The 137,771-nt window shown below is 54.9% G+C and overlaps 3 protein-coding genes, 1 long non-coding RNA gene and 5 other non-coding genes across 39 annotated transcripts; 6 read left to right on the forward strand and 3 right to left on the reverse strand.

Annotated features, from left to right (window-relative positions):
* Positions 1–3,157: 3,157 nt before the first annotated feature.
* Positions 3,158–54,997, reverse strand: LOC144284170 (SCO-spondin-like). Its single transcript, XM_077848497.1, has 103 exons — positions 54,165–54,997; positions 53,768–53,926; positions 53,301–53,383; positions 53,008–53,187; positions 52,513–52,757; positions 52,324–52,423; positions 51,203–51,361; positions 51,035–51,114; positions 50,458–50,595; positions 50,058–50,229; positions 49,621–49,861; positions 49,173–49,317; positions 48,236–48,350; positions 47,975–48,150; positions 47,668–47,895; positions 47,300–47,465; positions 46,841–47,075; positions 45,867–46,056; positions 45,647–45,741; positions 45,213–45,469; positions 44,758–44,892; positions 43,894–44,090; positions 43,643–43,770; positions 43,448–43,557; positions 42,991–43,140; positions 42,730–42,823; positions 42,462–42,631; positions 42,019–42,252; positions 41,587–41,808; positions 40,946–41,143; positions 40,063–40,154; positions 39,745–39,976; positions 39,451–39,603; positions 39,195–39,335; positions 38,923–39,105; positions 38,665–38,815; positions 37,943–38,096; positions 37,725–37,779; positions 36,775–36,879; positions 36,258–36,461; positions 36,050–36,159; positions 35,339–35,486; positions 35,113–35,251; positions 34,559–34,607; positions 33,753–33,810; positions 32,363–32,539; positions 31,959–32,102; positions 31,227–31,397; positions 30,979–31,143; positions 30,096–30,275; positions 29,856–29,978; positions 29,587–29,716; positions 29,359–29,484; positions 29,105–29,196; positions 28,002–28,175; positions 27,529–27,681; positions 26,486–26,738; positions 25,272–25,318; positions 24,928–25,098; positions 24,259–24,390; positions 23,900–24,045; positions 22,532–22,626; positions 21,884–21,936; positions 21,524–21,730; positions 21,220–21,390; positions 21,036–21,115; positions 19,884–20,053; positions 19,335–19,381; positions 19,028–19,219; positions 18,767–18,937; positions 18,290–18,490; positions 17,853–17,949; positions 17,547–17,746; positions 17,036–17,202; positions 15,847–16,007; positions 15,441–15,664; positions 15,244–15,285; positions 14,918–15,073; positions 14,189–14,398; positions 13,870–14,037; positions 13,035–13,166; positions 12,687–12,933; positions 12,273–12,425; positions 12,142–12,188; positions 11,609–11,953; positions 11,073–11,240; positions 10,366–10,496; positions 9,980–10,104; positions 9,713–9,759; positions 9,148–9,426; positions 8,660–8,818; positions 8,374–8,490; positions 7,786–7,924; positions 7,444–7,646; positions 7,172–7,299; positions 6,937–7,079; positions 6,778–6,824; positions 5,770–5,987; positions 5,334–5,429; positions 5,116–5,176; positions 4,691–4,821; positions 3,888–4,038; positions 3,158–3,319 (listed from the first exon to the last, which is right to left on the reverse strand). The coding sequence occupies exons 1-103, from the start codon at positions 54,212–54,214 to the stop codon at positions 3,297–3,299; spliced, it is 15,312 nt and encodes a 5,103-aa protein (XP_077704623.1). The 5' UTR covers positions 54,215–54,997; the 3' UTR covers positions 3,158–3,296.
* A 1,130-nt stretch (positions 54,998–56,127) lies between these two features.
* ZNF467 (zinc finger protein 467) lies at positions 56,128–75,830 on the forward strand. 13 transcript variants are annotated; one of them, XM_077849768.1, is made up of 7 exons: positions 57,352–57,818; positions 59,382–59,493; positions 59,805–59,880; positions 60,385–60,498; positions 61,309–61,422; positions 63,813–65,260; positions 75,458–75,830. In XM_077849768.1, the coding sequence occupies exons 3-7, from the start codon at positions 59,847–59,849 to the stop codon at positions 75,665–75,667; spliced, it is 1,920 nt and encodes a 639-aa protein (XP_077705894.1). In that variant the 5' UTR covers positions 57,352–57,818; positions 59,382–59,493; positions 59,805–59,846; the 3' UTR covers positions 75,668–75,830. The 13 variants fall into 13 exon arrangements, with proteins under 13 accessions (XP_077705903.1, XP_077705905.1, XP_077705894.1 ...); XM_077849767.1 differs by having other exon boundaries at positions 57,352–57,731; XM_077849770.1 differs by lacking the exon at positions 57,352–57,818 and adding an exon at positions 58,033–58,179.
* Positions 75,831–88,868: 13,038 nt separating this feature from the next.
* Positions 88,869–115,074, reverse strand: KRABD3 (KRAB domain containing 3). 19 transcript variants are annotated; one of them, XM_077849734.1, is made up of 18 exons: positions 114,816–115,074; positions 107,130–107,238; positions 106,603–106,752; positions 105,778–105,927; positions 104,979–105,137; positions 103,547–103,690; positions 103,216–103,410; positions 101,960–102,115; positions 101,135–101,353; positions 100,560–100,733; positions 100,011–100,202; positions 97,250–97,402; positions 96,514–96,702; positions 95,609–95,785; positions 95,390–95,521; positions 94,258–94,362; positions 93,398–93,559; positions 88,869–91,844 (listed from the first exon to the last, which is right to left on the reverse strand). In XM_077849734.1, the coding sequence occupies exons 1-18, from the start codon at positions 114,825–114,827 to the stop codon at positions 90,937–90,939; spliced, it is 3,486 nt and encodes a 1,161-aa protein (XP_077705860.1). In that variant the 5' UTR covers positions 114,828–115,074; the 3' UTR covers positions 88,869–90,936. The 19 variants fall into 19 exon arrangements, with proteins under 19 accessions (XP_077705860.1, XP_077705859.1, XP_077705863.1 ...); XM_077849733.1 differs by having other exon boundaries at positions 107,130–107,256; XM_077849737.1 differs by having other exon boundaries at positions 106,603–106,722; positions 114,816–115,073.
* Positions 114,962–117,436, forward strand: LOC144284790 (uncharacterized). Its single transcript, XR_013353202.1, has 2 exons — positions 114,962–115,407; positions 115,595–117,436. It is a non-coding gene; the product is annotated as an uncharacterized LOC144284790 (long non-coding RNA).
* A 3,193-nt stretch (positions 117,437–120,629) lies between these two features.
* Positions 120,630–120,701, reverse strand: TRNAC-GCA (transfer RNA cysteine (anticodon GCA)). The gene has a single exon. It is a non-coding gene; the product is annotated as a tRNA-Cys (tRNA).
* Positions 120,702–124,147: 3,446 nt separating this feature from the next.
* On the forward strand, positions 124,148–124,219 carry TRNAC-GCA (transfer RNA cysteine (anticodon GCA)). Its single transcript has one exon. It is a non-coding gene; the product is annotated as a tRNA-Cys (tRNA).
* Positions 124,220–128,076: 3,857 nt separating this feature from the next.
* TRNAC-GCA (transfer RNA cysteine (anticodon GCA)) lies at positions 128,077–128,148 on the forward strand. The gene has a single exon. It is a non-coding gene; the product is annotated as a tRNA-Cys (tRNA).
* Positions 128,149–131,665: 3,517 nt separating this feature from the next.
* Positions 131,666–131,737, forward strand: TRNAC-GCA (transfer RNA cysteine (anticodon GCA)). Its single transcript has one exon. It is a non-coding gene; the product is annotated as a tRNA-Cys (tRNA).
* A 4,795-nt stretch (positions 131,738–136,532) lies between these two features.
* On the forward strand, positions 136,533–136,604 carry TRNAC-GCA (transfer RNA cysteine (anticodon GCA)). Its single transcript has one exon. It is a non-coding gene; the product is annotated as a tRNA-Cys (tRNA).
* The last annotated feature ends 1,167 nt before the right edge of the window (positions 136,605–137,771 follow it).

A 137,771-nucleotide genomic window follows, 5' to 3' on the forward strand; every position in this document is an offset into this window, starting at 1 on the left:
GTGTCCTGGTTACAGACATAAAATTATAAGAACTAATTAGAACAATATATTGTTTGGTTTGTAATATATGAGTGTAATATGCATAATAATAATAGTATAAATAATAAATAGTAAAGTGCAAAAATCTTAACTGTGTAAATTGATGTGTTTTTTTTTAAAGATTTTATTTATTTATTCATGAGAGACACAGAAAGGAGAGAGAGAGAGAGAGAGAGAGAGAGAGGCAGAGGGAGAAGCAGGCTCCGTGCAGGGAGCCTGACGTGGGACTCGATCCCAGGTCTCCAAGATCACACCCTGGGCCGAAGGCGGTGCTAAACCGCTGAGCCACCCAGGCTACCCTAGATGTGTTTTTACGTGTTCCAGGTAGCCACCACTCAGATCAGATACAGAAAATTTCCAGCACTCCAGAAAGCTCCTGTGGCCCTCCCTTTATGTATACATACAGGGAAAATGACAGGAAGTAAGGAAGTGATTATTATAAAGGCGTTGGTAAAATTAACTATTAAAATATCTGATGTACTTTTACATATGTGTGTTTTAAGTCACAATTTAAAGTTCTAAATAAAAAATAAAATTTTTTATTTTAAATTTTTACTAAATTTTTACATTGCCACACTGATTGTTAAGTATTTTGATTATCACCCCTGAGTAGGTCCCAAGTAACCATTCTCTGCTATTCAGCTCTGTTCTCCTATCCAGGGTTGAAGAGAGCTAAACTCAGCAGGGGTTGATAAGAATACCTTTTCTAGAAATGTGAGAGTTCAATCCATGTGAGTAGAACTGTAATATTTGACCTCAGCTCAGGCTGCCATAACAACATAGAGAGAAATTTACTTTCCTGGAGTTCTGGAGACTGGAAGTCCCAGATCCGGTGCCAGCGTGATTGGTTCTGGTGTGACTTCTCTTCCTGGCTTGCAGGTGTCACAACCTCGCTGCACGCTGATAATGACCTCTTCTCTGTGTACTCATGGTGGGGGGGCGGGATGAGCTCTCTGGTTTCTCTTCTAAGGACACTAATCCTATCTGCTTTATGACCTAATTTGACCTTAATTACCTCTGGATAGGCCCTATTTCTTATTTCCAAATATAGTCAGTTTGTGGCTTTGTGTGCTTCCAGCAGCCTCCCTCTGGCCAGGTGCAGTCACTGGGAGGGGAGCCTGTGTTGTTGAGAAAGAACAATGAGACAAATGCACAGAAATGAGACGGAAGACTCCAGGTGGCCTTCTAATCTCCAGCTCCCAGCTCAACCATAACTGTACCTCTCTGTATGTACCCTGGAAAGCTGTATTTCTACCCATGAGTTATTTCTTCCCTGTCTCATTATAGCAAACTCTTTTCTCAGGGTTTAAAAATTGGAGGTGACGGTGCCTGGGTGGGTCAGTCGGTAAAGCATCTGCCTTCAGCTCAGGTCATGATCCCAGGGTCCTGGGATCAAATTCTGCATCAGGCTCTCTGCTCAGCAGGGAGTCTTCTTCTCTCTCTACCCCTCCTCCCTGCTTGTGATCTCTCTCTTGTGCTCTCTCTCAAATAACATCTTTTAAAAAAAAATAAAAATTGGAATTGAGGTGGTTGAGACAGCTAGCATTGTTAATTGAAAAAGTTTCTCCATGAAAAGGTACAGAAAGATGGGGCATCTGGGTGGCTCAGCGGTTGAGTGTCTGTCTGCGTTTGGTCACGATCCCGGGGTCCTGGGATCGAGTCCCACATTGGGCTCCCTGTGGGCAGCCTCCGTCTCCCTCTGCCTATGTCTCTGCCTCTCTCTCTCTGTCTCTCATGAATAAATTTTTAAAAATAAGTACAGAAAGATGGGGCAGTATCTGGAGAGAAGTGGGGATCAAGAGATCAAGAGAGAGAGAGTGGGATCAAGACAGGAGGCTAAATATGAGACACAAGATCATGTTTCTGTTTCTGCTTCTGATGGGAAAGGAACTGATGGTTTAAGCATAGGTGGGATGATGCAAGGAACCAGGACCACAGTACCAAGGGCCCTTTCCAGGGGTAAGGGACACTTCTAGATGACACCATGAGGGAAGAAGGAGAAGATGGAGTGGATGGAGGTTTGTTTTGTAGATTTGTTACAGATTTTCCCATCTGATGACATCTCTGTGATACAAGGTCATCTCGTGGAAGTGAAGAGCAGGGTGGGAGGGCAGCAGAGAGAAGGCATGCATAGTCATTGCAGAGAAAAGAAATAGAGTTCATGGGGAAACAGAGTAGGTAGGATGGCCAGATTGAATTAAAGGCCTGTTTGAGGTTTGTGATCACAAACATAAGGTAAAAACACCCCATCTGCAAAAATTCTGTCTAGAAACTCATTACTCTGAGTTGGAGTATTGCCAGGTGGGTATGAATGGAGTTAGAAAAGCAAAGGATTTCATGGTACTTGCATTGGAGTGATTTAGAATGACAGGCGGTTCTCATTTCCAGCTAGGCGCACATGGAATTACCCACAAGGCTCCCAAAGAATCTGATTTAATGGGTTCAGGATGGGGCCTGGGCATTGGTAGGGTTTCAAAAGCTCCTCGGATGATTCTAACGTGCAGTCGGTGCTGAGAATCACCGTGCAGACCATGAATCCTGAGGGGCAACAGGAGGCAGCTAATGAAAAGTGAGAACCTGGTAGGCTCAGTGAATTTGAAATAAATGATAGCGGTGGGGAACTAGAGCAAGTAAGCCGGAAGGATGGGAAGGCATGATCGGTAAGTAAATATTTGAAAGTGTTTGCAGACGGCTGAATTGTGGAATGAAGGGGAAGGTCATTGCACTTGAGGCAGTGAAGACTGAATGGATTATCCACATGGACTCTGAGTGTCCACGACAAGGACACTCTGAACTGAACTGAAGTCTTCTCTGGATGATGGGGACTGGCAGTTGGAAGCAGGAGAGGGTGGTGGGGCTGGGTGGCACCAGCTACACAGGAACTCTTTGCGGGAAAAAGGGGCAGAACTGGCTAGCAGAAGCCATGCACCAGAGAGCTTCAGACTTTATATGCAACCTGCTGATGTGGAAACAGGCATATACATGGGAAGTGACTCGCCCAAGTTCACCAGCATGACAGATTCACAGAAGCCTCCTGGAGACAGTCCTTGTGCAGGGCTCAGACCCATTCTGCCCCCCTTCCCCCTCTGGTCCCCAGAAGCAGACTCTGCACACAGGCTTGCTGCGAATGTCACTTTATTTGGGATATGCTGGTACCAGGGCATGGAGTGGATTGGTCAGCCGGGGAGGAAAGGGACAGTGCCTCTAAGCCTGGTGATTGCATCAGTGGGGCAAGGCAGCCTCATGCAGCTGAGCCATCAGTGCTTTGAGAAATCACCTCCTGGAGGATAAATGAGGGGGAGAGGCACTAGCAAAGAGGCAGTGGTCAGGCTGGGGAGGGATGCAGCTGGAGGGAGGGTGGTGGAGCAAACTGGCAGGAGAGGAAGAAGCCCAGAGAAAGACCAGCTCTTGCCCTGTACCCTACCCAGGCTAGGTATCAGCACCCCTGCACCTGTTTCTTTCCCCTGCCACAGTGTGGCCTCAGGGACCTAAGGATAAGCAGGCACCTGGCAGGCGCTTCACACCTGTGCTCTCCCTCAGCCCTCCCAAGAGCCTGTGGGCATTGTCGGCCCGGTGGTAAGGCTAAGGTCACGGGTGCTCAGCAAGGAAGGAAAGATGGGCTGGTTTGATGGATCAGCAGCTCTGATGGACTCCAAACCCCCAAGCTTGTGTCTATTGGAGGAGAACTCAACAACAGAGCAGAGAAGCAGAAGGAGCAGGTCGGAAGGGGTCAGGGAGGAAGAATCCCATGGGGGCCTGTGAGTTGGGAAATGGGTGCCTTTGGGAAGGCCTGCCCCTGTCCCCACTCCACCCTGGAATTCCCCCCACCAGCGCCCCCCCAGACCCACCAAGGCAGGCGCTGCACTGGCAGCTGCGGATGGCCGGCAGCACCACCGGTTCCATGCGGCCGCCGGGACAGCGTAGATTCAGGATGCGCACGGGGCTCTCGGGGTCCAGGCTGTAGCTGCAGCAGCCGCACTGGCTCTGCAGGTACGGCTCCTGCGGGAGGGTTCCGCTGAGCTGGACAGCTGGATGGGGCCAAGCAGTGGGCCCCAACCACCTGTCTCCCCCCACCCCACCCCAGGGCCTTCCCCAGTGGAGGGAGAGCCAGACCCTGACACTCCCTGTCCAGCTGGGCCAACCCGTGGGGGCGGGGGAGGAGCAGGGTTGTGCCCTCTGGGTCCCAGGAGAACAAGTGAGGGCAGCAGTCTGGCCATCCTCTGGGACATGCTCATGATGCCTTGCCAGGAATGTCTGGGACAATGCTATGTCCCACCGAGCTTTTCTTCACTACCTGATAGGCAGTGATTTTAGAGCCTAATTTAGCTCCTTCATGCCCTTCCTGTTGATGTCCTGGTAGGCCCACAGCAGAAGCAGTCCGTCCCTGCCCCCCTGTCTGTCCGTCCCCGTTGCCCCCCCCCCCCCCGCCCCCCGTAGGGGTGGAGGCCTGCAGTAACAGTAAGCTCTTGAGCCCAAGCCCTGCTGAGGGGCACGGAGCCAAGCAGTAGGTGGAAGTCACCACACGTGAAAACTTCATCCCTGGCTTATCTTCCCTTGAGATCAACCTCGTCCCTCATCTCCCCTGGGCTTTGCTCAGGTCTAGGCTCGCAGTGGTAGGCCCTTGGGGGTGCACAGCAGCCCCCTCGCTCACCTCAGGCATGACATTGGTGCTGGATGGGCAGTACCCACCACAGTAGCTCACTTCCACCTGGTCTAGGTAGCAGGGGCCTTTGGTGAGGTTGCGCAGCTCTGTGAGATGCCGGCAGGAAGCTGACTGCTCCTCTGTGGGGAGGAGCAGGTGAGTGCAGGAGGTGGGGGCAGGGCAGAGAAAGAAGGCCCCCCTGAGGGGACTCCAGGTGGAGGGGACAGCGTGTGGACCTGAGGGGTACCTGTGGCGGCTGGGGCAAGGGTGGTCAGGTGCCGTGGTGCAGCACTGGGGGTCTCCACTTTGCTAATCCCCATGGTAGGCAGCACCGGGGAAGGCAGGCCTCCTAGGGTGGGCATAGGGGCCAGTTTAGGAGAAGGGCCCAGAGCAGGCAAAAGCATGGCAGGAAGTACCCCAGGTCCTCTGCATACCCAGAGTCACTTGGCGGCAAGTGGGACAGCAGCTCCCTGGCTCCTGCATGGTCACCTCGTCCTGCAGAGGGAGTGGCCCCCCAGTCCACTCAGGAGGACAGCCCAATGCCCAACACTGCCTGCTTGAGGCCCTAAGACCAGCTTCTGGGAAGGGACTCAGGAAGGAACCTAGGGAGTTCCTGGTTCTCTGAGAGGGCAGCAAGGCTGCTGGTGGGTACCTGGGCACAGGTGAGGGGGGGGCAGCGCTGGGTGCAGACACTCCTCCCATGGAGGCAGCGGCAGCTTTCACAGGCCTCCTGCCATTCGGATCCAGGCTGGGGAGATAGGAGACAGCCTCTTCTCCATCTCGATCTCCATCACTCTGCTTGTTCAACTTTTCTACACTACTACCATCCCTGAAACCAGCCTGGGGATCTAGTCAGGACAGTGGCCAGAGGCTGAAGTCAACAACAGGACTTCAGGAGGGAGGTGGGCCGGTAGAGCCCAGAGACTGTCCCAGTGTGATAGCTGATGACCAAGCTGCCCACTGGGGCAGGCCCTGGCATAGGGGGAGGAGCCCGTGGACCAGAGGGAGGCCTGATGGGAGGGAGGCCTGATGGAGGGAGGCCTGGGTTGGGGACGGCTGGGTGGCACAGAGGGGCTGTGGTGTCTCACCGGGTGGGGATGCCCGTGGCGCCAGCACTCGCAGTGGTCTGTGGGCACGCAGAGGCCTGCCTGGCTGCGCAAGAGCCCGTGCTGGCACACACAGCCTGGGGCCTGCCCCGCACTGCAGTTGCCCAGAGTCTCCGTGGCGTTGGGCTCCTGGCACGTCCGCTCGCAGGACCCCAGTTCCCCAGGGGCTACCTGCTGCCACATTTCTCCAGAGGGACACTCTGCCAGGGAAGACGCCCCACCACCACCACTCGGGTCAGCCCTGGGTGCAGCCTTGGCTCTCCCCACTCCCACGCTAGGCACCTCTAGAGTCCCTCCTCCCTCCCAGAGCTGCCCATTCGGCTCCAGCAGCCTCTGGACTTCTAGGCCTCCAATCACACCCCTCTGCTCTTATCTACCTTCCCAAATGCTAGTGGGGCCTAACTCGAGTCTTGCCTTCTCCAAGAAGCCTCCCCTGACCAGGCCTGTCCACTTTGACCTCTCCATTTGTGGCAATGATTTCCCACCCTGTGGGTGTAGTCTGCTTGTCAGTGGGCCAGAACCATCTCTTATCTCTGTTCTGGTGGGTGAGTCTGCCCTCAACAGCCAGGCTGGGGTGCTCGGGGCTCACCATACCTGTGTGTCTCTGAATCTGCACAGAGCCCAGAGCACCAGGGCTGGGCACGTGTGAGGCCTCAGCAAAGGCCTGTTGACTTTGATCAGATGGGGGCAAAACAGTGCAGGGCAGACACAACCCTCCTGGGGACTGCCAGATGAGGGTCCTATTTTAGCTCTCCCTCTCAGACTTGGCTTTCTCCTCTGTGGGGAAAGAACCCTCCACCTCCTGCTTTGCTCACAGCCCTGCTCAGTACGCACGCAGGAATGCCCCCAACACCAGTGTGGACAGAGCTGGGAAGGGGCTTCTTGAAAGAGATAGCATTGCCAAGGGCAGGCAGGACCCTCACTCACACCAGGGCCAACCCCACCCTGGCTTTGGAAGGACCGGCAGGGGCCCAGACAGCCACAGCTCACCATGACAGTCGGCTAGAGAGCAGCGGAAGGCTCCCTGTTGGCAGATACTGGGAAGAGAGAAGCGTGTGTTCGGAGGCATCCCAGGCCCTGCTCCCCACCCCTGTCCTCAGCAACCCTGCCCTCCACACCCTCCCTACCCCGAGCCCCCCCCGCCCTCACCAGCGGGTACAGTTCCAGGTGAGCACAGTCCCTGGGGGAAGCTCCCTGGACTGCTCTTCAGGGGTCAAGGTGAGGCCCCACAGCAGAGAGCTCTGGGTGCAGGGGCACGCAGCAGGGGGCACACACGTGCCATTGTGCAGCAGCTGGGGTGGTATAGGCTCCAGTTATATTCAGATCACCACTTCTCTGCACCCCCCCACACACACGGGAGTCAGGACATGGCACCTTAACATACCTGCTCTCCGGGGCAGCCACAGCCAAGCTGGCAGGGCTCCTGCACACAGTTGGCACCGGGCTGCAGATGCGAGCAGAGGTATGGGCACGAAGTGGCGCAGGCCCTGAGCACCTGGCCGGGTAGGCACTCTGGGGGGCACACAGTGAGGTGGAATACCAGTGAAGGGGCTGCTCAGGCCCCACCACCTGCCCTGGCGAACTCCAGCTGGGACAGGGGCCTGAGCTCAGTGGCCCCAGAGGGAAGGACAGGCACACGGCACCCCAGGTACTCACCAGGGCAGGGCTGCAGGTTACATCCCTGCCGCTGCTCTGTGTCCTGGGCCTGGCAGGGTACCCCCACAGGAGCCTCCTTGCAGCTCCGGTGCCGCATCATAGTGCCCCCACCACACAGAGCAGAGCAGTTGCTCCAGGCAGACCAAGGCCCAAGGATGGGGCACTCATGGGGTGGGCACATCAGGGACCCGTTGATACAGGTGCTGTGGACAGGGGTAAAGGGCATGAGTCAGGGTGAAGAGAGCCCTTGCATCCCTGTAATGCCCATTGCCCTGACCTGCCCCGAGCCCACCCAACCAGAGCTCCACATCCCTCCCCTTAGCCACCAGTGGGCAGCCATACCAGTTTTTGCAGTCCAGATGTACCACCTCGGCTGGGGCCACCACCCATGAGGCGTTGGGGCTGGGGAGGCCACAGCGGCATGAGGCGATGGGCACGCAGTGCCCATCCTGTATCAGTTGGCCAGGGGGGCAGCGGCAGCCTGAGGGTGGGGGAGGGGACAAGCAAGATTCAGGGCAGGCACCCACAGTGGATCCTTCTGGCAGCCAGACCGAGTCCAGAGCCTCAAGCTGACACTGGAGTACCCTTCCCGCCCTCAGTCCCCCAGTCCCCACTTGATCTGGTCCCCATACTGTTCCCACTGCTGGGGCACAGGAAGGGGTCATGCTAGCCCCCTCTGTGTGGACACCACCTCAGGAACCCTTGAAGCTGCTGAGAGCACCCTCACGGACACAGTCCACCTTGGCTAAGGCTCACTCTATGCAGGAGCCCTACTCGGTTGCTGAAAGTGACTCAAGGATCCGCTTTGCTGCCCTGTAACCCACGATCCAGTACAGCAGCACACCCCCTGCCCGCAGGTCACATGCTCTCTGGGAGCAAGAGGCAGCAGAATAGGATGCACCAGTCAGAGGCCCTAGGGTTCCCAGGGACCTGGGTGGCATGGTCCCTGCAGACACTGCACGCGGTCCCAGAGGTCAGCACAGCTTCGAGGGCACTGGTTGGCACAGTCAGGGGTGGGCACGGTGTCTCGGGCTTTGCAGCTCTCCCCTGAGGACCAGAAAGTAGGAGTCTGTATTGGGGGCCAACTCTGTTGTGCCCCCACGACAGCACCCTGTGCTCCTCTGCGCGCCTCCAGGAGCAGAGGCAATATCCCCCTCAGGTGCCAGCTTGTATGCTGCTGTCCCCACGCCTCCTCCAGATGGCATGATGGGGTTACCTGGGCAGGGCCCCACGTTGCAGCTCTCAGTCTGAGCCCATGGCTCTCGGCAGACCCCTCTGGGGGGCCCCCCTGCCTCCCTCCAGCGTAGCCGGAAACCCCCACTGCAGGGCACCTGGCAGGGGCTCCAGGGCCCCCAAGGACTCCACTGGCATAAGTCTGGGGAAATAAGATGGAGTCAGTACCCAGGCCCCCATCCCCTCTGCCTCTGGCTTCTACCTTCTACTCCAGCCCTACAGACACTATGACATGCCCTGAGCCCCTCAAGCACCCTTCCTCCTCTTTTCAGCGGCTGCATGGATGCTCCCTGCTGCTGCCCCACCCAGCGGGAAATCCAGCAGGCCCTGGAGGCAAGCAGGAGGCTTAGCAGGCCTGTTAACTGCCTGGCTACTGAGATAAACAGCATGGCCCAGCCCCCCTGGGGAGGTCCCCCACCACTCTCATTTCAGGCTCCTTCCTGCCCTGTTGATCTCTGCCCTCCTCATTACCATGGCAGGCCGTAGGGTCTGGGCAGAGGCGTTGCTGGCTGAGTGGTACAGTGCAGAGGTCTGGGTCCCCAGCCCACGGCCTCCACGTCTCAGGGTCCAAACAGAGGCGATGACGGTGCTGCTCCGAAGCCAGCAAGGGGGCCAAGGTGGGGGAGAGGCCAGCTGGGTGCTGAGACCAGTGCTCCTCCAGAGCAGTCCTGGAGGCAGGAGCCAGCACACCACGGGGCAGGCAGGGCCCACAGGGTGACCACTCAGACCATTCACTCAGAGGCAGAAGACCTAGGAAGGGCAGTGAGTGGGCATCCTTCCCAGTGACCCTCCCCCAGACCACAGACGCCAGTGGATGGGAGGGAGGAGCTCTAGTTATGACCAGGAAGGGTTGGAAACAGGAAAGGCTGTAGGAGGTATGGGGGAGCCACAGTGGGGTGACCAGCTGGCCTGGTGTGTCTGGGACTGTCAGGTGCCAGCACTAAGAGTTCCAGATCCAAGAACCTCCTCCCCCCCCCCCCCCCCAATCCTAGGCAAATGAGGATGAGGACAGATGGTCTCTCAAGCCCAGAGTTACCTTGACAGCCCTGGCTGGTGCACTGCAGCTCTCCGCGCTGGCATTCACTGTGGGAGGGGGTGGTTATGGTAGGACTGGGGGGCCAAGACTCGGCCCAGATCAGTGGTTGGAGGGCTCACGTAGGGGTGACCTGAGCTCTGGGCTCATTTGGAGCAGGACGAGGTTGGGGTTGGGCCCGGGGCCTGGGGGATTTCCCTGTGGGGCCTCCCCACTCCCCATTCCCTGGCCCCAGTCCTCTGATGCTACCTCCCCACCCTCATCACTCACCACTCTTTGCAGCCCAGCTGCAGGCGGTCCCCGGGAGCCAGGGTGACCCTGGCTCCTTCTCCTGTGATGTGTAGGCAGCTACACTGCTCTGGGGGAATGCAGCCCCCAGCCTGTTCCAGCAGCCCCTGAGCAGAAGGGGACACGGCCACTGTGTGGCAGCCACCTCTGTACCCTAGTGCCAGTACCGTGTCTGCTCGCAGCAGGTACATGTGATGATTTACTAAGCAAATGGATGGGCACATGGGCAAGAGGCCAAACGCCAGGGACTCTTAAAAGGTGTCGTGGGGAGGGGTGTCACAGAGGCATCACAGAGGGGAGGAAGTGCAGGAGTGGGACAGAGACCCCCTTCTCTTGGGGCACATCCCCCCCCCAGTCCCACCCCTCACCTCAGGGCAGTAGCAGCCGGGCTGGCAGGGTGGCAGGTTTTGGCAGAGCCCATGGCTCAGGTATGTGGCACAGAGCCCGGTACAGGGGGAGCCACACGCCTGGAACTCAAAGGGAGGTGGGCAGCTGTCCTCTGTGGGGGACCAGAGGCTGGTTGGTGACAGCCTAGAGACACCCTCCACCCCGCTGAGCCCAAAGCACACAGTACAGGATCCCACCAAGGCCCCTTAGGGGCTCCTTGTAAACCTGTCCCCATGCGGCCGGTAAGGACTGACTAGTGTTGCTGTGGGTGCCTCTAGGAAGGGTTGTGAGGGTTGGGCCTTGGAGAGCCACATAGCTTGCATAGAGGGAGGATGGGGCCTCGGGGAACTAGGGGCCTGGCAGGCGCTCCTGGGCTTGGCAGATGGAAGACGAGAAGGTGGCTACCACAGGGGGTGGGCAAGACTTCTGTGCCTGGGCGTCACCACACGTGGACACAGCCAGCAGCTACAAAGTGGGGAAATCACAGCAGAGCTGGGAGGGGAAGGAGCAGCTGAAGGTGACAGCAGTTGAGGGTGAGGCAGGAGAGTAACTGGGCTGCAGAGGGCAAGGGTCAGTGCAGGCAAGGGCACCTGCTCCAAGGGCCTAGGGGCATGCATATTTGCTCGGAGAGGAGCTGGGAGGCCCTGCCAGGGCTCAGTTGTCTAGCTTCTTGCTCCCGGCGCCTCACCAGAGCAGTTGCTGACTGGGCAAGGCCGGAAGTGGCCGTCCAGTCGTGTGCAGGGAGGCCTCTCCCCGGCCCCTCCGGGCGCTGGACCCTGGTGCCGGTAGCGCTGCTGGACGGGCACCTGGCACGAGCATGGTGTCCAGCTGCTCCAGCTGCTCCACACGCACTCCTCTGGGGACCAAGGTGGGGGGATGCCAGCCTGGCTCCTCCAGCCTCTGTTCCCTCCCACCCCTCCCCTCTTCTCCCAAACCCAGCCAACACCCTGCACAGGGCAAGAGCAAAAGGGAGCTCAGACAAGTCCTGATCCCCTGTGCTCCCTATCACCCAGCAGCAAGGTCCCATCACCCAGCAGTGAGGGGCACAGCCCAAAGGGCTCAAGGGAGGAGATGGTGACAAGAGAAAAGAAACTAGACAAAATATCAGGGGGATAGATATACATTTGGGGGGTAGAATCTGGGGTTTGGGAAATCACATTACTCCCTGAGTTTTCCCGAGGCAGGGAACAGGTGATGGGGCTTGGCTACACCATGCACACTCACCCAGGCAGGGTCCTGGGTAGCAGGCCTGCGTGTCCAGGTGGAGGAAGGTGCCATTGCAGGTAGAGTCGACTTCAGCCAGTGGGCAGGGGCAGGACCCAGAGCGGGAGGCCAGGCCTGGGCCGCAGCTGCGGGAACAGGGCCCCCAGGGGCCCCAGGAGCAGGACTCCAGCAGCCCCAGGCAAGGCTGCTGTCCACAGCGCTGGGTCTGGGTGCCAGGGCCCAGGCAGGGGGCTCTGCTGTGGCCAAGGCCCGAGGCCATGCAGCCCCGGGTGCGAAGCTGGTTTCCACCTCCACAGGAGACAGAGCATTCAGACCAGGGGGACCACAGCGTCCAGGCCCCAGGGACTGTAGGAGGGCACAGATGAGGTTAGAGAAACTGGAGGGAGCAAAGGCCCCGAGGGCTGTGCGAGGTCCGTACAGAGGGTGGCAGCTATAAATAGGGCTGGGAGGGAAATAAGAAACACAACGCAAGCAAATGGCCAGCATGAAGCTAGGAGGGTGAGGGGAGGTGGGACTGGTACGAAACCCCAGACCTGCACACTCGATGTCTTCACAGATGATGCCCTCCGGGGTGCAGGAGCTGTGAGGAGGAGCCTGGACTCAGGGATGCTGCCATAGGGCAGGACAGTATGGACCACCCCTCCCTGCCTCTGCCCCAGCTTACCACTGCTGGCACTCGCCCTGCAACCAGCTGTCCCCCAGCGTGTGGAGGCGGCCACCATGCAAGCACAGGGGTGGGCATGGGGGCTGAGGGCAGGGCTGGCTCTGGGACTGCTCCTCCCGACACTCCGGGGCCCATGAGCCCGAGGTGGAGGACCTGGGTGGGGCCCGGGGCAGAGAAGGTGAGAGACACCCAGGGTCCCTCTTCACTCACCTCCTGGTGAGACACCTGATGGGCAAACCTGGGGTGGCTAAAGAAAGCAAGGATGACCAGGGACAAAAGTTGGGGCCAGGACACAGAGGGTATGCCACGGGGTGGGGGCAGGATCCAGGACCTCCATATCAGAGAGGGAGACTGAGTCCGGGCAGCAGCAGACCAGGGTTGGGGAGGGGATGCCAGCCTGGCCCAGCCCCATACCGGAAGCGGCTCTGCTGCCCCTCGGGCCCACATGAGCGGCTGCAGGGACTCCAGGCTGACCAGCGGCTCCAGGCACAGTGGGCAGGTGGTGGGCAGGGTTGAGCCATGCAGGAGAACCGCCCAGCCTGGCATGTGCAGGTGTTGCAGGCCTCCTGGTGCCGGCTGCCCGGGGCCCAGCTATGGCCCTGGGCATCTGTACACTCGCAGTGCTCAATTGGCACACAGCCACTGTCCTGCTCCAGGAAGCCTGCGGGGGAGGCGGCCCTCCAGAGCTGTGCTGGCACCCCGCTCCCACCTGCCTTCCCACTGAGCCGCTGTGACATGCCACGGGGCCAGGGCAGCTCCTACCCTCAGAGCAGCGGCAACCCGGCTGGCAGGCCTGGCCATCTTGACACACGATCCCCTCCTGGAGGTCTGAGCAGTGGCGGGGGCAGCGGTCAGCACAGCTGACCATGTTCATGCCTGCTGGGCAGCCCTCCTCTGGGCAGATGGGGAAGACCAGAGTCAAGAGGGCTCTGGGCACCGGGGCTCAGAAACACTCCACCTGCCTGCCCGGGAACCACTCTTACCTCTGTGAAGCTATACTCCCATCTTTCACCCCACGTTGGTGCCCACAGATACAAGAGGCCTTGGGGAGACCCCCGGGATTGGGACGTTTTGAGTGCCAGGGAGTTCCTCTCACCTACCCAGGGGATCCCAGCACCTACCCTGGCACCCAATACATGCTGTTGACCTGGACTGAATTTGTGAAGCCAACATGCTCACCTACCTGGCTCCTCTGTATTCACCTGGAGGCCATACAAGAGTAACCAGGGTCCCTGGGGCCCCCAGAGCTCAGAAGGACCAATAACTGGAGCAGAAGGTGGGAGGAGCATGTCTGACTCTGTCCACACCCCAGGTGCAGCTGCACTCAGGACTGGAACCCTCAAATCCTCCAAAAGCCTTGACCTGCTGGGTGGTTCCAAGCAACACTGCGCCTGGTCCATGGAGGGCACCCCCTACCTGAGCGAGTACCCCCCACCCAGTGCCAGACCCCGCCATCTACCCCTGTGGGCCTCAGTTTCCTCAGCTGGCTGGTGAGGGTCTCTGCCACAAGGCATCATGGAAATTAAATTAGGAGGGGCATGGGAAGACCCATGCCAAGGGCAAAGGCCACTGGGATGTGGTATCCCCACTGCCATACCACAGGGCAAGGGGTTGCAGAGCCGAGACTGGTGCCTCTCCCCAACACAGGGGGCACCCCCGTTCTTGGGCGGGGGGCTTGAGCAGCTGCGGCTCCTCAGGGACCGGCCCCCCCCACAGCTCCGGTCACACCAGGACCAGGAACTCCAGCGTGACCAGCCTCCAGGCACTGCGTGGAAGAGAGAAGGACCTCATGAGGGATCTAGCTCAGGCAGGCGGCCCTTCCATAGACCAGGAGCCCTGGGCAGGGTCCTGGAAGTGCCACAGGGGCACGTGATGCCAGGGAAGGGCATGCTCTGGTCCTCACCAGTCCTTCTCACCTGGGCAGGCCCGCAGGTTGCAGAAGCGACGCTCCTGGTAAGCAGTCAGGATGTCCGGGCACCAGTGCCCACCGGGCCCCGGGGGACGGTATGCCCGTAGTCGGCGCTGCTGGCCTACCCCGCAGCTTCGAGAGCAAGGTTCCCACGGAGCCCAGGCAGTCCAGGAACAGTTCCCAGCCACACAGCCAGGGCTGGGGCACGGGGATGGCTCTGCGGGCCAGGGCAGGAGGAACGAAGCTGAGCTGGAGCCAGCCCTGACTCCTCGACCTCAGCCTGGGTGCGGCCCTCCTCATCTGCTGGGCCAGCCGTGACCTCATCCAGACTTTTGGTTTGTGTTGAGGGTCTAATACTGGCTGTTGTGGGACTTTGGTAACTAGGCCTCAGTGTCCCCACTCTCACAAGGGGCAGTGGTCCCAGACTCACAGGGATGCTGAGGGATCTGGGTGGGAAATTGGGTGAATGTTGAGGACACACATAAGGGAGGATGTGCTGGTGTTTGTTGGGCTCCCCAGCAGCTGCCAGGGCTGCACAGAGCACCCCGGGGCCCAGAGTCATGCAAGGATTCATGATTAGATATCGTGCTCAGAACTCAGTATCTGCTTAAAGGGTTTTGGAGGTTGGACATGGGTTGGGGGTCAGAGTGAGCTGTTGGAAGGAGGATGATGGGGTTAGAGGGGATGGCCGTGGTTCAGACATGGATCAGGTCAGAGGTCAAGACTGGAGGCACACCTGTGCAAGAGGGCAGGTTGCAAGGGCGCTCCTGTGAAGCGTCACCCCCAGTGCAGTTTGCCAGGCAGAGGCGAGTGCGGCTGCGCCAAGCAGGGTGCGTGGGGTCTGTGCAGGTGTGAGAGCAGGGGGACCATGGAGACCACGGGCCCCAGCCGCCTGCAGGGAGAAGGGGGAGAGGCATCTCCTGCTGAGTCAACCCTGGGCTCCTGAACTCCCAGGAAGCAGGGCTGGGAAGGGAGGAGGTCCTGAGCGTGTTCTTCCCAAAGAGAGGCCACATGGGAGGGGTAGAGGCAGTCAGGGGTTGGGACCCAAGGAGTCTGGGCTACCTGGAATGCTTGTTACTGGCTCCACTGTGAACTCTCCAGCCCCTGTGCCAAAGAAAAGCCCTGTTCAGGATGCTTCTGAGTGTGCAGTACACCAGGACCAAACCACTGCTATCTGATTCAGCCCTTCCTTCAGCTGGGTCTCCTGTGGACCCTGAGGCCCCAAACACAGCCAGACTTGCACTTCCCGATTCCCTCACCTGGGCAGTCGGGGCTGAGGCAGTATTTGAGGTCCTGGCGGGGCCCACTGCAACCCAGGCTGCCTGGAGCCAGGGAGGGCTGCATACACTGGCGGCTGCGGGTTCTGGTGCCCAGCCCACCACAAGAGCGGGAGCATGGGCCCCACAGCCCCCAGGGACTGAAGCCATCAGCAGCCTCAGAGCAGTCCCCCACGGAGCAAGACAGCTTCCCATGCACACAGGAGCTGCGGAAAGGGCACGGGGTTGAGTGGCTGCGCAGGACAGACTCTGAGAGGAAGGGGTGTGGGCAAGGGTCTCCACCCCCTGGACAGTGAAGAGATGGAGCTGGTAGTCAGGCCGGGCAGGGGCGGAGCAGCCAACACCCACCCCCTATTCCAAACCTCCCCCACTCTCACCATCCCCTCACCAGTTACTGCAGTCTGTACGAAGGCTCTGGCCTGAGCCCAACTCATCCCCAGGCCCAAGGGCCCCACCATCCTCTCCCAGAATAGGTGGACGAGCCCCAGGGTCAGCACCCGCAGCCCCCAGCTCCCGCAGCAGTGAGGCTGGCAGCACACAGGGGCACTCCTGGTGGGTGGGAGCAGAGGAGGAGGTGCAATCACACAGACCAGGTGCCAGATCTCTGCACCTGTGCATTGCCTCCAAGGGGTTGGGGAGGAAGGCTCCTGGTGGCTCCTTGGTGGCAGCAGGGAAGGGCTTGGGCCCCAGAAGAGCATTCCCTGGAGCAAGTGGGACTGTTTCCCTGAGTCAGGGGAATGAACATAAGGGACTAGTGGCCTACGAGCTTGACCCGAATGGCCAGTGGATTTCCCGCACGGGACCCAGGCAGGGTCAGCAGAGGCCCTCACAGGGTGGCACTTGGAGGGAACACGGAGCAGCCAGGAAACAGACACCTGGCTCCTAGCTTCACCAGTAACTAACTGTCCGTGTGTGTGACTCAGTGTTCCCTTTTCTTCTCTGCAGCTCACCCAGTGTCATCAGCTCAAAGTCAAGCAGATGGGACCAGGTGGCTGCTCGGGCCCTTCTGGGCATGGCATTCTGGAACTCTGGCTGGGGGCAGCCACCGGGCACTGGCTTCAAGAGTAGGATTAAAGACAGGGAAAGAAATCCCCACGCATCTGTAGAGCTCAGCAGAGCACTGTTGGCACCTGTCTGCGGTCTGGACCCCACAGCGGGAGACAAGGAGTCTGGGGCCAGCCAGAGTAAAGGGAGGGATATGCTTCCCCACAGGGATGTGGCAGGGAGAGGAGGGCAGTGAGGACCCACGGTTCCCTGCTGTGGCCTGAATGGCGTGGGGAGCCCGACTGCCAGCTGCTGGGCATCGAGGAGCCAGAGGGGGCACCTGGCCGCCCGTCAGTCATGGACAGCTCCACCTGGAGTTGGGAGCCAGGGAGAGCTGCTGCTGAAGAGCAAGGTCCCCATTCCAGGGAACCAGCGACATCCTGAGGCAGTGTCTCCCCAGAGTCTGCTCTGGGAGCTGAATGCCAGCCTGGGGTCACACAGGGTCTGTGGGGGTGAGCAGCTGCAGGGGAGAGGGAGGAAAGGCAGGGGAGGGGAGGCGGGGGCCTTGGGCTCCTGGCTGAGTGGGTTCTGACCTGGACACAGGACAGGCGGTGCTGGAAGGTGCCCACGGGGCAGTGGCAGCCCTCCTCGCAGCCAGCGGAGAAACAGCCCACCTGCCACGTGACGTGGGTGCAGGAGAAGGGGCACCCCTCACTGGGCTGGCACTCCCGATACAGACGTCCAGCTGGGCAGCCTGCCTCTGGGGTAATCTTTGCATCAGTGCCCAGCGCTGCCCCGCGCAGCCCTAGATGGCCCTTCTCCACCCACCCCACTGCCCACGCTCCTGGGGCTCCGCAGCTGGGTCAGCAGTCCCCTCCCTGGGTTATGCCCCTCGGGGTCCATGTCACACCCTCCCACACACTCCCCTCCCTGAATCTGGCTACTCCCTCCTCTACTTGTCCATCACCGGCCCGAAAGGGCAGCATACAGGGCTGGGTGGATGGGATGAGGAAGGCAAAGACACAGGTGTGTCCGTGTCAAAGGCCAACAGGGGAATCCAACCTAAGTTGGACCGTCCAGGGTGACCCTTGGGCTGGGACTCACCTCTGCAGACCTGGGTGTGGCAGGTGCGGCTCTGGCGGGCCAGCCCAGGGCAGGGGGGCCGGGCACATCTCCGGGAACGAAGCTGCTCCCCACCTCCACACGAAACACTGCAGTCTTCCCAGGGGCCCCAAGAACCCCACACACCAGGGCCAGGGCAGCCAGGCACCTCCTGGCAGCGCAGGATGCCTTCCACACAGGTGCTGGGGACAAGGGACGGGGCTTGAGAAGCAGGACCCTGGCCAGCTCCCCCAAGAGCCCTCTTGCCCAGCTCTGCAGCCCAGTCCCTCCCTGCTTCTCTCAGCTCACCAGTTGTCACAGAGCCCAGTTACCACCTCTCCGGGCTCCAGGCTCTCCCAGGAGCTGAGCCCAGGCCCCGCTGACCGGCTCTGGTTCTCAGGAATCCCTGAAGGCATGAGGAGGGTGGGGGACCCCAGATAGCTCAGTGTGTTCGCCAACCCTGAATCCCTCCTCCTGCCCCACTGCCTTTTCCTCCCTCCCTATCAGCCTTCACCCTGTGATGCCCCAGATTCCGGGCCTGGGAGATGGAAGCCCCAACCCGGAGCAGGCCAGGAATGCTGTGGGACGCATGGGAGACTAACTCCAGGAGCGTTGGAGAGGACAGGTGGTCCGTTCCCATCCTATAGCTCCAGGCTGGGCCTCTGGGGGGCAGAGGGGTAGAGGCCAGGCAGGAGGGCACTGCTGTGCTTGGGGGTCACTGGGAGAGGGCAAAGGGAAGCACTGACCCATGGTTCCAGGCTGGTACTGGCAGCGGCAGTGGGCAGGAGGCACACAAATGCCATCCTGGGACAGCTGGCCAGGGGGGCACCCACAGCTGGGCTGGCAACCCGTCAAGCCCGGCTGGCACACACTCGCAGGAGACAGGTCCTGGCAGGAGCGGGGACAGGGCCACCCACAGGGGAGAAGACCCTGGCCACCCCCGCAGTCTGTGGCAGGAGGGAAGCAGAGAGGGTGATGAGCAGGGGCCCATCCTGAAGGATCCCAGCACACAGGTGACAAGCCCTCCTGCCACATCCCCCACCCCTACCCCTGCCACCCACCTGCTCTGACCTTCCACCCTGCCCCAGGATTACGGGGTGAATGATCTAAGGACTGTTCCTCAAAGAAAGTGACATGCCAGTGTATGCTGGGGTCAAAGGTCAGAGGCAGTGTCTCCCTAGCCTTATAAGGGGACCCTCCCAGATCTCTGCAGAAACCCTCACCTGTGCATTGTGTGGCATTGTCCTGGCAAGGGCGACTCTGCCTGTAGCTCCCAGGGCAGGGCCTGCCTCCCTCCGGGGTTGGGGGCCAGACACACGCCCGGCTCCGATGGGACTGCCCCAGGCACGGGTCACAGGGAGACCACAGTCCCCAGGGGCTCCAGGCTCCATCCACTGTGCCAGGAAGACAGAACCATCTGCCCTAGGAGGCCTGGGAGGTGCCTGGCCTATTGAGATTTGAGCAGACTAGTGGGGGCATCTCACCTGGGCAGTCGGGGGAGCTGGGGCAGGCCTCTTTCTGATGCTGGGCCCCTGCCTCCCCTGCTTTCCCGGGGCATGGGGTGCCCCCGTGCTGAGGAGTAGGGCAGGTGCAGACCCTGGAGCGAGTCCTCGTCTGGCTCCTGCAGGGCTGGGAGCACGCTGTCCACTCCGACCATGGACACCAGCCACCAGGCACTGAAGGGGACAGTGGTGGAAGGGCACTGGGGCACAGGCATCTCCTCCCTGGTCCCAGCCCTCTCAGTGATGCTGGCCACTTTTCCTCACTTCCTCTGAGCTGGGACATACGTACCTGGGCAAGGCAGGTCTGTGCAGTTCAGCCTCCCCTCTGAGCAGGTGCTAGGCAGGGCATGCAGGACAGGAAGGAGGGCAGCGTCTCAGCCCTGCCCGTGCCCTCCACATGTACCCCTCCTAACCTGCTTATTCCCTTCCCCCTATACCCCCTCCTCCCCTTCAGGGGATCAGATGCTACCTCTCCATTCTCCTGGGCCTCCAGACCCTGCTCCCTGTCCTATTCAGGGGCCTCTAGGTGTCCTGTGGCTCCCTGCTGGTCGCTGGCTGATGTGTCCTACTGGGGGATGACCATAGGTAGTCTGCTGCTGGCTGGGGCCAGACGGTGAGCAGAAACACCATGCTTATCACCCCTCCATCCACTCCAAGCACACACCCAGCCCCAGCCTGCCATGTCTCCCAGAGAGCCTCAGTTTCCCCACCTATTAGACAGGGGTGAGAGTCCCTGCCTGCATCTTCTCAGGGATCATGGGAATCTAACCTGCATTGGCTGAGACTCAGGAGAGCTCAGGTGCCCCCTGCCCTCACCCTGGCACCTCTTTCTGCTCACCAATAGTTGCAGCCATCGGGCCTGGGCAGCCGAGCCCCTGGCTGGTGCCGCTCCCCGCTCAGCAGGTCCAAGCAGCCACAGTGGCTGCGCTGCACGCAGAAGGCCCCATCGGCACTCAGCACCTGGCCTGGAGGGCAGTAGCAGCCTGGCTGGCAGTGCCACTCGCAGTGCTGGGGGTGGGGAGGCAGCAAGGGAGGGCTCGGGTGAGCAGAAAACAGGGCAGAGGGGGCAGGGAGGGGTGCACTGGGGAGTCAGCGCAGAGCCCCATGGGAACGATGAAGTGAAGGAGGAGGTAGCTCACAGTCATTCTGTCCAAATACAGTATCTGCTCGTCCCCTCCCGAGGGGAGGAGTGGGGAGAGGAGACAAGAGCCTGAGAAGGTCTGCCCTGGGCGAGGGTAAGGGGGTAAGGAGGGTGTCCTCCAAATGTGAACCCTGTGGAAGGTTCAATGGGGGACCTGGTCAGTGCCTGGGAACCAAGGCATCCCTGACCTCCCTGGAACGTAGGAAGCATGGCAACAGAAAGCTGGCTTGGGCAGGGGGTCACCTGGGAAGGTGCTGGGGTCCCTTGGGGGAGCCAGGAGCCAGGTATTGGCCCTTCTTCCTCCTTGCTCACCCTGACCCCTCTTAGACCCCCGCAGCAGACCTCAGGGCACCATCCCTTGAGCATCCCCGATCCAGGTCAGCTTCCTCCCCGCACTGTAGGCTCCGTGCTCAGGGGCCCCTTGTATCTTGCCTCTGTCCCTCTCCAGCATCCTGGGCAGGTGTTCTGTGAAGTCACACCCACCAGGGCATGGATGCATACATGCGTGCACACACATGTACCTTCAGAGTCATGATCCACACACCGTAATGCTCGTAGTGTTTCAGATGACATCATGGGCTCATTCCCCCATTCGCACGTGTTTATGCTATTTTTGTAATACAGTCTTTGCATTCAGAAAGGCTTGATGTGATGAACGCAAGATTGCTGGGTGAAGTTCACTCCAGAACAAAGGGAAGCCAGCCCAGGGCCGCACTACCCCACCCCTCCCTACAAGTGCTATGCTGCCTCAGGCCCAAAGGGGTCGTGACCCAAAGCCATACCCTGCCCTCCGGCAAAGTGACCCTCAGGGCCACTGGAGGGCATTCATTCTGAGGGAGCCAGACTCACCACGAGGTCGTCACAGGAGCGAGGACAGGCAGGGCCACAGGGGCTGTACTCTGCCCCCTGAATGGCAGTGCAGTTGGTCACTGGTGAAGGGGACGGGATGGGCTGAGAGCTGTGTGCATGGCCCTCTCTGGCCTGTCTCTCTGTCGTGCTCCTTGACCCCCGTCCCCTCGCTCCTGGCAGGTACCTGGGCACGGCAGAGCCTGGCAGGCCTCTCCCTGGGCCTGAGGCCCCTCGCAAAAGTCCCCCAGGCCCTGGGGAGGGGGCTGGTCACAGGCTCGCATCCGGCTCCGCAGGCCTCCCCCACAGCTCCGGCTACAGCTGGACCAGGGCCCCCAAGGACCCCAGCCCCCAGCTCCTGGCGTGACAGCAAAGGAAAGGAAGCAGTTGTAGGGGGCAGCGGGTCTTGCGGGGGCTGGGGGCCAGCTGGGGCAAGGCAGCGGGCATCCATGGACTGTGGAATGCACTGTCTTGGGCACCGGAGGACTCACGGTCACACCCTGGCAGGAGGCAGGGCTCCTCCTCAGCGTCGGGGCCTGGGCACAGAGGTGTAGGCAGGTTTGGTGGAGATAGCGGCGCCTTGAGGGTCAGTTCCGTGGTGGGGGGCCTGGTGCAGAAGCGGTGCCGGTGGCGTCTGGCAGGGCCACAGGAGGCAGAGCACTCGCTCCATGGGGTCCAGGGTGACCACAGGGGCTGACCTGGGGTACACAGGAGGGAAAGGCAGAGCGAGGATGGAGTGAGCACAGGCCAGAGGTTCTGGCCTGGGCAGAGCACCCTCCTCCCTTCCCCCCTGCTCTGCCCAGGTGCTTTCCTCCCCTGGTAGGGAGCCGGGTATGGGGCCCCCTTCTCACCTTCCTCACAGGGCCAGGAGGTGCAGTTGGTGATAAGCCCAGAAACACAGGAGCTGGAAGAAAGCAGCAGAGGTCAGGGTGCTGTCACAGGCTGAAGCCTGAACACTCAGGATTCAGGATGTGACCTTATTTGGAGGCAAGGTCTTTACAGAGGTGATCAAGTCACAGTGAGGGTGTCAGGGTGGCCCTGGTCCAATATGACTGGTGTCCTTATACAAAGGGAAACATGGACCCGGCACAGAGAGGAACAACATGGAGACACAAGAAGGTGGCCACGTGGAGGCACATCGCAGGGATGCAGCCACAGCCCAGAACCCCAAGGATCACCAGCAGCCACACAAGAGAAAGGCCTGGAGCAGACTCTGCCTGGCAGCCCTGAGGAGGAACCACCCCGCTGACACTTCGAGCCTTGATTTCTAGTCTCCTGATGTGTGAGAACACCAGCCTCAGGTCTGTTGTGTTGTTGCGACACACTACAGACCAAGACAGGTGGGGAGAGAAAAGATGGGCACGGAGGGCGTGGGCAAGGGCCTCGGGGAGCTGGACAGCTGTGCCCAAGGGGGCAGGGGGGTCTCCACAGCCCCCTGGTGCTGCGTGGGGAGATGGCAGGGTGCTCTCAGGTCACGGCCATGGGTGGGGGGTCCTTACCAGTTCTCACACAGACGAAGCACCACACTGCCTGGGGGATAAAGGCGCCCACCGTGGGCACAGGGGCAGTCCTGGGAGGGCACACATATGTTGTTCTGGAACCAAAAACCTTCCATCATCTTCTGGCTTCCAGGTGGGTCTGGCCCAGCCTGTTCCCCACCGTCAGAACCCAGCACCCTTTCTCAGGCTCCCACCCTCGAACCCCACCCATGCTCCTTCCGCAAACAGCCCATCTGCTCCCATGGCCGCTCATGGGGAAATCCATGCCAGCGGTTACAGGAGGGGCAGGGATCCCTATTTCTGGAGCAAAAGACCATCTCCAATTGCAGGACAGGAAACTGAACTGTCAAATGCCCACAAAATCAGCCAACAAAATACAAAACGAGCAATTCATATAGCAATGATGTTTTAAAAAAAATGCCACATTTTCATCAAGGAAATTTAAACTGGTGAATTATACACACAAGGAGTTTGGACAAAAGTTGCTAGTGTCCCAAATTTTAAAAAATTGCCATCCATCAGCACATGATTCAAAGATCAAATGTACTGAGGTGTGAGCCGGGCCCTGGGAGACACGTCAGCATTTTACAGACTCCGATGGCTAAGTACATTATTACCCCAATTTGACAAAGGAAGAAACTGAGGCACAAGACTATGCAGCCCCAGGTCACAGAGCTCCTAGGAGAAGAGTCTAATTTGAACCCAGACCCCCCTGGAGTCTGGCCCCTTGCCCACGCCCTGGGCTTCAACAGCTCCTCTGTAAACCCTCCCCACCGCCCCCTGAGCTTTGGTCCAGATTTCATGGCGCCCGCCTCATTTCCCAACCTGGTTCCCACTGCCTTCCCACTGCCTTCCCACAGCTGCTCTCCACACTCTGAAGTCTCTGACAGTCTCATCAGGATCACCTCCTCCAGGAAGCCCACTGCCACCAACCCAGCCCCCGCCAGTCTGCATCCCGAGCTCCACAATATGCAAAGCTCACTTCCTGTGTAAGAATGGTTCTATCCTCATTCGAGGTGCTCTGGGTCTGATTTCCCCAGACTAGAGGCTTCTCGAGGGCAGAGTCTGCTTTTTCCCTATGGCATAGCCCCTCTAAAACTAAGTGAGCAAGGCACTCAATAAATAATGATAACGTAAGAGAAGAGAGCAGCTCAAGTAGGCATGAATCATAACGATCTTCTAGACCTATCACTATTTCACAAATGGCAAGAAAGCCTCATGGAGGCATGAATGTGACTCACTCAGGGTCACCTGCCGGCTGCTGGCAGAGCTGAGCTGTGACCCCTGAGTTCAGTGCTTTTCCTTTCAACCCTGAAGCCCTGTATCCTTGATTCTGCCCCTGCCTGGGTCCTAAGGAAGTCAGCTCACCAGCAGGAGTGTCCCGGATGGGCAGTAGCAGCCGGGGTGGCAGGTCTGGTTAATCCCTGGAGGTGCACTGAGCTCTGCACAGGAGGCAGGACCCTGGGCACAGTCCAGCCACCGCTTGTCCCCGGGACACATGCCAGGCACGGGTCCTGGGAACACAGAAATTGGTAGCCCAGCCCCAGCACATTTGACTCTTCCCGGGGCTCCCAACCCAGGAGAGGCACTGGCTCTAGGTGGGGCCAGGGAGGTCACAGGGCTGCATGGGAACTCAGAGGGGTACCTGGGGTGACAGGGAGGGGTTAATAGGGTGGGATGATTCCTGAGGGCCGAGGCGCAGTGGAGGAGGTGGGTGCCGCCCTCACCTGCACAGGGCTGCAGCCCACAGCTGGAGAAGTCTAGAAGGCCAGGCAGGCCACCGCCTCGGGTGCGGTTCCGGTAGCCACTGCCGCAGGGCACAGAGCACGGAGACCAGGGGCCCCACTCCCCACCAAGACCTGGGGTGGCAGCCAGGTCACTGTGGGTCTTGCCTCCCACATTCACCCCTGTCCTCCCTTCCACCCAGACCCCCTAGGGCGTCCCCCCTTCTCACACCTGCAGCATCACGGCCCCCCATCCACCCAGACACCCTAGGGTGCCCCTCCCTTCCCACATCTGCAGCATCATGGCCCTGCTCCACCCAGACACTTTAAGGTGCCCCCTTCTTACATCTGCAGCATCATGCCCCCCCAACCAAACACCTTAGTGTGCCCCTCCCTTCTCACACCTTCAGCATCAACAGCCGCCCCCCCCCCCCCCCCCGCCGACACCCTAGGGCACCCCTCCCTTCTCACACCTGCAGCATTACAGCCCACCTCGGGAGGCCTCACTCCTCTGCCTGGAGCAGGGCTGGCCTCCACAGAGGACCCCTTAGGGAAGGGTTTTGGGGCTCTCTGGGGACACTTCCTAGCATCTTTTGGGGGTATGGGGAAGTGACTGGGGATGTTCCTGCCTCCTCTCTGGAGGGTTCTGAGGGCCTCAGTCCCAGCTCTTACCCCGACACGGCCGCAGGCTGCAGAATTCGGCCTCCATGTTGGGGCCCTGGCATGCAGCACCCCCAAAGGAAGCTGGAGGCGCAGTGCCTGCCCGGAAGCGCCGCCGAATGCCCACGTCGCAACTGCGGCTGCAGAGACTCCATGGGGTCCAGGGGCTCCAGCCACAGGCCACTGCCAGGGTGGGTATGGGGAGGGGCAGAGTAGGTGTGAAGCCAGGTCAGGTCATCCCCAGTCCCCAACTTCCCTGGGGCACCATCCACAGCCCAGGGGTTGATCTGAAGGGACCAGCAGCCTCTGTGGTCCCCGAGGACCCACCACTGCAGATTCCTGGGCATCAAGGGTACCTGGGCAGGGCTCCGAGGTGCACACCATCTCACCAGACACACAGGTGCTGCAGAGAGAGGACCCGTTGTGGCCACAATCAGGCCCTGCCTTGTGCAGCTCAACGCACCTGTCCCCAGGGGGAAGCGGCAGGCACCACCATGTCCAGTTGCCCCGTGTTTCCCTTGAACTTCATGAGGCGGCTGAGGATTCTCGTCCAGGCCCTCTCACCCAGTCCCACCCAGTAAACTACCCAAGGCCCCAGGCACAGCGCTGTCATTTGTCTCTCACTTTGATCAGAGAGTCACCTTTACCTAACTTGCATTCTGTTTGCATTTGTTACAGTTTGGAAAGGACTCTGAACAGCTCGCAGAGCCAGGAAGAAGCGATTTAGAAAGAGTAGACCCTAGCATGAATCTTTGGGAAGAAGAAGTATGAACTTTTCTTTCCTTTTACTTTTCTCTAATCAATGTTTTATTTTTTTATTTATTTTATTTATATATTTTTAAAGATCTTATTCATGAAAGACACAGAAAGAGGCAGAGACATAGGCAGAGGGAGAAGCAGGCTCCTTGGGGAGCCCAATGTAGGACTCAATCCCAGTACCCCGGGATCACAAACTGAGCCTAAGTCTCAACCACTGAGCCACCCACGTGCCCCTCTAATCAACGTTTTAAAGCCCACTGCTCAAACACAGGGAATTTCCAGAAAAAGAATGTAAGAAAGAAAAAGCCAAAGAGGAAGCGGTGGGGGAGAGGAAGCCGAAGGGGATCATGGGTGGGGGGGCAGGGGATGGGGAAGAAAAAGGAAGAGGAGTAGGAAAGATGGAGAAAATGAATTTAAACGTAAGAAAAGGAAAACAGAAAATGCGGAAAGAATGGGGGAGTGCGTCCCCTGCTGGCAGGGCACGGGGTCAGCGTGGAGCCGGGAGATCTTTGAGCAGAAATCAAGTGGATCCCAGGTAGGAAGTACACCCAGGAAAGGGAAGTGGAGGTGACTGGAAGGGGAGGCTAGAGGACCCTCTCCAGCCCCTACTCCCTTCCCAAATCAACTCCCTTGTCTGAGCCTGAGACTCCCCACAGATGCCCAGCCAGGTGTCTCACCCGCCTTGGTATCCCTGGGGCCCAGGCCTGGCACCAGCTTGACCCCCGGTGTGTGTGTCCAGGCCTATCCACCCCTGGAGCCACCAAGCAACCCCCCCATGCCCCCCACCCCTCACTGGGGGTCGGAGGCCTACCAGTTGTTGCAGGAGTCCAGCAGAGCCACTGCTCCCAGTGGGTAGAGCCTCCCATGCAGCTGGCAGGGACACCGGCTACGGGGCAAGCAGCTGGCATTGTGCAGGAAGAGGCCAGGGGGGCAGGTGCAGCCAGGGGCACAGAAGCTGGTGCACTCTACCCCCGGGGCCTGAGCCAGGCACAGCTGAAGGCAGGGGCCCCCGTCCTGCTGGCATTGCTCTGCTGAGCGGAACACCATGTCCCCCGGGCATTGAGCTGGACAAGAAGACAGAGCAGGTCTCAGCATGGGCAGAAAAGGGTCAGGAGATGGAGGGGTGAGGGGAAGTTGCAGGCAGGTGACCGGGGTGGGGGGAGCAGGAGTGAGAAGCCAGAGGAAGCCCCTCTCGCTCTCCACGACCCACCCACCCCCAGCCCCCCGTAGGCTTGCTCTCGTGTCTGGGAGGTTGCTGGTAGATTCATAGCTTTGGCTGACTTTAATACAAATATCCTTTTTTTAAAAAATGATTTATTTCTATTGCGGGGGGGATGGGGAGGTGGGAGGCACACCGGGAGAGGAATCAAAGCTCAATCCCAAGACCATGAGATCTGGGCCTGAAGTCAAGAGTCGGACGCTCAACAGACTGCACCACTCAGGTGCCCCAACACAAATATCCTTGAAAGCAGAGCAGTCACTGGGCCAGGAGCAGGGCTCAAAGGAAAAAGGAGAGGGACACGGGGCCAGGGGTTTCTAGAGAAGGGCTGGCTCTGCTTCTCGAAATTCCTGCAGTGAGTGGTTCTGCCCGAAGGCTAGTCTGACTTCCTTAGCCACATGCCTGGGAAGGAGACTGGCCAGGGAGGAGCAAAGAGCCTGAGCCTTGGGCCGCAGCCCGTGCCTGGTCCTCAGGGCACAGGAGCCAGAGGAGCTCCGCAGTTTCTTAGCTCAGGATAGGGCCCGTCCTGGAGCCAGAGGTCAGTGATGTGAGAAGGTGGGGTGAAGAGAGGTCAAGGCCAGGGGCTGGCTGGGTGTGGCTGGGTAGAGAAGGGCAGGGGCTGGGGGAGGTTGCACCTGTGCAGGGCTGTGTGTTGCAATCCCTGGTCTGGCTGTGAGGTCCCTGGCACTCGGGGTCCCCAGAGCAGCTGCGCCCACGTATCTGGATGCCTCCATCACAGGGGGCTGAGCAAGTGGACCAGGGAGCCCACAAACCCCAGGTGCTTGGCACTGTCGGGAAGAGCCAAGTCTATCACCATGCAAGCGAGCAAAGATGTGGGCAGGGGATAGGGCACGGGAGGGCCGGGGCTGTGTGCAGAATCTCAATTGTAGCTTCAGCTAGGATTGTCCCAAGCACCCCTGCAGACTAGGCCCACCCTGTTAATCCCAGGGTGGGGCTGGAGGAGAAACTCTGGGACAACAGGTCTGCTCTAGTCCCTCTGCCCCCTCCCGTCCCAGGTGTTCAGAATCTGCCCAAGGGGTCATTCTTCCCCTCGCTCTTCATCCCACCCCAGTGATCAACCCACCCCAGGGACAGAGGGGGGGCATACCTGGGCACATAGGGGGGCTACAGGGCTCCTCCTGGGTGGCCTCTCCTGGGCAGGATGTGTCCCCGGGGCTGGGGCAGAGCCGGAAACGACTGCGCCAACCGGGGCCTCCTCCAAGGATAAGGCAGCTCCGGGAACAGGAGGACCAGGGCGCCCAGGGGGTCCAGCCCAGCACCTCTGGAGGGGAAGAGGGCACAGGGGTCCTGCACAGGAGTCCTTGCAGGGCTGAGAGACTTGGGAGACTGGGCCGGGTCTAAGATGGACTTGTAAAGATGGGGAGTGCCTCTCTGGGTTCAGACATGGCCTCTGCCCCTTTGGGACCCCCACCACTCAGCCCGGATCTCACTCTCAAAGCACAGCCTCCTGTTCAGCCAAGCTCCAGCTCAGGCCACACCTCTATCTATGGGCCCGGCTGGCACCTCATGTCCACTACCCACCCTCACATTTTCCCCCAGATCAACTCTTCCAGAGTCTTCTAAACACCTGTCCTTCATTCAGCTTCAATGCTGGGAACCCAAGCCCCCACAGACACTGTCAATTAGACACCTGTCAGGGCCCACTGCCCCCTTCTTCCCTTCCCTGCTGTAAAAGCCTGGCCCAGACCCCATGGAGCCACGCCTGCGCCCCTGACTCCTATTCTTGCCTCTGCCCCACCTGCCTGCTTTGCAGTCTCTGCTGCACCTGCTCTGCCAGAGGGGACCCCAGGTAGTGGGAGAGGGAAACGCTCTGGGCTCCTTCGTGTGGCGTCTGTGTCCTCCTGATTGGCTACCCCAGCCTCACACACTCGGCCAACAGGACCAGCTTCACCCCTGCTCTCAGACACCCTGTTCCCGCAAGACCAGCCTGCTCTTGGCACGCGGGCAGGTTACATGGGGAGAGGATGCTGCCCAGGCCCCATCCTCTGTCTTGTCCCCGACCAAGCCTCATGTGTCAAGGCTACTTCCAGGGCCTCTTGGACTGGAAGGCCGCCCTGACCACCATGCAGCGGGGTCGGTCACGCTGTATTCCTAGGGCAGGACTTAGTAGGAGGGAGGCAGGCATGGGGTGCTTGAGGGGTGGGTAGCAGGCCCTCGCATCCTGGGTCCGATCCTGGCTCCTGACCATACCTGTCCCGCACTCCACATGGCAGGCCTGCAGCTCCTGACTGTTGCCTTCACACGGGGCACCCCCGGAAGCAGCCGGTGGGTTGGAAGGGGATCTGCGGGGAGACGCAGCCTGAGCACCCACTGTCCTCATCCTGCCCTCACTCCTGTCTTCTTTGTTCGAGGGTCCTCCAGCCACCACCGTCCCTCCATGACCCCTTCCCTTCATTCTCTCATACTCCTCCCCCTGCCCCCACCAATGGCTCCACCCCGCACACCTGAACCTGGCCCTCACTCCAGAGCCACAGGAGCGGTCACAGGGACCCCAGGAAGACCAGGCTGACCAGCCGCAGGGCACGGGACAGTCCCCTGGTTCACACAGCAGGGCCCCCTTCTCACACAGGCTGCAAGGGAGAGGGAGGCAGAGGAGGTCAGGACTGGGAAGGGGGGTGGGGAGGGGCCGGTCCCCTGACCTAGGCCTTCCCCACCAGAGCAGACATCCTCACCAGCGGCTGCAGTTGTCCAGGAGGAAGGGCACCCCTGGCTGCTTCAGCTCTTCACCCACGAGGCAAGGGCACTCAGAGAGGGGCAGGCAGCGAGCATCGTGGAGGAGGAGCCCAGGGGGGCAGCGGCATCCTAGGGTACAGGCAGGAGGACACTCAGCCCCAAGTGGGGGGCAGTGGGAGGGGAGGCTGGAGACTGAGAGCCAGCAAGCATCCCACGCTACCCCTGAGGGCTCCGCCCGCCTCACTCCTGCTTGCTGGGTGTGCCTCACCCTCCAGACAGTGCCCGCTGCAGCTTCGGTTGGCCTCAGGATCCATGCAGGAGGGTGGACACGGTGGCACAAGCCCCTTCTGGCACAGCTCAGCACTAATATGCACACGGCCCAGCCCACAGTCTGGCGGGAGATGGGCACTTAGGCAGGGTGGGTACAGGAGGCCCAGTGACCTTCCCCATAGCCCCACCCCCACGGGGCCCCATCTTTGGATGCCCCTGCAGGGCCCAGCTCCCTCACCTGTGTCACCTGTGCAGGGCTGCAAGCTGCAGGGTGCTCCCTCCTGGGAGGCCCCAGGGCAGGGAGCACCACCATTCTTGGGCGGGGGGTCCACACAGTTCCTCTGGCGACTCCGATGGCCACCCCCACAGGAGACACTGCAGGGCCCCCAGGGCCCCCACACAGCCCACGCCCCAGCCACTGTGTGGGAAGAAAGAATGGAGGTGGAGCAGGGCAGCCCGAGGAGACACAGACTGTGCAGGAGAAAGCCAGGCTGAGCAGAGAGGACCTGGACAGTGGCCAGCTAGGTGGCCTAGGGCAGCACCACAGCTTCCTCTCCACTAGGAAACCTCCGCTAGGTGGGGGGATCTGAGTAAAGACCTCCAGGTGCCTCCCAGGATAAGGCTCTGGTCCCTGGAAGGGGCTGGGATGTGGGAGTCCTGGAGCAGAGCGTCTCCTGGTGGCAGCAGACACAAACCAGGTTAGGAGGCCAGGGGTGGGGGTTCCAGAGACCCCAGTGCCCCGCTCTGCAATGCAGAGGCAAGGTGGGGACTGTTCCCTCAGATCTACAGAACGAAAGGTCTACGAGGCCTTGGGCACAGCCTGGTAACACCCTCACTCTGAAGTGGGACCGCCTCTGGGCTCTAGTTCCCACACTGAGGAAGTCAGAGACCCATCCAGGGCCACTCGGGCAGGAAGAGGGCAGGGCCAGGGGCAGGCTCCCTGATTAGCCCTCTGGAGGTACAAGGCTGTGACATCGGAAGGGGCTGTTCTCCTAGAGTCCCGGATAGGAGCTTGGACCCTGGGGTCCCCAAGAGATCAAGGCTGTCCTCCCCGGTATGGGTCTGGATGGGAGCCCACCGCAGGTGTCCCACCCAGGGGAGGAGGCCAGGGAGCCGGTTACCTGGGCAGGCCTGCACGAAGCAGGGCTGGCTGCGGAGCCTGTCGGATGGGCAGCTGCCCCCGGGCAGGGAAGGCCGCAACACGTCCCGGCGCTGGGAGGCGAGGCCCGGCCCGCAGGTGCGGCTGCAGCTGCTCCAGGCAGACCAGGGTGCCAGCCTGCAGTCCACTGCAAGGGGACAGGTGTGCAAGACTCAGAGCGGGGCTCACGCAGGAGCGGGGCCCTCAGAGGCGTCCCTGCCAGGGACCTACCACAGCCATCCTCGTCAGAGCCGTCCTGGCAGTCGGGCCGCAGGTCACAGCGCCGCTCAGCCGGCAGGCACTCACCACTACCACAGCTCAGCTGGCTCAGGGAGCAGAGGGCTCGCGAGGCCGGCAGCCCGGGTAGGGCCGTGGTGGGCACCGTGAAGGGCACAGGGCCCACTGCCCGCGAGGTCGGGGGAAGGGAGCCACGTAAGTGATTCCTGACCGGCTGATAGACTGAGCCCCTTCTGCCTCAGACCACGAGCAGAACAGCTTGTTGACCAGAGGTCCTGCCTCTGTTTCCTCCTGAAGCTTCCCATGCATGTTGGATAGATGGATGGATGGATCATGGATGGATGGATGGATGGATGAAGAACGACGGATAGGGTGGCTGAATGTATGTTGGAAGGCTGGCTGGCTGATGGATGGGTGAGTGGATGGATGGATGGACAGATGGATGGATAGATGGTTGGATTAATGGATGAATCTCCTCAAAGATCAGACAGGGTTTGTGAAACAGGCTAGGACCTAAGACCTATCCCTCCTGCCCTCTTGTCCATCTGCAAAGACACACACACTCCTGGCTCTTACCCACTCTTTCTACTCTCTGCTCCCCTCCAGCCTCTCACGGTTCCTTCCCATAGGAGCTAGGAACAGGGGGCAGAGACTTCCCCAAATCTAAAGCCCTCCTGCCACTGCCACCCCTGTGACTTCAAACCCTCCCCAAGGGCCCCTGCTCACCACAGTGCTTCTCGTCAGAGCCATCCAGACAGTCCTCCCTCCCATCGCACACCTGCTGCTGCTCCACGCAGCCCAGCACCTCACAGGGCACCTGGCCTGGGCTGCACCACACTGGCGGGAAGGGCTCCAGGGTGACACTCTGGCCTGTGGGTGCCACTGCAGCCAGCTGATGGGACACCTGCCCACCACGCCTTCCGTCCCTCAGCCCCCCACCTCCCTCCTCCTGACAGTTGTTGTGCCTCCACTTCCTGCATCAGGAGGCTTGGCCCTAGGTCCTCCCAAAACCCTGCCCTCGTGCCGTGTGATCTTGAGCAAAGTGGCTAGCCTCCTGGGGCCTCTGTCTCTCCAACAGGGACGTTGTTGGGATGTGTGGACTTAGTGGGTAGAAGATCACAGAATCTTACCAGCAGGGGCCCCTGGAGTCTCTGGGTACTTGGGAAGCACTGTCACGGCTGCCATTCCTGGTCCTGGGGATGTGGCCTCAGGCTGGGTTGGGGAGGGTGTGGTCCTGGTCTGCACAGATTCCCTAGGACTCAAGCGAGGAGCCTCAGAGCCTGGGACCTGAGTCACTGGCCCTTTCTCTGTGGGTGCAGGAGGGAGAGGGGTGAGACCCGCCCACTCCCCTTCCATGAGATGAAGCAGACAACAGGTTCTCCCAAGGGTCTCCGGGCTGGGCTGGGGGTGGTGCAGGGTAAGACCAGACCACACCCTACCTTCTGAGGGCCTTCAGACCACAAATGAAGTGGGATTTGGTCCAAGGAACACAAGAGGGTTTTCCATGAAAGTAAAAAAGAGCTTAGTTTTGGTTTTGTTTTTTTTGTTTTGTTTTGTTATGAGCTTTTGTTTTGAGCTGAGAGATGTACCCTCCTCTCAAGGACACACACATGGCAGCTTCCAAGTAAAAGTGACAGGACAATGTTGAAGGCCCTGTACCCAATGACACCCTGGAAGCTACAGCAGAAAGGGGTTTGAAACAAGAGATTAGTGTTAAAAGACAGTCATTTTTCTAGAAGCAGATTTAGGATGACATTAGAATTCATCACATAGTCTGCGTGTTACAGACTCAAGCAATGGTACAAGTTGCTTCATCTGCTTTTCACAAAAGACACAGAAACATGGGCCAACCAGGCTCCTGGACGGCTTCCGCTGGAGCTTACCAGAAAGGGCTGTGCATGTTGTCTATAAGACCTCTTGGTCTTACAGATGGAAAAATGGAGACTGGGCAGGTGGTGAGGCAAACCCAACGTCTCCCAAGGGAGGAGACCAGCTCCAGGACACAGCTGACTGCCATGACAGCCCACCCCTTCCTTGCCTTGCTGTGAGACAACTGGCCTTGGGCTCACGCCCAGGTGACAGCTCAGGAAGGCTGGTATGTAACCAGCAGGGAGCTCCTTCCTTGGACAGTTTAGGAACATGCTAATTTGGTGACCCCAACCTCCCTGTGCCCACTTAGAGACCCTTCAGAAAGGGGTGCCCAGCTGCCTTCATGAGGGAGCAGTGGGGCCAGGCAGCATTCCACAGCCCCAGGGAGACCTGTTCTGGCCAGGGGCCTGGGGACAGCAGCCATACAGCAGGGCACAGGCTCAACCCTGGGAGCCAGCCTGGGGCATCCAACCCTGGAATCTGGGAGGGCGAGCAGGGGCAGGATTTGGCCAAGGCGTGGTGACCAGGTCTTCCCTCTGGAGGCAACCCTACTCCAGTGAGGGACGCCAGGGGCCAGGAAACTGACTACTGAGATGTAAGGTCCCTTGCCCTGGGGGCTGGGGACGAGGGGCCTGGAGTTTGTGCACATACCTGTGGGGGGTATGGGTGACCCTTGCCAGGGATGCCAGCCTTCAGCCTCTGTCAGACCCTGTGGATGGAGAGGGCTCAGCCTGGGCCCTAAGGCAGCTCTGCCTGGCGACTAGGCATCCACGTCTCATTCCCACTGGGAAGCACCTGGGGCCCATGGCCCCTCTCCTGTCCCCAAAGTGCAGGGTAGAGCTGAGAGCAGAGCCTTACTCCCCCACACACCTCCAGGCTGGACCCCCCCTGGTCCTGGGAGTTCAGGGGTCATTCTCACTGCCCCACTCAGGATCCTGCTTCGGCTCTTGCCCCTCAAACCCCCATCTTCCCCCAGCATCCACACCGGTGGGCCTCAGTGTTGCGATCACTCTCCCTGCTGGGTTCCTGACCAGGCTCTTCTCCAGAGGAAATGCCTACCTCTCATCTCCACATTATACAACCCCCTCATCCTTCCGTCCTTTTCCAGAACTCTGGGGACCCCAGGGACAAGTAGGGCTCTTCCCAGCTCTGAGTGCCTCATGCCCTGGTGCCACTACCCAGGCCGAAGACCTCTCTTGTCTCCCAGACTCCTCCAGGCCAGGCATCTGCCCTGTGCGTCTCTGCCCCTCTGGCAGCCAGAACCGGGCTGGACCCCAGGAGGCTCACAGGCTGAGGCCAACCGCAAGAGCAGACCAGGGACGCATAGGAAGGCAGTGCTGGCTGCAGGAGTGAAGAGATGGAGGATTGCAGGGTGAGGGAACATGGCTGCAGAGGCCCTGGGGCAGGGACTCCCCATGCCCTACACCCCATGTGCTGGGCCTCAGGTCCCCACTCACCTCCCTGGGCTGGGTGGAGAGTGCTGGGGTCCTGGCCGTGGACCAGACTCTGAGAAGAAAAATAAGGGACTCTGGGGGGCTCTCCCAACCTCAGAGTCCCCAGCAGGCAGGGTGGTCAGTGCTCTCTCTGGGGGCAGGGCTGGGGCACCCCAGAAAGGCACTGCCTGCTAAGACTAGACACAGGCGATGGTATCTCAGTGGTTTTCAATGATTAACTCCCCTGGAGGACTTGTAAAACAGATTTTTGGGTCCCACCCTCGAGTATCTGTCCCAGTAGTTCTGATCTGGGGCCTGAGAATCTGCATTGCTAGTAAGTTCCAGGGGATGCCAATGCTGCTGGTCCAAGGCTACATTTTGAAAACCACCAACTTCCAGACTCTAGGCAAATGGCATAGAATCTTAGACTCCCATAGTGGGCAGGGGCCTCCAAAGGCATCCAGCCACAGGCAGTTGGTATACAAGGCCCTGGGCACCTCGGGGCTGAAGATGTTGCAGAGCATCTGTCACAGGGCCGGTCCCTCTGAGGCTGAGCTGGGTAGCAGGGTACCCCATACCTGGCAGTGGTGGCGGGGTGGGGCCCACAGCCCTCCTCATCTGAGCCATCCTCACAGTCCTTCATGCCGTCACACAGCACCCCTCGTGGAGCACACTCACCAGAGGCACAGCGGTGCCAAGCCTCTGGGCACAGGGGTGCTGCCAGCAGGGACACAGGTGGGAGAGGATGGCTGAGTGCTTCCCCCCCAACAAGCTGTCCCTCCCCCAGCCCACCTGTACTTTTACCTGGCTCACAGCCCAGCAGCTCCACCTGCAGGGAGATGCTGTGGTCGCTCCTGGGGACGTGGGGCCACACCCGTACATGCCGGGCTTGTATCATCTGGCCAAACATCTGCACTGGGGGGCGCACATCATCCCTGTTCCTAGAGAAAAGCTGCAAGGACAGGGGCCCTGTTCACCAGGCCCGGGCTGGCCTGTTCTTCAAGCTGCCACCCTGACCCTACTGAGAGACCCCGCCTGATTCAAGTCTCCCAAACTTCAAGGAACCAAGAGCTCCTGCTCTCCTGGCATTAATCATCAGGATCCCTTAAGGCTGTGCGTTCTGGCCCTGGTGTGTCCCCAGAGACAGAATTAAGAGTCAATACGTGGTATAGCCTGATTCCTCCCGCTTCAGGAGGCTTGTCTCCCGTGGGGGATACAAACCCCAAAAGGGCAAGGCTGTATCTCAGCTGCTCTTGAAATGATCCCTGAGATCCTCAGTGAATTTGACGTCACCCTACCCCCCTCCCTCCACAGAGCTTTGCACCCTTGCCCTGCACCTGAGCCACTGTGGTTGCTTCCTACACCCTTTTGACAGCCCCTGCTACTGACAGGTGTTCAACAAGCCTCAAAGGTAGGAATGTCCCTCAGGAGACTGGAAGGCCCCCAGGACGAAGACTGTGGGACCCACAAAGAGGCATGGTGGGTCACTGGCCCAGGAGGCTTGGGCAGCAGTACCTCGGCTGGGGGCAGGCTACCAGGCAGGATGTCACTATAGTTGTGCCAGTGTAGACCATCACTGCTGAACTGGAGCAGGTCCAACGACCCAGCCCCCTGCGTGATGATGCCTGGGGGGTAGGGCAGGGGTCAGAGCTGAAAGAATGAGCCCACCCCCAGCCCACCATCACTGCCCATTCCTCCAGCCCCCACCCCCCACCCCACGGACCAGTGAGGTTCTGGGGCAGCAGCAGGTCCAGCTGCAGGTAGGCGGGCCAGGTGTGCTGCTGAGTGTAAGTGTTCTTTGCGATGTTCCGACCCTGAGAGCCAGGCCCCGGGGTGGAATCCCCCAGCACAGCAGCCTGGGTGGGGAGCTCCGGCTCCAGGCTTCCCCTGGGGAGTCGGGCCAGGCCCAGCGGAGAATAGCAGGGGTCTAGGTGCAGAGCAGAGAGGGGCTGGCGTTGGAGATGGCAGACGGTGGCAGGAGCCCTCCAGGGGGGATAGTCGGGAAGTCACAGGGGAGCTGAGGGATGCCAAGGGCCCTGCAGTTGACCTCGACCCAGGATGGAAGGGGGTGGTCCCAGGAGGAGAGTCAGACAAGCAACTTAAGCCATGATGACTTCCAGATCCTGAGGATGACCATCCTCCCGTGGAAGGTGGGCAGATCCCAGAAGGCCTGCCTCCCCCCTAGGCTGGAGACCCCTGGGCAATTTCCCATCTGCTCTGCAACAGCATGTGGCCCTCACCTCCAGGCGGAGGCAGAACGTAGGTGACCAGAGGGGGTCCGATCTGGGGATGGAAGGCTGGAGAGGGGGTAGGAGTGGCCATGGGGTGGATCATCTGGTTCTCACCTGTGTAGGAAGACTCAAGGGTCAGGAGGGGAGAGACCTGCAGAAAGGCTCGCACCAGCCCCTGGCCCAGCACCCAGGGCTCTCGCCTTCTTGGAGCACTTTCCCTCCCAGGACTTTCCAGGAACCCCCAGAACAACCTCCCAGTTGGGAAAGGCCCATCCTCCTTCCCTTGGCTTGAGCTGGGGGTTTCCACTTCCACCGAATATTTATTTAGAGAACACAGAATAAAACCACCAGCCTGAAACTACATCAGGGCCGGGACCAAGCAGCTGCAGTTCCTAATCCAGGGCTGATATTGCTAATAGGGGACCTTTGTGGGCCCTAGAAAAGGTATCTCTGGATAGAAGCAGCCCTGTGGTTGGGGTCTAGCTCCCATTTGCTGACTAACTTGTGTAGTGAACAATCTATACAACTGTGTATGCTGCCTCTCCTCTAACCTCAGCAGCCTGTAGGTGGACTTTTAGGATGAGCAATCTGGACCCATAAATGCCATTAGTTTCCAAGCCTTTGTACTTTCTTGTTTCATTTATTTTTATTTTTTTAAAGATTTTATTTATTTATTTGAGAGAAAGAGACAGAGATAATGACAGAGAACACGAGTAGGGAGGAGAGGGAGAAGGCTGCCCACTGACCCAAAAGGACAGAGAAGGCAGAGATTGAGACCTGACCTTAGGAGGGCAGAGACAAGCCTTCCCACCCAGAGGGCCCCTTCCTTCCCCAGGATCCAGGACCCAGACTCCTTCCACCCTGAGGCTGGGGTAGTTGCTCCCCCCTCGGGGCTCCCTCTGAGTACCTGCCCTCCTCCTATCCTAGGAGTTCCCCAGCCATTCCCCAGACCCACTCACCAGGCTGGGCGCAGTAGCAACATGAGTCTCCCATTCCCTCCACCAGGACCCAGCCCTGTGGACACAGAGTCGGGCTGGACATGCTGAGCTGGCAACCCACCAACCTCTGACCCAATCTATCAGCAACCCTGGCCTCTGCACACTGCCACCAGCCCCCCCACCCCCACCCCCCACCTCACCCCTGCTACCCCAGCCCCAGGCCCCTCTGCCCCCCTCACTTGGGGGCAGCTGCCCAGCGGACAGTAGAGGGAGCAGTGCACGGTGCTGTTGTGCAGACACTGGCAGACTCTGCAGGGGCCCTCTCGCCAGCGCTCCCCCACACCGCGGACCCGGCCCTGCTGCTCACAGCCCGCACAGGGTTCCGTCTGGCACCTGCACAAAGGGCCGCCACCGGCTGAGTGGGCTCACCTAGGCAACCAACTTGTCCTGATGTGCTGGGAGTGAGTGGCCTCCCAGGGCTTGGAACTTTCAGTGATAAAACCGGGAAAGTATTGGGTCAACTGGGAAGCTTGGTCTCCCCATCACCCAGATCCCACCTCTGCACCAGAGACACTGCAGCTGGCCCATGAGAGAGGGGCATGGAAGCAAGCTATGCCAAAACACTGGCCAGTGGAGCCCCTTTCAGAGGGGGTTGGGCAGCCAGACCCCACTACTTTCAGAGGCATGGGGATACAAACCAGAGGACCCATACCTGCCCCTAGACTTGTGGGCTCCCTAATTCCCCTTTTGGACCTGGAGGACATAAAACTGATTCAGGGGTTCCCCAAAGATGTGCTGGGAATCCTGGTGTTTAGGCTAATAGGGCTCAGAACAGGGAGGTTCCTCATCTGGGGTCCATGGTGCACTGGAAGCATCTCGAATGAGAAAGGGCACACCAGTGGCTTCCTAATTGGGGGCTGGGGTTGAGGGTTGCAGGTCCCCCTGGGGTGGGTGCAAGTACCTGCGGGCCTTGCGGTGGATGCCACGGCACTGGCGACCTTGGCCGGAGAGGCGGGGGTTGTTGGGGCTCCGGAAGGACCACTGAATGTTCTGGCTCCCACAGGGGCCCAAGCACTCAGCCCAGGGGGACCAGGAGGACCAGCCACAGTTCACTGAGGGAGAGCCAAGAGTCAGGGGCCAGAAGAGGGTTGGGTACCCCACCAGCTGGCCCGGGAGGGGACAAGGGACCCCTTAGGAAAGGCCAAGGGCAGGAGCTCACCAGCGCAGTCTGGGTCGGGCCGACAGCGCTGGGGCCGCCCATCTTGGCAGGTGCAAAGTTGACAGTTGGCCTTGATGCGCTGCCCAGGCCAGTACCGGGCTCCGTCCAGCAGGCAGGGGCACTGCCGGGGCCACACACACCGCCCCTCACTGCCCAGCACCTGGCCTACAGGGCACCAGCAGCCTAGGGGAAGCCCAGGGTGAGGCTTCCCTGCAGAGAGCTCTGCCTCTGCAGATACACCTGCCACCCCCTGGGCCCAGGGCCCCCCTTACCTGGGCTGCTGCAGGGCTGGTTAGCTGAGCACACAGCCTGACCAGAGATCTCATCACAAGTCAGAGGGCAGGGGGCACAGGGCCAGAATACCAACTGCCCAGAGCAGGTGGCATTGGGGCAGCCATCCTGAGGGCAGGGCCCTGAGAGGAAATCAGAACCAGAGTCTGGGAAAGTGGGTCCCCTGCAGAAACAAGCCACCCAGGAGCAACCCCTCCACACCCTCCTCCCTACAGTGCTCTCCTTCCTTGCACTCACTGATCTGACGGGTGGCGTGAGGGCCCCCAGGTAGCATGGCACAGGTCCGGCCCCCGTTCTGGGGGTGTTGGCACTGTCGCTGACGGGTCACGGTACCCATACACGGCTCAGTGCACAGGGACCAGGGAGACCAGGAGGTCCACTGGCCATCCACTGTGAGGAGGAGGGGCAAGACAGGTTGGTGGGGGTAGGACATGAGGCCAGGCTGTGAGCCCAGTGGTCTTCCTCTCCTTTGCTCTCTCCAGGGGCCCCCACCTAACCCGCTGGCCCTCCCGGGTACCCCAGGCCCCTCACCTGGGCAGGCGGCTGTGAAGCAGGCCTGCGTCTGGTGCTCAGGGCCCCCACAGCGCTGCAGCACTGGCAGATGAGGTGGGGAGCAGTGGCGGCTCCGGCCCTGCACCCCAGGCCCACATGTCTGGCTACATGGTCCCCATGAGTCCCAGGGGCCCCAGGCCCCACAGCCCTGCTCTTCTGGGGAAGGCCCTACATCCCCTGCCAATTTACAGTCAGGCTGTCCATCACACACCTAGGGAGGGAATGGGAATTAAGGTTCCTTTCGAGTTGGGTGGCACGATGGCTCTGCCTCCTGTGCACCCCCCCACACAACCTCACCAGCTGGAAACTGATGCAGAGGCCATCAGGACAGGAGTATTCTGGGCAGGGAACCCTTGTTCCATTGGGGCTTCCTGGGGCTGTCACCCCCTCTGAGGGGAAGAGAAGAGAAAGCAGACAAGGAGTGAGAACTGCACCACATGCCTCACCCCCCACCAGCCTAGGCCTCCCCCAGGGGAACAATGTCCTACCACAGCCCAGCTCATCTTTGCCCTGGGAACAGTCAGAGATCCCATCACAGAGCTGCTCGGGGTTTAGGCACAGCTGCAGAGCTGAACCACACCAGAAGAGGCCACTGCATGGGGGCAGCTGGGTGGAGCCTGTGGGCACCAGAAAAGTGTCCTGTTGTGCCCTCTCTCTGCAGAGGGGCTGGCAGGAGGAACCAAAGGCACTGAACCTGAACCTAGCCCAAAGACACCTTTGGGAGGGGTCTGGGAGGGGCGGGCAGACCTGGGGAGGGGTGGAGCCTTGGGCAGCTGTCCCCTCCTCCCAGGGACAGGTGGTGGGAGCGGGAAGGGTGGATTTGCAGGGGCACAAGGGAACCCCCAGGTCTGGTGGGGTGGGGCAGGAGGGGTAGCCCCCAAAACAGGCCCACTGGGCATGCCCACAGACCCACTGCCCTCGGCTTTATCCCTTCTTGCCCAAATGTGGGCCAAAGCAAAAGCCCCTTTCTTCTCTCCCTTGGGCCTGGGTGGAAGGGCAAAAGTCTTCAAAGACAGTGTCATGAAAAAGATCAAAGGAGGCTCTGACGACCGGACACCTCCGTGGCTCTTCCCCCGACGGACACCTCCGTGGCTCTTCCCCGGCTGTGCCGCAGGGGTGGGGGTGGGGGTGGGGGTGGGGAAGGACCGGGTCGGGCGGCTGTGCAGCGCCAGGCTCTCACCGCAGGCGTCAGGGCCCTCGTCTGAGCCATCCGGGCAGTGCGGCTCGCCGTCACACAACTGTGCGGGGGACACGCAGGGCCAGCCGCAGCCGTGCTCGTCGCTGCCGTCCGCGCAGTCCTCCTCGCCGTCGCAGAGCCAGCCCCGGGGCGCGCATTCGCCGCTGCCGCACGGGAACTCGAGGGGACCGCAGGGCGGCGCTGCCACGGGCACCGCGCTAGACCTGGCTGCCCGCCTCCCTGCGCCCTGGCCCTGAGGGTCCTTCCCTGCGCCGCGACCTTCCCCACCTGCAGCCCCTCCACACCTCCAGGCGCTCCCGCACTCCGCTCCTGCACTGGTTTCCCAAAAGCTGTCCCCTCCTCGCCCAGGAATTCCGCTCACCACCTCCAGCCCCCTCACATCAGTGGGAAGGCCTTGGATGTCACGAAGTTAGATCCCGACTCTTCCAGCACCACTCAAACCCCTTTCAGGTTGCGAATTCTAGTGTCTTGGGGGCCTGGGTCTGTGCTACCTACCCCCCCAACCCCTCAAGCCCCCCACCCTGCACCTGCCTCAGTGCCTCCCTCTGAGATGCTCTCCCCACCTCTCTTTCCCAGGCCTCTAGACTCCAGCTTTTTCACCCCCTTTCCCCCAGCACACTCACCGGAGCTGGCACCGGCCAGGGGAGTTTGGACAGTCTCCCCAAAGCCAGCGGAAGAGCCAGGCAGAGTGCCGGCCGGGGGGGTGGGCAGCAAAGGGAAGGGGCAGTGCCCAGGTCCCTCGTCAGCTCCATCTGGGCAGTCCCAGATCCCGTCACACAGAAGGATGGCCCCCACGCAGGTGCCATCAACACAGGACACCTCCCCAGGAGTGCAGTGCAGCTGCCCTGCAGCCAGGGAAAGGAGGGGTGGTCCCAAGGCACTGCCCCTTAAGCTCACTGTTTGGGGTGCCCCTATTCACACCTCTACAGGTGTCAGTTTCCTAGCAGGAACCTGAATTGCTGAAGGAGGGGAGGCAGGAAGGTTGGGGCTCACAAGACAGGCCTTGTGGGAGGGGGTGCCCGGTGGACTGGAGTCCAGAGGGGAAGACCACTCACCCAGACAGGCCTCTTCATCAGCAGCATCCGGACAGTCGGGATGCCCATCACAGAGCAGCGCAGGGGGCAGGCAGCGCCCATCAGTGCAGGTCAGTGAGTTGTGGGGGCATGGGCAGCCCTGCTCATCTGTCCCATCTCCACAGTCATCCTGCCCGTCACAGAGCAGGGCCAGGGGCAGGCAGTGGCCAGAGCTGCAAGACATCTGCCCCTCCCCACAGCCTGGAGTGGCGCAGCCTGGCATGAGGCAAGCAGATAGGGTCAGGATGACAAAGGGTCCTAGAGAAGCCCCCCACCCCCACCCAGAAAGACCAGAACAGCCCTGCCCACCAGGCATAGCCGCTGGCAATGTGAGCTCAGAAAGCCACTCTAGCACAGGTTTTAGTTACCTGTACGAAGACTGACCCATCACTCAGCCACTGCCCCACGCAGGCAAGGACACTCACCCTCCTCGTCTGAGCCATCGCCACAGTCATCCTGGTTGTCACAAAGCCACCTGTGGGGCACACAGTGCCCACTCTCCTGGCATGGGACCTCTCCCTCTACACAGCCAGGCACCGGTTCCTCACAGCGTGTACTGTCGCTCCCACAAAGCCACTGACTGTCCTGGCATGTGCTGAGCACACAGTGTCCTGGGATCAGTCACAGTGCTGGGCTTTGGCAGCCCAGGGTCATGGGGCTCCCCCGAGGCCCCCCCAAGGCCCCCCCACTCACCAGTTCCCACAGTTGTTTTGCAGTATGGTCCCCGGGGGGAAGAAGCTGCCGCCTGACTCACAAGGGCAGGAAGCTGGTTCTAAGCAGACTCCTCCTGGGATCACAGGGGGCAAGACTGGAGCAAATGGGGCACAGCAGCCCCTAGCGCCAGTCCTGTGGCCATGACCTTGTGGCTCTCTTCCCTGTCCCAGCACCACCAAGCACCATCCCCCATTACCCCCCACAACCCCTACCCCTGCCCCTGATTCTGACTCTACCCACCATGCAGCAGAGTCCCCTCGGGGCAGAAGCAGCCCTCCACACAGGCAACAGCCTGGCAGTGCCACCCAGGCTCAGTACCATGGTCATGGCAGGTGGAGGGACATATGGGGCCACAGGCCTCATATACCTGGCCCCCTTCACACTGCAGAGCTGGGTAGAGAGGAGAGAGGCTTGGGTCAAGGTGGTGCAAGGGCATCAGCAGGTAAGCCAGCCCAAGATGATACACACGGAGCACACGGGGCAGCATGGTGTAGACTCTTGCTGAGCCCCTCTCAGGGCTGTTTGTAATGTGAAAGTTCTACAGGAAGGCAATCTCAGTGTGCTTAAAGTGTGCGCACCACACATATTTGCCCTTGAATGAACACACAGCTTGCTTGCAGGCCAGGAAGAGCATCCACAAAGGAGCTGAGGGCTTGGTGGAATTGGGCATCGGGGACTGAGGGCAGGGCACACTCACGGCAGAGCTCTTGGCTGCGCCAGCGGACATAGAGTCCGCGCCGGGCACACTCATCTGCATAGGTGGCAATGGCTGAGCAGAGACACTCACAGTCACCCCCCGAATCGCAGCTGTGGAAGGGATTATTCAGCCCCTGGACCCCAGCCCCAGCCCCTCCCACCCGTTCCCACCCCATCCCTGGCTCACCCCTCTCACCCGCAGGCATCATACACACACCACTCGTAGTGCTGCTGTGGGGGCACCTCCGCATGGCACGGGGCAAAGAGCGACTGCAGCATCACCCCGCAGCGGGCATGGGCCCAGTCGGCCCGATGGGCGTTCACCTGCAGGCACAGCACCGTGGACCAGCCAGACCCCATCTGCTGCACCCAGCCCCTGAATCCTCCCCGCCCTGCAGGTTTCTGCAGCTGTCCTGCACACCCTTCCCCCCACCTGCCCATGCTCACGGTACAGGGGTGTGCCAGGTCCCCTGGCTCGGGGCAGAGTGGACTCAGGTGCCAGGAGTGGGCAGCCAGCTCAGCTGTGGGTTCCAGGACACCCTGGCGGCTCCGCAGGTCATTGCTGGCATCTCCATCGAAATCTCCACACAGCCCAGACACACGGCCGCGGAACTGCGGGGCCAGCTGCACCAGGACCCGGGTGCCTGGGCAGAGAGGGCAGCAGGGTGCAGCTTTGTGCAGAAATGACCCTATTGGCCCTCATCAGGGCCAGGGGCAGGGGAAGACCAAGGCTAGGTACTTTGTGGGCCTGTTTGACCATCAGCACAGGTACTACACCTGTTTGTTTTTGTTGTTGTTGTTTGTTTTGTTTTTTGCAGAGCTGACTGGTGATAAGACACCAGCATCTGGGGAGCTAGGGCAGAAGTAGGAGCACACCCTCCTAACTAAACCCAGGTCATGGGCAACAGGGAAATTCCAGGTGGGAACCCCCACTTCAAGACAGACTGTGGCACCCACCAGCCCCAGAGGCTCAGAGGGCAGCCCCGCTGTGCTGACCGGGCGACCCCTTCCCACATCAGGCGTTTCTTTGGTTTTCCTCAATTTCTCAGTGACTGTTCTTTCTAAAATGCCAACTGCTTGGGTTTGGGTAGTGGGATGTTAGGTTTATTTCCATTTCTTCTTTCCCAAACTGGGTATTTTCTAAATGTTTCTTTGGCAAGGAGGTATTGCTTTTACATCGAAGAGAAACATAAGTTTAAAAACATAATTTGGGAACTCCCACCAGTTGTAAAGAAGAGGAAGAGTCTGTGGGGTGTCAGCCTCATGACACTAAGGAGACATGGATCAGATGGCTAAGGGTGGGGACCTGACCTCCATCCCAGAGCAGGCTGAGGCCCAGGCGGGTCGTGAGCAGCAGGAAGAGACCAGCACGACGCAGGCTCAGCCCAGGGCCCGTGTAGACCTTGGGGGGTGTTATGCTCACCCCATTCACCATCACTGCCCGGCCTATGGAGGAAGACAGGTATTCAGGCTCTCTCTTGTACTGTAAGGGCTCCAAGAGGCCCTCCCCAGCCTGCCTCCAACCTTCCTTTTGCTTCTCCAGCTGTGTGACCTTGGGCCAGTCATTCGACCTCTCTGGGTCTTAATTTCTTGGAGCCTTCCAGATTATGATTCCCAACCAAGAGGAGAGAGGAGAGGTGCCAGCCCCGCTGCACTGATGGTAAGCAGTAGAGAACCCCAAGGCCCTGGCCCCCCATGCAGAAGTGTGATGCCACCCAGCGTGCCCCTCCCTCCCTGGCAGTGTCACCCTTCCACGTTGCAGCCACCTCTGAGCATGTGCACGACAGTGCTCTGTAGTTGCACGGTCAGGGCTTTGGTGCAGGTGAGGCCGCTGGCCCTGCAGGGCAGGTTCTGGGCAGACACCGTGAACCGACCACTGGCCTCGCGCACCAGCAGATATTCGCAGGCTCCAGGGAAGGTGAAAGCCAGCCCATCAAAGGTCACGTAGTGGGGGGCACCCGATGCGTGGCACCGTCCACTGCACTGGTGGCCTGTGCAGTGCCACTGCCGACCCTGACATACACTGGGATGGGGGTGGGGGCGGGGAGGCAGAGTCATGAGGACATGTATCCAGGGGATGAAGCTGTCCAGGTTCCAGGTGACAGACCCAAACTGAGGCTTGGGGGAATCCTGGAAAGCCCCCGTTGTCCAGGTCGGTCTGGTTATCCCACCTCATCCTAGTTCAAGGGGCTAGACATACCAAATGTTGCAGTCCTCCTGGATGGTGGCGTTGGGCAGATACCACTGCCCACCGTGACGGCAGGGGCAGAGCTCAGGAGGCACACAGCGTTCCTCCTGGGCAGAGGCCGGGGACAAGGGGACACCTTGGAGGGCTGCCAGACCCACCACCCATTGTTTCGGGCAATGCCCCGGTTAGAGCAGGCCCCGTGGTGCCCTGGGCAGCCCCCTCCCAGACTTACCAGCAACACAGTCCCTGGGGGACAGACACAGCTCCCTGTGCTGTCTGGGGGGCAGGAATGGTTGGCACTAGGGCTGTCACAGGTGAGGAGGCAGGCACCGGGGACATAGACGAGCTCATGAGGGCAGAATGTCTGCTGGGGGCCACAGTGGTGAGCAGAGCAATTCCAGAGGCCCCTCTCCTGGCAGACACTGCCGGGGTGGGGAGGGAGGTAAGAGGCAGTCCCAAGGCAGGACTCACCTCCAGACGCCTCTGGTCTGACCTGGGAGAGTCTCAGGAACCCAGGGAGTCTGAGGCCCTAACGTTGACTCCTGACTCCGTTGACTCCAGAGACCTGAGCATCTTACCCCCACACCCCAGTTACAAGCACAGGAAATGGGGCTGCTCCCAGCACCAGCCATACCTGGGACAGACATGGTCAGCATTTCCTGCTTCAGCACCACAGGGGCCCTTCTCTGGGCTCTGGGGTTCTCAAAGAACCCCATTCCCAGCCCAGGTAGGAGAGGGATTCTCTGAAGTCTCATCCTCACCCACCAAGCTCTGGCCACTGATCCTGCTTCCACAGGCCCAGAACTGGCCTTTACTTCTCCCCAACCCTTGGAAGAGCCTCTGAACCACACTCAACCAGAATTCAGAGATCTGGGTTCATAGCCCTGCATCCCTAACAAGCTGTGTGACCCTGCAAGCCGTTTGGCCTATTCAAGCCTCAGTTTTCCCACCTGCAAAATGGGAACAATTCTTCTACTTCCTACTTTACTAGGCCATTGTAAGAATTCATTAGAATTATAAAAGATAATGTACAAGAGTGCTTTAGAGGTCTGAAAAACGCTCCACAACTGAGAAGCTATCAGTGCTTTGCCGCCCTGCGGGTGCATGCCATATCCTAACCCACAGGGCTACAAGCCCAGCCTCTTTGCTCTAACTGTGCCCCTTCGCCCCCCAGCTCTTTGCCTTCCACAAGGCCGCTGCCCTTACCAGTGGTTGCAGTCCTTCATGGTGGCACTGCCAGGAACATAGCGATGAGTTCCAAGCTGGCAGGAGCACATGCTGGGGGGCACACACTCGCCCTCAGGGTCCCATAGCAACCCTGGCGGGCAGCTGCAACCAGCCACACAGCTGCCCAGCTCCCCACAGTCTTCTGGCTCCCCACAGTTGTGACCACACGCTGGGGCACACTCCTGATACTCCTGGCCCCCAGGACACGGGACAGCTGGGCACAGAGACACACACAGGTCAGGGGCCTAACTGCTGCTGCTCTACCCACCCTTCTGGAATTCACACCCCCTATGCCTCTGAAAGAAGGCACACTCAGACATTAGAGGTTCTCCTGGGGGCCTTCCCCTGCTGCAAAGCTTTTGGATCCCTGTGCACTATTCCTATAAGGGGCTGGGAAGAGGAGCCTGGGGGTGGGGCTGGCTGGCTGAGCCGACTCACGGCAGAGTGTCTGGGTCCTCCAGAGAGATGGGGCACCCTCTTGGGCACAGCGACGAGCAAAGGCAGCGAGCACAGGGCACAGGCAGTCCTTGCCGGGAGCGCAGCCACACACGGCTGCCAAGCAGCGCAGGTGGAACGGCTCCCTGTCTACCAGCCCTTGGCATTCCTTAGGGGGGAGAGGAGGAAAAAATTGGGTTGGCTCCTCCTCCACAGATTCGCCTGTGCCCTCCAGTCCCACTGCCACCTCCCAGTGCTTGGTAGCCCTGCCACGGCAGGGAGCAGGGCCCTCCCAATAGCCCAGGATGAGGGCAGAGCACTTTTGGACCCCATTTTACAGGTGCAAGCAGGAGTACCCCCCATCTGGCTACCTGGAAGGCTGGGCCATGCAGGACGGCACAAGCTGTCTCGGCGAAAATGCGGTGCTGACTGTGGGTGCTGCAGGGGGAGAGTGGGGCACTGTCTTCTGAGGGGCACCTTCCCTCTCCTGCCACCTGGAACTTGATAGCAAAGGCTGCAATGCTGGTCTCCACATCGCCAGCAGGTGTCAGGAAGTCGTCCTGCTGGTTCCATGTGAAGGTGCCACACAGACCCTGCACCTAGGGGAGGGGGCATGGAACTGTCAAATCCAGGCCCACTAGAGCCTTGCCCAGACACTTGCCTGCCCCCCCAGCACACCTGATGGGCATGGCGGGGGTCCAGAGTGATGTATGTTGCAGAGTCAGACACGCCCCAGAGGACCTGGGCCCCAGGCCAGCGCAGCAGTAGGAAGGTGGAGGAGGCTCGGGAGACACGGAGGCCCTTAGGCCCACTCCACGGCACGCCCACATCCTGCCCATTGATGAGCACAGCCCCTGGAATAGGGCGCCTGTGAGGGGCTGCCCCTGCAGGGTGGGCTGAGGAGACCTGGGGGGTGATCACACTGCAGAAGAGGGCTACCTGAGTCTCTGAGCTGGATGTGGGTGTCCCCCAGAGAGACAGAGACGGCATGGAGGCAGCTCCCACTGTCACAGGCCCCGTGCTCCAGCACAATCAGCAGCTGCCCCTTCAGGTCCTGGAGCAGAGGGTAAGAAATGTGGGAGGGGGTGGGGAAGACCTCAAGGACAGGATCTGTTCTGCACCTTCTCCTGTTCTGCAGGGCACCTACAGGACACACCTGGAGGCAGCTCCCATTCAATGCAGGCGTGACCACCTTCTTGCCCCCCAGACTCTCTGTGAGGTATAGGGCTTAACTCTGGCAAGCACAGGCACTTGTGAGTGTATCTATGTGTGTGCGTGTAAGTATGTAGAGGTGTGTGTGCATGCATATGTGTGTGCACACAGGCGTGTGTGTATGCAAGTATGTGGAGGTGTGTGCACACTGGAGCAAGATGCCTCTCCTCTTCTCTCTCGGTGGGTATGTACGCTCATCTGTGTGTGTGTGTGTGTGTGTGTGTATGCACACGCTAAATCTATGTGCACTTGCATGAGCCTGCGGCAGATGTACCTGAACTCGGTAAGTCACCTGACTTTACTGGGGGGAGGGCTGGGGAGGAAGGAGAACCCATATGTCTCCTGGGGTTGTTTTACAGGAAACAGCCTGTGATAAGCCCAGCCTGTCCCATCTGTGAGAAGGGACTTCGAGGATGGGTTTTGCTTTGTGCCCCCGGGCTGCCTAGCGTGGCGATGACCTAGGACCCTTCATGGGAACCTAAGGCGGAGGGAAGGACCCCAAGGGGAGGCTTCAGGGGTCTGCGGCCAGCCACCATCCCTCCAGAGGCCGTTCCCTCTCAGCTTTTTCCGGAGTAGCAACTGTGTACTTCTCATTGGTTTATTTAGAGGTTTCCCGACAGTCACCTCTCCCCTCTAGCACCCCGGAGTTAATCCCCCGACCCACCTGCACCAGGACGGAGCTGCAGCCCGGGCTGCCGCGGAAGGAGAAGCTCCGCCCATCAAAGGTGAGGTAATGCCCGTCCCCGCCCACCGCGCACTCGGCGGGGCACGGCGCCTGCGCGCAGAGCCAGCGGCCGTCCTGGCACACGCTGTGGGCACAAGGGGTGGGGGGCGCGCCCCGATCCAGCTCTGATCGTGCCCCCCAACCCCGAGGCCCTTCCTCCCCCAGCCACCTCGCTGACCCTGCTAGGTCTGGGGGTCAGCCGCTGGAGGTCACGGGCTAGGTCTTTGGGCAGGGCCATCAACTATGCGTGTGCCACGAGAGGTCACAGGCCCCTGTGAGAGGCCCCCGGAAGGGGAGGCAGGTTGCGGAGAGAGTATAAGGGGGCACTCCGAGGGGCCCACGCGGCCTCCAACCCCAGCCAAAGGGCCGGCGAGGCCCGCGAACTCACCACAGGTTGCACCGCTGGCGCACGGTGTCCCCGGGGGCGTAGCGCCGGCGCCGGTGGTGGCAGGGGCAGCGGGCGGCAGGGACACAGAGGGCGCCGTCCCAGAAGAGGCCGGCCGGGCACTCGCAGCCGCTCACGCACGCTTCCCGGCAGGACCCCTCCCCTCCCTCTGCCACCGCGGAGCAGCTGGGTGGGCAGGCCGAGGTGCAGTCTGAGTACAGCTGGCCTCCAGGGCACAGACGCTCTGCGGGCCCAGGGCCGGGAGAGGGCTGTGAGGTCCCGGTGGGGTGGGGGTGGGGGGAGGGCTCCTCCTTCCAGACCCCTTGGGAGGACGCCCAGCGCTCCAGAAACCGGGGCCACAGGGCTGCTGTCAGTGGGTTCCCCGCCCCCAGGGTGGGGAGGCTAGGGACTCTGCAGAGAGGGGCAGGCACCAGCCCTACCACAGAAGCCTGGCTTCCTCCAGCCCACGTGGATATGCTGCTTGGCACACTCCTGGGCATAATTGGCCAGGGTGGCGCACACGGCTTCCCTCCGGCCCTCTCGCCCACTGCCTGCTGGGGCCCCCGAACAGTAGGCAAAGATGCAGGCCTGGTAGTACTCGGCAGGGGGAGCCTGCAGAGAAAGGACAGCCCCTCAGTCAACCAGCCTGGCCAGCACGCCCTCCTCTTGCTTTAATCACACCCGGACTTATAATCAAACAGAATGAGCACCAGAAGGGACCTCTGAGATCACACGTACATACAAAGCAATGACAGGACCAGATTCCCTGTTTGGCACCTCACTAGCACCCATCCTTCCCACCTCTCTGGTGGTGGATACCACCTCCACCCCCACCCATACCTGCACATGGCATTCCCTGAATGGACTGTCCAGCAGTTGGTGGCACACATCCTGAGCTTCGGCCTCTGTGCTTGCCTTTGTGCCCCTCAGGGGGTCCTCACAGCCCTGGGCTGCCTCCACCGAATCCAGACACCCAGGCTGGAGACATTTAAGTCAGGTCAATGGGGGCTGAGGGACATTAACTGGGACACCAGAGAAGTGGCCACTACCCTCATGGCTGCTTCATGGCCCACTGTCATGGCCACCAGCCCAGACATCCTGGAGTTTTGGGGAGCAACAAAGTTGTAACCTCTGGTAAGGGGTGAGGGAGCTGGGGTCACATCCACCCCCAGGCAGGAGGTTTGATAACTAGCTAGTTAACCAAAGCTGGTCAGTGACCAGGTTGTGGTGTGTGTCTCCTGGGTGGTCAGTTCACCACATAAATTCCATGGGACCCTGAGCCTGTCCCAAACCAAGGACCTGGGACAGAGCAGGCCCAGTGATGAAGACAGAACAGAGGTGTGGAGATGTCAGAGAAATGAAGAGGTGGGGAGGGACAGGGCAGGGAACAGGGGCTCCCTGAGGGCTATGGTCTCACCTCTGAGTCAGGGAGCCTCCAGGAATTCCCAAAGGTGGCAGCTAACACAGCCAGTCTCCCTCCAGGCTCCAGGAAGTCATCTGGGGACGGGTAAGGCAGGGGTGCCTTGTCTGGGCTCTCCAGTCTTTCCTTCCCTCCTGTACCAACCACCACAGCATGCCCACTTACCCTCAGGCTGGCCATTGTAGACGCCACAGAGACCTTGAGTTTGTCCCTGGAGCTCATAGTCCACAGAAATGGAGACCGAAGTCGATCTGTCCAGGCGCACAGTGACCCCCAGGCCCCCTGAGACCACCAGCCAGTCTCCTTGCCACTGCAGGCTCAGCCCTGGGCAAGAGAAGGCAGGGTCACACTTCCCACTTCTCCCACCAGGGCTTGGACTGCCCAGGGAAGGAGTGGCAATAGAATTCTGACAATGCTAGGAGTTCTGCACTTCATATTCTCTAAAGGAGAAGCAACGGGCTTTCCATCAGAGCCCTCTCTGAGAAGTTTGTGGACACTACAGATGCCCTCTTGAACAAGAAACTACAAGTAATAGGTGAACCACAAAGCTCTTGTGAGCACACACGCACAACCCCACCCCGACCTCACTTCATGGACTGAAAACCAGGAAAAAAGTTCTGGTAGGAGAGGCTCCCGTCTAGTAGCACTAAGCCCTTCCTCACACCACTGGGAGGCAGGTGGGAAAAGAGTGTTGTTTTTAATTTTTAAAAGATTTTATTAAAAGATTTATTTATTTGAGAGAGAGCATGCAGGTGCATGAGCACAAGCAGGAGCAAGCAGGGGACAGGGGACAGAGCAGGGCAGGGCAGGGGTGGGGGAGAATCCCAAGCAGTCTCCACACTGAGCTTAGAGCCTGACATGGGGCTCCATCTCATGACCCCAAGATCATGACCTAAGGTGACATCAAGAGTCAGATGCTTACTCAACTGAGTCACCTGGGGGGCCCCTTAAAGATTTTAAGTAACCTCCACACCCAAGGTGGGACTCAAGCTCACAATCTTGAGATCAAGAATCCTATGCTTTACTGACTGAGCCCAGGCAGGCATCCTGACACCCAAAGAGGTGAAGTAGAGGGACTTGCCCCAAGCGGCCCTGGGAGGGTATGACAGGGGCGCCATGCAGGAGTCAGCTTGGCTTCCTCATTTCCAGATACCTCCCAGCAGCAGTAGGTATGGGGCAACAGGCTCCCACTCAACTGCCCCTTTTGCAGCCCCCTGCCCTGAGGGCTAGGCAGGCTGTCCCCAGGAACAGTGAGGCACTGGGAAGTCTCCCACTCCCTATAGTACCGTGGAGCAGCTGGGACTCCCCATCAGGTACCAGCTTCCCATTCACAGAGACATTTTTGCCTTGGATCAGCACCTCCTCTGGTCCCATCACTACTCGAGCCTTGGGGGAGACACAAAATGGAAGAGGTGTTCAGTGGCTCACCTTCTCCCATGTCCAGCTCCCTCCCTGTGTCCTTCCCCCTCCCTCACCAGCTGACAGTGCCCAGGTTGGGGGCAATGCCCCCTGGGCGTGAGGTGGACAGCCCAGGTGGAATCAGCAGCTCCCGCCAACAGGTAAGTGCAGCGGCCCAGGAAGCGGTAATGGTGCCCATCAAAGGTTCGGTAGTGGAAGCCTGACCAGGTGGCACAGGTGGCTGAGGGATGCTGGCGCTGGCTCCAGAACTGGGCCACGGCCCCCACCAGGGGCTGCAGGAGGGCTGGAGAGGGAGAGCTGCCTGGAGGAGAATCATCAACTATGAGCCTCTGCGTGTGAAGGCAGGAGGGTAGAGGATGAGGGCACGGGGCTTCTTCCGGAGCAGGAGGCAGGTGGAGAGTGTGTGTTCACTCTAGAGGCAGGAGGGATGGGAGGTGACTCTCCCAGAGGACCGGGGAATGGGCATGGGCCCTTCAGGAAGGCCCAGAGCCCAAGAATTCTGTAGCAGTGCCTGCAGGGGGAGAAAGTGATAGCCAGGGCAGCAGACTCACCTGGGCCGTGTGGGCTAGAGCAGCTGAGGCAGGCCTGGGAGCGGCCATCCTGCCAGCTGTGTCCCCAAGGCCAAGCACAGCACTCTGCCAGGCTTCGTGCAGAAGCATTAGCTGAGCCTGCCTGCAGCTGGCACTGCCGTGTGGCAAAGCAGTGGCCCCCAGGGTTGGCCTCTGCAAGGGCTGTGGGGGTGGAGGGAGAGAATGGGGCAACCCACAGAGTCAGCCTGGACCCAGCTTCCCTCCTCAGGCGGCCTCCACAAAACCCCAGATTTGGGTTAATAGCAGGTGCTTACCCAGGGTGCAGTGGGTGCCCCCCCAGCCTGGACAACAAACCCTCACTGTCCGGTTCCTTGCAGTGGGCCGGATTTCTGGGGGCCTGGGTCCACCGAGCGGGCAGCAGGGAGAAGAAGTTAGTATTCAGCCCAGCCCTGTCTCCGTCCCCGTCCCTGAGGATGGCCTGGGACATCCAATTTGGTCATCTATTCTCTGAGTGACTTTCTCATGTGATTGCCCTTCCAGGTCTCAATTTCCCTTTGTGCAAAGTGAGAGTGATGTTGACAAAGCAGACTGGAGACGTAGTACCTCTCCCTGTGCTGCCTATGCCCAATCCCACACTCCTGACTCTTCTTGAGCCCAGCCAGACATGTTTCCCAAATGCCTGCTTCTCCAGGGCAACCCCCCCCAATTCACCTTCCCCTCAGAGTATTGGCTCCATTGCTCTCCTTCTCAGCAGCCAACCCAGACTCCCACCCTCACTTACTTGTAGATGGGACAGAGCCCTGCACGTCCACCCCAGGACAGGTCCAGTTGCCAGCCCAGGCGCTGGTAATGATAGAGGCTGGTGCAGGGCACCAGGTCCTCCTGGCGGGGGGTCACTTCCTCCTCCACCAGGAAGGTTTCCATATGCTCACACCACCGCCTGCCCACAGATGGGAAATGACAGCTACTGTAGCCATCAGCCCCTCTATTGCCAAGAAGCCCTGTCCTGTGATCCCACTCCCAAAAGAGACCTTCCCAGGGAAAGTTTAGTGAAATGAAGAGGAGGCTGGTTGGGAGCAAGAAGCCTAGGGGACAGCATCTGGCTGCCCCAGAGGGTCCTGCTCAAGAGGCAGAAGCAGAGGATCTTAGCTAGAGGGGCCCCAAGCTGGGCTGCTTACCCGTTAGCCAGTGCCCACGCCATCCTAAAGAGGAGGGCGGGGAGCAGCATGGTGCTCCCCCCAGGTCAGCTTTGGGGAGCTGTGAGGCTTGGACTTGGGGAAGGCAATGCTGTGGCAGGCGTGTGCTCTACAGCAGCCAGGTGGCAATGTGTCCAAGGCAGCCCAGACAGCTAGAACAAGGCCCATGGGGCTGGGGAGGCTTTATCTCAGCCCCATGCCCTGGGGCACCAGCTGCTCAGAACCAGATTGGACCTGCCTGCACATTGCACAATCCCCTTGGAGGCCAACTCTCCCTGGAAACCATCACCTTCCTGCCCCTCTTGTGTGTGCATAGATGCATGTGTGTGTGAACGCTCAGTGGGGGAGCGCATGTGCCCAGGGCTACAGCCAGACACTCTGAGCCTCCGATATTTTCCCCTCAGGCTGTACCACAAATTAGTGTGGACTCTGGACAAGCCACTCTCTCTTTCTGAGCCTCAATTTCCTTGCTAGTAAAAAAATTTCAGGGGCTTCCAGGGATGTTTGCTTGGGTGGGACTCAAGGGCTCCACTTTGAAATTGTGTGTGTGCAGGGGCACCTGGGTGACTCAACTGGTTAAGCATCAGACTCTTGATTTAGGTCTGGGTCATGATCTCAGGGTTGTGGGATCAGGTCCTATGTCAGAGCTCTGCACTCAGCGGGGAATCTACCTGAAATTCTCTCTCCCTCTGCTCCACCACCCACCTCGCTCTTGACCATGTTCTCTCTCTCTTTCTCAAATAAATACATCTTAAAAAAAAAAAAAAGAAATTGCGTGTGTATGCGTTTTTCTGAGGATAGTTCCATAACTGTTATTAAATTCGCAAGAGGAACTGTGACCCCACAAAATGGTTATCTTATTGTATAAATGACTGATATGGTCTTCTTTTTTTATTATTATTATTTATTTATGATAGTCACAGAGAGAGAGAGAGAGAGAGAGAGAGAGAGGCAGAGACATAGGCAGAGGAAGAAGCAGGCTCCATGCACCGGGAGCCCGATGTGGGATTCAATCCCGGGTCTCCAGGATCGCCCTGGGCCAAAGGCAGGCGCCAAACCACTGCGCCACCCAGGGATCCCGACTGATATGGTCTTCTAGCCCTAAAATTCTGAGTATGATTCTCTCCCTGCTCCCTTTCCTGCTTCCTCCTGCCCCCTCTCCCACTAGGCACTTGGGAACCAGTGAGCAGACGGAGCTGAGTTTCCAGGCTGGTTGGACTGTGTGGAGACAGGGGGGAGAATGTGTGCCCTCTCCTCTGTGGTCTGACTCCTTAGGGGGGTGATTATGTGCGGCTGGCTGGGTCCATCCCGGTCTCCTTTTGAGAGAGTCTTCTAGGGTTCAGAACCAGGAAGCCTGGGCAAGGAACACAGCAAGCCTCAGGGAGGATCAGCAAGGGTGGGAAGTGTGTGTGCTGGCAGGGGAGGTGCATAGGAGACAGAGGCCTGGAAGGCAGTCCCCCCCCCCCCCCCCCCCAGTGCTGGGGGCGAGGCAGCCTCATGGGATAATCTAAGTATCCGGTTGGGGCAACAGCTGGCCCAGGTGAATCCTGGTTACCTCTTGGTTACCAGCTTCCAGGACACCCAGGCTGGAATGTGGCCCAGGCCTCAGACTGCATAAATCTCCAGACCCCCATAGTTACCCCACCTAGGGTGAGAAGGCTGCTGGGAACCAGAGCCATGCCAGGGATTTCTCCTGGGCCCACCATTGGTCCTGTGGCCCAAAGAGGGTACAGAGAGTTCCCATCGGGAGCTCTCAGGTAGAGTCCTCAGAAAAGGCCTGGGTTGAACCTTGGACATGTTGCTGTTCCCAGTCTCTCACTCATGTACCCTATACACTCTCTCCCTGTGCCTCACATGCTCACACCCCCACTGCAGGTCTCCCCAGGGCAGACAGGTGTTCACAGGCTACCCTAGCACAAAGAGACACATTCTGCTCCCAGGGCCAAAAGCCGGCTGTGCACCGACTTGCTGAAGCAGCCTATCCAGGAGACTGCAGAGCCTTTCCCAGCTGATTCCGAGGTACCTGTGCACTTCCAGGTAACACCTACTCCCATGCCTCTCCTAAACATCAGGGAATATTGACGGTACCCTTGCTGTATGCTGTGCTTCTTGGAAGACTCCCTCCCAGCTCTGGATTCCAACCACAGGTGATAAAGGCAACACTTGGATTGGGGAGAAACCCAAATCACAATTCCCCTTTCCCCTAAAGGGGGCAGGAGGGAGGAAGCTGGTAGCCAGGGGAGATTGGAGAGAAAGAAAAGGGAGAGGGGGCCTGAAATAACCAGCCCACATTTCAGCTGGACAAGGACAGGCTCCCTATAGGGAGCTTTCAGAAGGAGTCAAGTGCCAGGGTGGCAAGGCCGAAGAAAAACATCCTAAGCCGGGGCGGGGACCCCAAGTCCCCCAGAAGCCGGATCTGAGGGCTAAGGGCATACCTCCTCACCTAACTGGTACAGGTTGCCAGGCCAGTGGGACGACCAGCCCCTACCGCGCCCAGAGAACTCTCCCCTCCCCGCAGCCCCCTCCCCGGACCCCGCCCTCAGAGTCTCCGCCCAGCGGGTCTCCAGCCTCACCCCCTGGTGCCTCCTCTCCAGCCCCGCCTTCTCCTGGAAACCGGCTCAAAGCCCCCACCCCAATTTCTGCTTCAAAGGGCCCGTTCTCAGCGGGCACTGAGGCCCAGCTCTGTCTCCCTCAGCCGCCCCTCGCTGCCCCAAGGGACCCCCGCTCCAGTCGCAGGGGTCGGATCGGGTCCTCCGGAATCGGGGTCGGCGGTCGTGGGTCGGAGCGGATCCGGGGGCACTCGGGGTGGAGAGCAGGGGCGGGGTCGGAGTTTCCCAGACCAGCCCCGCGGACCCACAGTCCGGAGACTCGATCCCGCCGCGACGCGCGGCACAGATTCGCTCCCGCGGGGCACTCGCGATTCAAAGGCTGCGCCGCCGACACTCAGTGGCCCCCCTCCCCCGAGCACGCCCCCTCGTCTCCCCCTCCCCAACTCCGTACCGCACCCTCCCCTCGCGCTCCACCTTTCCCCTGGCTCCTCCCTCGGCGCCAGCCAGCACCCTCCCGCGCAGCCCGCGTGCCCTCCTCCCTGCCTCCTCTCCCTCCTCCACCCCTCCCCCCACACTCCTCCCTTCCCTTCCCCCCTCTTCCCTCCCCCCCCCCGTTCCTAGGCTCCCACTTTCCATCACCTACTCTGGGCCTCCGTCCCTCCACACCGTCACCTGCACGCCTCCCCCCGCCGTGCGCCCTCCCGCAACCCACTCCCGCACCCCCTGCCCCTACCTCCCCCACGGGGTACCCCGCAGCTCTCCTCCCGCTTCCGCGCTCCCCTCCCCCCCGCCGGGCGCCGCTTCCCCGCTCCCGCTCCCTCCGCGTCTTTTCCTCTCCCCTCCCCGCGAAGTTTCGGGGCTGTCAGTCTGTCAGTCTTTCGGGCAGTCGGCACCCGAGCTACAGGCAGCGGGCGCCATTGCGAGCAGGACCGGCCGGGGCAGGAGGCCGGGGCGCCTGGGTCCCGCCACAGCGGGGAGGGCCGACCCGCCAGCCCGCCAGGTACGGGCCGTGGCGGCGCCCAGCGGCTGGCGGCTCCGCCCGCTTCCCCTTCTACACCGACACTCAGTCACTGCCCGCTCCGCGCAGGTGACAGCCCCGGGGGTGGGGGCGCTGGGAGCGCCGGAGGGGCTGGGGGGTGGAGAAAGGGCAGGGAAGGGGCTGGGGCCGGGGGAGGGAGGGGCAGGGGCTGGGGAGGGAGGGCCCGGCTTGGGGGTGGTCACGGTAGCGGAGGAGAGAGGGCAGACCCGGGAGCCGGAGGGAGGGGCGGAGGCCGGAGGGGGGAGGGGGCCCGGTGGGAGTCCGGGGGAGGCGGTTGGGAGGCTCCCGAGGGGAGGGAGTGGGGAGTCTCCGGAAAGGGGAGGAGGAGTGTGGGAGGGGGCCGTGGGGGAAGGGGGACCCCCGAGGGATCCGGCCGATTAGGAGGGGCGGGAGAGCAGGGCGCTGACAGGTGAGTCCGGGAGCCTGGGAAGGGCCGGGCCCGGAGTGAGGTCCGGGCGGAGAGGCTCCAGGGGACCCACGGAGGCGGGGAAGGGGGTGGGACGGGAGGGGTCTGGGCGGGAGGAAAACTTGGGGGGGGTAGAAGTCAGTGGGGAGCAGAAACCGGGAAGGTAGCCTCTGAGAGAGGGGAGGGGAGCAGAGGTATGTTGGGAGGTAGGGGTGGAGAGGAGCCCGGTCCGCCAGAGGGTCCGGGGCGAGCCGCAGCCTCCGACTCCCAGGCTCGGGGGAGCCGGGGGACAAGGGAAGGAGCGCGGGGAGCGGACTGGAGGGGGGAGGGGAAGAGCGGTTCTAGGGACTGGGGACCGGGAGGGTAGGGAAGCGAGAGAGAGCCTGCTGGGGAGGCAAAGGGGGAAGGGAGCCGGGGGCCTCGGAGGGGAAGGCGAGCTGCAGGAGGGAGGAAGGGAGGGTGAGGGGAGGAGGGCTGGGGAGGGGGAAGAGGGAGGGAGCCGAGGTGAAGAGAGGAAAGGAGAAGGAAGGGAAACCAGAGTGGGGGAGGAGAGGGAGAGGGGAGGGGAGTGCGGGGTGAGGGAGAGGAGCGGGGAGGAGGAGGGCGGCGTTAGGGAGGAAGGAAAAGAGGAGGGGGAAAGGAAGGGAGAGGGCGTGCAGTCGGGGAGGAGGATGGAGCCGGGGGAGAACCGGGAGGGAAGGGAAGGCGGCCCGAGCTCCGGGAGGAGGAGGAAGGGAGCCCGGTCGCCGCCGAGACTGCCAGGAGCTGAGGGTCAGGGGGGCGGTGGCTGGGGAGGGCCTACCGGAGGGGGCCGGGGGGGCGGGCCGGCCGGGAGCAGGGGGAGGAGCCGGAGGGGCGGGGCAGGGGGCGGAGCTGGGGAGTCGGCCAGCTTCGGTGGGGAGAGAGGGCGGAAGGCAGAGGGAGCCCGAGAAGGGAGGGGCAGAGGGAAAGCTGCCAGGGATGGGGGGGAGGGGAATCTGCGGGGGGAGGGGCAGGGAACCCGCTGAAGGAAAAGCTGGGGAGGGGTCCCGGGGGCGGGGTGTCCCTGCGGGGGGAAGCCCTGAGGGGGAGGGGCGATGGTTTTGGGGAGAGGAAGCGAGAGCCATTTCCTGCCTTCAGTGAAGACCCTCCTCTGAGGGCCTCCCCGACCGGTTGCCCAATAGTGACACTCACCTCCGCCCCTTGGCTGGCTCCTATTTCACCAGCTCCAGCAAGTGACAGCTGGAGGGCCCAGGAGATGAAGTTCCCGGCTCCCCACCCCGATCTTCCACTCTCCACCTCCTCCCCAGAGAGTCGATTGATTCCTCACGTCCCCAGGCAAGGGCACTGGGGGGTGGGGACCACTGGTGGGCTGGGCCTGGTGCAGAGACCCATCAGGTGAGGGTGGGGGTGCAGCTGATATCTGGAGCTGACCAGGGCGTGCAGGAGGGGCTTCAAGACCTGGTCCTTGGCCTTTGAAGACCTCTTGGCTTTCTGAAGCCCATCTTCCCTCATTCCCCTTACCTGTACCTGGGGACCTCACCTTTGGAGCTCCTGGGGATAGCTGATGGGGAGAGGTTGGGCAGAGCCAGGGCCCAGGTGGCAGCTGTCCAGAGATGAATGCGAACAAGGATGTGTTTTCTCCTTAGGGTCTGTGGCCTGATCCCCAGGAGGAGCTACCCTGGGTTGCCATGAGAGAGACCTTTGAGGCCCTCAGTTCCCTGGGTGAGCCAGCAGCATTCAAGGAACATGGGTGGGTGGGAGCCAGGATTCAGGGGCACCCTGGGCCGGCTGCTTCCCTACTCTTCAGACAGCAGGGTCATCCTCAGGGGACTGCCACCCTGAGACCCCAGAGACCCCTGGGAACCTGTAGGGCAGCATCAGCTCCACCAGGGTCTATTTCAGTGCCTGGCCCTGTGGAGGCTGTGCTGGACTGCATGTGCACATGCCTACTCACAGAGCACCCGAATATTTAAATCTGTTCTAACTCTTCCTTCACCTGCCCTTGACTCAATGCAGAGGGGCTGAGGTTGATACCTGGCCAGGCTGCTGGGGGGCCTGGCTATCCCCTGTCATGCTGGCTAGAGACCCTTCCTTCCTGAGCAAGTTGGAAAAAAAAAAAAAAAAAAACTTAGATTTTTTGGGGGGGGGAAGGGGAAGAGCCCTTCCCTTTGATCACCTGTTCTGTACTAGATGCTTTACTTGGTCCCATCCTTCCATCTGTAACAGGATTCTCTGTGGGACAGCCGGAGATGGCCCCCCAAAGTGAGCCCGGGGAAGGGTCCCATAACCAGGAACAGATGTCCCCTTCCAGGGAAGACAGCGTGCTGGGCACATGCTCTGGTAAGGAGGTGGGGACCATGAACAGTGGCTCAGGGTGGGATCTACCTTTCCTTCTTCATCAAGTATTTGTTGAGCACCCACTAAGTGCCAGTGTGCTATTCTCGATATTTGGAATACCTCAATGACCAAACAGACAAAGATCCTTGCCTTCCAGGAGTTTAATCTTAGAGAGGGCAGAAAGTCAGCAAACAACAAATGTGTAGGAAGGGGTTCTGTGCTATGGGGAGGGGCGGGGATAAAGCAGGGTGAGGGAGCCTGAGGTGGAGCTATAGGGGAGGGAGTGTTACAGGATTAAATAATATGAGAGTAGGCCCCCCTGGGGGTGGGTAAGAAGGTAAGATTTGAGCAAGATTTGGAAGAGGCAGGAAGGTGGCTAAGTAGCTCCTGGAGAAGACACGTAAAGCAGGCCCGTAAAGCAGGCCCGTGTCTGGCTTCTTGACATTCTGATCTTCTGCAATGATTTGCCTGGAACTTGGGTCCATCTGGTGGCTGGGAGGTCTGCATCCCTCCTCCTAAGGAGTCTCAGGGCAGGGACCTTTCCTTGCTTCCACTATCTCACACACCTATTCCAGAAGCTCCTCAGAGTTGTGGCTCTTGCAACCCACAGAGCCTTTGCCCCTGCCCTGCTGTAGGAGCCTGAGGCTGCCCTGGGGCAACTGAGAATTCAGTCTCTGCATGTGTGATGTGGGACACAATCCTGACAGCAGGGCTGGGATTCGAGTTTCTTAAGTCCCTGCTTGATAGTACCAGTGGGGCCTCTGTGCATCTGTGATGTCTTTGGAGTCCTTGAGGTAGCCTGTTCTCTGCCAGGGCACGAGGCCCCCAGACCAGAGGAAGGCGGCCACACTAAAGAAGCTGAAGCTCCCTGCAGAGGAGGCCAGGCATGCACACCACAGAAGGCTGAGCCCATGGGCTCCTGCCCAGGTAAGTCCTCCCATGTCTCTAGCCCACCAGGGGCCCAGGCATAGGGGATGGGGGCCTTGTAAACTCCTGACTGTTATCTGATGAGGCAGCCACTTTGGGTTCTTCCAACCTAAGATGAACCAGTCCTTGACACCTTTCTGTTATAGAGCTTCAGCACCCCCGGTGGGGGCGGGGGAGGGAACATTCCACATCCTAGATGACAGGACTCAGAGAGGCTGGTCACCCAGGGAAACTGACCCTTACCCCCACATCCTCTAGAAGTCTTAACTTCTTCTCCTACCCCCCACCCCTGCCAAGTATGTGCTTATTGATGACTTGAATCACCATTCCCAGGATGACCTACCTTTTCGTTGCCTCTCCACCAAACAAGCTCCCTTCCCCAAGTCTCCACTAATCTCAATCTCAGTGGTACCCAGATGCTCCAAATATGTCACAGTGGACTCATCTCCCCCACACCCAGGGTGATCGAACAGTTGACTTTCTCTCTCCACAATGCTGCCATCATTTCCTTTTACTACCACCAACCATATCACCTTCTGCCTGAGTGATGTCATTTATTCCAGGGGTTTATGGAGGGCCTGCTAGGTACAGACTGTGTTAGGTAGAAGGGAACGAGATTGCTCCTGGGCTGGCACAGACCTGGTTTGAATCCTTGCTCCATGTTGACTAGCCAAGTGATCTTAGGCTCCTTCACCTCCAGGAGCTGGTTTGTTCACCTGTAAGCAGGGAGAAGAACCACACCATGGTTGTTGTGAAGCTTTGTGACAGTGGATAGTGTGTCATCTGTGGCTGGCACTCAATAAATGGTGGCAATCCTCATTTTTATTAGACACATAAAGAAATGGAACACAAGATGTCTGCCTTTCAGGAACTAAAGTCTAGTTGAGATGGCATTAGTATGAACTAGAATAAAGAATTAAAAGAACAAATGACAATAAAGCCACATTGCAAGTAAGCATAACTGTGTTAATAGTAAGTGCTGTAGGTGTATAAGTGATCCTCAGGCATTGGATTTGTCAGATTTTGTTGATCTGTGCTGCATTTTGAGGGAGTTGTGACATCAGCCCTGATAGCAGGGTGGAGGTTGGGAAAACATTCTAGGCTGAGAATAAACTTTAATACAGAGAAGTCAACATGTGGCTGGGGTTAGAGCAGACCAACTTGGCTGCAGGGGAGCGTTTATGCCTGAGGGTAGGAAGAAAGTTGGACTAGGTTGGGGTGAATCTCAGATGCAGCTCAAACTTAATTTATCTTGGAAATAACAGGGCGCTATTGATGGTTCTTGAGTAGAAGACTGGTGTAATGGAAACAAAAGCAGTAGGACAATAGGATAAATAGTTGTTTGGAACTGATGGACCAGTATAAAGAAACCAGGAGTAAATCTGTGACAGTCCGTGTGCACATGTCCAATAGTGCTCAGGCTATTACAGACTTATAGAGCCAGACAGGAACTCAGATCTGGTTCAGTGGTGCTTAAAGAAGAATGATTTGGGGAGCTTTAAAGAAAGAGAACAGATTCGTGCACCCTGCTCCCACAGAAAGCCCCCACAGGAGATGATGATGTGGCACCATGGTTAGGAACCATGAACTAATACAACCCTTACGCCTAAGCAAACTAACTCACGTAGCTCAGAGTGGTAACCAAGGTCACACTACTAGCTGGTGGCAGAGGAGTACCCAGTGGATGTTCCCAGTCTGGGACCTGAGCTTTTTTTTGGCTGGACCATCGCAGGGCCCAAGAAGGGCAAAGCTCCAGTGGGACCCACCTCAAACCTGCTCCCGTGGAGGGCCCTCTCTGCTTCTCCAGAGGTTGGCACTGCTCAGTGGTTCCCCAATTCCCAAAAATTCCATTCTCATCTTCCTAAACTGGGATTTCTCACCTGGCACCAGAGGCAAAATGAAGGGAGTAAGGGGCAGGGAGAGCCTTTGAGGGGCAATTCCCTGGCCACTGGAAGGTTGTTAGAGCTGCTCAGCTGATGGGAGACTGTGGTTCTGGAAAGGGCTGGAAGATGGGGTGGGGGGGACAGCTGAGGTGAGCAGAGGAACCTAGAGTGAAGCCTGAGGACTGCATGAGCATCGTTTATATTCAGGAGGCACAAAAGTACCCCTTTCTACAGAGGCAGAGAGGAACACCCCCTCAGCCCCAGGAAGCCAGGAGAAAGCCCCAGGAGGGACTGGGGGCTCTCCCCACCTTTCTTGGCTGCAGAGAACCACGGAGGGGGACTGAAAGGCGACCTGCAGGTTTGGTAATTCCCCGGAAACTTCCGTTAGAATGGAGAGAACAAAAGCCAGACCTCGGGGTTCCAGAAGCGGTGGTGGTCGTGTTGGCCAATAAACGTTGCCTGAATAAAAGTGGGGCTTGATCGGCTCCTCTCGTTTTGACTTCCCAGGTGATGAGTGGATGATTCGGAAGGTGAAGGTGGAGGAGGAGGATCACGAGGCGGAAGAGGAAGTCGAATGGCCCCAGCATCTGTCGTTACTCCCTGGCCCCTTTCCCGCGCCGGACCTGGGGCCTCTGGCCGCCACGTACAAGCTGGAGCCCGGGGTTCCAGGGGCCCTGGATGGGCTCGCGCTGGCCGGGTGGGCCCCGCCTTCGGAGAAGCCCTACGGCTGCGGGGAGTGCGAGCGGCGGTTCCGGGACCAGCTGACTCTGCGGCTGCACCAGAGGCTGCACCGCGGCGAGGGCCCCTGCGCCTGCCCGGACTGTGGCCGCAGCTTCGCGCAGCGCACGCACCTGCTGCTGCACCAGCGCAGCCACCTCGGCGAGCGGCCCTTCCCCTGCTCCGAGTGTGACAAGCGCTTCAGCAAGAAGGCTCACCTGACCCGCCACCTGCGTACGCACACCGGCGAAAGGCCCTACCCGTGCGCGGAGTGCGGCAAGCGCTTCAGCCAGAAGATACACCTGGGCTCGCACCAGAAGACGCACACGGGCGAGCGGCCCTTCCCCTGCACCGAGTGTGAGAAGCGCTTTCGCAAAAAGACTCACCTGATCCGCCACCAGCGCATCCACACCGGCGAGCGGCCCTACCAGTGCGCGCGGTGCTCGCGCAGCTTCACGCACAAGCAGCACTTGGTGCGGCACCAAAGGGTGCACGAGGCGGCCGGCCGCACCCCGGCCTCTCCCGACGCGCCCGCTTCGCCCGGTTCCCCCGCTCCGTCCCCCACCCGGTCCCCTCCCGGGCCCAAGCCTTTCTCTTGCGCCACCTGCGGCCTGAGCTTCGGCTGGAAGAAGAACCTCGCCACGCACCAGCGTCTGCACCGCGGCGACGGGCGCCCCTTCGGGTGCGACGAGTGCGCCCTGGGCACCGCCGGGGACCCAGCGCCCGGAGGCACACCGGCGACCCAGGGCGCTCCGGCCAGCGAGCTGCCTTGCTGCCCGGACTGCGGGCGCGGCCTCGCCCCCGGGCAACACCCGGCGCGGCACGGACGGGCGCACGCGGGCGAGCGGCCCTTCGCCTGCGCGCAGTGTGGCCGCCGCTTCGGCTCCAGGCCCAATCTGGTCGCCCACGCCAGGGCCCACAGCGGCGCCAGGCCTTTCGCCTGCGCGCAGTGCGGCCGCCGTTTCAGCCGCAAGTCACACCTTGGCCGCCACCAGGCGGTGCACACGGGCAGTCGGCCCCACGCCTGCGCCGTCTGCGCCCGCAGCTTCAGCTCCAAAACCAATCTGGTGCGCCACCAGGCCATCCACACAGGCTCCCGCCCCTTCTCCTGCCCACAGTGCGGCAAGAGCTTCAGCCGCAAGACCCACCTGGTGCGGCACCAGCGCATCCACGGCGAAGCGGCCCAGCCGGCCTCCGACGCCGACCTCTCAGCCCCAGCCTGGCCCGCTCCGACAGAGGTAGGGGCGCCCCCCCTTTTCTTCTGAACCCTCTCCTCCCCAGGACCCTTCCTCGGCTGGCTCACTGGTTGGAGAGATCCATGCCGCAGATCTTCTGGGCGGTGAGCACGATGGCCTAGGTCGCGATGGCTGTCCTTCCCTCCTTATCTTGCCGGAGAGAAGTCCGGAAAGGATAACCAGCTTTGACATTCTGTGACAAAGACAATGCTAAGAATGAACACTTGCTGGGAACGGTTCAGGCCCCAGTCCTGGAAAGAATCCCACCAAGAGACCCCATCAGAAAGCAGACATTTGTTTTTTGGAGCCCACGCTGGCTACGGCCTGGCTGGGTCAGCAGCCTCTACAGGGGGAGTGAAAGAATGGTTATCTGTGTGAAGTGTTATTAAAATTAAAATCTGAAGTTCTGGGGCTATTAAATGAGCACAGGGTGGGAACCCCTTGCCTCTTCTCATCCACTGCCCACCTCAGTCCTCCCAAGGACCATCCCTTCCTATCCCGGGTAAGCTAAATTTAGCCAGTTGCTGAAAATGGGCTCTACCAAATGAAAATATAATAGAGTTAATTGCTAAACCACTATCCCGGCTGCTGCTTCTAGATCAGCCATTTGATGGAAGAAACATTAACATGCATTTCTCATTGGAAGTGTTGAGGCTAGAGCTGTAGGGAATGCAGAGGGGGCAGGGTGCCCTTTGGCCATTCCCACGAGACAGTGTCACACACCGTGGGCTCTGGATCTTTCCCAAGGGGATCTTGGGACAGCAGCCCCACCCTGCTTGGCAGTGTGAGGAAGGACAAGAGCAGCAGATGAAGGTTGCTTTCCCAACACAATTTCCCCTAAGTTCTGTCTTTATGATGGATGCCTGATCCAGATGTCCCTGTAACTGCACGTGCCCAGCCAGGGCTGGCTGGCTGGTAAGCAGTGAAGAGCAGAGTAGGACAAAGGGGAACATGCTGGACTTGGAGAAGGCTTGGGCCTGACCCCTCCTGTGCCTCTTGTAGGACCTGGAGCAGAGCATTCATTTTCCTGGGACTCTGCTTTCTCATTACCATAGATTGTTGGTTGATGAGGGCTGAGGCAATTTCCAACTCTAGCATTACTATCACCAAAAACAACCTTAGCAAATATTTACTGGGCGCCTACTGCATGCCAAGCACTATGCTAGGTAGTAAGCGAGACAGACAGACTTGCAAGAAATGTAAGAAATCCTAGGCTAGGGCGAGCTGAGAAGCCTTTGGTGAAGGCACCTAAAATCAAGGAAATGTTGAGAGGTTTGCAAGATGAGGACACCTCTAATGTGAGGCCTAAAGAATGAGCATGAGTGGCCAGATGAAGGGGGAGAGGATGTGCATGTAGAGGTCCAAAGTCTAGCACAGTTGGAGTGCAGAGTGAGCGTGGAATGAGAGGGCTGCCCAAGTAGCCCGGGAATGAGGACGAGGACAGGTAGACCTGGAAAGCCTTCAGCACAGATGAGGGAGTTCAGATTTTACCCAGGGGCAGCAGGAAGCCATGCAAGGGTTTGGGCAGAGCAGGAATAGGATGACGTTGACATGGATGCATTTTAGAAAGATGACTGGCTGCCTTTAAAGAGGGGCTGACGGGAGACCTGCAGGTGTGCAGTCCAGGTGACGGGTGGTGGAGACTGTGGACCACAGCTGTGCCAGAGGAGATGGAGAGAAGTAGAAGACCGAAGAGACACTCACCAGGTACAGGATGGAGAGGGAGATGGAGGGTGGCGAGGTTGGCCTGATTTCTGCTTGACAGTGGCATTCCCCTGAGATGGGCAACACAGGAAGAGGAGCAGTTCTGCCCCCCGGGGAGCAGTCTTGGATCTGCTGAGAGGATGGAACCAGTGCGTGCCTAGTAGGAAACAGGCCCTGTGGGTGCAAGCTCCGAAGGGGGCCTGGGCTGGAGAGAGGTCTGAGGCCCATTAGCATGTTTCTCAAGCTGTGGGGCAGTGGATGATCCACAAGAAGTGAGTGTGGAGCCAGCAAAGAGGGGGCCTGGGACAGAGCCCTCGGGACACTCATGTTTCAGGGGATGGTGTGCAGAGAAGCCTGGAAAGACTGGGAGCGTGCGGTGCCAGAGAGCGAAAAGGGAAACCCTGAGATGCACAGCGGGGCTGAGCAAAGGCAGTGTTTCCAGATAGAGGAAGAAGTCAGCAGCTGAAGGCTGTCAAGAGGTCACGTAATAAGAACTTCCAAATCCTCTGGATTTTGCGGCAAGGAGATCGTTGGCGGCTTTGGTGAGAGCTGCTCCCGGGGCAGTGGGGACAGAATTCAGGTTGCAGTGGTGAATCACAAATGCACAGTTCCACAGAAGGTAGAAGAAAATGAGACCAAGGTGCCAGTAAGGTACAAGGTGCTACTGAGGTAGGTTAGTTAGGAGGCCTCTCTGACTATAAAGTGAAGGAAGACACACACGTGCATGGGAATGCAGTTAATTTATCTTTTGTGGCCAAGAATGAGTAGGTGATTCCAGGTGAGACTGTGGCGTGTGGCCATAAAATAGGGGCTATTGAGTTCGGCCCTGGCAGCATTTTGAATACTTGGAAATTTTACTTGAAACTCTGGACTTCCAGCTTCTCTTGTGAAAAGTTGGAAGATTTGGCCACTTGTGGCTGGAGCTGAGTGGAAGTGGCCTCTTCAGACACAGAGAGAGGTGCAGTGTGTTGGGCCCTCAGCTCGCCCATTGGCTTTGCTCTCTGGGGTTACCTCCCAGGCCTCCCAGGCACTGAATTTGTGATTCCTGCTAAAAAAAAGTCATCTCACAGACTTTTCAAATCAAACACATGAAAGCAACATTTATGTTGGTTATACCAATGTTTATATTTCTCTAAACATTCTGGAATTAAAAAAAAAAAACATTCTGGAATTCTTGTGTAAAAACAACTTTTAGGGGCGCCTGGGTAGCTCAGTTGGTTAAAGTATCTGGCTCTTGATTTCGGCTCAGGTCATGATCTGAGGGTCCTGAGATGGGGGCCCCCCATTGGGGTCCATGCTGGGCGAGGAGACTGCTTAAGATTCTTTTGCTCCCAAGGTGCCTGGGTAGCTCAATCCGTTGAGCATCTGACTCTTGGTTTTGGCTCTGTCATGATCTCAGGGTCCTGAGATCCTCCTCTGCACTCAGTGGGGAGTCTGCTTGGGATCTCTTTCTCAAACTCCTTCTGCCCCTCCTGCTTATGCAAGCATGCGCATTCTCTCCCTCCCCCCTCTTTCAAGGAAATAAATCTTAAAAAATATATATATTCTTTTGCTCCCTCACCCCGCCCCCCAACACTGGTGCTCTCTGTCTCTATCTTAAAAAAAAAAAAAAAAAGAATAGCTTTTCTATCCTGTAGCATATTTGGCGAGACATTTACAAGACTTCCTGTTCTTTTGAATCTCCTGACAAGGTGTATCTTTGTCCTTTGAGTTTGTTTGCAAATAGTCAAAGCATTTAGTCTCGAGCCTGGTGGTAATCAAAACCAGAGATGATGAGGGTGCCTGGGTGGTTCAGATGGTTAAGCATCTGCTTCGGTTCAGGTCATGATCTCAGGGTCCTGATATTGAGCCCCGAACTGGGCTCCCTGCTTGGTGGGGAGTCTGCTTCTCCCTCTCCCTCTGCTCACAAAAAGAAACACAACAAAGACAGGAGATGATGCTAAAAAATGCAGTGTGTCTTCAATGAAAGACTGGGATTCGTGAGGGCTGTTTGCAGGGAGGAGTTCCGAGCAGTTACAACATGCACCGCTCACGACACCCCTGGTGTGAACCAGCCCAGGTATGACTATCTTGGTAAAGCATCAACTTTTTTTACCTTAGAACCACATCCCAGCATGTGAAAATGCTCTGAGAAGTAAAGCACAAATGTACTATTTCTACATAGAAAACAGAAGGTTTTATTAATTAATTGAAATTTATTTATTTTTCTCCACTCCTGTTCCAAACAAAGATTGATGGCAGCCTCTGGGTGTTAAGTACCCGGTCTTTGCCCCCCATATGTACCAGCCACAGCTGAACCTCGGGGTGTTTGATTACACCACGTGTCATTCAGGAGGTTGCATTGGACATGAGAGATGAAGGTGAAGGAAATGCCACATGAGCGCTTAGTAGTTTTGTGGCTCTAAAGTCAGGAGACAACAGGGTGGAAGATGTGGGTCTGAACACGAACTGAGCAGAGACGGGGTCCAGCTAAGGACTGAGGGAGAGGAAGGATCCAACTCAGCCTTCTCCCCACCCACCTCTCCCCTGTGCCCCTTGAAGCCCCGTGGACTCCTCAGATCCTGGTCTCTCACAGCTGGTGATTCTCCTTTTTCTCCTAAGTGCCATGGAACCCGTGCTTCCCACGCCTTTAACATGGTGAAATGCACATTATGTGAAGTTTACCATTTTAACCATTTTTAAGTATACACTCCAATGGCATTAAGTACATTCACAATGTGATATAAACATCACTGCTAGGATTCCAGAACCTTCTCATCCCAAACAGAAACTCTGTCCACTGTTTTTTATGTGATGGCACATGGCAATAAGGTTACTCTTAGGGTCAGGGAGAGGGCAGTACAAGGCCTGCAGTGTTAGGGGTGGGGTGGGGTAGGGGGTTAGTGGGTGCAAGGGGGGATGCCCTAGATCCCAGCCCACTGTCCTGGTAGCTGGAAGAATGAGCTTCACATCCCTATAGCTGCCAACAGGTTAGAAAACTCTTCTACCCCACAGATCCGAGTTCTTGCCTGTGAGGGAAATGGAGTCCAAACTAACTTACCACGGAAGCCATGGCTCTCTAGCAGGTTTCCCTGGACTATAATAGTTCACAGAGATGACAAACACCATGGAGGCCTGAACCCCACAAGGCATCCACTAGTCTTTCCTCATGATCTAGACTTTATTAGACTTTATTAGAGTCCTCAGGCCTCTCTGTATCCCACCTCCACCCCATCCTAAATGGATGGGCCAGGGACAACTCTCTTATTGCTATCATTTTATAGGATTTTGGGTGGCCATCAGCACTCAGGGGATCTGTACACATAAGAGCAAGGGACTCATTCCTGATGGACAGACACTTCCCCCATCTCTAGGTCTTTTCCTACCCCCCCCAATCTCCTAACCCCCAACTGACCTAACTGGGAGGTCTTAGATGGAACACATCCCCATAGCCATTCTGGTGATGACCATGTGGCCGGGGGAGGTGGAGAAAGATGAAGAACTGTGTTGGCCTCCTGCACCAGAGCATACGGTGACCAAAAGACGATGCTTCCTACCTGCTTGTGACTTCAAGACCATTCCTGACAGCTCCACCACTCCTTCTAGCATGAATAGCAATGAGCGGGCACCCAGCGCTCCCACGCACTCCATTCCTGCCTTGTTGTTGCTTTTCCATTTGAGCAGGAGGGGTCAGTGAAGGAGCCAGCCTGGTGTGTGGTGGATAAACACACGGCGGGTGTGCTTTGTATCGGGAGATATTCAGATGCTCACACTGTTCCTTTTGTCTTTCTAGGGGACACCAGGCTTGGGAAATTAAATTAGTTTTTTTTTTTAAGATTTTATTTATTTATTCATGAGAGACACACACAGAGAGAGGCAGAGACACAGGCAGAGGGAGAAGCAGGCTCCATGCAGGGAGCCCGACGTGGGACTCGATCCCGGGACTCTAGGGTCACGCCCCGGGGTTAAGGTGGTGCTAAACCACTGAGCCACCCAGGCTGCCCTAAATTAGTTTTAAAGAGGGTATTTGGCAGCAATTAAATGAGCAAAAGGAAGTGGCTAAACTTATGAGATACTTAATCTAGGATCTAGTGAAGTCGGCCTATTCCATGTTAGTAAGACAAAAAAGCTTCCATGCAGTCAGCCCCCTATTTCTTCCCCTTCTCCATCGGTAGGGCTGGACAAGGAGAACCATGGGTCAGAGGGACCTGCTGGACATCTCTGTGAATCTTGAGTCAGAAATCTCCATATGTTCCCCAGGCTTGGTTGGTCAACTCTGTAGGCAGGGACACTCTGGCGTTTTAATCTTCCACCTGTTAAGACTGGCTGAGCTTTAATGTCTATCCAGCCTTGTGCAGACACTATAGGGAATTAAATGAAAGATCTTGCCCTCGTGGCATTTAGAGTCCAGAGAGAAGACAGGCAGCTTGTGGCTTTGGGGCCCGGCATTTTGGCTGCTCGAGGAGACTCCAAAGAACCAAAAACCAAGGTCCTGACTCACAACGCTAAGCCTTAGGGACAGAGGGCTGGAGCATCACCAAACACCTAGACCCTCACATGCAGTGGTGTGGCTCAGGGATGAGCACAGGAGGAGTCCAGAGCAGAGGAGGCAGCGGGCCAGAGCAGTCACAGGTGGCAGGGTAAGGAGGAGGGTCCTGAGTGAGTCTTGAAGGATGCTAGGCCCGGAGCAGACAAAGAGGAGATGGGATAATCCAGAACAATCCAAGACAGCAGGTAATTAAGTGCTGAGCTGAGCAGTCAGGAGCAGTGGGGCAGGCGGTATGGGGAGGGTTTGTTGTTACTACCACTAGTAATAATGGTAGCACATATTTACCTAATACTTGCTATGTGCCAGGCCCCAGCCTGAGTTCTTTGTATATACATGTGTGTGTATGTACATATATGTAAACACAGGGGCCCCTAGGGGGCTCAGTCAGTGAAGCATCTCCCTTCGGCTTAGGTCATGATCTCAGGGGCCTGGGATTGAGGCCTGCATCAGGCTACCACTCAGCAGGAAGTCTGGTTCTCTTTCTCCCTCTGTCCCTCCCCTCTGCTCATTCTTTCTCTCTCTCACTCAAGTAAATAAATAAAATATTAAAAAATTAAAAAAAATAAACACAACCAATCTTCACAATAACTACATTATCCTCACTTTATAGATGAGGAAACTGAGGCACAGAGCAATTAAGTCATTTGAATGAGGTCACTCGTTCATCCAATAAACATGCCTTGAGTACCTGCTATGTGTCTGGCACTGTTAGATGCTGGGAATAATAGTCATAAACTAAACTATCTTGAACACTTACTTTGTGCTAAGTACTCTACAAATTAAGGGTTTTACAGGGGCTGCCCTCTTTTTCTTACCACCATCCTATGAGTGGGCATCATTGTCCTTGGTTTAGTTTTTCTTTTCTTTTTTTTTAAAGAATATTTATCTATTTATTCATGAGAGACAGAGACACAGGCAGAGGGAGAAGCAGGCTCCCTGTGGGGAGCCCGATGTGGGACTCAATGCCAGGACCCTGGGATCATGACCTGAGCCAAAGGCAGACACTCAACCACTGAGCCACCCAGGTGCCCCTTATTTAGCTTTTCTGAGGAGGTAAAAGAGGCTCAGCGAGTCTAAGTAACATGCCCACAGTCACACAGCAGTACATGATGAAACTAACCCAGTGGTTCAGTTCTAGAACCTGTCCTTTTTTAAAAAGATTGTTTTAAGTTGTAGGAAAATACACATAGCATGAACACACACCATCTTTACCACTTTTAGGTGTACAGTTCAGTGGCATTCAGTGCGTCCACACCGTTGAGCTACTGTTGCCACTATTCACCTCCTGAACTCTTTTTGTCTTGTGTGACGATTAACATTATGTGGCAACTTGGCTGGGCCATGGAGCCCATATATTAGGCCAAATAGTATTCCGGATGTTTTTTGGGCAGTGTTTTTGGATGACATTAACATTTAGATCGGTGGACTTGAAGTAAAGCAGTGCCCTTCATATTACGGGTGGGCTTCATACCACCAGCTGAAGACACGAGCAGAACCAAGGCTGACCTTCTCTGGGTAATAGGCCTTCAGCCAGCAGAGGTGTATGATGCAGGACAGGCTCTTCTTTGGGTCTCTCTACAGGTCCACGGGCTCTGGCCTCCCCTACAGAGTCTGACTTGCCAGTCTCCATAATCACATAAGCCAATCCCTTATAATAAACCTTTCTCTTTCTCTATGCACATCGTCTTAGGTCTGTTTCTTTGGAAAACTTTGACTGATATATCTTGCAAAACTCAAATTCTGTACCTATTAAACAATAGCTCCCCAGTCACTCCCCTCCCTCGAGTCCCTGGCAACCATCACACTACTTACTGTCTGTTTCTACGAAATACGAATACTCTAAGTCCCTCAGATAAGGACAAACACACAGTATTCTTTCTTTTTTTTTTTTTTTTGACTGGCTTATTCAGTCAGAGTAATGTTCTTAGGGTTCATTCATGTTGTCTCATGTGGCAGAATTTCCTTCCTTTTTTGAGGCTGAATAATATTCCATCGTAGGTAGATATCACATTTTGCTTATCAATTCATCCATTAAGGGACACTTGTGTTGCTTCCACCTCTTGGCTATTGTGAATAATACACTAGGACCATGGAGGTGCAACTATCTCTTCGGGTCCTTGTTTTGAATTCTTTTGGGCATATGCCCAGAAGTGGAATTGCTACATCACAGGGCAGTCCTATTTTTAATTTTTTGAGGAACCACCACATTGTTTTCCTCAGTGGCTGCACCATTTTGCGTTCCTATCAACAGTGCATAATGATTCCAATTTCTTCACATCTTTACCAACACTTGTTTTCTGTTTTTTTGATGGTAGCCATTGAGTGTAAGTTGATCTCTCATTGTGGTTTTGATTTGCATTTTCCTAGAGCCTGTACTTTTGTACAGCAGACTCTGCAATTTTCTTGCAGAGAGGATACACACATTCCTGGTCTTCAAGGAACTCAAGTGGGTGGATATATTAGGTCAATGTGTAAGGGAAGTTATGTGAAGGGTCCTGGGATGAAGGATAGGAAGCAATGAATTACACCTGTGGGGCCAGGAGGGCCTCTCTGAGGAGGTGGGGTAACTTGCTGACACCATGTCCCTTGGACTGGGCTCTCGGCCATATGGTCCATTCCCCCACTGCATTAGTGCATGCCTGTCTCCTGGGAGAGAAAACAGGGCTCCTGCCCCAGTGGCCCAAGATAGGAAGTCACATTTCCTCGTGGCCCAGACCTGAGCGAAACCACGAAGCCACTGAAAGTGGGCCTGGGGATCTGTTGCAAAATGTTCCCTTTCCAGGAGCGATTGTGAGTTATGGAGTCATCATGAGTGGTGAGAAAGAAGTCTAGGTGGAATGGTGGTCACCAGCTGTGATTTTGAGCAGTGAGCAATTGTCACAGGATGAAGTTTAGTCTCCATAGTAAACATATATTGTGACATCCTGAACAGAGGCACTGGGAAGAGGTGCTGGTGTCCAGCAAGTGAATCGCAGAGGGGGTGAGACAGGGTGGAGGAAGGAAGGACAGGTGTGTGTGTGGAGGACATTAGCAGGACCTCAAGATGTGTTCATGGAGCAGGTGGGTAGGAATCTGGGACAAGAGCCTATGGTTCACAACTTTATTTTTTATTTATTTATTTATTTATTTATTTATTTATTTATTTATTTTAGATTTTATTTATTTATTCATGAGAGACACAGAGAGAGAGAGGCAGAGACACAGGCAGAGGGAGAAGCAGGCTCCACGCAGGGAGCCCAACATGGGACTCGACCCCGGGACTCCAGGATCATGGCCTGGGCCGAAGGCGGCGCTAAACCGCTGAGCCACCCGGGCTGCCCTGGTTCACAACTTTAGTGATGCTGCCCAGCTTAGGCCCATCTCCAGGCTCCAGGATTGAGGGCTACCTGCAGGCTGCCTGCCTAGCTTGCCTGCTCTGCTTGCTTCCCCTGCGCCCACGCGCCCACACAAACCCAGCGTGCAGGAGTCTACTACAGGGCTCCTTCACCAAGGGCACTGGATTACTTCCCAGGACTGCTGTAACAAAGTCCCACAAACGGGGGAAACTGAGATATGTATTTTCTCACAGTTCTGGAGGGTGGGAGTCCAAAGTCAGCGAGCTGTGTCTTTGACGTTTCTGGGGGAGGATGCATTCCAGGCCTTTCTCCCAGCCTCTGGTATCACTGGCAATCCTTACTGGCCATTCCTTGCTTTTGTGTAAACGAGTAAAGGAAAATTCATTCAACACGGAGTCCGAAAACCACGAAGGGATGGCTCTTCCACACTTCTTCCACCTGTGGCCGCCTACATAGAGCCGCAGGAAGAAGGCGGATTTCCTTTCTGCCCCACAACTGCTCGCTGCCCTCCCCTGCAGCCAATGAGAGGCTGTCACTTCAATCACCTGCAGCCAATGAGACATTGTCACTTTTTTTCCAAAAATATTTCTTTATTTCTTTATTTATTTCTTTATTTCTTTATTTATGAGAAAGAGGCAGAGACACAGGAGGAAGGAGAAGCAGGCTCCATGCAGGGAGCCCGACGTGGGACTCGATCCACGGTCTCCAGGATCCTGCCCTGGACCAAAGGCAGGCGCCAAACCGCTGAGCTACCCAGGGATCCCCATGAGACAGTGTCACTCTAATCACCTGCAGCCAATGAGAGGCCGCCACCACTCTGGGCCTCCTATTTTCCTCCAATGAACTTTTGTCGTAACATTCTCTCCCAGTTACTCCCTCCACTTTCCTCTATAAAGGGTCGGCGTCCACCTTTGCTCACCAGACTTGTCCACGGTCTCCCATCGTTCGTGTGTTTCACGTGGCAGTTCCTGCACTGTTCCCAAATAAACTCTTTTGCTGCTGGATACTCACTCGTTGTTTTAACTTCTGACATGACAGTTGTAGGCTCATTGCTGCGATCTCTGCCTCTGTCCTCACGTGGTCTTCTCTCTGCATGTGTCTCTCTCTGTGTCTCTTCTTAGAAGGATCCAGCCATATTGGACTAGCCCACTGTAATGGCCTCTTTTTAACCTGATGATATCTGCAAAGACTGCATTTCCAAATAAGGTCACCTTCACAGCGACGGGGGTAAGGCTTCAACACCTCTTTAGGGTACACGGTTGAATGGAGACCACGAGCTTCACTGTGATACCACATCTGGAGGAGGAGAGAAGGAAATGCAGGGTCCTGGCATTGGGCGGGGATGGGACAGGGACCAGACAGGCGCAGGGCCGGTCTGTCCACCAGGGGAGGGCTGCAGGCAGCAGGATTCTGATCAGATGCTGGCAGTGGTGGACCTAGGCTCTCCAGGTGCTCACATTCCCCCAACCTCTTGCATCTCCACCATGATCGGATGAACGTTTTTAGAGATGCATCGTAGCATTCCAAAAAACCCCAAAAGATAATAATTTTGCTTTATGTTCCTTTATTTTACAAGTAATTTTTAAATTTATATGTTCTTCTCTAATAGCAAAAAGGCTTTGACGTGACCATAAATGAAAAAGCCCAGCTGACTTTTAGGTCACTGCAGGAGCAAAAGAATGGAGCACTCTTCCAGCAGACATGACCATTCTGTTTAGTGTTTCTGTAAACGATATGTGTGTGCACATGTGCATGTGAGCACCTGCCTGCTCTGAGGCTTATTGGTGAAGAGACAGAGCGTGGAGGAGCCACCCAGGGGTGAGGCTTCCACAGAGGGTGAGCAGTTTGAAGGGGAGCTGGCAGGCGGTGGATTGGAGAGATGGGGGCACTGGGAAGGCTCCCCACCAGCATCCTGAGTGGGGGGGGATGATTCCAAGGGCCTGGGGCAGGGGGAGACAGCACCCCCACCCTCTATTCCCCTCCCACCCACCTCCCTAATTGGGCCCAGGGTGGGAGAAACAGCTACTCTTCACTCCCTATGGATCCTTGGAATTAACCAACACGTCTTACACTTCGCAATCAGAGGTGATCACTGTTATAAATAGGTGACATCCTGTCCTTTCCTGAGGGCTTGTATCTGGGGAAAGGCTGGTGTGTGCTGGTCTGTGCCTTACACAGTCCAGGAACAGCAACTGCGGGGGGGTGGGGGCGGAGGGTGTCAAAGGGCACCAGGGCTCTTCAAGAAAAGGCATTGTTGTCAGGCACCAGTAGAAAGCTTTTAGGAAACAGGTTTTCCCAACTACCCAACTGAGGGCAGGGCTTCGGGCTGGGCTGAGGTCAGCGTCGGGGCAGGGGCATTCCTGGTCAACACCAGGACCTGGATTTATGTCATGGACTTATGTAACATCATTATGTAACATCATTAGGAGCACTGCAAATTGGATTCTCCTTCGGGCTCTCCAGAAGCCAGGCCCTGGGCTCTCCTCCAGCCCAGCTCGACAGTCACTGCCTAGCTCAGAACCCCCTTTCTCGCGCTGGGATTTCTCCTCCCAAGGTTTCCCCGAAGGCTGTCGAGAGGCCCTCAGAGACCACCATCGTGCTATGGCTTCTTCCCAGAAGGGCTGTAGTTTTGGAGGATGAGGCTGACCCTCTCTGGGTAGGCTGGGCCGTTGTGGGGGGGGATCCTTTCTTCCAGAACAATGGGCCTTGGAGCCGTCCACACAAGTCCAGGCTTGTGGGCCCACCTGGATTATCGATATCTTTCTTCTCCTTTCAAGTCTGGCCTCCAGCTGCTCCCATGTTACCATTTATCCAACAATTGGCAGGTTGGTGTTCCTGTAACTTGTTACTTATGTAACCCGCTATATAAACTTTCATTCATTTCCTGTAACTTAAATACATCTTTCCCCCGAAAATCCAAACTCTGGAGCGGTTTTGGAGCGGTTGGCACATTGTGTTGTCTGCTGTGGATGCATCTGTCTCCTGCCACGGGTTGGGAGCTTCCCTGGTGCCCAGCTTGGCACCTATCGCCCGGCCAGCACCCGATACATGTTTGTGGTTTTCATCCAAAGCCCTCCACACTCAGCCTCAACAAACTTTTTTTTTTTTTTTAAGATTTTATTTATTTACTAATGAGAGACACAGAGAGAGAGGCAGAGACACAGGCAGAAGGAGACGCAGGCTCCCTGCGGGGATCCCGATTCAGGACTCAATCCCAGGACCCGGGCTCAACCACTGAGGTTGTCCCCCCGCCCAACAAACCTTTTTAATGTATTTTCCAGACTTCTGGGTACAAACCCTCCCTTACCCTGACAGACCTTGCTCTTGTGTCCTGGGCATGCCAAAGCCTTTCCATCTCCCCTTCTTGCCTGGCTTGGTCTGCCCATCATGAAGTGCCCACCCACACTGACTTCCTCTTCAAGTCCAGATAGAGACCCCCTCCCCAGGGTGGCCTGTCATGAGAGCCCAGCCACAGGGAGCGTCTTTCTATGTGCCTGAGGACCTGCTGTTTGCTACTTTATCAGATGCTATCTGCATGTGGTTGTTGCCATATACCTAAATCCCTGCTTGCTGTGCCCTAGGCTCTTGGTGAATTCTCCAAAATCCCCTTTGTATATATGCTACCGAAGTGAGCATTCCAAAATCCCCTTTGATGGGGGAACTGTTATCATCATGTCCCAGGTACAGAAAGTGAGGTTCAGAATGGGGAAGCCACTATGGGTGTGAGGGCCTTGCCTTCCCCAGCGACCCAGGAGCAGCTCCAGGGCAGGAGTCGAGGAGACTCGTCTGGATTCCTGGGACCTGGGGCCTTCACGTGACTGTAAGCTTGCTGAACTGCTGGGGTAGTGGTAAGAGGAGACCCTTCGGAAGGCCCACCTATCTCAAAATCTCTGCCCTGCGAGGGAGCCCTAGTGCCTAGAGTCTACCTGTTCAGAGTTAAAGCTTTGGGCTAAGTTGCAGTAACAGCCAAAGCACAAATCCTGGAGAATTCATAAATATTCTGCAAACTACTTTTCCCCCTCGGCTGCCAGAATGCTTAAAGCTAAGCTTACTGGTCGGGTCCACTGTCGGAGTAAGATGTCTGGTGTACACCACATATTTTCTGTCTCCCCCACTTGAACAGCCTTAGTGTAATGTGCCATCGTTTGGGGGTTCTTGGGGCTGCTCTCCAAGTATGCTCCTCGATGAGAAGCCAGCCACACAGACTGACAGGAACAGAGTGCCGCATGGGGGGAGGGTACAGAAAGGGAAAGCAGGTGTCGGAGGGGACTAAGAATTCCCTAGAGCAGACGTTCCTAACCTTCTGTATACCACCAAGCACACCATCAAGATGTTTAAAGCTTTCCTCAGCAAAGTGGCAGAGATAATAGTTTGCGTGTCAGCTCAGAGGGAACGTGGACACACATGCAAGCCCGTCCATGGCCCTCAAGGTCCCTGAAGCTGGCTTAGGAACCTCTGCTGTCTGACCAGTTTTAACCTCTCATCCTGCACAGGTGAGAGCAAAGGCCTGGAGAAGGAGACAAGTCCCCGCTGGGACTGCAGGATGAGGGAAAGGAGAGATGGAATCCCAAGGTCTTCTAGGGCAAACCCTGCTATCAGATGTCTGGTTTTCCCTGTGTCGCTGGGCTTGGGCTGCCCCTACCACAGGAGCAGCCTAAACGCAATTTGGGAACCACTGTAGGGCCAGAGGAAACACCCCAGCTCTGCAACCCCCTTCCTGTTTGGCAGGCTGGGGAGGGTGGGATATTCAAACCTACAGCACAGGGTGCTTAGGATCTGGCACCAGATCCACATTCATAATTAGCTGAAGGACCCCCATCCTCACCCCCTGCTTCACCTGCAAACCCAGATGGAAGCCCACCCCACCTGGCTAGGCCCAGAGTAGGGTGGGACCCAGAAAGCCCAGGGCACTCTGCAGGTGCACACTCTCAAGCTGCCCCTATCTGGGTGGAACAGGCTGATTAGGGGCTCCTCACTTCCCAGCTGCCCCACAGCTGCCCACCCGATGCCCCATTCACCTCGGCCGTGCTTTGTTGCAGGAAGCAAACAGAGCAGCAAGGGCCCACCCTTGCCCCCACTTGTATTCCCAGTCAGCACGCAGGCTTCTCTTCTCCTGGGGCCATGCTAGTCTTGTGAGCTTTCAACATCTCGGCGGGGGTGATGCCTGGACAGCCACTGCTGAGTGGGACAGGGAAGACGGCCAGAAACTCGAAGGATCCATTTTAAGTCAAGTAGGTCCCTAAGCATCCCCAGGGAGAAACTCTGAGGACTGTCCAGTATCACTGTGGGGATCTGCCTTTTGCAAACGCAACTGGTTCGTTAAATGAGCTGGGCTGGGTAGTTGGTGAGCAAGAGGCAAGAAAAACACTATTTTTTCTCCCATCATCACCGTGGAACACATCCTGTCAGACCCGTCTTCTCCATTGTACCAGATTTACACTGTTAAGCAACAAATCACTGCTAAATGGACCAGTCTGCTCCTGGCTCTGTGGGTTGGCACCCTGGGATGGGCCCTGTGGACAGGTTTTTGGCTGGCCTCACCTAAGATCCGAGTGTTTGGCAGTCATCTTGTGGCTTTGGGGGTTGATGGAGCCCGGATGGTACCAGGGGCTCCCTTCGTGTGTCTGGGGGTTAGTGCTGCTACCCAGGCTGGGCCACTCCTGCTCCGGGAGGCTGCCCTGGGCTTCCTGACATGGCGACTTCATATTTTGAGAGGTGGGAGCAGAATCTGTAAGGATTTGGCTCCAGAACACACACAATGTCATTTCTGGCACATTGTCTTGGTCAAATCAAGTCACAAGGGCAGCCGAGGTTGGAGAGGTGGGAAATCACCCCCGAGGGTGGGGGGACAGCAGCAAAGTCACGTGGCAGAGCAGGAAGGGCTACAGCCACCCCCGTGGACAATCATCACTCCCAGACTGCCCAGCAGCGCACCCCCTATGTCTCGGGTGACGGAATGGTCCCATCTTCAGTCGGGTTTGATCTAACCCTCTCCCACTCAGGGCCAGACTGCCTCTAGGCCAACGAGGAAAGAGCCCCAGGTATCAATATTTCTCCACCTCGACCTTGCCTCCTCCTCCTCACTGTCCTTGCCTCAGTTGGCCCTCCCAAAGGGATGACCGGGGTAGGAGGGGTCTTCCTTAGGCTAGGAGTGGTGTCACCTGGCGCAGTGTCCTCTGAGGGGCAGGGAGCTGCTGGAACCCTGACTTTGTCTCTCCCAGGTGCTTGCTGGGCTCCTCCAAGTCGCTCGCTCCCCGAGGGGACCCCGCAGCCCATGCTGCTTCCCAGCGAGGGCAGTGCACCCTCTGGATGGCCGCTTTCTGCAGGAGTGGCTCACAAGATAGGTGGTTCTCTCAGCCCTGCTTCTCTGCATCTGTTCATTCCTTCTCCACGGACCAGCCTTCCTGCCTCTTTATTCCCGTGGCATGGTGAGAGTGGCCTTCCCATGGCTTCCACGTTTACCTGTTGCCAGTGTGGTCAAACGACCGACTGGCCTCAGTTCCAAGTTCCTAGGAGAGGACATTGGCTAAGCTGAGGTCACGTTCACCCCCGCTTTGATCAGCTGTGGCGGGGGGATGGTATCACATGGTCTAAAGTAGTAATACAGGGGCTCAGCGCCTGGCATATGGTGAGCACTTAAGAAATATGAGATACTGTGGGCTATTTGTACTTCTTTATATTCTTGCCTTTTCCATATCTTTTTAAAAAGATTTTATTTATTTATTCATGAGAGACACACAGAGAGAGAGGCCGAGACATAGACAGAGGGAGAAGTAGGCTCCTTGCAGGGAGCCCAATATGGGACTTGATCCCAGGATCCCAGGATCACGCTCTGGGCCGAAGGCAGGTGCCAACCGCTGAGCCACCCAGGGATCTACTAGCCTTTTCAAAGTGATTATTTTTAGGGGCACCTGTTTGGCTCAGCTGTTGAGCATCTGACTCATGATCTCGGCTCAGGTCATGATCTCAGGGTCTTGATACCGAGCCCCAAGTCAGGCTCCACACTCAGCAAGGGTTCTGCTTAAGATTCTTTCTCTGTCCCTCCCCCAAAACTGAACTAATATTCTCCTGCTGACCAGAACCCTTACTGATAACATAAAGTCAACTAACACATACTTTGTATGTTATATGTATTATTTACTGTATTCTTACCATAAAGTAAGTGAGAGGGAAAATGTTATTAAGGAAATCATAAGAAAGAGAAGATACATTGACGTACTATACTGGGTTTATTGAAAATAACCCATGTGTCAGTGGACTACATGGTTCAAACCTGTGTTGTCCAAGACCAACTATGCAAAGGATACAAAGGGAAAGGGCATCTTCATAGGGAAGAGATCTAGTGGGTTCCATTGAAACAAATGATAACATTTATCATCATCATGGAACAGGTTGACACATATGCTTCCTGACATGAAACAATGGGAAACAGTGCTCAACATCACCTGTCTAGACTCACTCAATATGTTGAACCTGAATCCAATCATGAAAAAACAGGCAAATCCAGGTAATGGGATGTTGTACAGGGCAAATTCTCTGACCTATTAAGAAATGTCAATGTCATGGAAGAAAAAAGAACAAGGGCAAGTTCTAGATTAGAAGAGTCAAAAGAGGGGCACCTGGGTGGCTCAACTGGCTGAGCATCTGCCTTTGGCCCAGGTCATGATCACAGAGTCCTGGGATTGAGCCCCACATCCCGCTCTCTGCTCAGCGGGGAGCCTGCTTCTCCTTCTGTCTCTGCTGTTCCTCCTCCCACTTGTGCTCTCTCTCTCAAATAAATAAATCTTTAAAAATAAAAGCGATGAAAGAGACATGCCAATCAAATGCAATGCAATATTCTTAGTTGAATCTGGACAAAAAAATTATAAAATCATTCTGGGGACAATTGAAGAAATCGGAATACAGACTATGCATTGTGCAATGATTTTCTTAATTATTTATTTTAGGGAGAGAGTGCACATGGGGGATGGGCAGAGGGACAAGGAGAGAGAAAATCTGCAGTGCTGAGCATGGAGCCTAACATGGGGCTTCATCTCAAGACCCTGAGGCCAGGGCCTGAGCCAAAACTGAGAGGGATGCTTAACCAACTGAGCCACCCAGGCACTCCTGTGCCGTGATGTTATTGTCTCAATGTTCGGTTTCTTGCGGGGCGTTAGTAATACCATGATTATGTAGGAGATTGTTCCACTTAAGATATATATGATGAAATATTTTGTAGTGAAATGCCATAATGTCTGAAATATACCTACAAATGGTTCACCAAAAAAGGAAAAAATATCTACATATAGAGAGAAAGGGAAAGACAGAGAGAGAAAGAGAGAGAGAGATAAGGCAACCGTGGTTAAACATTGACATTTGGAGAACTCTGGGTGAAGTGTCTATGGCTGTTCATTGCACCATTCCTTCACATTTTCTGAAGGCTTGAAATTAAAGGGAAAACTATCAGTTCCACTCCATGATATACATTTGTAAAATGGATACAGCGATGGACTGTTAGTGTCAAAGAAGTTAAGCGTTTCGAAGCAATTGGCCTGGGGATCCCTGGGTGGCTCAGCGGTTTGGCCCCTGCCTTTGGCCCAGGGCCTGATCCTGGAGACCCGGGACTGAGTCCCACGTCCGGCTCCCTGCGTGGAGCCTGCTTCTCCCTCTGCCTGTGTCTCTGCCTCTGTGTGTGTGTCTCTCATGAATAAATAAATAAAATATTTTTTTTTAAAAAAAGAAGCAATTGGCTTTTCCCTGTCCAGATCCCTAAAATGCACACATATTCAGTGATCCTATTTCTGGAGATTTAAAAACAGGGGGAAGAAAGCCACAAGCACAGCTGTTCACGGCAAGCCAAACATCAAACAGCAGAAAGATGTCTGAGTAAGTGACGGGCCTCGGTGTCGCGGGGACTACTAGTCAGTGATGGTATTATCCTGGGAAGGGACAGGATCACGTGGAGGCGACACAAACGAAAGGGGGCGACAGAGAGCAGCAGCCAGTTACAGGCCGAGGCCCACCCCCCTGCCTCCGAGATTCGTGATTTAGGACGCGCCGCGAACTCGGGAGCTCTGAGGCTCGGTGCTTGAACCCATAAAACCCGGCAGCCCCGAAGCGCAGCGGTTTAGCGCCGCCCGCGGCCTGGGGTGTGATCCTGGGCCTCTGAATAAAAAAATAAAAAATAAAAAAGCAAAGCAAAACAAAACAAAAAACAAAAAACGGGATAACCAACTTTACCTCTCAAGAGTGCCTGACGATTAAATAGCCCGCAGCACCGTTCCCGGGCGCAGGGAGCGCTCACTGAACGCCCGTCCGCTCTGTCGTGACTTGATCCCCTCGGTGGGGACACCGACGCTGGACTTTGCTAATAATGTGGACTCGGACAAAACGTGGGCATGGAGGGCGGAAGGGCGCTGCCGGCGGGAGCCGCGAGGCGCCTGCGCGGGCTCCGCTCGTACAGGGAGCAGGTGTCCGTGGGCGAGCGCAGGGTGGCAGGTGTCCCGCGGGCCGCCAGCAGAAGGCTCTGGGCGCCGGCCCACCGCCTGGGACCTGGGTCCGGGCACTCTGGGGAGTCTCTGGAGCAGCTGCCCCTCCCAGCCCCCCAGCAAGGGGGCCGCAGGAGCCGGGAACACGCAGGCTGGGCTCCCGTGCAGGACCGGGGACGCCCCGAGGAGGAGCAGGTGGGGCCGATCCCCCGTCCTCCGCGTTCCTTCCTGCGCCTGCGGCCGGCCGGCTGCGAGTGCTCGTCCTTCCCTGCAGGGGGCGCCCGGGCCCGGGAACCGAAGCCCCTTCCGTCGTCAGGATCCCAGTTGGGGCCTGGGAGCTGGGAATTCCCGAGATGCAGCTTCCTGGCCCCTGCCTGGGTCCCACCGAGCCCGCGGTCCCGGGCGAGGTGACTGGGAAGAGCCTTCTTTGCTGCTCACAACAACCTGAAAGTCGATAGTAGGTGATAGATGGATAGACAGATGGCAGACAGACAGACCGACATCACTGCTAGGCCCCACTCCAGATCACTAGAACTAGCATCCCTGTGAGTGGGCTCCGGCCAGATGGCTTTTAAACCTTTCCCAGGTGATCCCAATGTGCAGGCAGGGGTGAGGACCGCTGCTCTCCCGGCCTGTGCATCACCTGAAACACCGCCTCCAGATCACCACCAGGCCCTAAACATTTTACAGATTTAAATCCAAGGCTTTTAGAAGTACTTGAACCATTTCAACAAATTCATTCCAACAGCCCTCACTCCTGTCCCAAATCCAAGTGAAAGCATTATGTTACATGTTTAGGGAACAGTACATGTTTAGGGAACCCCGACTGCGTCCCTCCCTCCACTGTGGGGGCACAGACAGTATGTGTCGGCTCTGATTCGTGGTTTATAAAGGGGTGGGGAGCAGTCAACAAATAACATACAAATAAACGTTGTGGGTTAGGTTAAACTTTGATGTTTTTTCTTCCTCCCTGAGTGGCCTCAGGCTCCACCAAATCTAGCTTGAAGATGCAGCTTTAAGCATGCTCTTTATCTGCATGTTTTAGGGCCTCACTTTGTTCTGAAGCCAGATTACCCCAGCTCCAAGTCCAACTCCAAGCCCAGCTCGGTCCCCTTCCAGCTGTATGACCTTGAGCAAGTTTATTAACCTCTCTGTGCTTCAGTTTCCTCCTCTGTAAAATAAGAATGGTAATAACTTATTCACATCTACCTAAACTGTCATGAGGAATACAGGATGAAGAAAACCATTAAAAAGTGCTCAACAGTTTTCTCCATGTAAATCTTTGGTGGATATTGTTCTTAGATATTTGAATTTTGTGTTACTATAAATGAAAATTTAATTTTTTATTTTCTGTCAGTTGTGGATACATGCAAATACAATTTATTTTGGTATACTGGGTGTGAGCCAGTTACCCTAATAACTCTTAAGGTTAATTGCTTATCTATTGATTCCTTTCAATTATCTATGTATATAGTCATATCCTCTGTGACCAATGACTCTATTGTTCCTTCTGGTCCTCATACCTTCCTTTAGCCATGGCTCACTATCCTGGCTACAACATCCATTTTAATGCTGAATAAGAGTATAAGAGTGGGCCTCCTTTTTGTGTCTGATCTGAGCAAACACTTCAAGATGCCACCATTAACTATTAGTTACTATAAGCCTTTTTTTTTTTTTTTTTGGTAGATAATCAAATTAAGAAATTTCCTTTCTCATTCTGGTTTACTTACAGATGTTAGCTCTTATCAAATGATCTTTCTGCAGCTATAGAGATGACCACATGATGTTCTCCTTTATTATCCTGGGTTACCACTAGTGATTTTCAAATGTTAAAACCATCTGTGAATCTCCATGATAAACCCAACGCTGTTATATTTTATTCTTTTTATAAATTGTTAGATTGATAAATCTTTTTTAAAAGAATTTTTGCTTCTCTGTACACTTTTTTAGGTTAGTCTGTGATTTTCTCTTGTATTGTCCTCAAGTTTTGGTTTCAAGATTATGCTAGTCCCATACAAGGAGTCAGAAAGTGCATTCTTTGGAATACTGTGTTTGTGTGACAGTGGACCTGTCGGAAGAACATAGCTGAAGACCAGGAGGTTCTTACCACTCATTTTATTGCTTATTTTTCCACTTTCTTAAAAAAAACACCTTGCATTTCCTATACAGTCCGATTACTGAAATAATCTCCTCAAATATGAAGTAGAATTTAGAAGTGAAACCTTCTGGGTCTGTCATTTCCTTTATGGGACATTTGATCATGAATTCAATTTTTTCAATGGTATGGAACAATTCAGATTTTCTATTTCTTCTTGAGTCTGTTTTGTTAAGCTGTATTCTTGTGGGAGTTATATATTTGAATCATCAAAATTTTGGCCAAAAGTTGCTTGAAATATATTTTTTTTATTTGGTCTGTAGCAGCATCTGTAGTGATGTCACTTTGTTCATCCTGAGATGGTTATCCATCTCACCATAAGCCGGGCAGTTTTATTAGTTTTGTGGGAAAACTCTTTTCTTAATTGGGTCTATTATAGGTACACTTTCACATTAATTTCTTTTTACACGCCCTTGTCATTCCTGTAAAGATTTCCTTTGCTATCCTACTTGTACCTCCTTGTAAATTCCCAGCCTTTAGTTTTTCACATACCCGTGTATGTCTTCATATTTCTAAGTACTGATTTAGCTTTGTCCTACAAGCTTTGAGATGTGGTTCTTTGTTATTCTTTGACACACGGGTTATTTAGGAGCATAATGCATTTTTTAAAATATGATTTCTCATTTAAAAATTGCTTCTAAGGATCCCTGGGTGGCTCAGTCAGTTAAGCATCTGGTGGTTTAGCACCTGCCTTTGGCCCAGGGCGAGATCCTGGAGACCCGGGATCAAGTCCCATATCAGGCTCCCTGCATTGAGCCTGCTTCTCCCTCTGCCTGTGTCTCTGCCTCTCTCTGTGTCTTTCATGAATGAATAAATAAGTAAAACATTTTTTTAAAAATTGCTTCTAGGGATGCTGGGGTGGCTCAGCAGTTGTGTCTGCCTTCAGCTCAGGGCATGATGCTGGAGTCCCAGGATAGAGTCCTGCATCGGGCTCCCTACAGGGAGCCTGCTTCTCCCAATGCCTATGTCTGCCTCTGTGTGTCTCTCATGAATAAATAAATACAATCTTTAAAAAAATCGCTTCTAGTATGGAAGCAGTAAAAGGTTTTTGATAGTAAAATATGGTCAGAGAACATATTCTGTATAATCTCATTACTTTTAAATTTGTTTAAACTTGCTCCAGGACTTAGTATATGGTCACTTTTGTAAACGTCCTGTGTATACTTGAACAGAATGTATGTACTGTAGTTCTATGGTTCAGTGTTCTAGATATTCATCAATCAAGCCAATTTTATTAGTTGGCTTACTCACGTCTATATCTTTCCTGATTTGTTCTATGAATTTCTGAAAAGGGAAAAAAATAAAATTAAAATTTCTGAAAAAGGTATGTTAAAAATTCCCAAATCTGATTGTAAATTTGGGTGTTTTTCCTCCTAGTTCTTTAAATGTTGATGCTAGTAGAGGGAAGATGAAATGATTAAAAACAGACAAAACCCACAACATTGTCAATTAAAAAGAAGACAGGAGAGGTGCCTGGGCGGCTCAGTTAAGCATCTGACTCGATTTTGGCTCTGGTCATGATCTTGGGGTCTGAGATAGAGCCCCCCAGGGTGGGCTCTGTGCTCAGCAGGGAGTCTGCTGTCCCTCTCCCTCTGCTCCTCCCCTGCTTACTCTCTCTGCCAAATAAATAAATAAAATCTTAAAAAAGGAAAAAGGCAAGAGGGGGGAAAAAACAGAACAAGTGAGACAAACATAAGCACAAAATAAGACCATATATTCAAATCTAACTCTATCATAATTATAATACACATAAATGGATTAAGGTCTCTAACTAAACAGAATTTGTCAAGTTGGATTCAAAAATAAAAGCCAACTGTAGGCTCTTTACAGAAGCCACATCTGGAACAGAAAGATGAAAGGTGGAGGAAGGTGGAGTCAAGTCTGGCCTGGGAGGGAGTGGTGACATCAGGGGACACGGCAGGCAGCAAACCATGGTCCTTACACCCCCCACCACGACAGCCCCTCTTCCAGTGGACCCTCTGACCATCCTGAAGCCTGGAGGCTTTGGGGAGCCCGCTCTGATTCTGATAGATTAAGCCTCTTCTTGCTTTTCTGGCAGGCAGCAGAGGGAAGACTTCAAGGACCCCTGAAATGTGGGGTAGGTTTGTATCCAGGTGCACTGGCCAAACTACTTCAGGAATGACTACACGGGGGCAGGCAGGGCTGGAGCCTTCTCCACTCTAAGCCCTAAGCCCCAACCCCTGGGGCCTGGAATTCCTGAGTCCCAAATAGCCCCTCTCTTCCTCTCACCAAAGGGGACCACGTTTCCTCGTGAAGTAGGTGAAGGAGATGCGTGCAATGTACTAAACCGCACAGACTTTCTACCAAATTAGTGATTCTAGATTTTCCAGTTAATGACTGAAAGAGGGTTTTGTGCTTGGGCGGCAGTGGACCTGTGAGACGAACACACAGATCAGGAAGCTTCTTACTGTTCATTTTATTACTTGTTTTCCACATTCTTAAAAAAAAAAAACAAAACTTAAACTTCATGTACGGTGGGATTGGATTTGGACCACCCAGACCGGGCTCACCCTGAACATCCTTGTCTGCAGTACAGGTGAAGGCTGGCAGGAGGGTCACCCAGCGGAGGAGGGCGCGTGCCCCGCTGCCAAGCACCGACAGGGGTGCCCCTGCAGGCTCTGCCAAGGACAAGCTGTGCAAATGCAAAGTCACTTATACCCTCTGAGCTCGTTTGCTCCTTTACGCCTGCCGCGCAGGGTCTGAGTGATGGCTGATACTCAGGAGGTCCACAAACAAAACCTTAAGATGCCATTCAAAGGTGGGTGCTGGGCCACCCCCATGACCGCTGCTGAGAAGGGGGGAGAAGGAGTGCACAAAACCTCTTCCTGCTGACTGCACCCTTCATCCCCTCCCGGCCCTGTCCTACCCTTTCCATGGTCCCTGAAGCCTGAAAAGCAACGGACTCCTCTTCCTGAGGTCTTTGAATGGAAAGTCTAGAAGTTTTCTGTTCCTTATTCTTTTATCAAGTATGGCTAGATGTGAAGAGACTGCCTATTCTAAACATCTTACTACTGTGATCTTCTAGACCTCAGCTTCTGAGACAGTCATCTTAGGACTTACTCCTGACCTGGAAACATTTCAATGCTTCCCTGCACATCCCACCCCGCCCCACTCCATGACAGACTGTCAGCCCCAGGTCCTCTCCCTTCCCTCCCACCTCAGCAGGTGCTGCTTCCAGAGGGGCGACCAGGACCATGGGCCTGGCCCTGTGTGCGTCCCCAGTCCTCTGACCAGGCACAGCAGCCACAGGACCTTGCTTGTGCCATGGGGCTACAGCCCCTGTAGGGCCTGGAGCCGGCCTGCGCCTCTGCAGTGGCACCTATGTTCCCTGACAGCAGAGCTGACCACATCAGCTCAGCAGGGTGGCCCTGCCTCAGCAACCTGGACACAGACAGTTCCCGAGGATTCCTCACATTTAATAAGGATGGAAGTGGGAACGTGAGCCTGGGGGGAACAAGCTGACCCTGGGGTAGGACATGAGGCAGGTCCTTCTGGCCTAGAGACGCCTTAGCCATGCTCACTTCTCCCAAGATGAATTCAAGAAGGCATAACCCAGTCTCTTACACGTGTTAGGGTTTGAACTGTGCCCCCAAAATTCATGTTGAAGTCCTAAGTCCCAGCACCTAACAGCAGGAAGGTCAAGTCACAGTGAGGGCGTCAGCATGAGCTGAGTCCGACAAGGTCCCTACAGAGGCAGTATCCCGAGTCGTGCGTACGGGGGTGGACAAGCAGACCAGTGACAGTGGGAGGGAGCCCTGGGGCAGACTCTCCCTCACTGCTTCAGCAGGCACCTGCCCTGCCGCCACCCTGACCTTAGACTGTGGCCTCCAGGCCATGAATGACTACCTGTGCTGTGGTCCGTGGGCCCCGGAACGTGCACTGCTCACCCAAGGGCCCATCTGGGAATTCCGTTCCACAGCTGACCTTCCCACCTTTCCAGAGACTGAATTCCCTCGAGGGTGCACAAAGGCAGGCAGATGAGCCCACTGGGTGCTCATCCTGGTCACAGAACCGACGGCGGCCCTGGTCCAGCTGCACCGGCGCCCCTTCCAAGAAGCTGAGGGCCTTTCCCTTGGTACCCCTACTTCTCCACTTAGACTCTGCAGGCAAATCCAGCATCAACCAAGGGGCAGGTTTCTCTCCAAAGAAAACCCACAGCCCCTCTTGACCAGGAAAGGGAGAGCTGAGCCCTCCTTAGTGCTGAGCCCAGGAAGGGCAGGTGCGAGGAGGCAGGGCAGCCGCTGGAGCAGCCAGGAAAACGTGGCATGCATATACGCGCAGGCACCCCAGCCACCTGCAAGCCAGGGCTGTCCCAGTGGGAAGGACAAGCTGGGGAAGCAGCATCTGAATGAACCTGAGCCAAGAAGGCCAGAGGCGTGGCTGAGATGCACACCAAAGAGTGGCCTCCCTGAGCAAACAGCGTCCTGGGGTCAGGGCTGGTCAGGCCAGTGGCAGAACACCCAGCCCCCTCACGGCCCGGAAGCGGGGAAGGTTCGGCTGGAGCAGGTTGAGGGGGTGGGACAGCCCCTAGGAGAAGGGGCCAGGGTCGGGACATCATCAGCAGGACCAAGCTGCTGAAGAAGGTGGCTAGGGGTCCCCCGCCTCGGGACCCACAGTTCCTCCTCGCAGGTTCTCTGGACCCCTGCCATCAGACTGCTTGCATCCTTGGGCCAGCTGAGGGTCCCAGGTGGCACCACTGCTGAAAACCGTGGCTCTGCATCTCCCCTGGTTGTGAGAGAAGCCATCTGTGGGGGTAAGGCAGTAGGCACTGAAAGGAGGGGCGGACTCTGGTGACCCCCCGTGTGTCCAAGGGAGGCAGGCACAGGCACCCCAGCACAGCAGCTGCGTGCTGAGGAGAGAGGCTGCTGGGAAGGGCTGGAGCTGGGCCCAGAAGGTTCTGCCATGGGGGCATCTGGCGGCAGCTGAGATACTGGGCGGAACCTCCTGGAGAGGCCCGAGGCGTCACCGGCCCTGCAGCTGTCCGCCTGACCACGCAGGATCTTTGGTTTTGGCCTGGTGGGGCCCTTCTGCCTCCAATAGGGCAGGTGTCTGTGAGCAGGGCCGTTAGACCAGCGAGGTCCCCGGGAGGGGGCCCATGGCCAGGAAGCCTGGCACTTGGACCCAGGGCCACGGGGGCGCTTCCCGAGCCGATCCACCTGGGTCCTCATGGTGGCTACTTCCTGAGACAGGCCTGCCAGGGCCGTGGCGAGCCGATCCAGCTTCTCTGAGAGGGCGGCGCCAAGGCTGCGGAGCTCTGGCTGCAGACCACTTCCGCAGGGGCAGGACTGCGGGGGCGCCTGAGGCAAAGCCGGAGGGATGGCAGCCACAGGGGGTGGCTCAGGCAGACCTCTGGGAGGCGGCTTCCCGTGCGTCCTTGCTAAAACCAGAGCAGGGACACGAGATGAGAGTTCCTGGGCTGTCAGAGCTGTCTCCCCCTGGGGGGCCCCTTCAGCATCCTCCCCACCCACTAAGGCCCAGCCTCATATGGGACGAAGTAACTCGGGCTTGGGAATGTCGATGCCAGTGCTCATGACATCAAAGGTGGCACATCTCCTGGCTGCTCCCCAAATTCATGGACAGGATAAACCACAGCCTGGGTCTCAAACTCTCCTAGGATGGTAAATGGCCTGCCCACCTTCTAGGAAAAGGTTCAGCAGCTCTCTGTGACACCTCTGAGAGTAAGTGGCATCCCAGACCACCTAACCCTGCCCTACCGTGTCACTAGGCTGGGTCTGGAAATGCTCAGTGGACAGCAGGGGGCCAAGGCCAGAGAGCCTGTGGGAGAGGAGCCCAGGATGGTCAGATCAGCCTGGGGCAGGGAGGCTTTTAGTGCGGTGAGCAGGGGGCTGGTCAGTACCCAGGGCTGCTGGTCATCAGCACATCCCTCCTGACCTCTACCCCTCCATTCTGAGGTCAGAGTCACAAGATTTTAGATCTTAAGTTACTTTTTTTTTTAAATCACCTAATCCTTTGCTGTAAGGCCTCTTGGAACTGGCCTCCACCCTAGGCAAACCTCACAAGAAAGCCCTGCTACTACCAAGGACTGGTGGGGTAGCCTGCTTTCCCCTCCTTCTCTGCACCCCAGCCCAGCCCTGCCCCCCTCCCATCTGCACCCCAACCCAGCTCTGCCCCCGTCTCTGTACTTCCAGGCTTCAAACAGAGAAGTGGATCCTGGAGCACCACAGAGGGGCTGGAGTGCTACCTGGCCAGGTTCTCCAGGAAGGAGCTAAGCTAAGGGCAAAGATGTTGGCTGCGTGGCAGGTACACTTCTATCTGAGCAGGAGGCAAGGGGCGGGGTCACCTCAGGACAGCTCAGTGCTCTCAGGAAAGCACTGCACGTTCAGAGCAGCAGAACCTGGGAGCCAGCACTGGGGCCCCACTAAGCTGCCGGTGGGAGGGTCTGGGTGTGGGTCCCACAGGGAGCTGGAGCCCAAGCCCCACACACCCCCTCCGGGCCCACACACCCCTTCCGGGCCTCCAAGTGTACAGTGAGGAGCTTCCTCATGGCAGGTGTGACACAGAAGCCCAGCTCTTGGCTCCTGGGATGCCCTGGCCAAGTCGCTCACCATTACTGGGCCTGTTTCCTCATCTCTCGGGAAAAGTCTCCTCAAACGCCAGACTTTGATTTTGGGCATTATCTACCCTGGTATCCTTGCTTCTAAAAAGTACCCGTGGGCTTTGATGAAAAAGCCAGCTATTTCTGTAGGAAAACACTGAACAAAACAGCAACCTGAAGTTCAAGGTGAGACCCTTCCTACCTGTGACCCAAATAAGCCTGCAGGGGTGCTAGGTAAAAGCTTTCCCCAGGCTTCTGGCTAGCCTGCCCCGTGAGGAGCTGAGCAGGAGGGAAGGAAGATGGGTGACCACTGTAGACGCTGAACCCCTGCCCACCACCCTGTGCCCTCAGCGCTCCTGAAGCCACCGGTTCACCTGTAACACCTGGTCTTCCATTTCCAGGCCCCAGACCCCTGGATTCTTCACTGACCCTGGGCTTCCAGGACAGGGGACCGTGGGCAGATCCAAGAAGCTTGCTGGGGCCCGGCCCGGGCCTTTTCTCTGGCTGAGGGGCAGGGCAGGGGTTCACAGCTGCCCCTGTAGAAAGAGCACAGACCACCTGAGTTGTGGAGACCCACTCTGATGCGTGGATATTGGGACAGAGCCTCAAAAGAACTGAATTTTCAGGGTGCCTGAGTGGCTCAGTCACTTAAGCATCTGACTCTGGATTGGGACTCGTCATGATCTCAGGGTCTTGGGACGGAGCCCCAAGTCAGGCTCTGCACTCAGCGTGGAGTCTGCTGGTCTCTCTCCCTCCTCTCCCCCGTACCCCCTGCTTGCATGCATGTGCTCTTTCTCAAATAAATAGTCTTCAATTTTTTTAAAAAATTGAACTTTCAGCCTTTCAAACAATGGTTAAATAGGATGCAAGACAGATACACTGGGCCCATCAGGGAGTCCAACCCTGGCTGATGGGCCCCCGGGGCAGGTGTGATGAGGGTGGACTGGACTCTTCTGGAGTCCTCCACAGCAAGGGTGTGACACTTCTAGCTCTACTGCAGGGGGCCAGAAGCGGCAGATGGAGAGGGCGGTGATCTGCAGGCCCCATGCTGGGGGTGGCCCGCAGGCCGTGGGAAACTGCTCTGTGCCCAGCCCCCTCTGCCATGTCCCACTAGACCCACTGAGCCATGAGGAACACCGGTACGGCCGGGCCTGTGCAGGAGCCAAGGACCACATAGAGCCACTGGCCTGAGTAGGTGGGGAGTTCCCTTCCCTAACTATTATCCCACTTTTACCTCCTCCAGCACTGCCCAGAGGGCCAGGCCGGCCCGGGGTTTCCGGGTACACGTTTCTCCAGGGCAACTGGGACCTGCCTCCTGTCTTTTCTTCTGCTCTTCCTGCTGGGAGACACACTGGGTCAGGCCTGGACTAAGGAGCCAGGCTGCCTGAGAGAGCACACACATTTCTGGCATTCTTGACAGGACAACCTCTAAATCCTCCCAGGTGGGCGAACCTCACTGTTGACACAGTTTTCATTTGTTTTCAAATTTTGAAAATGCACATTACTATCACCATCATCGTCTTACATACATACATACGTGTGGACACGCAGCGCAAGTGCCTGACTTGAACCTTTGATCGGTGGGCTATCCATTCAGAAGACACCCATCTCAGACAAACATCGCCAGCTGCGTGACATGGTGACTCACAAACCCACCCAACAGGGAACCAGGCTGCCGACCCATAGATATCCCTCTTTCAGAAGGCCCAGGGTGACACAGCTTTAGATAACCGGCCACCTGAGCAATCCCGCTTCTCCCTCGCTGTGCCCCTAATTCCTGCTCTGATGCTTTAAATTCACTGGTAAAGAGTGAACCCGCCAAACCCAGACACCCCACCCTTGAGCCAAATAAAGGCAGAGTCCCAGGTCCATGCCTGCTTTTCCTCTAGCTCTCTAGCTGCGACCACCCCATGTGCCCCTCAGGGACTGTGGGTAATAAATCCCATTCCTCGAAGTTCCCTAATGGCTTTTGCTTACATATGTCCAATGGTCATAAGAAGCACAAGGACTAGCCCCAGGGATGGTAAACGTCCATGGGGCCCCCTACGAGGGACATGGGCTGGGCAAGTGCCTCAGGCATCCCTCGCTGAGAGTGTCACTACTGACAGGCTGGGACCGATAGTATATATGCATATAGATGTTATTAGCGCATACAATGTGTAGTGTCAGAGAGAATGTACACACCTTAAGTTCATTGCCATCTAATGAAGCTCACTTGTTTAACAATCCTGGGATCCTATGTCCTACCTTCTCTCACAGACACAGCACAACTTACAGGGAACTCAAGCATGACAATAGTAGACAACTATGACAAGAGCCAGGCAAAGCGAGAATCCAGGCCCTCTCTCAGGAGCCCCCGCGCTCACCTGCATTGAGGCCGCAGTGGTCCCCAGGCTCTGCTCTCCCTGGGCCTTCACCAGGGCTGCTGCCAGTGGGGGCGCCGCCAGGGCGCGGGGACAGAGGGCCAGGACCCTTGTAGCCGGGAAGGCGGTCCCTCTCTGGCAACACAGAGCTGGTGTCAGAGCAGTGGCTACATCCCCCAGCAGGGATGGCTCCCTGGCCTATTCTGTCCCCCGCAAACTCACCCTGTGGGAACAGCTGCCAGAGCTCATCTCCTTCTGAGCTGCTGAAGCTAGAGCTGGAGCCGGGGCTGGGGCTGGGGCTGGGACCTGCCAAGCAGGCAAAGCGCAGGGGCCTCCCAGGCAAGATCCCCTTCAGAGAGTTCTCCAGACAGTGGAGTGGGGAGGGCTTCATGGCTGCCCCTGGGCAAATGACAACAGAAGAACATTCTATCCCTTAGCCTGGCGGTGGTCAGGAGGACCCTCTGCCTTCATGAACAGGCATGCAGAGCTGGTCCCCCTTCAGGTCAGCTAATGGCCCCACACAAGCTCGGGGAGACCCTGAACAGCTCTCGCCCTTGCCAGTTTCCCAGCTGCTCTAGAAAGCCAGCGGGGAACATTCCTGAAGTCTCAAGTCCCTGGTACCAGCCTCTAACAGACTGGTTCCAGACAGGCCCCAGGATTAGAGGCAGGCACTTCACTCGGGACTAGTGGTCCAAGAGCAGAGACTCAGTCACATCCACGGGAAGCCCCCCAGGGACCGTTTTTTCTTCTGGGAACATTTAGAAACACCACGTTTATCCAGATGAGTCAGACCCTGCCAGCCTGCTCCAGCAGGCCCAGGAAGGAACACGGCTCCAAGTGCACAGGAGCAGCAGCAGAGGGAGACCCCACCACCCCAGCAGCTACAACAAAGCAGATAATCAGTCGTCTCCCAGAGAAACCCGGTGGCTGCAGGGAAACCATCCTCCCCTGTCCTTTCAGCGATCGAGTTTCTGGTCTTCCTCCAGCACACCTCAGGGCACTGCAGCCAGGGGCACTGGGCTGCAATGTGAGGGACAGAGGAGATGGACAGGAAATCTAGTCCCTCGTCGAAGATTTTACTGGGAGGGAAGACGTGCCACCAAATACCAGGGCAGATGTCAGCTCACCATCTTGGAGCCATCTCCATGGCCCCGGCCTGGGGGCCCCGGGGTCTTTGAGCCCTCGCTGGTAGCACACAGGGACGGGGACGCTGCTAGAGGTGAGTGCCTGTGGGCTGGCCAGCCGGAAGCTCCTGGTGGGGGCCTCTCCCTGCCCCTGTCCCAGGTGGGCTGGCTCACAGGCCTCGCCTCTCAGCCCTGTTTGAATGAGAAGCCAAGAGGCCTGTCAGCCCTGTGGGGCATGGATGCAAGAAGACACTGGACAGAGGACAGCTTCTGCCCCTGTTGGCTTCTTGGGCACAGGAGCTCCAGTTGTGGGATGCACGCCAGCCCTATAGGTGTTCCCGGGAGCCGCCCCCAATCTCCCAGGACTTGTTTATCCCATACCCAGCCCCCTGGACTCCTGGAGGCCCCCCAGCTCAGCCACTGCTCTGGACCAAGGTACACGGGGACAACACAGCCAGGATTGAAAGATACTCCACTGCCAAGGCCCTGGCTCAGGCCTGGACTTGGAGCAGCAGACAGTGGGGCTGGGTATCCTGCCCTGCCTCCACCTACCACCCAGATGCTGGCCACGCCCTTTGGCTTCATGGCCTCACACAAGCCTCTGCCCAGGCCATTTCCAGAGCATCTTCTCCTCTGAGGGCTGGCTGTGGGCCTGCCAGCTGCATGGGGAAGCAGGGCTGGCACTGGCAGGGCAAGAGTCGTCTTTCCCTGCTCAGATGCTGGGGAAGCCGTGCTTTACCTTCCTTGTCCGCCGTCCAGTTCTTGGGCTCTGTTCTCTGTGGCCCCCTGTCCCCTGCTGAAGACCAGGACAAGGCTGACTGTGGCCTGAGCACTGGTATCTCTCTGAGACAGTTCTCCAGGCCCTGGAGCGGGGAGCTTCCCACTGGGCTTCCTGTGAAAACCCAACATTTGCAATCTTGGGTAGTCAGAGGTCAGCCTCCACAAAGCCCAGGAGCCTTGTCTACATCCTCATGTCCAGGGAAGCTGGGGCCATGGGAGGAGGCACAGGGCCCTGGACCTGTCACGCCAGGCACCTGGGCCCAAACACGGGTCAGTCCTGGCTCTGGGCAGGCCTCCTTGGCCTGGCCCTGAAAGAAAGAAACCTGTCCCAGCCATCTCCACAGAGCCTGGTCAGTGGGCGGTGACAGGGGTGATCAGACACAGGCACAGGCTGGGCTCCCTCATGACACCCTGCTCCACCTTGGGATGGTTGCCACCATGCTGCCCCGGCCACAGAGGACCAAATGCCATAAGGCTCCCTTGCCTGGTCAGAGGGAAACACTACAGGTGCCCTCACCACAGGTATGATGTAGCAAGCTGAGAAGGCCAACACTAGTGTGGTCGCAACTTGAGAAAAAAAAAAATCGCAAATATCCCATTTCTAGTGACAGAGCTGTAGAAGCAGCTGGAAGTAGATGAACCAGAAGTCCAAAAAAGGAAAAGCCCCTTCTACATGAGCTGAGATGGTGGACACATTCTTTCCTGAATGCGTTTGCTGACGCGGGGCTGACAGGGCACAGAGAGAGAGAATGGGAGTTTCAGGCTGCGGCATGGGGCTGGAACAGCAAAGTTCAACTATAAGAGACCCCAAATGCAGTTACCCTGAGTTCTAAGGCAGCACAGGGAGCTGGGCTGAAAGCTTGTAGAAGGCAGCATGAACTCTCCTGTGGTTTGCGTTATTTAGAAAGCAAAGTACACCAACGGGAGCTGTGCAAACAAGCACCATGCTAACCCCTATGGATGGACACTGCACAGCGGTTCGGAGGAACGGGGTGCTGCCAGTGTTCAAGAAACATGCAGAGAAAATTCGGGAAGATGCCAAAGGTAAATGGTAAAATAAAAAGCAGGGTGGAGGTGTGTATATAACACTACTGGCTGTGTGAGGGAACCAGCACTGGGCCATGCAGGGAATGCCCCTGAAAGGTAAGAGAACTCAGCTGTGGTGACTTGGGGTGGGGATAAGGGTGGGGGGTGACAGCATCTCTCCTCTATAACCGTTTGCAGCTTTTGAACAAAACCCTGTGATCACCTATTAAAAACCAAAACTTGGAACGCCTGGGTGGCTTAGCAGTTTAGCGCCTGCCTTTGGTCCAGGGCATGATCCTGGAGTCCTGGGATCAAGTCCCACATCGGGCTCCCTGTGTGGAGCTTGCTTCTCCCTCTGCTTGTGTCTCTGCCTCTCTCTCTCTCTGTGTGTTCCTCATGAATAAATAAAATCTTTAAATAAAAAAAAAAAATAAATAAATAAATAAATAAATAAATAAATAAATAAATAAAATAAAATAAAATAAAATAAAAATAAAAATAAAAATAAAAACCAGGGATCCCTGGGTGGCGCAGCGGTTTGGCGCCTGCCTTTGGCCCAGGGCGCGATCCTGCAGACCCGGGATCGAATCCCACGTCGGGCTCCCGGTGCATGGAGCCTGCTTCTCCTTCTGCCTATGTCTCTGCCTCTCTCTCTCTCTCTCTCTGTGTGACTATCATAAATAAATAAAAATTAAAAATTAAAAATTAAAAAAAATAAAAAAATAAAAAATAAAAAATAAAAACCAAAACTTGGGGCACCTGGGTGGCTCAGTGGTTGAGCGTCTGCCTTTGGCTTAGGTCATGATCCTGGGGTCCTGGGATCAAGTCCCGCATCAGGCTCCCTGCATGGAGCCTGCTTCTCCCTCTGCCCGTGTCCTTGCCTCCCTCTGTGTGTCTCTCATGAATAAATAAAAAATTTTAAAAACCCTAAAAGTTAAAAAAGAAAAGGTGGCTGCACTTGGGGAGGAAAAAGCCCCCACAGCCAGAGCCAGCCAGGGCCGGGCGCAGGAGTCCAGGCTGCCACGGGCACCAGGGGGGCCCCAGCGCTGCTCTGTAGGCTCCAGCCAGCCGGGGGCAGAGTCCTGGGGGCAGCTCCAGGCCTTTTGCAGACAACACATGACGCAAGGTCTGGAGGCGAGCAGCAGGGGACCGGGTGTCTGTGGACAAGGCAGACCAAGAGCACTCAAAGATTCGAGTGGGGGCAAAGGTCAAGAGGGGACACTAGAGAGTCCTGCAAGATTCCAAAGAGGTGTGACAGCTCACCATGGACACCTCCACGCGGGAAGCTGAGGAGAGACATGGGTCACCAGAGACATTCCTTAGGGTGGTTTTACATGAACTCAGGACATTTTTTCCTAAGTTGGAAACATCAGTTTGATGTTATAGGCATTTCCTTGTGTCTGGGATAAGGAAAGAGTTGTCACAAAGGAGATGACCTTCTATTTTTTAAAGGATCTTAGATGTTGTCCTACCCCTTCTGAGCCAAGTCACTAAAACAGATCCTCCACCCCTCCACCCCCGCCCTGACCCACTGCCGCCCTGCAACAAGCCCTGTGTCTGCTCCTGCCACAACACCCCCGGCTCTGCTCCAGAGGGCACAGCAGCCTGGGCTGGTTGGGTCCGACATGATGGCGGGCAGGGGGCCCTCTCGTCCTTCCCCAGGACTGACCCCAGCCTCAGGCCAGCCAGCTCACCTTTTCCAGGCGGACGCGCCTGGCTGCCCCCAGGGCTCTGGAAATCCAGGTCCCCATCGGTGCTGCTGGATGAGGAGAAGCTGGGAGGGGTGCTGTGGGGACCTGAGGGGAGGACAGGGCTGCCTCTCACATAGCCCTGCAGACTCAGAGCCAGAAGAGGCCCCACAGTCACCTCTGCAGGAAACAGCACAGCTGACATCAGGAGAAAGCCATTAGCCAGGCGGTCCCCTGGGCCCTGGGCTATGGGTGGGCACCCAGGACACCTACCCCAGAGGATCTCGCACAGGGTCTCCCCTTAGCTTAGTGGCTCAAGCACTAGTTAAACCCACATGAACCCATATGTTTGTCTCATGGGGCTGGAAAGCAAGTAAGAGCCCTCAGAGGGGGCGGCAGACCAGAAGAGTTTAAGTGGCTCCCACCACACTCTGGAACTGTTTGGGGAGAGGCATCAGTGAGAAGCTAGGAAGGCCATGCACCTCCAGAGGCCCAGGATGAGAAGCGGGGGACCCACCGGCGTCCTCAGCACCCTGAGCCCAGGGCCCCATTTACCTTCACTGTGTGATCTACAGGACTGCAGCTGGGGCCTCTGGGACCCGGGGTCTCCTGGCTGAGAGCTCTGGAATCCAGAGGCTGCCGGCGGCTGGGGAGGTAACGACCCACTCAGGGGAATGCCCTTCAGACAGGCCTCCAGGGCTTCCAGGGGTGAGCTCGAGGCACTGCTGGCTGGTACAGGGGAGATGGCTCTATCACCATCTCAGGCACATTCCCCTGGCCCAGCCCTAGGCTGGCTGCCCCAACCTGCCTTCTTCAGGGATAACACCCTTGAGGGAGACATGGATTAGCTCTCTGGTCCTGCAGGGTAATGACATGATCTGTACCCCAGCCCAGGGGCCGGGTGGACAGACCCACACGTTATGTAGTGGGGCCAGCTTCCTGACAGATAGGAAATCTCTGTAAAACAAGAGTCTCTACAATGGAAGGCTCCTGGATGAGGCGGCTATGGGTGAACAGAGGGGAAGTCACTGCCTGAGAAGGACAGCCAGGTCCTCCCTCCATTAGCCAGCAGAGCCTCGGTGGGGCCGAGAATCCCACTGGAAGACTTGAGAGATGCTCCCAGGCCTCACCTTGAGCTACGGGGCTCCAGCTGGGCACTTGGCCCCCTCTGGTCTCTCTGTCACCCCCCTGGCTGCTGGTGGCAGAGGGGCTGTGGGTCCACTTGCTGAGCTGACAGGATGCAGGAGCCAGGGGGCTCTGGGTCCAGCCATCTTCCATCTTCACCACAGACAGCACATGGCTAGCTCCAGGACCAGGGCCAGGAGGAGGGGTCTGGAGGGGTCGGGGCCCTGTGGGAAGACCCCATGAGACCTTTATAGGGTCAGGACCAAAGCCCCTGGCCTCCACAGCAGTCTCTAGCCCCAAGGCGGTCACCCATTAAACACCAGCAACTCACCCTCCCATCGTGCCCTGGCCCCTCTGGGGTGCCTCCAGAGGCTTCTACTGAGAGATGTCACATCGGCTTCCTCAGGTGGCACCAAATCTTTCCTCCAAGGCTGGTGAGCCTGTCTCAACTCACCTTTATCAGCAGTGTGAGAAGCTGCGGTGTATGGAGATGCTACCCCAGTCCACATAAACATAACAACATGACAAGAACGCCCAATTCAAAAGTATGCCCCAAGGGTCTGTGGGGCCAGCACTGTTCTCAGCCTCCCCTGCCTACACTTCCTCCCTTCTGGAACTTTTAGCTCTCCTCTAACAGCCAACCTGGATCATGAACACGGACAGATGAAACACCTCCTACATGCCCAGCTCCGTCTACAGGGAGAGTCCCTAACGTAGCATCTCTGACCTACACAGGAGGTGAGGGCCTGAGGGCCTGATGCGGAGCCCTGCTTGGAGCAGGGGAGGGGGGATGGCCCTGGGGCCATTCCTGCCCAGCCACAGGCATTTACCTCCAGAATTCCTTTGGCAGGCCCCTGGATCCTCCTGCAGCTGTGGGTCCCTCACTCCTGAGGGGCCGGAACGTCTGTGAGGAGCCTCCGGGATCTCCTTCAGACAGTTCAGCAGACCCTGAAGGGGACAAGCCCCAGAAACTGCCTCTGTCTTCACTGTAGGAAACAGGAACATATTTTCACCCTGAGCCCAGTCACAACAAACAACAAAAGGTAGACAATCCAGGTAGGGGCCAGAAATCTGGAAATGTGGGTCTTTTTGCAACTCACTTAGACTTGCACAGGCCACTGTCTTCTTGGTGTTTGGTTTATAAATGCCTGTCCCGGGGCGCAGGGGCAGTACAGGCGGCTGAGCACCTGACTCTTGGTTTCTGCTCAGGTCATGATCTCAGGGTCATGGGATAGAGTCCTGGGTCTGGCTCCACACTCAGCGAGGAGTCTGTCTAAGACTCTTTCTCCCTCTCTCTCTGCCCCTCTCCTCACCACCTCCCTCTATAATAAATAAATAAATCTAAAAAAAAACAAAACAACAACAACAACAACAAAAAAAAACAACCTGTTTTCACACCCAAACCAGACAGCTGGAGGGAGGGAAGATGTGAGAGCACAGTACCAAGGCAGGGCACGTGGCGTCCCTGCCAGCACACGGGAAAGGAAGTGAGCTGACAGGTCCCTATCTGCCCTTGGTTCCCTGTGCCCCAAGCAGAGCTTCTCTCTGCAGAGGACGAGGCTTTTCTCACACTCACTCACACATGTATATTACTGTATCCTAGCCTCACTGTACCTGAAGGTGGGAACAAGTATCCCCTTTTACAGATGGGGAAACCAAGCCTCAAAAGCTTCAGGAGGCTTTCCTAGTCTTTGCAGCTAACAGGCACCAGGCTCTAGGACGGGGCTCCTGCCCCCACTGCACCACCCAGTCCCCCCCACCCCCTGCCGACTCTACACACCCACTTAGAGTCAATGCAAAGTGACATTCAGCAGCTCCTCCTGAGAGGTTCCATATTAGGACAAGTAAAAATCACAAAAGGATCCAGGGAAAAGTATTTTTGAGTTTCCTTCTACCAGCTGACCAAATGTCATTCTGCTAAGAAAGCCACCTGGATCTGGAAATAGGAAATAGTGGAGCAGGTGTGTTGGGAAGGTTCCTTTGGGAAGACATTGTACTTACAGAGAAACAGCTACAAAAAGACAATTCGAGCCTTTCAGAGGTTTCAGAAACCTTGGCCTGAGGAGACAGGTCCCCAGGGACTCACCTTCCCAGGGTGGGCTCCCAGGCCCCAGCTCCACTCTGGTTAGCTGAGAGGTGCCCTGGCCAGGGACAGGAGGTGGCAAGCCTGGAGACACCTCAGGGTTCTGGGGCCCAGGCATGAGGATTTCCTTCAGGCAGTTGATAAGGCCTTCCAGGGGGCTGTTCCCAGGAGAGAGTCCTATGGCACCTGCAAGACCACCTGTGTGAACAGGCACAACACCTGCTGCATAGGGCTGTCAGGGGGCCTGACACACCTGTGTGAACTGAGCATACCTGTTTCCCTTCCCCGCTCAGCTTCAGGGCACACCCCACTCTCAGCAGAGCCAGCCTCTCACCTGTCCCCAGGGTCCCTCTCTCCTGTTTTCCATTCTCCTTCTTCCTGCTGGAGCTCCTGCTGGAGCTAGAGGTAGGAGGGCTGGGCTCCCCAGCTAGGGCTTCTGGGCCTTCCTTCTCTGTAACTCTTGGTTTGTCAGCAGTTTCTGTTACACGAGAGACAGAAAGAGGAGACCCCTGGGTGGCTCAACCCCAAGGTGCCAGCCTTGGGCCCAGGGCGTGATCCTGGAGTCTCGAGATTGAGTCCCACATCGGGCTCCCTGCATGGAGCCTACTTCTCCCTCTATATCTCTGCCTTTCTCTCTCTCTCTGTGTCTCTCATGAATAAATAAATAAAATCTTTTTTTAAAAAAGGAGAGACAGAAAGGTCTTTCTAACCCTAGCTCCTGACTGAGAGGAATTGCCCCAGATCGGTCCCCATAGAGGGCAGGCCTCTCAGTCCCTGCCCCCTATCCCATCCCCAAAGGGCAGCCAAGTCCTAGAAACTTGCATTTGTGGCAGAGTCAGTCTCTGCAGGCTTGTCCCAGGAGTCTGTCCTGGCACAGGCATTATATTTTAAACACCAAGACTGCTTGCTCTGAATAACCCAGAACCCCCCAGTTCCAGCCTCTGACTTTGGCTCAATAAGTGAGTCCAGCAGCCTTGACACGCAGGACCCAATCTTGTACTCATGCTTCTCAAATTTCAGCACATGTACCCGCAGAGCAAATCTGCCAGAGGACACCCAAAATCATGGGCTAAATGGGGTCTGTTTTTCAGGGGTGCCAATTTTAGTCCATATCATTTAAATATTTTAAAATATTTTAAATAGGGGCACCTGGGTGGCTCAGTCAGTTAAGTGTCTGCCTTCAGTCAGGTCATGATCTCAGGGTCCTGGGATCGAGCCCCACATCGGGCTCCCTGCTCAACAGGGAGCCTGCTACTCCCTCTCCCTCTGCTGCTCCCCCCACTTGTGCACTCACTCTCTCTCTGTCAAATAAAGAAATAAAATCTTTAAAAATAAATAAATAAAATATTTTAAATAAAAAACAGATATTCCAACAAATACAAAATTTGCAAGAATCTTTTAAAATACAATCAGACTCTACAGAGAAATTCTAGTGGCTGCCCTTGCCCTCTGCTGCTCTTGGGGCTGCCTTGGTGAGAAGGTCTGAGACTCAGAGCAGGTGCACACAAGTGTATTCCTGTGCCGATGGGCCTGCATGTTCCCTAGGCCTGCGGTGCTCTGCAAGCAGGGCTGGGAGAGAGGCTGCTCAGGGGCCAAGCATCACACTTCCTCTTTGGTCTACAGACAGGGGCCTTTGTCCTACTCTTTGGGGAGCTGGCCCCCATTAACAATAAGGGAAACTGAGTTCCAGGAACAATGAAGAGAGCACAGAGTCCAGTCTGCCTGACTCCAGGGTCAGAGGCCTGGCCCCGCTGGGTCACACTCACTGATGGGGAGGGGGCTTCCCTGTCCACCGGCTCCAGGCAGGCCACTGGATGATGAGCTGCTGCTGGATGTGGCAGCCATGCTGGGCCAGCCAGTAGGTGTTTCTGGAAGGCAGCTGAGCAAGCCTCCGAGAGGGCAAGTCTCCACGGTCACAGCTGCTACTGGGGAGGAGGAAGAGGACACCCGAAGCTAGATTTAAGCCCAGCAAGGGGTATGCCCCCAAAGTTGTCCCATCTGGGCCTTCCTTGCCCTGTTCCATTACAATGACCCAGATGTCAGCATCCTCTGCATCATCATTCCTCGGCTCTGAAACATCGATTCAGAGTCTTGTTCTGATGAGACCACCTCACCCCTACTTTCTTTCTAGGTCATCTACCATCCACTGAGCAGGCTCGAGGGCCAGGGCTGGTGGGCACAGACATCTCGAGGAGGTACAGTCTGAGAGCTGAAAGCACCAGCTGAGCAGAGCAGGGTTAAGGACCGAGAGTCTGGTGATGTGGGAGGAGCACAGGCTGAGGGGGGGGGTACTGGGCCCCACTGGCCATGCTGATGGGGCACAGCTTCCTCTCCTCATCTAAGAACAGGGACTGACCTCACCTGCCACACAGCCCTGACGGTGTGGCTGAAGCCCTGGAGAAATGGGCACAAGAAAGGCCAGGAGCCAGTCTCACCCATGACCCATTCCTTCTTGGGGGCAGACGTGCTACTGGGCATTTGTGCAACAGGTGACCCTAGCTAGGGTCTGGCCGGGGCTAGGCAGGCACCCGGCACCCAGCTGCGACTCCACTTCGCCTGACTTACCGTCAGGGCTGCCCCGTTCCCCGTCCAGGCTGACAGCTCCACTCCCACTCTCGCCCTCTGGGCTGACCTCCCCAAACAGGAACTCTGGAATCTCCTTGACCAGCTGCACCAGGGCGGTGAGGTGAAGGCTGTGCGGGGGTGCTCCTCCTGCTGGAGAGGCCACAGTGAACCCCCACGCCCTCTGTCAGCTTGGCACTGACGCTTCTGCGCACGACTTCAAACCAGCCTTTTACCCCGTGAGTAGCAGCAAAGGAAAAACTGAGGTCCCTGAAGTGAGAAGGATCTGCCCCAGGGGACAGCCAGGACCAGGGGCTGGGAACTCCAGGTACTATCCCTCGGTACCCGGTACCTCTCTGAGGGGAATGCCAAGGAGAGCTGCTCCCTCCCACCAGCCAGACCCTCTGGCACTCCTACCCTCCCAGCCTAACCAGGGCTAGGCCCGTGGGCCACATCCCCCATCCAAGGCCTCCAGAAGTCAGCCCTGTGGCAGCACTCAGGAGCTGCCAGCTGGCTCTGCATGGTGGGTGGCAGGAAGAGGGCTTGAGTAGGGGACACTCTCCAAGAGTGACCCCAGGTTTCTTCCTGGCTTTGCATACAATGGGCAACAGTGTGCCAGGTTCACAGCCTGGGGGGCAGGGAAGGAAGTGGGCAAAGGGTGAAAGGTCTCGGAGAGGTTTGGGTATAGAGCATGGCAAGGGCTGAGGTCACAGCATTCCCTGAGCAGTAGAGCCAGGGGCTGAGGACCACACAGTGGAAGGGACAAGGTTGCCCAGGGGGACAAGGATATCCAAAATGGCCTGTCCCTCATCTGCCAAGATTACTCACCCAGGGGGCCTCCTCCCCTAGGAGGCTCCTGTCCCTCACCAGCATAGCTCCTGCCTTCCATGGTTCCTCCAGGCTCCGTAGGAGACAAGAAGGCAGAGAGGGGGAGCCGCTCAGCTGTCCCTGGGAAAGAAAAGAAGGAGGCACAGCCCCCTGGGAATGGAAGTCGGCCTCCACCCACCTACCACAACCACGCAGGCACCTGTTTACAGGTGTGTTTGTGTGGTCCTCCAAACCTCAAGAACCGTGGGGCCACAAGATGCTCAGAGACCAGGCTGCTCAGTGTTCCGCCCATTCTGGAGTGCCCCAACTGAATCTTACCCAGAACCCTGGGGCAGGCTATCAAAACAACGATGGAACAAAAGATCAGTGAGGCCCCCAGTTCAGTCTGAGGCTGTTGGAACATCACCTCAGATGGCATTCATTTTGTTGGTGAGACTAAGGCCTGGCAGGCCCTGGCTGATTCAGGACTGGCTTGGTCCTGGATCGCGCCTCCTGTCACTTGTCAGCGGGGCCGGGACGCTCCTTACCCAGGGAGCGCAGTGTCTCATAGTTCTCCCGCATCACGTCCCGGTAGAGTGCCCTCTGCCCTTCGCCCAGGAGCTGCCACTCCTCCTCGGAGAACCGCACTGCCAGGTCCTGGAAGGCCACGGACACCTGTGGGCACAATCTCGGGGGAGTTGGGGGTTCCCTCCCAGCGCCACCAGTCTCTCTGTGTCCCCAGGTATCCACCAGGAAGTGGGGAGCAGTGAGAGTATGGTGCGGGCCTGATGGGTGGGAGCAGGTGAAGGCAGGGCGGGAATGTGCTCAAGACACAGTGCTGGGGTTTGGACTGTGTCCCCAAAAATGTATGCTGAAGTCCCTCCCCTCGTCCCCCATGAACGTGGCCCTATTTGGAAACATGTTCCTCACAGATGTAGCTGAAGAGGAGCAATAGGGTCACACAGGGAGGAGAAGGTCAGGTGACAATGGATGCAGAGAATGAAATGACGCAGCCACAAGCCAAGGAAAAGGCAGGACCAGCAGAGGCTGTAGGAGATGGGAAGGATTGTCCCCTAGAGCCTTCAGAGGGAGCCCAGCCCCCCACCCCCGCCCCACCATCACCACCCTGGTTTTGGCTCCCTGGCACAGGGAGAGAATCCACCTGCTGGTAAAGCCTGCCTGGTGTGGTTCTTTGTCACAGCAACCCCCCAGGAGCCCTCACACTCCGTGACCCTCAGCCTGGGCCTAAGAAAAGGTCAACTCCAGGCTGGGAAGCCCAGCCAGCCCTAAAGTCACCATGCTGGAGAGTTACTGGAGGTAATAAGCAACCTTGGCCTTGAATGTGCAAGGCCCTGGGGTCCTATCACTACAACATTAAGATACACATAAAACAGGTAAGTCTGATAAGGAACCAAACACTCCATACTCTTAGTAGGGGATGACCCAACAGCCAGGAATCAAGTAAGCAAAATGTTTATGCGGCCCCTCCCAGCCCCACAAGGAAGAGAGCGAGAGAGAGAACACCTCAAACAGCTTGGCAAGTCTAGAGGAGGCAGATCCTCCTGTACCAGGACAGACAGACGGCTGTGTGACTGGGAATGAAGAAAACCAGCAGCCGATGCACCTGTACTGGTGGCCCTTGATCCTCAGACCCCAAATCCTATGGCCACAGTTCTACAGACCCTCTGGCCCAGCCAGGTCAGTGCTGGTGTCCAGCTGTTCTGCTGGACTCCAGGCCCATGCTGGGCTGAGCCTGCCCTCACTTCCCTGGCCGCGCTTGACCTCCAGGGCCACGGCCAGCCACAGTGACCCCCATGACCTTTTACCACCAAGCCCGTGCAGCCCGTGGGTACTATGTACTGCAGGAACCCATCCAGGCCTCCATGCCTTGGTCGCCACACTCCCCCATTCTGGCCCCCTCCCTGACCTCTCCACTCTTCACCCCTGTAGGCTTGCAGCCTGGTACGCTGTGGTCTACTCTGCAAGGAAGGGCTCTGAAGAGACCTGGGATCATCCTTGGACAGTATCCCCTGCTTTGTAAGACATGAGAAACATTCTGTCCTCACTTCTTTAAAAATCATCCCTACGTGGGCATTAAAATGGCGATCAGACCCTAGAAGATTACCTGCGTCTGAGAGGCACGCACTTAAAATTACAGCAAAAATGACCTTCGTGCAAATTAAGCAAACAGAATATCAATTATGGGAAGGGTCCCTCTGCTGTAGAAACAGATGCTAAACTCTTTGTAATTAAAATTATTGAACAAAATGAAAACATTCCTAATAACGCAAAGAAGTTAATCTACTGCCTTGTTTCATCAACTCAAGTCAGCAACTTTAAAAACCATCTCTGCGGACAGCCCCGGTGGCTCAGCGGTTTAGCGCCACCTTCAGCCCGGGGTATGATCCTGGAGACCTGGGATCGAGTCCCACATCGGGCTCCCTGCATGGAGCCTGCTTCTCCCTCTGCCTGTGTCTCTGCCTCTCTGTCTGTCATGAATAAATAAATACTATTTAAAAAAATAAAAACCATCGCTGCTAACCTTGGCATTGTCACTGATGGCATCTGCTCCCCACACACCTCTTACCTTCTGACAGCTGGCACCACCACATGGTCACAACTGCCCTCCACTCTCCTGCTGAATTGGTCAGGGCCCTGTCCACACACCTGGCTGGAGGCAGCCTATCCACAGACTACCTGCTTTCAGTCCAGAGGCTCCCAAATGCCCTCCCGCCCACTTGGCCAGCCAGCAGACCTTCTGGAAGTCCTCTCCACCCCGATAGGCCAAGTATAGTTGCTCCCTTTCAGGAACACATTCAGACACCCTCAAAAACATCTCTCAAAGAGCCATCCTCATTTTTCCTGGACTTTGGACAGATACAACATAGCCAATGGTAGGGTCTATGCAGAACAGCTAGCGGATCAGGCCTGAGGCCACTGTCCCTGCAAGGTTGGCCTTGGGCTACTGTTGGGGAACTTGGATTTCAGGAGGGTGGTTTACTGGGCCAACTATTTGCACAGCGTGGTTCATGCTGGGCATCTACTTTTGCTCTGGGACTCTGGTCTGTGTTAGGTGGAAATAGCCACATGACCAGCCACCAATGGAAACCCTGAGCGCTGAGTCTCTAGTGAGCTTCCCTGGTAGACAACATTTCTTTTCATTCATTTCTTTCTTCCTTTTTTTTTAAAGTAGGTAGGCTCCATGTTGGGCATGAACTCACAACCCGGACATTAAGAGTCACGTGCTCTACGGACTAAACCAGGTGCCTCCCTTAGTAGACCACCTTTCACACCAGCCATCACAACTCAGCCAGAAGAATTATGTATATCCCATGTGATTCCACTGGGAGAAGACTCTGGAAGCTCACACCTTGTCTCCTGTATATTTTGCCCAATGTGCCTTTACATTTTATTTTGCTTTGTGTCCTCTCACTGTAACAAATCACAGCTGTGAATATGAGTCTATGCTGAGTCTTGGGAGTCCTCCTCGTGAAGGACTTGGGCCCCAATACAGGGTCCCCTTATATTTCCTGACAAGACACAGACACTTAAGGGCTCAGAGTATGCCCCCACCTGGCAGGGGACCTCATGGCCCAGCCTTGTTCTAGGTTTGAAACCTCATTCCCCATTGCTCAAGCCACTCCCTTCCATCCCAGAGCTCATGGCCCACCTGCCTGGCTCTGCTCTCTGGTCTCTCTGCTCCTCCAAGATACACTCCCACTCTTCTCTCTCTCCTAGGCTGAGGAACGTCAGGGCTGATGGAGCAGGGGGACACCTCAGTCAGAAAGTCCTCATCTGCACAGTAGTCCCAGAACTTCAGACTTGTCCCAACTGGCTCAGTGTCAGAATGGGCACAAACACTGTCTTATTGGCTAACCACATGTGTTTTTGCTTGAACGTTTCGGTCACTATGTTTAAACATACATAGATGCTGTTGTGATGAGTACGTGCACATCCTTTAAAAGTAATACTGAACTGATTTTAAAATATTTGCAAACACTACAACTGAATGTACTAAGTATACAACTATGTAGGGTTCGGGGGAGTTTTCAACATTAAGGAAGAGGATCCCAGAGTCAGTGAACAAGGTTGGTCCAACCCCCTATTTATCACCCCACTCACCCACTGCTCTGGAGGAGGAAAGGTGGGGAGGGGCAGGAAAGGGCCAGTGGGCTACAGTTATTCTGCTGTCTTTTGTTTGCCACACAAAAATTTATTAAACTCCCACTCTGGCCAATACACCAGAACAAAATAAGGTGTCCCCAGGACCCGGAAACTAGTCAAACCAACCCCACAGGAAAGATTAGCCATCTGCAGGAGGGGGCCCAAGCCACCGGCAGACATGTACAGTCTGGGTGCCCTACCAACATCAGGCTCTGTACCTTCGAAACAAGAGTTCTACCCAAAACACACCCCCAGGAGGCCAGTAAGAAGAGACCAGTCAGGGTGGCCTCAAAGCTCATTTCTTCTTTACCTTTTGGTAGCACAACACATGGCTGGCTCGCCAGGTCCAAGTGAGCTCCAGGGAAGGTCATGCTGATATCAGCTACTGAGCATGGAGGATCTTCTTTCTACCAAGGCCACTTCCCCAGCCCGGGATATTAGCTGATGCTCTCCTGTGCCCTCTCTATGGGACATAGCTCATGTGAACTGAAGCCAGCCTGAACATCTCCCATCTGACAGTGACAGAGATCACGGGCATGTGGCTACTTCTCTGCAGGCAAGGTTTCCCTGACACATGCTATCCTACATGTGGCCCAGGTATGTGAGACACTCAGCCTACCTTGGCTCCACCTGCCTTTCCCTATCACCTCTAGCTTGAACACTCACAGGTTACTGGCACTCTGCTAGATACTGAGATGTGTCCTCACAGGCTCTATTGTCAAGGTACCCAAACATCAGAAGTGTGATCCTTCCTTTCCGAGCATTTCAGAGCTCTCGTTGATTAACAAGGCGGATCTCCACAGGCAGCTGGTCAGACCAGTTGGTAGAAAAATCACAGGGCCAAGTCTAGGATTGGGATCTCTGAACTGAGATCTTTTCTGCTCTGCTTAATTGTGACTATCACCAGTAATCTTGGTACACCTTAAGAAAACAAGCATCAAACATCTAATTTTAGAAATTATCATTACCCAGTAAAGTCTGTAGTGGCAGATCTTGAGTACAAAGAAATGTTCCTGTTGACACTGCTAAATGGCAGAGTCCAAATGGCACTGCTCTGGCTGGGGCGGGGAACATGGGAGGAAGGACCCAGCAGAGCCATGTGAATGTTCTGGGGAGCTAGTTTATCCCGAGATGTCAGCAGACAAGTTCTCTGTTTAACAAACGGAGTGAAAAATACTCTCTCCTCGGCCTTATCAGAAGCTTTTTAGAACATAATGACTGAAAAAATAAAAGTGCTTTTAGGTTCAAATGATTGACTTCACGTTCCTTTTAATTAGGTCTGACTTCTCTGCCCCATCCTTGATTTACTAAATCATCAGTAAGCCCAGAAATCTAGGTTTTCAAGCCTCCTACGACTCTGACAAATTCTTAGTTCAGAGCCACAGGCCAGGGGAGCACTGCAGCCCTGTCACAGGCTGGAGGCCTGCCCAGCCCTGCTGGAAATGAAACATATGCTGGGGCACAGACCCCTGAAAACAGGCTTGGCCCTCCTTCTTCCCAGTAGCCAGCTCTCAAATGCTGTGCATTTGTGAACCAGAAATCAGACAACTGCCTAGAACTTTAAAGGGAGGGATCTTTTTTTTTCTTTTTAGATTTTATTTATTTATTCATGAGACACACAAAGAGAGGCAGAGACATAGGCAGAGAGAGAAAGCAGGCTCCTCCCAGGGAGCCTGATGCGGGATTTGATCTCAGGATCCCGGGATCATGCCCTGAGCGGAAGGCAGACACTCAAACGCTGAGCCACCCAGGTGTCCCGGGGCAGGGATCATTTAATGCTGATTTCCACCCAAAACAGGATGGCTCTTCAATTCCTCCTTGAAGAGAATTTCTCCTTCAGTAATGGGTGGCTCACCACATTCCCAGCAGCTGGTCCTATCACTGGCCCAATGTGGCATTTAAATCCTGGATGTAGGGGTGCCTGGGTGGCTCAGTTGATGAAGCATCTGCCTGCAGCTCAGGTCATGATCCCAGAGTCCTGGGATCAGCAGGGAATCTGCTTCTCCCTCTCCCTCTGGCCATCCCCCCTGCTTGTGTGCACTCGGTCTCTCTCTCTCTCTAAAATAAATAAATAAATAAAATCTTAAAAAAGAAGTGCTGGACACACAGATGAGCTACTGCATGGGAGTTAGGGCTGGACTTCAGGAACCAGACTGCTAGAGTTCCAATCCCTGCTTTGCTCCATATTAGCTATGGGACCTTGCTAAACTACTTAACCCACTTGGGCCTCGGTGAACTCATTTATAAAATCAGGATCATAATGACCTACAGCACAGGGATGTTGTGAAAAGTAAGTGAATCAACATAGGAAAAGAGGCTAGAACAAATACTGGGATGGACTAAGGGCTATTAGTGTTACATGGTCAAATCTGTCTGCTTGACGTCCACCTGCAGGTCAGAGCCTGCCACCTCCAGCTACACAGAATGGGCTCTTCAGCACACACTACTCCTGACTTTGCCTCTTTATCTCCTGGCTAAATATACTTTAGACAGCTGGAAGAGATGGATTCCAGGTCTTTCACCATCTTAGCATCAAGACAAATTCTCCAAAACAAAGTTCTTATGAAATGGAAATGGGAACTGACTATGGCCAGAATAGGTGGTTCAATCAATGGCCTCCCTCTGCCCAGGAAAGGTGGAGGACAAGTGGGGAGTATGCTTGCCTTAGAGGATGTTGTCTTGCAGTCTGGATCCACTGTCCTCCCTGGGCCCTACTTCAACTCCTTTGGGCTTTCAGGTCTGCCTCCCTCCCTCAACCAACAGGAGAAAAGCTTTCTGGATTGACCCAGGGCTGTTGTTAACTGTGCAGCCTCTGAGCTCACTGCCACCATGCTGTTCCTCCTAAAACATTCCTCCTTACCCTGTCACTAGCCCAACAAGAAAACCACAGCTTTGGTGCCCACAGGACCTGTCCATCTTTCCACACTCCTTCCCAGCCTAGATCAAATCCCCCAGCGTGCCTCAAGTTTGGGTTCCCAGTCTGGACCCTGCACCCTGCTGCTCCCACTTATGGGCTGTGCTCACACATCCCTGGCCTTTGGGGAGTCACACTGGACAGGAAGACAAGAGGCCTTCCCTGTAACTCTCTCTCTGTTATCTACCAATCCCCAAAGCCACTCCTACCTACCTTCTCTGTGAGGCTACACAGTGTGAGGATGCATCCTACTCGGAATATCAGATCTGAAGGACTGGTGGTCCAAATCCCTCGTTTCGTAGAAGAGGAAATTGCAGGAGAGCTTAGCACAGGACCAGTGGGCATACCCGAGCAAGGGTATCCTTGGGCTGCTTTGCTGCACAGCCAATGCTGCAAGGAAGGCCGCCCCTGCTCCCACAACATCCACTTTTCCTGGTTTCTCTCCCGATTGCAGGCCATGAATGACTGGAGGTTCTGGCTGCAGGCGGCTAGGTCTGGCCACAGAATGTCCCAGCCCGCTATCCCAATACCCACCCACCTCCAAACCATGGAGTCTACAATTGGCTGAGGATGGCCCAAGTTCATGGCCACCAAAATTACAGAACTGGCTCCAGGCGTCCACCCAGAGGAACTGCAACAACTCCCCATTGGTATCATCATGTTTTCCTGGCATCTCCCCAGTCCCGCACACAACTCGCCCAACTCGTGACAGATGTGGCTCTTCCTCCAGCTCTAGAATCTACAACCTGGGAGTTTGTTTCATGTCCCCTCCCCCAAGGATCCAGGATCCTACCCAGAATAAAAGCATCAGATTTACGCCTTCCCCTGAGGCCTTGATGCCCACGGCTCCCAGGATAACTAATAATTAAAAGAAGCCAGGCCGAGGGAGGGCGACGCGTAACCCCAAGGAACGAGTTTCCGCAGGTGGAGACAGGCTCCGCGCACAGGGCACTGGGGGTCAAGGGCTGGGGAGGGCGCCGGGGGTCGTCCGAGGACCTAGACTCCTGCGCACCAGGCCCGTCGGGCCGAGCGCAGCCCGATACCACAGTTGGTGGATGCCGGGGTCTTTGCCCCCCCGCCGGGGGACGGCTCCACGCCGCGCCCAGCTGACCCGCCGAGGCGTGGGTCGGTCCGTCTGTCCTCCGGTTCTCCTTACCTGGCGCGCCATCCCGGGACTCAGCCTCCGCGCTCAGCTTCCGGCGCGGCCCGCGGCGCCCGCTCCCCGGCCGCAGACTGTGCCGCGACCCTCGGCGACAGCGGCGACCGAGGTCAGCGCGGGACGAAGCACGGCTGCGGCCACGGGCAGCGGGGGAGAGGCGAGGCTGGGCACGGCGCGGCCGCCGGAGGCCCCCACTGCAGGAGGGGTGGTCCGGCTTCCGCCCGGAGACCCCCGGCCTCGGCGGCCCGCTGGGCGCAGGCGCGAACTACACTTCCCAGAGGGCGCCGTGGCGCGGGCCGGGGGGCGGAGCCGGGGCCGTCTCCCCGAAGCCTCCTCCCCACCTGCTTCTCTCAGGACCCCAGGAAACTGCGGGGAGGGGCTCCGCGCCGGGTCCCGCCTGGTGGCCAGCTTGCGGGTGTGTTTGTCCGAGGTACGCATCCGTCCGTCATCATCCATCCATCACCCATGCGTGCATCCAACAGTTAGTGAGCGCATCCTCTGTGCCAGGTGCGGATGCTCAGATGAAGCGGGACCCGCCTCTCCCAGAGATCACATCCCGTAAACCAACCGTTTCCAAGGCCAAGGGGAGGTGTGTGTGTTGGGGGAGGGGGCGGGGGGGCTGCAGGGCGGACGGCGCGGCCCCGCGGTCTGCGGTGGGTGCCAGACCCCCGCACATCCAGATCTGCCACCCAGACTTGTGTCCCTCGCTCACCAGAGCATTGAGCCCGGTCATGACATCTCGTGTGACCAATTGCTGGTCGATTTGGTTGATTTAGGTGACCCCAGAAGCTCCTGGAACGTAAGAGGGCCTCAAATAAGTGTGTGATGAGTGAACAAAGCATGAGCCCCTTCACTTCCTGGCCGGGACGCGGCGGGCTGGCGGTGGGGGGCAGGTCCGCCGAGGACTGGGAGCCTCGTCCCGTCTCTGGAGGACCACCCCCTGTTGGAACAGCTCAGAGAAGGTGGGCGTGTGGAGCTCACCCCGCCCTGTGAGACAGAAGCAGGGGTGCAGCGAGGCGGAGAGGCCCGCCGCGGGGGGAGCCCGCTGCCCCCCTTTCCCTGCCCCGTAGGTTCTCTTCCTCTGGAATATTTGGGGAAAGAGAATTTCTCGCCCAGAAGTCTCAGTGCTGTTCCCGGAAGCAGCTCTGGCCCCCCGTAGGTCTCTCCTGGCCTTGCTACTGGTCACCTCCCGGAACTCTGGGGTACAGGGTTGTCATCCTTGGCCTGGCCTCCACGGAAAGGCGTGAGAGGAGACCACTCTCAGTTCCTGCCCAGCTTCACCCCCGGGCCAGGCCCCCTCCTTCATACCTAAAGAATCCCTGGCACAGGACCCGTGTGTGTGTGTGTGTGTGTGTGTGTGTGTGTGTGTGTGTGTGTACCGGGTGTAGGAGGATGTGAAGATGTCACAAGCTTCTCACTGCTTGGAAAAGGAAAGCTTAAGTTCAGCATCTGATCTCAGGATCCCTAAAGGACATAGAGCCAGTGGTAAGCCCCTTGCCTGTGCTGTGTGACCCACGTTCCTGCTGAGGTAGACTTCCTCCTAGTAGCCAATGTCACCCTTCTCCCAGAGCCTGCCTGCACCCCACCCTCCATCTCAGGATCCCTAAAGCTTTAAAATCACTTAATTTAGAAAAAAGTAATGCCTCTACCCAAGACACACCTTTACTGCTGCATGTAGAATCTTGACACCTCTTTGACTCAACCTCACCCTATCTAAGTAGGCTTAGACCCTGCTTATAGACTCTCGCTCAGCCATTCCTAATATTAATTCACCAACATCCAATTTGCTGAATGACCAGTTTGCCAAAACTCAATTTGCTGAGTGGCCAATTCTCCCCATGATTGAGAAACCTTCCTATCCCTCTACCCCCAAAGTTTTATTAGTACCTCTGACCCTATTCCTGCATCACCCCTGTCTCTGTATCCGCATTGCAAGATGATTGTGGAGAACTGTCCTAAATTCCATTTAAAGTGTTTATGTGGCAGTTCTGGACACGGACAACAGTAGGAGTGCAGATGGAACAGATTTTTTTTTAATTCTCAATAATTCAGATGGGTTTGGAGCAAATCAATAATCAGTGGTTTCATTTTCATCATATTTGGCTTTTGGCTACCTGGCTATTCTGTGAATTGATTTTTGGTGAATAAGCCAGCTAAAGTTTTCCCAAATAAATTGGCTAGCTTCCTTTTATAGATAAATGGTACTGTCCACTGCTCCATGTGAAAATGGCTGCAATTTTAAAATATTTTCTATTTTTCATTATTTCTTTTTCTACCCATGAGGTTATTTAAAAGTACTTTTTAGTTTCAAAATGTATGGGTCCTTTTTAGAGTTATCTTTTTGTTATTGAGTTTTACCTTGTACTAAGAGAATGTGGTATATAATGTCACTTTTTGTTTAGGATTTTCTGAGACTTGCTTTGTAATCAAGTATGTAATAAATGTTTGAAACTTTGCTTTGAATGAGCATGTGTATTCTAATGTTGGCTGTAGGGATCTAGTTAGGTCTATTAAATCAAATTTATTGATTGTGTTATTTGTGTCCTCTCCATCTTATCATTTTATGCCTTTTGATGTATCAGTTACTAAGAAAGATGTATTAAAATATATTAATGTTGTGGATTTGTCCATTTCTTCCTGTATTTCTGACAATTTTTGCCTTATATATTTTGACACTGTGAATACAAGTACAGAATTGTATTTTTCTGAGAAAGTTCATTTTATTATTATAAAGCAACAGTCTTTGCCCTAGGAATACCTTTAATCTATAATTCATTTTATCTGATATCAATATAGCTAAACTAACTTTATTTTGGTCAGTATTCATTTGGTGTATATTTACCCAACTTTTCACTTTCAAACTTTTTATTTATGTTTCAGGAGAGCATTTTCTAAGACCATATAGCTAGAGTTTGTTGTTGAATCCAGAATGACAATTTCTGTCTCAATTGGCAAATAGTCCAGTTGTATTTATTGTGATTAGTAATATATTTTTATTCATTTCTACCATCGTTTTTGTGCTTTCTATTTATTCTGATGTTTTCCTATGCCTTTCTTTCCACTCTTCTATTCGATTGATCACTTTTTCTTTATACACCTTTGAGGAATTCACCTTGATTCACATCTTTCTACTAATTTGAAAACTATTTAATTTGGTCTTCCTTTTCTATATATCTAGGGATAGCTCTTTAAATTTTTACACACACATCTGATTTGATATAGTCTAACAATAATTAGTATTTCCACCCTCTTTCCACACAAAAGAAGGATTTCAATGTATTAGTTCAATCACATCATTCCCCTGTCTTCTGTGTAATTGTTCTCTATGGTTAAATATTATTTTTAAGCCCTCCTCAGCTCTTTTTTTTTTTTTTTTTTTTTTTTTTGTCTTGTATAATTGGTGCTGTTTGGATTTACCAATGTGCTCACTAGTATCTTTGTTCACTGTTTTTCCTCTTGCCTCTTTCCCCTTCCTTTTGGGTTCAGTGTTCTTCTTTTGGAATTACAAGTTTTAAAGGTTCTTCCAGCAAGGATATCTTAGAAGTAAATTATTTCAGCTATATTTCTGTCGCTTTTGACTGATAGTTGAACTGAGTAGAGAATTCTAACTTATGGTCTTTCACTCAGAATACTTTATTCCATTGTCCACCAACCATCATTGCTTCTGTTGAAAAGTCTGCTGTCATTCTAATTATGCCATCATTGTACCTGATGTGTCTTTTCTATTTAGCTGTTTTTAAGATCATCCCTTTGGGGACGCCTGGGTGGCTCAGCTGTTGAGCGTCTGCCTTTGGCTCAGGATGTGATCCCAGGGTCCAGGGATCGAGTTCTGCATCAGGCTCCCTGCGGGGAGCCTGCTTCTCCCTCTGCCTGTGTCTCTGCCTCTCTCTGTGTCTCTCATGAATAAATAAATAAACTCTTAATAAGAAAGATCAGCCCTTTGTCTATGGTATTATGAAGACACTGCAATGGGCCTAGGTGTGGCTTTATCTCTTTTGGGATTCATTCCTTAAATCCGAGGTCTTTGTACAAGCCTGGAAATTTCTCAGCTATTATATATTTTAATGTTGCTTCTCCCTTGTTATGTTTTATACTTGTAGAATTCATATTTGACATTTATCAGAACTCTATTCTAGTCTTAGCCACTCTTTTTTGTTTTGCATTTTTTTTTAGACATTTGCATTTCATTCCTGGAATTTTTAAAAGATTTATATTCTATTTCATTTACAAATCTCTCATCTTTCTGTCTAATCTGCTATTATACTATTAATTTCAGTGATTGTATTTTTCATTTTATATGTATCTGCTTCATATTTTTGAAAGTCATATATTCTCATACATTCAATTTCCTATGACTTTAATAATTTTGACCACACTTACTACATAGTATCTATATGGTAATTCTCCTGTATGACATTCTTTATTGTGTCTGGTGGTCTTCACTCATGGTTGGCTGATTCCTTGTTTACTTTATTATTTTTAATTGTGAACCCACTTTAAGACAGGTTTCATCCATGGGAATTCTGTGTGGCCTGACTTGCAGATGTGCCCTTCAGAGTTTGTGTCTGCTTCTCCACAATCATTGTTAGCCTGGGCACACTTTTTATGTCAACTTTTAGCTTGGGGAATTTCTGAACCATGCAGGTAGCATAAACTCAAAGTTCTAACAAGTATAGATCTGTGGTTATGAATTTTCAGGGGAGATTCCCTTCCTCCCTGAGAAGAGAAAGACCTCTTGTCTGTTTGTGCTGGTATTTTACTAGCCCACCCTTCTACTAATGGTGTGGCTCTCTGGGAATATGACTTTACTTGCAAGAGGGGTGTTTCAGATCTAGACCTAATCTGGATCCACATGGCTCTTAAAACTCATCACCTCAGCTGTCCCACCATAACCACAGGCATTCTTGGGGTTAAGACTTTAGTTTATTCCCCAATCAAGATATCTTTTATTGTCATGAGAGCTCATCTATACCTGTGATTGGATATTTGTTTGACAGCATTTGATAAAGTGATATTTTATCTTTCACTTCTGGGTGTTTTGAGGTAGAAGGAGTTTTAGATTATCTAATCTAACAGATTTCTGTAACAGAAATCTTTTTATTTTAAAATGACCCTCTCTTTTGTCTAGCAATCCTTATCATACACTTGACCATTTCTTCATTTGACTGTTTTACCCACCACAGACAGTTCTTCCCAACTATGTCTTTCCTGTGTCTGGCATTGAGTGGGAATCAAAAATGTCTTGAGTGAATGGATGATTCTAGATAAACAGGTGGATGTCAGCCACTGCTTTGATGTCAGGAAGCATTGTGAGGATGGAGTAGGGGCCAAAGAGCCCATCCATGCCTCTTTGGGGGAAGATGGATTAGAAACAGTGGTGTGGTTCGCACCAGAGAGTCACTTGTTAGCATATCTTCTTCATCCCATGTTCGAAGATCTTATTTTTGTAGCTTGAAATTGGTCACAGTGAGATTATTTGTACCATGAAACTGGAAAACACTAAAAATAAAAAATACCCTCCACCAAGAGCTGGTTGTTAAATATTTACCAGCATATCACTGATGTAGAACAATAAAAACATGTAGAAAAAGTACGCCTATGTAGAACAAGACCCATGGTAAGTGAAATATGAAGTCAAAGTTGGAGGAATCTATCACTGTGGGGCTGTGGTGTTCGGTGACAGGGTTTTAAGGTACCCTTGACTTTTTTTTTTTTTCCAGATTTGGGAAGTCTCAATATCCCCAGGCTCAGTATTAGGGAAAGGAGCTGAATCTTTAGTACCAGCTTCCCTGAACAAAAGTGGGAAATGGCAGGGGGCACCTGGATTTGAACCAGGGACCTCTTGATCTGCAGTCAAATGCTCTACCCCTGAGCTATACCCCCTGATGTAGGTGTGGGCCTAAGTAATACCTTTAACCTGTGCAGCCACACCCAACACCTATAAATTTTTGTCATAAATGTTCATTGGCTGGGCCTCCTGGAAGCTGCCAAGACTACCTCACCACAATTTTACCTCTCTGATGCAAAATGAGCAAAAGCCTCCCCCCCTCCCTGTAGCTGCCTCCCTGCTTTTTTCTAGAAGAGCACTGATCCCAACATTTAAAGCTGGAAGGGTCTTCAGAGTCACTAGTCTGTGCCATTCACAGCGAACATCTGAATGCAGATATTCAGGATTACTAGTCTTCCACCACACAAAGCCCTCTATTGATAGGATCAGAACCTAAATCCACTCTTTCTGACTTTATTGAACCAATGATTCTCTTAACTTCTTCACATCCCTATCTTCCATCAGTCAAAAAATGTAAAGGCCACACAATTGGAGCCATCTGAATAGATTTATACAAACCTGAAGACCAGCAGAGGGACTAGAATGCAGGCTTCTAGAGCATGAATATGCCACACAGCTCAAAGACCACAAGGGGAAAGCTAATGGAGGACACCAGGATTTGACTTGGTGCATGGACTACATTGGGCCAGTCTCAGATTTTTGTACTTAGGAATCATCTCAGGAGCTTGTCAAACATGCAGATATGATCTGGGGTTAGGAACAAACTCCTTATGGAAAGTCAGGAGACCCCCTTTGAGAAACACTGTCCGCAGAACCATCATGGCTTCCTTTTGTACCACCTGGAGAAAGACTCAGGTACTGAAACACCCAAGAAAGGAATGGGTTCGGAATTGGAGCACCCCCTCCAGGATCAATCAGGATTAAAACCAAAGACGATGGTCAAACTGCTTGTCATCTGAACTCTGCCCTAGATCAGTGTTTCTTAATTTTAAGGTGCCTCAGAATCATTTGGAGGGCTTGTTAAAACTAAGATGGCTGGGCTCCACCCCTAAAAGTTTGTAAGGACAAGGTCTCAAGTAATCCTGGGGCCTCACCTTGAGAAGCACCACTCTAGACCTCTACACATCTGCAGCCACAGCCAGGGCACCTGTTCACCGGTGCCTCTTCTGCATGGTCACCAGGCACTGATGCCTTCACTCCACCAAAGACAGTGTCCTGAGGTCCCTCTCCCCTTTCTCCTAGTGCCTACCTGGGACCACTGGGATGCTCTCAGTTGTTAGTCAGTCACCTTCTCACTTTGCCATTTAGGAAACCAACACCCAAGAAGCCTTCCACCCCTCACCAATATGGGGAGAACTTGTTCAAGCAAGTAAAGCCAGAGATGCACCTGTTTTGTTTGGAGCAGCCCAGTGTGAGTTCAAAAGCTGAATTCATCTCAGAAAAGTCAGGCTTGAGGGGATTGGTTGTAGAATTATTCCTATTTACAAATGAAATAGAAGGCGAGAAGGTATCCTTGGCCCCACAAAGGAAAGTATCCAGGTGAGAACATGGAAATGTGGAGTTCTCCAGAGATGCATCCGAACATCCTTGTCCTTGGAGATTTCCTTAACAGAAATTTGCTTTTATTCTTAACTTGCTGTTTTGTTTAGTTTTGTTTTGTTTTTAAGCCATGAATTGTGAGGGAGACAGATAATTAACAAAAATCTGTATTACTATAATGCAGGTCGTAATGGGGACTGCGAGGAAAACAGAGCAAAGCAAGGGGATAGAAATGACAGGGTGCAATTTAGACAGAGCCACCAGAGGAGGCCTAACTGATGAGCTAATGGCAAGCAGAGCCCTGAGTGCAGGGGAGAAGCACCGGACGGCTCTGAAGTGGCACCCTTGGAGGAACACTGAAGATCAGTGTGGCTGGAGGCAAAAAGGGAAGGAGTTAGGGGAGGAAGCAGCCAGGGCCAGCTCCTATAGATCCTGTAGGCTGCAGCATGGACTGAGATTTTGCTCTCAGGGGAGCAAGACTACCAAGCTGATCGGGAAACATTTCCTGACTCATGTCTGAAATACACATAGGGGAAAACCTGTCAGGAGAGTATGATAACAGGTCAGATGGGCCTGGACCAAAAGTCATGGTAGTGGGCCACGGGAACTGCTCAGATGCACACACGTCTGACACCAAAGCCGACAGGACTTGCTGCTGGCTTTGGATGCAAAAGATAGAGGTGACCTGGCAGGTATTTGGCCTGAGTTACTGGGAGAATCATACCACTTAGGTGGGCAATGCAGGTGGAGTGGGGAGCTGGCCTGGGTGAGAACTAATAATTCTCTTTCTCCCATATTCTGTTTGAAAGGCCTAGTAGAATCTCTGAATGAAGATATCAAGTATGAGGTCCTGGCTCAGAGAGGAGGCTGCAGGGCTCACTGGCTCATCCATGTGCATTTCAAGTCTCTTCCCCACACGATTCAGCTGTGGATTTAATGAGATTCTGCTTTCTGATCTTGTACATCTCAAATGTCCTTTCTTTGCCCTTTTTTTTTTTTTTTAATATGATAGTCACACACACAGAGAGAGAGAGAGAGAGAGAGAGAGAGAGGCAGAGACACAGGCAGAGGGAGAAGCAGGCTCCATGCTCCGGGAGCCTGACGTGGGATTCGATCCCGTGTCTCCAGGATCGCGCCCTGGGCCAAAGGCAGGCGCTAAACCGCTGCACCACCCAGGGTTTGCCCTTATGCTTAAATATTATTTTCCCTGGGTTCAGAATTCTAGGTTGGAAGTTGTTTTTCTTCATATGTAAAAAAATACTTATTTTATAATAATAGAAAATATCAATAAAGACAACTATATTATTCAATTATTCATATCACCAAAGCGTCAAAAGTTTTTTAATTTCAAAATGCCATGGTTCAAGGGTCTACACAGCAGAAAGGTTATGTACATCGGTGCTTAATACTTTGAATTATAATTCTCAACTACAACTTATTTTTTTTAAATAACACAGTAAAGGAAGGAATTACATGATTTAGAAAATATGCATTTTAAACAATCCTGAATAACTATGACTATCCTGGGTTTAATGTGAGAATATTTAGGTCAACACACAATGCAAACAGTACATTTGAGGCTGTGGCGATTTGAGATATACTTTGAGTTTTTTACTTTGGGGAAAAATGTGTGTGTGTATGTGAGGTTCCTACTAAAATATAAATCTGCCTGTTAGATCGCTTTAATTTTACATTATATGGGGTTTTTTACTTAAATATACAATTTTAAAAATAAGAATGTTTTCCTGATAATAAAGCAACAAAGATGGTATAGATCACCGGACAAGATGGATGAATAACTAATTGCGCATAGAAGAAAAACAAAACAAAACAAAACCAGCCCAGCTGAAACATAGCCTGTAGAGGAGTCGGTAGAGGAGGCTGATGACCAGAAGCATGCAGTTCCGCAGATTTCCTGAGAATGAATGGCAGTTAGTGTACTGGACACTGGGGTAGTGCAACCTTAGTGAAAAGAAGCAAGTTAGGAAACTCTAGCGGCTGTGGGGGTATAGCTCAGGGGCAGAGCATTTGACTGCAGATCAACAGGTCCCCGGTTCAAGTCCGGGTGCCCCCTGTCGGTTTTCTTTCCTGGTCATTGTGAATAACCTGAGTGATTTCACTCCGTCTATTATTAGGTGGATTTTAAAGTTGGGCTGGCTCCCTCTTGAAGGGCTCCGCGGACAGAAAGTGCGAGAGGGTGAAAAGGTGGAAAGGCCACCTTGTTAAGAATTGGAGGTTTTGTGGTGACCCTCTGACCGGCGAGCGTGTTTGGGGAGTTCCCTTCTCTAAGGAGGGAGCGGCAGTTAGGGGTGCGTGCGGGAGCCGCGCGGGGGCGCTGCTCGTGAGCACCGGCCCTGGGTCTCAGCCCCCACCCGCTGGGCACTCTGTTAATGGAGGCCCGGGAAGGGGGGAGGGCATTTGTATTGTAAAACCGAGGCGCCCTCTCTCTCCCCTTCCTCCAGCAGCCCCCCCAACCCCGCTGCGCCGCTAGAAATCTGACAGGTGCATTGGGGAAGGTCTAGGCCTGATGATTCCAAACGTGTTTGGTTCTCAAAGCCGGTGGCCTGGGCAGGGGCCTGAGAAGCTGCCAGGTGCAGACGGAGGCCTAGAAGGAAAGGGTCTCCGCCCCACCCCAAGTGTCAGGCAAGCAAACGGAAGACGTGGGCGACTTGCTGTGTTGGATTCTGGATATTGCTGCGGGGGGCGGGGGGAACAGCGCTCAGGCTCCTAGGGGGGTAGTTGGAACATAGATCAGGTGGTCTCGGAAACATCATCCATTGAGCCCTCACATGCTGTCATTACAAATACATATGTTCGTAGACTTTATTTCTTAGAGCGGTATAAGGTTTACACTACCCAGAGTAGAAAATACATAGAGTTCCCCTATTCCCTCTTACCTAGTCCCACCCCCACCCACAGGTTTCCAGTCGTTAACATCTTGCAGGTGTGGTACATTTGTTAAAATTGATGGACGAATATCTATCCGTTATCATTAACTGATACCTATAGTTTACATCAACGTTCCTACTGTTTTATGGGTTTTGACAAATGCATGACGTCATGTATCCACAATTACCTAGCTTCATAGGGATAGTCCCACTGTTCTAAAAATTCCATCTGCTATTCCTAGTCATTCCTCTTCCCTCCCGCCAACCCCTGGCAAACACCAATCTTTCACTGACCCTAGTTTTGCCTTCCCCAGAATGTCACAGTTAGAAGCATACTATATGTAGCCTTTCAGGATCAATGTTTCACTTAGCTATAGGCATTTCAGGTCCCTCCATATCGTTTTGTGGCCTGATAGCTCATTTCTTTTTGTGGCTGAAAAATATTCCATGGTATGGACCTGCCATCTTTATTTAGACTTGTTGGCATTCCAGATAACCACATCTTTCTGCAAGAAGGGAGGAGAGAAATTAAGAGTACACTAATTTTGACAAGCACTGAGTAACATATGAAAGTGCTGAATCCCTACACTGTACACCAGAAACTAATATAATGCTGTATGTTAACTACATTGGAATTTCAAAGAAGAAGAAAAAGGAGGAGGAGGAGGAGGAGGAGGAAGAAGAAGAAGAAGAAGAAGAAGAAGAAGAAGAAGAAGAAGAAGAAGAAGAAGAAGAAGAAGATGGAGGAGGATGAGGAAGTGGGGGAGGAGGAGAAAGAGGGGGATGAGAAGAAGGAGAAGATGAAAAAGAAGAGGAGGAGGAGGAGGAAGAGAAGAGGCAGATTAGGCCACAAGGCAAGTCCCTGGCAAGGCTATACAATTTCCCCCAGTCCCTATTCTGGCTTTGATCCATAATCATCTCCATACTGGTGGTAGGCATATGCAACTATCTTTCTTACACCTTCAACATTTGAAATTCCTTTCCACTTGGGGGGCGGAGTGTCCACCACTGTGCATGGCTGGTGGAAACCAGGACCTACCTCCACTACAACAGGCAAAAGTAGCAGACTTTGCCCTCCCACCAACCCCAGCCGTGCCCTAAGCTTCGCCAATCACATGCACAGGTTAAGACTCGGAACATGGCACAAGGTACACACAGGCAGGAAGAGGCTGGAATCTATTCCAGGGGAGCCAGAGCTCTGGCATGGACAGTCGGGCTGATGGCTGCACCCTGTGCAGTGGGGGCATTACCAGCCCCCTCAACCAGGAATCTGTTTGGGGGCAAATGATTCTGACCCGGCTGCCCTTTAATTCTGCCCATTTTCAGAGTATACCTCCTGAGGGTTCTGAGATTTTTGTCATTGTCCCGGCATTTCCTTATTTGCTTCAATTAGCCACTATCTGTTACTATTACTGGGACAGAATGCTGGCTGTGTGAAAATTAATCCTAGAAGTCAGGTGAGGGAAGTGAGGGGACCATGGCGTTGGTTATCTGGCCTTGTTGGGGTGAAAACTGGGAACATCTGGCCAGTTATTCAGGATTTGGAACCTGGCTGTCATTGACATACCATGACCAAGCAGGAAAGTTGAATATTGCCTGGGTCCCCTGGAATGAAGTACCCAGTGAGGGCCAAGCCCTGCTCTAGTAAGTTACCACAGAACACCAGGAAGCAACCTACAGTAGAGTGGCTAATTCTGTTGGCATTGGGACTCAGACAAAGAAAATGAAGCTCAAATATGTAAAGGCTCTCCTCTAGTCAGCGCTGAGTGCAGACAGCCTTGTCTCTTACCTCTGAATCACTGAAAAAGCCTCCAAGCCAAAGCAGGGTGTGATCTTACGATGCCAGTTAAATGCACAGCATCATTGTGCCATGCGTGACAGATAGGACACTAATCAGCAAAAAGTGGGATCATCCCACCCACTTAGCACTTATTCAGTGGACTCAGAAACAAAGGTGAAAACATCAGGCATGGAGGCTAGAACCAGCTCCGGCAGATGGATATCACCTCACCTGGGGAACCTAGCCAGGCTGGGCAAAGGGCCCCCACATTCCAGTTACATCCTCTAAGGAAAGGATGGTGTTGTGTAGGTGGCTAGTAACCAGCAACATGGGAGCAGGTGGATTGTAGTAGAAATATCATGGATGGGCACTGCTTTATTCTCACCAGAATACTGATTTTGAGTTTACGTTGTGTTTTTGAGGTAAAACATGTTACCTGTGTAGCGCAGTAATAATAGATGTGAGCTGCAGAGCAATGAGAAAAGGATCTCCACTCATCTACTCTATCTTCCATCTCATGGTTCAGTGTCCTCTGTGGTCTCTGGAAGGTGAATCTGGCCAGTCTCTGATACCATGTAACATACCCCTTAGGTGATGCACTGATGCTTTTTTAGGAAGGACTGATGTGTGTTCCCAGTATATGAATGGAGGTCTGCAAGCAGGGAGGGCGGGAGGGTGGGGGGACCTGCAGGGCCTGGGCTCTCCTGCTGGGCAACAGAAGAAAGAGATCTCTGATCATGAAGCAGGGACCCTGGGGCCCCCAAACAGCAGCCTTCAGGCCTGCCCTAGCTTCCTCCCTTGTGCGGTGGAAGGATTCAGGGGCTCCTGCCTTTCTGGGGCTGTCTCTCGGAGGTCACACGCGCCCCTAGGGGACTGTCCCAAGAGGGGACGGGTTTTGGAGCCAGGGGAAGAAGTGCGGAACAGGCTGGAGTGCCAGCAGGGGTAAGGCTGGGGAGGATGGCCAGAGCAGACGGAGGAGGGAGGAGGGAGGAGGGAGGGGAGGAAGGATGGGGCGGGGTCAGCAGAGCCTGGTGCCTCCTGCAGCTCAGGTGTGGCTGGAGTGGAAAGCGCCTATCAGAGGAGCGAGGGGTCTCTGCGGGAAGGAGAAGGCGGCCTCGTGGGAACAGGGTGGCCTCTGGTGAGTCTGGAGGGCCTGCGGGTGTCATAGGCTTGCTAGCAACGAGGAGAACGTCCGAGGTGCTGTGGAATGCCTGGGTGTGGCGTCACGGTGAAGTAATGTACAGAGCACCCAACCCAGCGTCAGGGGGTATAGCTCAGGGGCAGAGCATTTGACTGCAGATCAAGAGGTCCCCGGTTCAAATCCGGGTGCCCCCTGCTGGAGCTTTGCTTTATTGCCGAACACAGAGGATGGCTTCCCAGATGCCCCACTCTCTTGAATGTCGTCAGGTGCCCTCCCCGCCACTTTTCCCCACACCCTGGCGTCTGAGGTGTCTTTTCTCCCCGGCATATTGAAGTTTGGTAGGTCTACCTCTTAGCTGCAATTCACCCCTCGGTTTCCATTCACCTCTCAGTTTCCGTTGCCTTTGCTTCGTGACTCTTCCGTTTCTCCCCCAGACGTGTGCTCTGCACCCCCTTGCTCTGGGCTAGGCCATAGGTACCAGTCTGGACCGACCCGGAGACAAAACCCACACAGTAACGTAAGTGGGAAGTTTAATATAACGAAATATTGTGTTATGAAAAGAGTAACTACAAAAGTGCAAAACAAACTCCAGTTATCCCTGGGGAGAGGGACTCAAAGGACAAATCTGGAAAGGGGACCCCTCTACAAAGCTGCGATTAGACCCGGGGGGTGGCGGGGAGGTTTGGTTGCAGCCCACTCGCCAGGTTGCCGCAGCCTGCCCTGTTCACTGTCCCCGGGCGAGCGAACCTCTTGGGCACAGGAGAGCCGCTTGGACGTGTGAGGTCTGGAGCGTGCAGCATCTGCACCCGGAGGGCTCGGGGACTAAACCTCGGAGCCGCAGATGCAAGCGGGGTTGGCCTGCGCACGCAGGTGGCAGTTGCTTACGGGGAGTTGGGGCGGTGGTGGCCTGCCCGGCTGTGGATGGAAGATCGCCATGGAACTTCATTCTCTGGGTGCCTGGTGGGCCCTCACACACCCACACCTCTGACCAGCCATGCAGCAGAGACCAAGGGGAAGGAAAAAAAAAAAAAAACCACCAACAACACTTGGCAGAAATTAGGGAGACAATCCCCTTTTCTCCTGCGACATCCCTCTACTGACAGCTGCGCCCTCTACTGACAGCTGTTATTATTGCGCTCACTTGCAGGAGAAACGCTTGGAGAAGCCGGTCCCTCACTGCAGCGCGAGTGTGGGAGCACGAGCGTCAAAAAAAAAAAAAAAAAAAAAAAAAAAAAAATATATATATATATATATATATATATATATATAACTGGTACATCGTGTGGTTTGCTTTGGCCAATATGTTAGCAAGTGTGTGCAGGCAGGACCTTGAGATCAACTTGCAAGGTTGGGTTTGTGCTTTGTGCTCTGGCGCTTCGGCTTACCAGGAGATGGGTTTATCCTGTGAGCTGCTGCCGCTTCAGCCTGGGCCCCAGGATAGACACACATGGCCTAACCTTAAGCCCAGCTTAAGGAGCCAAGGCTGGCTGGACCCGCAGCTTGAAGTGGACTTACCCAGACAAGCCCAGCCTAGATCGACTGATTCACATTCAATATTCTGACCCATGGGCATGAGAATAAATGCTTATTGTTGTGTGTCACCAGTTTGGGGTGTCTTGTTTTGTAACATATTGTACATTAGACTGGCAAATGCTAAATTTGACATACAGAAGGGGGCTACTGCTAAAACAAAAGGGTGAAGTACCTGGCATGTCTTCTCAATGAAGCAATGGGTGGCAAGGGAACTCTTACAATCACCTGGGGAAATGGAAAACTATTATTGAGGGCTGAGAAGTCAGAGGCTCATGATAACCTGGAAGGCAGAAAATACATTTGAACTTGTGGAATTAGGGGTAGGATATTTCAAGGAAAAATAGTGAGGGTGTGAGCTATTTTGGTTCAGGCTGTTTTTAATAAGGTGCTACAAAAAAATTGAGGTCAGAAGAGAACTTATTGGTTTGCAGTCAGAATTTTGAGGCAATCTAGACAGCTCAGAATTGCATAGTCAAATCAAGCTTAACAAACTCATAGTCTGAATGCACTTTATCAAGAGCATTGAAAAATTAAACTGGTGCCCAGTACATCCTCTCAGTCGGACAAAAATATTCCTAGAAAGACTAAGGCGTGCCCAAATATTTATAATTGAGCCGGAGGGAGAGCATATGTCAAAAAGAATTGTGATTGTGGCTTCTGGCACATGGAGTCAAATCAGTTGCTGTACTGACAAGAGTGTTACTAGCCTGGACAAAAAGACACGGAGACAGGTAAGTAAAAGGACCTGGCTTCCAGCATATTCTACAGGGGGAAAGCAAACTGAGAAGAAGGCTCAACAACCAGAAAGGACATATTTTCCAATGATCTCTTGAGAAATTGCAGAGAAGGATGAAGGAAAAGGAAGACTTCTCAGAGGGTTGGACCACAAGTCATGCAGTACCATGGACAGGGAGCTCTCCTGAGGTAGCAGAACCAGAGCCTAATCATACTGAGTTTTGGGAGTAGTTTGTTATACAATATTATTGTGAAAAGGCTGGCAAATTCTAAAATTGGGATCCAGAAGGGGGCTCTGGCTGGAACCCAAGGTAGCAGAGTGCACGGCCACTTTGCCTAGCATTTCAATTTCTGTGAGCTAATTTCTATGACTGTGTGTGCTTCCTATCATGATCAGTTTTTGGATGCAAATTGTGTATTACACTAAGTCTGTTTCTGTGCCATCATTGGATTTTGGGTGTGTGAGTGGCAGATCATTTGTTTTTTAAGTTTATAGTTCTCCTGATCAAAAGAAGCCTCCCCTGGATCTAATGTAGATCATAAGATACCAGACTTTGACTGCAGGAGGCTTTGGGGGTCTTGGGATCAAGCTGAGTAGATTATGCATGTGGAAGTAGTTATGACCAAGAGGGCAGATCACAGTAGATTAAAATGTTGGCCTCAGTTGTGTGCTTATTCTGTGTACGTCCTTCGCCGTGAGGCTTTTCAGATGCTGCCATTAGAAGTGGGACAGATTTCCCTGACCTTGATTTAGGGCTGGGTCCTGAGAGTTGCTTTCACTGCTGGGATGCTAGCAAATGTGATACAAGCAGAGGTTTGAAACCTGCTTGCATAGTTGGTCTTGACTTTTTTTTTTTTTTTCATTTCTGCCTTTGCCATGAGAAAAGTTGCCCTGCAAGCTGCCACTCCTCCAACTTGGACCCGAGAATAAACAGACTTGGAGCAAACCTAAGCCTAACTCACATAAAGAATCCAAGCACAGATGGACCTTCAGCTTGACGCAGGGCCACCAACCAGGTCACACCCAGACTAGACCCACTGATTGCCACCCATGTTGCTAACATAGGAACATGAAAATGCATGTTTATTGCTGCATGCATCCAGATTTGGGGAGGATTTGTTATGAAACATTATTGTAGATGTAGCTAATCCAGGCAGTATTCTTAGACGTCCTCTCCTTCCCCCTCCTACAGGTAGTGGGCAAGGAGTGGGGAGGAGATTGCAGTTTATCCAAGGAGTTCAGGTTGTGGCTACAGGGTAGAAAAGTGCTATTAGACAAGGGAGGGTCTCTTGGGGAACGGAAGGGTTATCTCCAGCCAGTTTGTGGTGGGCTTGCCAAGTTCATAGGTAGACCAAGAGAGAATAGAACATACAGTATGCTATAGAATGCTTGGATCCAGCAACACAGGTGAACTATGCTAAGGAGGAGCCTGGCTCTAGCAAGGGGGTATAGCTCAGGGGTAGAGCATTTGACTGCAGATCAAGAGGTCCCCGGTTCAAATCCGGGTGCCCCCTACAGATGGCTTAACTTATTGCCAAATGCAAACAGAGGTCTCATTTAGGATCCTGCTCTTTGTAAAGTCACCTACATCACCACCCTCCTTGGATGTTGTGTCAGTTTTCTCAAATGACTTCTGGGCTGTGGGGCATGTCATGGTGCTGTTGCCAATGATGTGTGTGTAACAGAAGTTCCTTAGCTCCTCATTAAAGTTTACATTATGATCAGCGGATACTCAGCCTGTCCGCACCAGAATTACTTAAAAACAGATAAGCCCTAGGAATTATGATGTTGTAGAACTGAGGAGGTACCTGGGAACTTGTGTTTTGGGGAGGCACACCCCCCTGCCCCCCGCTAACTTTGACTATAACATCCAGTGATTCCAAGTGGCTGGAAAATTATTTTGGAATTTACACTATATAATTTTAAACAACATTCTGGTGCCAAACATCAATGACTTTTCAGGTTAGTGCCTTCAGCCCAGGACTGAGGGAATATAAGAGGTAAGGTGTAGGCACAGACAGCAGCCAGGGGTGCAGAGGTAAGAGAATGAGGACAAGGTAAGGAAGGTGTGGGCATGGTAGCGTGGTGACAGATGGCAGTGGTTCAGTACTGCTAGGTGTGGTGACAGGCATAACTGATAACTCGACTCTGCCTTAAAATCAGAATTGAAACATGCCAATTAGACAAGCCTGAGAAAAGCGTTTGACTGATAACCTAGAGGTCCCCGATTGTAATTCAAATGTGTTCTTTTTCCCTCCCAATCTTGAACCCTCTTTCCATCTTTTGAGGATCCCCAATTACGTGAGCCCTGGCAGAAGAAATGGTTCTCCTTGCAGCTGTAGAAGCCAAAATTAAAGGCTATTTCTCCCCTTTGCCCCCTAGCACTTCTGGACCAACAGGTGCTCCTGACTCACACTACACTCAGATCAAGTGACACAGATTCTAGTGTTGGCAGAGCCCACGCATCGTCCAGCAGCTCCCTAACCGGTCCGAGAGCCTAGCTGGCTGTGTCCCCTTGGATCGCCCCTGTCTCGAGAACCTGAGTCTCCAACTTCCCTGCAGTGCTCCGGGCTGGCTCCCTGCCACCTGGACAATGATTGTCTCACCTTTTTCCATAGACAGAACCAGTTCCTATTTCTGTAACCATGTGCCTACGCTGATACGACATTTGGAACTAGTTGCAGGCCAAAGACCTCAAAGAAAGTGCGGTGGATGTAAGATTGCTTTTCTGACCTACTCAGGATTGAAGACAGTGGAAATCCAGTTGATTCTTCAGGGCTGAAAATCTGCGAACCCATGGGCCCTCAGTGGTAAATGGGCTGATTAATTGACCACCTAGATTCAGTTGACCAATGGATCAGAGGCTTACTCATCTGGTAGGCATCTAATGGCTTTTTGTAGCTGACGTCTCTTCTGATTGGTTAGTATCCGTGCTGCCGCGATGGCTAAATATTTTGAGTACCACTCCCGAAATAAAGCTCCCCCTGGAGGACAAAACCTTCAGGGACCAGCTGTTGTGACAAAACAGGATCTAGGCCCAAGCCAAAGCTAAAAACTCCCCCCACTTTACTGAGTGATTGAGATCCTGAAAAACAAAGAGAAGATCATCCAATCGTGATCCTGGTTGGGTTCACAGTTTCACCCACTTCCTGGATGAATTGCCACTTCAATGAAGCTTCACAGGATGTCAGGGCATTTCCTCAAATTTGACAAGCAAATTGCTACATCTTGCTTTCATTTTGGCCTCTATTGGGACCTTTCCCGTTACCCAGGTAATGGTGCCAGGATAGCAAAATACTCAGGTACAAAGGATCTCCCTGAATGGTGAGGTAGTGAGAGGGGTGGGTACTTGCTGTCAAGTTCTACCTACGTGTATGTATGTTTTTATGCTGTTTTTATATTTTATAATCCCCAAAGCTTTTCTCTAATATTTAGCTCGTGGGCACATGGGTGCACAAATCCATACATACACACTTGGCTGTCTCTCCATTTGAATGTATGTGATGCCCTAGCCTTTCTGCTTTCTATTCAACAGTGAACTGAGCTTTGGAATAAGAGATACAGCTCTGTTGCTTAGTTCAAAGGGATATTTAGCAGATGCCTCAGCAAAAGATAAAGAACAAGAAAACACTGAACTCCCAAAGTTCCCATTCTCCCATATGTTCAGATGTGACAACAACCATTTCCATGGTCAAGCACAGTAGCCATTCCTATATATTTGCTGATGCAATGTTTCAATAAAAACAGGTGTTGTGGACATCTAGGAATTTTTTTTGGCTTCACAACACCCATTTCCCTTCCTAAAAAGTCCCAGTTTTCCTTGGATGCGGGCTAACAGAACTAGAATCTAGGGTCTTCTATACCGAGGAAGTAGCCATGCCCTGGTACTAGCTATCTCATGTTGATGCTCTCCTTAGGATTCAAGCAATGGGCAAGAGATAAAGCACCCAGAATGGCTGGTTCTGGATGGTGTAGATGCAGTTCCCTGACCACTCTGGCCTCTTGCCATGAGTCTCTCAGGCCGACATGGCTATGCCTTTTCCAAGGCTTATTTTCTGCTTCCTAGCAATTCTATGGTGTATTTCCAATCAGTTCTTTTAAATTAAAAAGGCAGTTTGCTGAAAAATACCAAATGGTACAAATTCCTTCACCTTCTTCTTGCTTTCTAGCATTTGGAATACAACGTGATGCCATGCTTGGACTGGCCCAGTGGATGAGGGACAGAAGCTTTATGAGAAAAATCCATCTGGTTCTAAAGAAATGCAAAAACTGTCCCAAATAATAAAACCATTGGTGGCACCAAAATGAGGCCAGAGATCCTGAATCTGGATGTCTCTGTGTTATGAGACCACCAGCCTGGATACTGAGCCCTTGGGATAGCATCATCAGGAGGAAAACAGGTGGGGTTGGGGGATCCCGGACGGTTGGGACCAGTCTCCACTGATCCATTTTTAATCTGTTGAAATCTGTCTCTTTCAGATAAAAGCATATCTTTTTTAAGTGACTCCGACAATTAGAATTGTTGCTTTTTTTTTTTTTAAACAAAACTAACCTGTGTGGAGAAAAGCAAATAGGTCATTTCAGAGATAGTATGTTTATAATTTGCATATAATTTCTTACAATGATAGAACTACTCTGGTCACAGTCCAGGAGATGGCCTGAGACTGAGGCCTGAGTCTGGTGCTCCAATAGCCAGTCCTTGTATCTGGTCCCAAGTCATCCAGCTGTGCTGAGCTGATGGTGTAGGGCCAACATGGCGCCATGACCTCTCCAGTGAGGCACCTTCCTTTAAAACCAAGCAGTAAAAAAATAAAAAATAATTTAAAAAAAATAATAATAATAAATAAATATATAAATAAATAAATAAATAAATAAATAAATAAATAAATAAATAAAATAAAACCAAGGAGTAGGGAATGAGAAGAGCAGAGGGAACAGAATAGACAATGTAAGGCAGCCCAGGGAACCCTGCTGTGCAGAGGGTGATCATCAGGGTGGGACTAGAAGGAGTGGGCAGTTGAAGTAGGAGCAGAGTGGGAGGGAAGGAAAGAGGGAAGATTCCAGCTCTCAACGATGATTGTTGCCCCCCATAGAGACGGAGGAGGTGCAGAGCTGTGGGCAAGTAAGATCTCTAGAAGTCTCTGGAGGACAGAGTAAGTTCAGAGTCAGATAGGGGTCTGTCCAGATGAGGTTAGTCAGCCAGTTCCTCCTAGTTCAGTAGAGATGAGAAGGTACTATGCACGATGGCTGCTCAGGCACAACCACACAGGGGATGCGGTGCTCAGTGGAACACCCAGCAGATGTTGGTGTTGGTGTTGACACTCAACGGGGACAGAGTTCAGGGCAAGGGCATCTAACCCCATGTCATGTAGTCCCTGGTTCAAGTCGATGTGTCACCTGTTGGCCCTTCCCCTTGTTCTGACCACACATTTGCAATCACCCTGTCTGGGTCTGTGCTCCAATGGCCATGAACCTCTCCTTCCTACCTCACCACTTCTCCATACATTGCACCTTCTCTCAGGTTCTATTTTCCATCCAGCACATGGAACAATGAAACATAAAGGGCGAAAAGAAAGGTGAAGGGGGGAGGAGGTCATCTCCCACCCAGTTTAGCGCAGAGATGCCTTTAATCATAAATGTAGATTCAAGTCATAACTTGGTCACTAAACCAGGCATGTTTTATTTGGGCCTGATTTTTTTTTAATCTTTTTTTAAAAGATTTATTTATTTATTTATGAGAGAGAGAGAGAGAGAGAAAGAGAAGCAGAGACACAGGCAAAACCGCTGAGCCACCCAGGGATCTCCATGGGCCTGATTTTAATGACGGTCTCTCCTCCTCCTCCTGATCTATACCAGGTAGGACAAGCCACAAAGTAAATGGGAAGCTCCAAAATCATCGGGAACTTGTGAGGAACTCCACTTGTCCCTTGCCCCCTTCCCAGAGAGTCTGGTGTAGGGGTTCCCAGGTGAGGCCCAACAACATCTACTTTTCCTAGCCCTACTTCCCCGACCCTAACCTCAGAGGGTCTGTTGAGCAGCTAATTCTGAGTCCTGCTCTTCTAGGTGAGTCTGGAGGATGTCCTAGCTGCAAACCTCAACGTTTTTAAGGCTAGTGCCTCCAGCCAGGGGCTGAGGGATGGAAAAGTGCTGGCTATAAGTAGAGGTAAGGGGCAGGGGTGGACAGACAGGTAGGGCACCTTTGCAGGGCTGTGGGATAGCAGAGTATTACCGAGGACACCTCTGCAGGTGGAGGCGGTCAGGGTGTGGCTCCGCAGGATTAGAGTGCTTATTAGACACCTATGCATGAGTGGGGGTATAGCTCAGGGGTAGAGCATTTGACTGCAGATCAAAAGATCCCTGGTTCAAATCCAGGCGCCTCTTATTATGCCTGCTTTTATGCCCTATAACAGCTGTTGTACCCCCAACATTGAAACCTCTACAATCACTGGGTTATACTATATATTGGCAAATCGAACTTCAATTAAATAAATAAATGAATGAATGAAACATAAAGAAAAAGCTATATATATATATACATATACATATACATATAAAAGAAAGAAACCAATATGAAGAGATAAGGGACGGACCAGGACCCCTGGGGTTCACCTCCTGCCTTTCTCACAGATTCAAGTGGGCTCTACCAACCACCCCCACCATGCTGGTCAGTCCCTCTCTAGTGGCCTCCAGTGGGTATTTGTGTTATTCTGTGGCCACCCAGCACCTGAACCCCACCCCAAAATAGTGAGTCTTGGTGAGAAAGCACAGCTCTGCAACCTGCTATACCAAACAGATGTGCCAAATGCTGCTGCCCCCCACTTCCCTCCCACTGCTGGCCTAGGTCCCAGCTCAGACTTTACAGAGTGCGCTTCCTTCCAGGACACAGAGCTCTGGCTCCTCAGCAGAGCTGGTGGTCCATCCAGCGGTCTCTGGGGGCTACAGTGGTTCCTGCCCCACCTGCTAGTTGTAGCTTTGGCTGCGATTTCAGCCACTGGGGGTCCCTTTGAGCCTCGCCCTCCCACCCTCCCTCCAGGACCATGGGCTCCTGCCAGCCTGCCAACGACTGTCTAGTCTGATTCCATCAGACAGAGGCATGTGCTGGGTTTGTACTTGTGTGGGTGACTCGTACTGGGACCCAGAGTAATTTGCAAGCAAGAGATCCTCAGAAAAATGCAGATGTGTGGGAACCGGGGGTTACCTGCCTGACCTAGTTGTACTGAAGTCAGTAAAAGTCCAGTTGGTCCTTCCTGGTTAGGAATCTAGCAGCCCAGGGTTAACAGAGGCAAAAACAGCCGAATAAAGTGTTGCTTGTACTTGGCTGAAATGAAGTGCCACTGGGAGCAAGGGACCCGTTGGCTGATTCCATCACACTGGGAATGACTGGATCAAAGGTCCAGCTTCTACATTCTCAGTCCTCGGAAGGACACGTGGGGCTCTGATGACCTCAATGAGAAAATCTATTGAAGGCACCTCGTAGCACAGCAGAACCCCAAAGGCAAACCTGGATCCTGCAGGTGCTAAATTCATTTCAATTGGGAGCCTCCTTGG

This window comes from Canis aureus, chromosome 15 (genome assembly GCF_053574225.1).
Source record: "Canis aureus isolate CA01 chromosome 15, VMU_Caureus_v.1.0, whole genome shotgun sequence".
Lineage (NCBI taxonomy): Eukaryota > Metazoa > Chordata > Mammalia > Carnivora > Canidae > Canis > Canis aureus.

What these genes read in the sequence shown, in the direction of transcription:
- LOC144284170 (XM_077848497.1), bottom strand. Translation starts at nt 54,214, where the DNA reads ATGCTGCTCCCCGCCCTCCTCTTTAGGATGGCGTGGGCACTGGCTAAC. An exon ending in GGAGTGAGGGCCAGGTTCAG is followed by an intron (nt 29,197 to 29,358) that starts GTGTGCGGGGTG and finishes GTCTCCCCGCAG; the next exon opens with ATCCCCTTCCAACCCACCGG. An exon ending in CAACCTGCCCTCTTGCACAG is followed by an intron (nt 14,399 to 14,917) that starts GTGTGCCTCCAG and finishes CCTGGCCCGCAG; the next exon opens with AGCCATCCCCGTGCCCCAGC.
- KRABD3 (XM_077849719.1), bottom strand. Translation starts at nt 114,319, where the DNA reads ATGATGATACCAATGGGGAGTTGTTGCAGTTCCTCTGGGTGGACGCCT. An exon ending in TGGGAGCCCACCCTGGGAAG is followed by an intron (nt 102,116 to 103,215) that starts GTGAGTCCCTGG and finishes TGTTTCCTACAG; the next exon opens with TGAAGACAGAGGCAGTTTCT. An exon ending in GGCGCGTCCGCCTGGAAAAG is followed by an intron (nt 97,403 to 100,010) that starts GTGAGCTGGCTG and finishes GGGTTTTCACAG; the next exon opens with GAAGCCCAGTGGGAAGCTCC.
- ZNF467 (XM_077849777.1), top strand. Translation starts at nt 59,847, where the DNA reads ATGAGAGAGACCTTTGAGGCCCTCAGTTCCCTGG. An exon ending in GCCCATGGGCTCCTGCCCAG is followed by an intron (nt 61,423 to 63,812) that starts GTAAGTCCTCCC and finishes TTGACTTCCCAG; the next exon opens with GTGATGAGTGGATGATTCGG. An exon ending in CCTGGCCCGCTCCGACAGAG is followed by an intron (nt 65,261 to 75,457) that starts GTAGGGGCGCCC and finishes TTTATGAGAAAG; the next exon opens with AGGCAGAGACACAGGAGGAA.